The 124,307-nt window shown below is 38.9% G+C and overlaps 6 protein-coding genes across 7 annotated transcripts; 4 read left to right on the top strand and 2 right to left on the bottom strand.

The window, feature by feature from the left end:
- Positions 1–7,532: 7,532 nt before the first annotated feature.
- Positions 7,533–11,574, top strand: LOC108671966 (probable rRNA-processing protein EBP2). Its single transcript, XM_018159569.2, has 7 exons — positions 7,533–8,032; positions 8,243–8,332; positions 8,738–8,934; positions 9,333–9,471; positions 10,280–10,444; positions 10,718–10,827; positions 11,314–11,574. Exons 1-7 carry the CDS (start codon positions 7,571–7,573, stop codon positions 11,549–11,551), a joined length of 1,401 nt encoding a protein of 466 aa, XP_018015058.1. The 5' UTR covers positions 7,533–7,570; the 3' UTR covers positions 11,552–11,574.
- Positions 11,575–17,845: 6,271 nt separating this feature from the next.
- LOC108671981 lies at positions 17,846–22,633 on the top strand. Its single transcript, XM_018159588.2, has 8 exons — positions 17,846–17,978; positions 18,864–19,027; positions 19,426–19,532; positions 19,881–19,989; positions 20,334–20,470; positions 20,803–20,942; positions 21,098–21,177; positions 21,710–22,633. Exons 1-8 carry the CDS (start codon positions 17,899–17,901, stop codon positions 21,790–21,792), a joined length of 900 nt encoding a protein of 299 aa, XP_018015077.1. The 5' UTR covers positions 17,846–17,898; the 3' UTR covers positions 21,793–22,633.
- On the bottom strand, positions 22,586–27,370 carry LOC108671980 (potassium channel subfamily K member 1). Its single transcript, XM_018159587.2, has 5 exons — positions 26,435–27,370; positions 24,701–24,841; positions 24,315–24,487; positions 23,745–23,970; positions 22,586–23,466 (listed from the first exon to the last, which is right to left on the bottom strand). The coding sequence occupies exons 1-5, from the start codon at positions 26,679–26,681 to the stop codon at positions 23,303–23,305; spliced, it is 951 nt and encodes a 316-aa protein (XP_018015076.1). The 5' UTR covers positions 26,682–27,370; the 3' UTR covers positions 22,586–23,302.
- A 1,366-nt stretch (positions 27,371–28,736) lies between these two features.
- LOC108671965 (protein crumbs) lies at positions 28,737–77,215 on the bottom strand. Of its 2 annotated transcripts, none has more exons than XM_047885093.1 (43): positions 76,991–77,215; positions 56,742–56,887; positions 56,088–56,237; positions 55,535–55,665; positions 55,135–55,385; positions 53,544–53,672; positions 53,056–53,213; positions 52,213–52,391; positions 51,459–51,600; positions 50,812–51,028; positions 50,310–50,342; positions 50,146–50,229; positions 49,385–49,492; positions 48,847–48,953; positions 47,910–48,063; positions 47,107–47,331; positions 46,762–46,998; positions 46,029–46,405; positions 45,493–45,688; positions 45,099–45,266; positions 44,318–44,502; positions 43,630–43,882; positions 43,191–43,320; positions 42,497–42,660; positions 41,932–42,053; positions 40,988–41,126; positions 39,166–39,339; positions 38,696–38,823; positions 37,844–38,419; positions 37,424–37,623; positions 36,761–36,983; positions 36,368–36,568; positions 35,718–35,796; positions 35,426–35,509; positions 34,915–35,060; positions 34,408–34,646; positions 33,895–34,094; positions 33,468–33,607; positions 32,906–33,041; positions 32,056–32,222; positions 31,483–31,605; positions 31,100–31,252; positions 28,737–30,729 (listed from the first exon to the last, which is right to left on the bottom strand). In XM_047885093.1, the coding sequence occupies exons 1-43, from the start codon at positions 77,013–77,015 to the stop codon at positions 30,661–30,663; spliced, it is 7,248 nt and encodes a 2,415-aa protein (XP_047741049.1). In that variant the 5' UTR covers positions 77,016–77,215; the 3' UTR covers positions 28,737–30,660. The 2 variants fall into 2 exon arrangements, with proteins under 2 accessions (XP_047741049.1, XP_047741050.1); XM_047885094.1 differs by having other exon boundaries at positions 34,915–35,057.
- A 15,705-nt stretch (positions 77,216–92,920) lies between these two features.
- LOC108671971 (protein suppressor of white apricot) lies at positions 92,921–108,825 on the top strand. Its single transcript, XM_018159576.2, has 16 exons — positions 92,921–93,223; positions 97,499–97,743; positions 98,037–98,194; positions 98,736–98,974; positions 99,297–99,481; positions 99,811–100,460; positions 100,608–100,732; positions 100,906–101,338; positions 101,518–101,688; positions 102,184–102,472; positions 103,614–103,711; positions 106,436–106,532; positions 106,763–107,164; positions 107,760–107,858; positions 108,121–108,271; positions 108,620–108,825. The coding sequence occupies exons 2-16, from the start codon at positions 97,586–97,588 to the stop codon at positions 108,671–108,673; spliced, it is 3,309 nt and encodes a 1,102-aa protein (XP_018015065.1). The 5' UTR covers positions 92,921–93,223; positions 97,499–97,585; the 3' UTR covers positions 108,674–108,825.
- A 9,619-nt stretch (positions 108,826–118,444) lies between these two features.
- On the top strand, positions 118,445–123,013 carry LOC108671983 (ruvB-like helicase 1). The gene is made up of 8 exons (XM_018159590.2): positions 118,445–118,649; positions 118,952–119,080; positions 119,212–119,386; positions 119,506–119,708; positions 120,142–120,310; positions 121,370–121,568; positions 122,062–122,256; positions 122,560–123,013. The coding sequence occupies exons 1-8, from the start codon at positions 118,509–118,511 to the stop codon at positions 122,717–122,719; spliced, it is 1,371 nt and encodes a 456-aa protein (XP_018015079.1). The 5' UTR covers positions 118,445–118,508; the 3' UTR covers positions 122,720–123,013.
- Positions 123,014–124,307: the final 1,294 nt, after the last annotated feature.

Below are 124,307 nucleotides of genomic sequence, written 5' to 3'. Positions count from 1 at the left end.
CACTGTGGGGTTGAAGAGTCAATTGAACACTTCCTCCTTTCATGTACACTATACGATCATGAGAGGCAGGTGATGATATCAAATATACATGCCCTGGGAGTCCCTCACATATCTGTGCGTGTGCTCCTTGGTGGAGGAAATTATCCCAGGAAAGTTCAGCACCACATAGTGAGAGCAACCACCACATATCTCATGCAAACTGGATGATTATCTACCATGTAGTTGGTGAAATGCACTGGATTAAACTGTGATTTGCCCTAAACAAGAGAATTGTTGATAACAAAGAGAGCTCATGCCAGCAAAGAAGGAAATGAAATTGAGAGAAACATGATGAAGACTTCAACTAAATAACTATTGCTGAGTCCAGGTGTTACAAGCGGTCAACGTGCGACTTCTTCTTCACCTACAACCCGCAACCACCACCACCACCGAATTCTTTTGCCGCGATTCGCTTGCTTTTGACATTTGTATGCTATCAGTCTATTTTGATTTTTTTTTTCGAGTAGAATTTAGACAAGTTCTGCACTTGTACTCTTTATAATTTTTCTTGTAATATATTACGTTAATTATTAACAATTTACTTCTCTGTATCGACATCATTAGTCTGACACTCTGACTGAGACTGACTCAATGTCTCTGACTCTCTGTCATCAGGTCATGGATGATGGATGTCATTCAATATTCATAACCATAACCTAGTCACTTGGTCTGTTGGTCATTGCCTCGTGTTGGCCGCTGGTGGGTGGTGGCTGCTGAATCTGAAGTGGCCGCTGGCTGGCGGCTGCCTGGCTGTTAGTCTATTTCAGTAGGAAATAATAAGAATTACTATTAAAGTTTAAAGCCATTATTTATAGCTAGCTTCCTAGCTATCATCCATGGTCAGGAAGATGTGCCAGGTGCGCGGGAATTTATTTTGTCATTTTAATGACCTGCGAGGTGCGCCATCGGCCGTACTATGCTGGTAAAAAAATGCGCCGTGCTCGTACTTTAGAAAGCTAAAATAGTTTAAATATGGACGCGGCAACGCAAATTACGCAATCGCACTGACCGGACACACAAACGTGTAGGTATCCGCATTGTGTTAATGTGTTGTGGTTGATACATAGTGACAAACCAGAGATTTTTTAGAATCAGTTCATTTTAACTTCCTCATTTACCTAAGATTTAAACCAATCTCTTATGTATGATAAGGCTGGTATCCAGGATACCTTACTGCATAGTGGCAAACCAGTGATTTTTTAGAATCAGTTAATTTTTAATTTCCTCGTTTACTCAAGATTTTAACAGATTTTTTATGTATGATAATTCTGGTATCCAAGATACTTTACTGGCATAGTGGCAAAGCAGAGCTTTTTTAGAATCAGTTCATTCTTAATTTCCTCATTTACTTGAGATTTAAGCCTATTACTTAAGTATGATAATGCTGGTATCCATGATACTTTACTGGTCTACTTATAGGACTCAAAAATGAACTTGAGGGAGAGTCCAAAAAACTCTTTGCTTTGCTACTATGTTTACTGGTCTACTTATAGGACTCAAAAATGAACTTGAAGAAGAGTCTAAAAAACTCTCTGCTTTGCCACTATGCCTTACTGGTCTACTTATGGGACTCAAAAATTAACTTGATGGAGAGTCTAAAAAACTCTCTACTTTGCCACTATGGTTGGGTATGAGTTAACTTGATTGCTAACGCGTCAACTCAGGTTCTAAGAGTCAGCACAGTTATGAATATTCATTCATAGATCACAATTCAATCGGACATGAATTACAAAACTAAAGAAGGCAACATGGCTCTAGATGTGCCATCGGTGCCTTCTAATGAATGACTGGAGTCTGGACTGGTTTGCGGCAAGTAGGGTATGAGTCAACACTGCCACTGTGCAGAGAGTGGATGAATATTGCAAGATCTTTGGCGACGCTTCAGTAGCAAAATTTACGCCTTCAGAAGATCTTGCCGACACATTTAGATTAAAATTCTTTCATTTAATATATTTGTCAGTCTTTGGCCAACTATTTATAAAAAAAGTAAGGTTTCTAATATGTTGGATGGATCAGGATGCAGTGAAGCTTGTCCGGAAATTGGTTGCGATGAGTTCCCAACTTCCCGCCAAAAAAATGTAAACATCAAGCTTACGATTACGTAGTTGCAGTCACATTAGAGCGGGCAGACTGCATTATCATATGTTCAGTTGACCCTGGCTGTACAATCAGACTGTTTTTAGGTTAAAATTAGTTATTTGGGGTAACATGTGCATGCAACCTTGTAAATAAGTTCGTGGCTTGTAAATAGTTTATCATTACTCAGCATAAATAGCTTTTCATTAAAAATTACCTGGCGACGCATCTTAAAATTACCTGGCGACGCATCTTAAAATTACCTGGCGACACTTACGGCTTAAAAACCCATATATTGGCGATGCTGCATCCACCCTCTGCGCCCTGGGTCAACAGTACGAACCTGCATGCCAATGTTGGGACTACATTCCCGACATCCTCCCGGCCGGCAAAATTGACACGATCAATACCTAATAACAATGCGCGTAAATGGACTATACAAATTAGGTCAATACGGCATAATTACAAAGCGTTATTAAACTATGCGATACAAAATATGACTACGGAACTATGCAATATTGAATGGCATTATTCATGCAAATCTGTATCTATTACACTTTTACATTTTAAGATCTGATGGAAGCAGCAAGCGTCCCTAACAATACGAGGATGTATATAAAAACATTAATGATCTAGAAGCGGGCTTCGAAAAAAAAAACATTTCAATGTGGCTCTAATTAAATAAAGATCATTACTTGTAGTATAATAAACATGAAGTCGCCCTATTAAAAAGTTATATTTCGTTGGTCATCAAAGATCAAAGTTTATATCAACTACGCGAGTCGAACTGACAATAATAAAATGTAAGACATGTCCGGGTTACTTCTGACTCTTCCGCTTGTCGGATACGGAACGTACGGTAATCGTAAACTGCGGCTATTATACATACGAAATGTAAACAGACGGTGTTCAGTGTTGCCATATGACTTTGGAAAAAATTTCTTCTAAAATAAAGTTCTAGATTTCTCATTCACCAAATTTCCATATCAAGAAAAATCATATATTATTGAAAGATAATTAAAGGCATACTGTACTGAGTATTACGTCTGTTCCTCCACAAACTGCTCGTGCGCGACAGCGCAACGTAGAATTGATGGCCGGCATTGCGCAAACATGTGCGCGAAGAGAATCAATTTTCATTACATTGCACCAACTGTGCACAGCAAGAGCTTAAAAAAAGTGAAAATGCGTTGGAAAATTCACCAAAAACATACATCATCCTGAGTGTGGGCTATCATGCTATGTATTTTTTTTTGCAAAGTAGGTATTTGCAGGGTATGTTTATTGCTGACTGATTTGATAATTAATTTGTATTTATTATTATATACATGAAAAATATACTTCTAAGACTTAGGTATATGAGGCATATGTCAAAACTGCCTGCAGAGCAATACAAAATGTTCAATGAAAATGGTAAACCAACAGATTTGTTCTTTACTATGTGCACATTGTGCAGTACTGCAGTAGGCAACTAGGCATTTTGATTTTGTGCTGCTCTTAAATGTTTTAACTGACAGCCTAATTTGGTCAACTCATGTTTGGAAACAAATGGCAAAATCCCAATTTATTATAACATAATCTTAGTTGTCAAAAAATTTCCCTTGTTTACATGCTTAACTGCATTTGTTAGTGCTGCTAGTCTGCTACAATTGTACCAGGGTGCAGAAAGTGGGTGTCAGTGTCACTGGGTGTCACCATGTCTGGGCCTGGGTGAATATCTGTAAGTCTTTGGCATTGCATTAGCAGCAAAATTTATGCCTTCAGAAGAGCTTGCTGACACATTTGAATTAAAATGATTGCATTTTGAATATTTATAAATCTTTGACGATGCTAAGCACAGAACAGAAGGTGCACATACATTAAGGGGACCGTCTACCCTCCCTAAATCTTCTACAGTTCTTATCCGATCATTGTCAAACTTCACATACACATGTAAAATGTAAATAAAATACTTAAAAATACTTTTTAAAAAAACACGTTTTTCTTGTGGACTAAAAAGTAGAAAATAAATTATGGCTCGCCCCAAAAACGTGTGTCGGGCAGATTTATGATTAAAGCGAAAAGCACACAACACACGAATTTTGGAAATTTGATGGTGAACGTACAGCCCGACACACGTTTTTTGGGGCGAGCCACAATTTATTTTCTATTTTTTAGTCCACGAGAAAAACGTGTCATACTATATATATATATAGTATATATATATATACTTTACTCAATTAAGCTAATTTAGGTCTCTAATTGCTAGTTTTTATGATTGTATCTGAAATTGTTAGGCGAAAATAGCCTGCATGCCGAATTTCAGATCTCTAGAGCAATCAGAAGTGGGCTAATTTTTGTTGTCAATGTTAACAACAAACAAACAAACAACCAAACAAACAAACAAATGCGAAGCTAAGCTAAGAAAAACATGTTAAAAACGTTTTAAAAAGTAACATTTTGCTCATATGAATTTTTTTAAAAAATTGATAGAAAACATGATATTCATAGAAAACGGCCAAAAACGGGTACTATAGAAAATCTATCTCCTCCTACAAATATCGTCCTACAACATCGAGACACATATCATTCAATTTGTAAAGACCATACCTATCAACTCTACCATCCCTTTTTTTCATTTTCCCCATAGTTTTTTTATGCGCATTTTTCCCATTTTTCCACTTTTTCCCTGCCCTCCCCACCTTCTCCCCCATATATAAGATGAAGTGATGAACCATGCACAAATTGAAAAAAAAGGATGGCTAGATCGATAGGTATGGTCTCTACAAATCGAATGATTTATGATATGTCTCTCATTGCTGTAGCTTGAAAACTGTAGGATGAGATAGGTTTTCAAAAAGACAAAAAAAAAATTTAAATTGTTCAGGGGAGCCAAATCAAGTAAAATTCTTTGAAAACAGAAGAATATGCCCCAAAAGTCTTGATATCGTAGCCCAACCTTTCCTACATCTATACAGACTAATTTCAAATAAATTGTAAAGGTTTCCCCAAAGTTTCACGAAAATGAGATGATTCGATAATGATGATTCGTCGGCAAACTCAAACGGTACGTTGGCTAAATACGGGTATGGTTGGACGTCGGCGTAGCTGGGTACGTCGTCCTTTGTGAATGGCCAGGAAGACGGGTCTCGAGTTAAAAGAGAAGGCACTTCTGTTTTCTTCGTTCTGTTTAAATCTTCGACGTAGAGATTCGTGATTAGATTGCTTTTCATTGTAGTTTTGTCTTTCATTGTCGTTAGAGTAACGTCTCTAGGATGCAGCTTCATATTGAGCGCTTTAGCAAGGTCCTCCCGCAGCCAGCAATCCGAAGAATGAGGGTCGAGAGCAACGTTGATTAGAATTTCTTTGTTTGAAGTTCTGGACGAAATTCTCGCGGCGACTATAGGACAGCTCACGGCTCTCTGCACAAGCTTGCCGGTCTTGCAAGCAGAACTCGCCCTAAGGTTTGAGCGAGAGTCCGACGTGCAGGGACTTGCATTCTGTCCGGGTCCGTTTTCGTTTTTTTCTGCTAGGGTTTTCTTCGGAGGTTGCATCGACGAGCTGGTATCATTATGTAGAATGGTTGGATGACGTTTATGACAGGTTGCACATGACAACGGTTTTTTGCAAGATTTGGACATGTGTCCCTTAGACAAACAAGCAAAACACAGCCCTGCTGCCCTAACAAACGCTGATTTTTCAGAGAAGCTTTTCCCTTTAAAGAAGATACAATAAGAAAGGTCGTGATTGTCCTTTTTGCATAGTTCGCAAAATTTGACCCTATCACTGGAGGAGGTCTCGACGGCTGCCGTGACACGAGTCTTTGATTTCACGGTGGTTTCAGGCTTGTTTTTCCGTCTTGTTGCATCCACGATGGTTCCAAAGAGCGGTTGGCGAACGAGACTGGCTTCGTTCTGAACAAAGATAACGAGATCACTGAACTTTACGTTGCGTTGCGCGTTTTTTGAAATGTCAAGAGTTTGAATTCTCCATCGTTCTCTTGCCTTANCTGACGACCACTCCTATTACGGCATTAAGGGATGGAATCAAATGTGCACGAGAAGCCTCAACATAAATCTTTGCACATATTGTTAATAAATGTTAATTTTATATATTTTTAAAATTGTCTTGTGCGAAAACTATAGCACGCACAGACATGCGGTAAACTGCGTTAGATGCGCTTTTTCAGCAGCTACAAAATGAGTCAAGAAAATGGAAAAGCCAAAATATCTGATTTTTAGGATAGACGGTCCCCTTAATGGCTGCACCATTTTAAAAATTTCCAGTTTCTGTTTGGCTGGATGAGGCTGCAAAGTACAATCCACAATTTGATAATTTGGTTTGCAATGCAATTTTCTACTGCAATGGCTGGGGTGTTGAAGTCTTGAAGATACTCTTCAAAGTTGGTTTTGTAAGAAAATTATGTTTGTAGCTCATCTTAAAGACTGCCAGGGAAGCATCTTGAAGATGCTGGCAATGCATCTTAAAGACTGCTTATTTTTTTTAATTATTTAATAACTATGCATATACATCTTCAACAACATGCTACTCCACAAATTATGACTATAAAATGGATGAAAATGTATTTGTGTAACATTTAAAATCACTATGATCGATAAATGTATGTATAGTAAATTAGTAATTACTTTTAATCTATGTATTGGATCAAACTAGTGATACAGTGCAACATGCAGCTGCATAAATAATTTTTGTTGTAACTCTGAGGTACACAGCAACTTCTTGCAGGGCCCTGAAATTCAGAAAGTATGTTTAAAAAACTATTATGTTATTAGTCAACTTTGTTTTGTTGAAAATTTAAATAAGATATACCATCAACCGGGGCTACTCGGGACAGATTTGAACGATTAGTTTTAAATAACAGTTAATAACTTCTTACGATGAAACATTTCATAAACAAGTTTAGTCTCANGATATTCCAATTAGTTTTGCTACTACAACAGTTTTACGCCGTGTCATAGGCCTGTCCCGAGTAGCCCCGGTTGACGGTATATATTTTTTAAGCAATTTCTGGCTATATTTTTCTAATGCTGCCAAGCAAGTAAAAAATAAAAACTTCTCAGTAAAGAAATTGTCATGGTTATAATGAAGTTTCCTTTTATGTTTCTAGACTTTAGATGATCAAATTAAGCATGAGTCAGGCATGGAAATGAGTAAAGCAGGCTGCTCACACAGATAAAGTATGCCGATCTGCCATTTTGATGCTTCTCTGTGTTCTGCATATTTTTTTTGCTTTTTGCACATGTCTACTTTAAGAAATGTAAAAGGTAAAAAATTAATTTATTATACTAATTATTATTGATAATTACCTAATATTGCATTATTCATCATACTTAAGAAAAATAGGACATTAAAAAGTGCCACAATTATCAATTGATGCCAATTCTTATTTGTTCTAAAGCTTAATTATTTGTTGAGCTTTGAATTATCAGTGTTTCTCTTGTCCACAGTTACAGACATGGCGGTTGTAAAAGAATTGGAGGAGAAAACGCCTGTTGCATCAGATAGTGAGGTTGTTGTAGGTCAGCCCATAGATTCAGATGATGAAATGAGTTCTGACGATGAAAATGACTATGACAGTGATTCAAGTGAAGAAGGTAGTGATGTTGATGAGGAAGATTCAGATGAGGAACTGTATGAAGATGAAGAAGAATCTGAAGATGATGATGGAAAAAATCAAACTAATGAATTGGAAGATTCAGATGAAGATGATGGCTCTGATGCTGAAATGGACAAATCACAAGAAACATTAGACAATGATGATTTTTCTGAAGAATCAGGCAGTGAAAACGACTCTGTTGTTGACCATTTACCTAAAAAGAAGCGTTTTAAACCAGCTTCTGAAGCTGAACAAACTTTTAATGATGAGGATGAAGAAGTATCCTTCAATGATGAGAATGTCTTAGAAGAAGAAGATGAAGTAAGTCAAAAATATTTTTCTTTCTTGAATTCTTACCATTATAATGTGCTAGGAATTTATTATTTATTTTTTGCTAATGGACTGGGTAAGATCTTTCCTGTTTAAAAATTTAGGTGTCCAGTTACCTTACTATTTTCTATAGTATTAATTTTTAATCCATGAGTTTTCATTCATTTCACTGAGCACTGTCCAATGTTTACACTTTTTCAGGTCATTGATGCATTATGTGCGGGAAAACTGAAGTATGGCAAAACATATGAGGAAGATCATAATATCAAGAAGGAATATATTAATCGAGAGGTAAGTAAAGAGTTTCTCCTCCATCTGTGCCTCTTTTTCTTGTGTTTACTATCTTCTTAATACTAATTTTATACATCTAGCCTAAAGAATACTCTCAAATTTTCAATCATAAATTTGGCTTCTATTGAACTGAGAACATAAACTTCTCATTTTAAATAAATTTGATAACTTTGTGTGTTTATGAGTGTTGCTGTTAGTTTCATGATGTTATTTGATATATGCTCAAGCCATCATCTTCATCTGAGTCTTTCAATTCATTAGTTTGATTTTCTCCATCTTATCTTAAGTACACTTCCTTTTTTACTGTTGTCAAGTTTAAAAGTTGATAGGAATATATGCGGTTATTCTACTGATTGTTAATGTTGATCCCTAACCCATAATATATGTATGTGTTATATTTTACAGGAAGAAATGAGACAGAAATATAAAATATTACATTACAATGGAGACTGGCTGCAACGCCTTGACATTACCTGCAATGCAGCTCCTATGGCTCCAGAAATGCAGCATGCAATTGAGGCTGACAAGAAGATACAAGCAAAGAAGTTACCACCCCTCAAAAACCCTTTCAAAGATATGAGTGTTCTCAAGGATGATTTTGAGTGAGTTCTTGAACTCAATATGCTCACATTAAGAAGAAAAATTGTGTACCATGTAATGTTGTTTGCTATCTTTGAATTATGCAGAAATAACATCAGTAGGTATATACTATGTATTTACATGATGTAACAAATTTGTAATAATTATATTATTTCTAGCATTTATTATTTTGCTTGCAGAGGTTTTGCCTATGGTATACCTAGTTAATGTTTTAGGCTTTGCAAATTTATGATTCATGTATGACAATTTTAACACTATATTGATTGTTATTTGAAAAATTCATTTTCTGGTATGTTCTAAAAATCATAGTTATACCAATTTCTGAAGCTTACTTGATATCTAAACACAGTATTAATTAAGTGTACACTGCAGTGATGTAATGACATTATTTTTGCTTCAGACGAGAGATGTTGTTCCAACGACATGCACAAGCTGCAGTGCTTGTAGGCATCCCAAAGCTGCAAGACCTCAATGAGTACACTCGCCGTAATGAAGAGTTTTATGCCGAGATGGTTAAATCTGACAAACAGATGCATAAGGTAATAATTTCTAACAAACCCATTGCAATTTGACTGCTTAAAATAATATGCATTTAAAAATCACTTCTTAAAAACAACCGTTCTAAAGAATACAGTGTCTCTGATATTACACATCTACAATGAATTTCTAATTTTATTTCCATACATTGAAAAAAATTCATTTTTAAATTTTTTTTAATAGATGAAAATTTTTTAAATTTTCAAAATTATTTATTGTGTTGATTGATTCATGCCTTGTCTCCAATTTTATGCAAGTGTGCAAAATTTCAGATTGATTGGACAGGTAGAAGTGTATTAAACATCAGTTATATGGTTTGTAGCAGAAAGACAAACAAACAAACAAGAAGTGAAGTTAAATAGAAGTGTTGTGATAACCTAGAACTTGAGCTGTAATCAGTTTTGCAATGGTTAGAATGTTATTGCTTACTATTTTTTTATATTTCATTAATTTAGAATTTTGCATGCCTTCATGTACAAAAGAAATTGCAAAATATAATCATTTTAACTTTACAAGCTGATGTTACAGTAGTCTTGTGTTGTTTATCATGAAGTAATGAATGTGTTCTCAAGACTGAATTTTCCGCAAATGAAATATAAAATTTCTATTAACAATCTGGTGTTAACTTGATGAAATTGTAATTTAATTTCTATTTTCAATTGCATGTATATTAACATGTATCTACAACTATATGAAATCCTTGCTTGTGTTAATATTTGCCGAGCCGAAATAATTCTTGCATCTCAAGTTTTAATTCAGTCTCTCTACGAGCATATTTGTTCATTATATTAATTCTTTCCTAATTTCCAGGTGCGGAAGAATTTGAGGAAGAAGCTCCTAGATCGTCAGGCAAGTGAACACGCCCGGAAGCTCCGTAAAATGCGCAAGTTTGGAAAGAAAGTGCAAGCAGAAGTTATTCTAACTAAAGCACAGAAGAAGAAGGAACTTATGACCAAACTCAAGGAATACAGACAGGTTTGTGTTTCTGAAGCATTGTTATTAAGACAAAATATTATTAGCAAATAAACGTTCTTAAACATAGTTAATTGATTTACTAATTTTTTCTGTTCTGCACAAATGAAACATTTAAACTTAATTTCTATCTCTTAGAGGTGCATGATATCCTCAGTTACACTAGTGACACCTGTATTCCCATGAATAGCTTACTTACTGCACTGCCCACTAGATCGACCATCACTTAGGGCAGCAAGAGGACAGTTTACTGTATCATTATTTATGTACCCCTAGGGACAAAGGGAAGATTTGGATTTCCTTGACGGTCCGGGGCGTAGCAACAACGACGATGACGACGTAGCTCCGTACGTCCGCCAGAAGCGCGGTGCTTCAGCAGGCAGAAGGTCAGTTCTGATCCTTTATCTTCAAAAATCATGGCGGTGTGGTATAAATATATTCATGTGATAATGATAGTACTCATTACGCTTCTCCATATTTTTAAGTTTCTTCCATGCCAATTAGAAATTATAAACACATGTTCCTTGATAGGAGTATTGATTTCTGGGTAATTTATCATCTACTGATGATGCTTCATCATTTCTGAACTAGATATCTTTGCAACACCTTGCAGTTTGATTTTACTTACCTGGTTCATCATATTTACTTGAAATGTATTTCAGATGGATTTATATATATATGATTTGCAAATTTTTGTATTTTAATTTGTATCCTGATTTTATTGTTTGAGTATGCAATTTAACATTCTTTACACGTGAGTTATTGAAATCCGTTTAAACTTTAAAGCAAGACATGTAAGAGAGATGTTATATTTCCTAATACATATATTTAATACATGCCAGAACTTCTATGATTTTCATGTGCCGTTGCAGAGGTGGAAGGGGCGGTAGCATGAGAAGAGGTAAAAGTGGCAGGGGAGGCAGCCAGCAGCCGCGCGTGCGCGCTGTACTCGTGAGTGATGGACGCAGCAGACACGGCCGTGGACGTGGTGGCCGTGGAGGTCGTGGCGGCCGTGGAGGTCGTGGCGGCCGCCCCGGACCTAACGCGAGGAAGCAGATGCGCGGTGGCAACCGGGACTATGTTAAAGCTCGCAGAGGTTTTACTCGTTAAATAAAATTGTTAATATACCAGTATTTTGTTTTTTATATTTTTCATTATTTTTAAACGTATATGTAGAATTTTTTGCAAACTGGATTATCTACAAAAACAGCGTTATCACTGAATGTTTTTTTTTTTTTCAAGTATCTAGTAAGCTCGGGAATGTATAACGGTAATGGATAATACTAATAAATTCCCAGTATTTCCGTTAGCAAGTAATCTATAGAAGAAAACCTTTTATTTAAAAAAGGAAATGAAATTTTTTAATTGCGATTCTAGCCTATTCGAGAAAAGTAAGTTAGTTAAGTTTTAGGACACATCTTGCATAATTGATATTTAGAAAGTTTTAATTTAGTACACTATGCTAATTTTGCTTGGTAGATAAGTTGCGGAATCTGTCGCAACGCGTATGAGTATGCGTTCTAGGGTTTTACTCTACTGTGTTCCAAGAGGAAACTGTTCTTCATTGCCTCGGGGATCGGAGACAGTCGGAGTAAGAACTTAGATGGAAGTTCCATGGCTGAATAGCAAAGAAGTTGTGGCAAGTTCAACAACGCTTACCGTAACTTTCGAATCGGACTTCACATATTGAAAAATTGGCAACTCGTTAACTGTGACCAAATAGAGACTAGCTAGGAGTAAAAGTGATGGCATGAGCTGTTCCTGATGAGCCAACTGCAGAAAGCCAGAAACGATGTTTAGGTATTGGACAATAGCTAGGCTAACATGATTTTAATTCCTACTTGAGCCTTGATTATGAATGATCAAATTGATGCGCTGCAGAGTGCAGCCTCTCCCTCTGTCCCTGCCTCAGATCCTCAAGCCGAAGCCGGTACTTCTATCTAATAGTAATAATCAACATAGTGGCAAAGCAGAGAGTTTTTTAGACTCTCCCTCAAGTTCATTTTTGAGTCCTATGAGTAGACCAGTAAAGTATCCTGGATACCAGCATTATCATACTTAAGAAATTGGTTTAAATCTTGAGTAAATGAGGAAATTAAAAATGAACTGATTCTAAAAAAGCTCTGGTTTGCCACTATGATAATCAATGGCACTTTATTCAATGGGACTCAATGGCTCGTGGGATGATGGAAGCGCTGCCCGGCATGGTGACAAACCAGATATTTTTTAGAATCAGTTCATTTTTAACTTCTTCATTTACCTAAGATTTAAACCAATTTTTTATGTATGATAAGGCTGGTATCCATGATACTTTACTGGTGCACTTATGGGACTCAAAAATGAACTTGAGCCTTTGAGGGAGAATCTAAAAAACTCTCTGCTTTGCTACTATGCGCGGCTGCTGTGGCGGGTAGCCCAAAAATTTGACTCTTAAATCAGCCCAAGTCCCAAGAGCCAATGCCAACCCTTTACATGTAATAGCATAGTGACAAAGCAGAGAGTTTTTTAGACTCTTCCTCAAGTTCATTTTTGAGTCCTACAAGTAGACCAGTAAAGTATCATGGATACCAGGCTTTTACCAGCTTTATCATACATAAGAAATTGGTTTAAATCTTGAGTAAATGAGGAAATTAAAAATGAACTAATTCTAAAAAATCTCTGGTTTGCCACTATGTGTAATAGAAATACCTAGTCAGCTTAACACAAATAACACCTGTCACCTAGTCACCTACTATGCAGCTCATAGTGATAGTGACAAACCAGATATTTTAAAGAATCCGTTCATTTTTAATTTCTTCATTTACTCAAGATTTAAACCACTTTCTTATGTATGATAATGCTGGCAGGTATCCAGGATACTTTGCTGGTCTACTTATAGGACTAAAAAACAAACTTGAGGGAGAGTCTAAAAAACTCACTGCTTTACCAGTTACCACTATGATGCAGCTGTTCTTACTTGCCTGGCACCTCATCTTGCCACCATGGTCAGGAAGATGTGCCAGGTGCGCGGGAATTTATTTTGTCATTTTAACGACCTGCGCGGTGCGCCGTACTATGCTGGTAAAAAAATGCGCCGTGCGCCGTACTTTAGAAAGCTAAAATAGTTCTATTTTAGTCAACAATATATGCGAGTATATTGACTACGCGAGTCGAACTGACAATAATAAAATGTAAGACATGTCTGGGTTACTTCTGACCCACTATGCAGAGGGTGGATGCAGCGTCGCCAATATATGGATTTTTAAGCCCAAAGCATTGCCGGCCATTTTAAAGATGCGTTGCCGGGTAATGAAAAGCCATTTACGCTGAGTAATGACAAACTATTTACAAGCCACAAACTTATTACAAGGTTGCATGCACGTGTTATACCAAATAACTAATTTTACCCTAAAAACAGTCCGATTGTACAGCAAGTGTCAACTGAACAAGTAATAAAGCAGTCTGACCGCTCTAATGCGACTGAAACTACGCAATCGAAAAAACGTTGTTTACATTTTTTGTGGGAACTCATCGCAACTGATTTCTGGACAAGCTTCGCTGCATCGTAATCCATCCAACGTACCGGAAACCATAGTGACAAAGCAGAGAGTTTTTTAGACTCTCCCTCAAGTTCACTTTTGAGTCCTATAAGTAGACCAGTAAAGTATCATGGATACCAGCATTATCATACTTGAGAAATTGGTTTAAATCTTGAGTAAATGAGGAAATTAAAAATGAACTGATTCTAAAAAAGCTCTGGTTTGCCACTATGCCGGAAACCTTACTTTTTTTCTAAATAGTTGGCTGAAGACTGAGAAATATATTAAATGCAAGAATTTCAATCTAAATGTGTCGGCAAGATCTTCTGAAGGCGAAAATTTTGCCGAAAATGCGTCGCCGTAGGTCTTTAAATCTTCGTTCACTCTCTGCACAGTGGCTTCTGACTCTTCCGCAGTCCGCTTGTCAGATACGGAACGTACGGTAATCGTAAACTGCAGCTATTGTACATACGAAATGTAAACAGACGGTGTTCAGTGTTGCCATATGACTTTGGAGAAAATTTCTTCTAAAATAAAGTTCTAGATTTCTCATTCACCAAATTTCTGTATCAAGAAATATCATATATTATTGGAAGATAATTAAAGCCTAAAGGCATACTGTACTGAGTAATGTGAGTATTACGTCTGTTCCTCCACAAACTGCTTGTGCGCGGCAGCGCGACGTAGAATTGATGGCCGGGATTGCGCGAAGAGAATCAATTTTCATTACATTGCACCAACTGTGCACAGCAATAGCTTAAAAAAAGTGAAAATGCGCGGGAAAATTCACCGAAAACATACATCATCCTGAGTGTGGTCTTGCCACACCAGCCTGAAACTATCAGCCCACAAGCTGATAGCCTGATACTGAGATACTCCAAACGGATTACGTCCAATAGCTTCTACACCAATGATTTAAGCCCATACCATCACAGTATCGCTTCTTACAAATGCCGTAAGCCACAGGGACGTGTAGACCGCACCTGGCTGCTGTAAATGGGAATGGCCCTGCACCAGAATGTTGCATCACCTTACCCACTTTGGAGGCTTAAGCCCAGCCCTGACATTCACCAGCATCTTCTTCCTCCACACTATGCACTTGCTTTGCAAGTGCAAACTATTGGAAAGAATAGTTTGCACTTGCAAACTATTCTTTCCAATCAAGATATGCTTGAAACATGAGAAAGAATGTGAAACTGGGATAGAATGTGAAAATTCTTCTGCAAATTGGTACCAAAAGGAGGGGGAGCAGGAGTAACTAAGAGTTGAGGTTTAGCCTCCAGAAGACTTGACAGGCAGGGGCATAGCCTCCAGAAGAATGGACTGCTAGGGGAATAGCCTTTAGAAGAACGGACAGGCTGGAGAGGTAGCAGTGTACTGATAGCTCTGTGGTGCTGGTGCAGGGCATTCTTTATCAAAAGTGGTGAAATGGCTAGGCTGCATGGAATAGAAATATTTTGTGGTTTTGCGTGTGGGTTACGACCATTGTTTTGGCAGCTTGCTGCTCATTGCCAGTCTTTGGCTCACTGGTTTACATGAATTACATCCATGAAGAGATTTAGTCCCTGTGGCTTTCAGCAAGTAATCATCTTGGCTAATTTGTTCTGCAGCATGGGGTGAAGTATGTAATTTGCTCACGGGGTGAAGTATGAAAATTATGCTGGTATTGGGTAATGCTGCGCTATTTCAGTCATCCCATAATCAATGACTAGCTAGAGGGGCTAGAGGCTAGAGCCAGGAACCCATAGCAAAATAAATTATTTTGCTGTGGTTCTAGTTTCTACCGTTTTGGCAGTTGTCTCTGGGCTTCATTAGGAACAGTCTATTTTATGAACAAAACTGAACCACATCTTTTATGTGTGATCTAAACAGCTTTCAGTAAATGAATTTGTACCTACTCATTGTAGTCATCATCATGTGATTATTGAACTATATAAATAAACAAATTGTAGTTCTGACCAGTATTATACAGGTTTTAGTGATGTGGCAACTTGCTCTTGCAGCATCTTGCCATTTAAGTTGCAGAATCTAAAACTTTCAGAAATAAACACCATTTTCGTTGCTGCTGGCAAGTTGAATGATACATTGTATATATTTCTGCTGCCTGCTGAGTGATGACTCAGGTGCCCATGTGGCCTTGACTGTGGTCTCTGGATAGTTTGATAGCATCATTACTCATGTGAGTCATGTCACACTCACACCCAAAACCTACTGGCTGATTATACCGTCAACCGGGGCTACTCGGGACTGTCGGGGTAACTCGGGACAGTCCTCCAACACGGCATAAAACTGTTTTAGTAGCAAAACTAATTGGAATATTGCAAAACTAAATATAGTGGCGTAAATGTCAACATTTTTCCTATCTATGTAGTATAAAGGAAGTTCAAAAATACTACATCTACTAGTTTTGAAAAATTCCTGAAAGATATGGTGAAAAACAATATTTTGAAAAGTTACTTAGTAAAAAAAATGTTTGTCGTATTAAAAAATTTTGCCTACAAAAAAGTGCCAGACAAGTGTCAGCATGAAAACTTTATTTGCGGAATTTACATAACTCACTAAAAAAAATGGTGGCCATCTCCACACAGCGGGGCTACTCGGGACACCCCCCCCCCCCCCCCGGGGCATACGCATTTACAGTAGAACCTCAGCAAAAACTCCAGTTGAGAAAAAATGTGTTAAAAACAAAGAATATTGATTACATTTACCTGGCTTAGCGAAAAAAAATGCGCTTATCAAAAAATTAGTGCATCATCGGTCATCACAAAATTGTGCATAGAATGTCATATATAGAATTGTGCACCAGGCATCATAGAATGAAAAGTAGTAATTGACCTAAACTATGATTTATTTCTCTAAATCATAAGATGGTTGTTGCTAAAACATTCCTTTCTGTTTCAGGTATGTTTCTCATGATCTTTTTTTACAGTAAATTCACTTAACCCAATTAAAATGGTGTGAAATTACAAGCTGTCCTGTAAGCTTACAGATACAGAAAAAAGGCTATAAGGCTGCTGATATGAAGCTTGCAGTGGACAAGGTAGTTGAAATGCTCAATGGCCTGTTCATGTATAAAGTAATATCACATCAATAATATGGTAATTAATGTATATGGTAATTAATGTAGGTATGTGGTAATATCATATTGATATAGGAAAAATAAGTAAAAATAAAAGAAAATGTCATTTATTCTACCTTTACATCATCTACAATGAAAGAGGACTTCAGAGTACTGTTAGTAATGGATGAGTACACAGTTAATGCTTCAAATGTTTTAAAATTGAGTTTTATTCCAAGTGTCCCAAGTAGCCCCTTTTGACGGGGCTACTCGGGACACTCTTTTTTTTGCTCCTGGCACCTTACAAATAGCATATAGAATTTTTTTGGAGAAGCCATGTGATAGCCCTTGCAAATAGCTTTGAAATGAGCCTAAACTTGTTTATGAAATGTTTCATGGTAAGCAGTTGTGAATGAAAAACGTTCAAAATTGTCCCGAGTAGCCCCAGTTGACGGTATGTCTGCTGATAGACTATTTCATATCAGTGGTCAATTAATTAGTGTAACCCATTTTTATGAGTGGTTACGAGAAAAACCTGCTCAAACTTCAGATATATAGCTGATTAAACAAAATTGGAAAAGCCCAACTTTTTAATGCAAAAAAAATGTTCTGAAGTCACATATATCTCATAATTTTTTTGAAGTATCTGACAACCAATTGTGATTACCATAGCATCAAACCAAAGTAGATAATATATAAATAATAATTCTAGCAGGAACCTTAAAATTCCAAAAGTGGTTAACAAGCACAGGCTGCTCATTTTTGTCTTGGAAAGTTTATAGTTTTCATATCTTTTATGTAGGGTTTTAATGGATATGAAATTGGTTGAGACATAAAATATACATTTTTGTATAATTTTTCAGAAAATTGTATTGTAAGAAATGTTATTTATTTATTGGCAAGATTTGCGGGTCTTTGGTTGTCATGTTGCTGCTCTAACTCTGAGGTCATCTTCTAAAAGGTCAGTTTGTTGCACTTAAAATTTTGTCCATCTTAACACTATAATTTAGACTGTATAATCATAAATATGACTATCATAATTAAATATTAACAATAACTGAACATACCAGTATTTCATTCAATGGAGCAAAAAGTTGCCAACTCCTTAGCACTTAGGTACTGAATTAACTATTTAAGTGAATTCAATTGTTTTATTTTTACCCTAACTGATTCCTATTTTCTAACATTGCACTTTCATAAAAAGATTATCTACTTTGTAATTCTGTGTTTCTTCTAGGATCATTTCCTAATATTTTATTTACAGTGAATAAAGACAGTATTTGTTATACATTCATAAGTGGAAGTACTTTTTCATTGCCTGGCTCTAAACAGGTCATTCTTGCAGTGACAAGCTCCTGTTGTTGAGCTGATTTCAATTTAGAATGTAACATATATTTTTTCTCCAATTAGGCCCTTTCTTGTTTATTGCTTTCATGTGCAACAATTATTGATAGTTGATTATGTTGATACCATTAGGAGTGGGTTTTTATTACCTGAAGTTGGTGTTTTCTAAACTTGTTCACAGAATTCCCTCAAAAATGTATCATTAATGAGATCAATTCATCTAATCTGCATGCAACTATTTTTTCCAAAAAATATTAATCAATTTTTGTTTTGTTTATTGATTATAGCTTTATTGTTGATACAGCATTGAAAAATCTCGTTTAATTTTGCTTCTATATTTCATGAGACCCTTTGGCCACATGAGTCTCTTTGAACCAAGTATTTTTTAGCACAATGGTTTCAGCTATGCCATATTTGCTGCATTTTTACAGATTCATATTCTTCTAAATGGCACCAAAATCTCAACTGATAATAAATTATGATTCTTTGCCAAATTTTCCAGGGCTGGCTTGCTGTCATGTACCAGGGCTTCTGTGGAAGAGAGACATGTGTACCAGAAGTGTGGTGAGCCAGACGAAGCAGCTTCACGGTTCCAAGTGGCTGAAAAGAAGGAGATAAGTCCATCAGATCCTCCAATAAAACAGTTGGAGCAGTCCTATGAGTCTGGTGAGTGTGAAACTTGACAGTACTTCTAATTTTGTGCACAGTTTAAGATTTAACAGAAGGTGCACTATAACTTACTTTTCCTTTTTTCTTCTGCTTGAATTGCAGAAAAAATTGGCAATGGTGTTTAACATCCAAAAAAAAAAGATCTTGTATTATCTGGCTGTTATTCTCAGTTGTATCTTAAATTTTGTTGACAGGTTCAGTTCACTGCTGTTCCTCTTTTTGTCGCTTTGTATGTGAAGGCAGTATATACCTACTGTACTGTGCAAGCATTGTTTTGTATATAGTTCATTGTCTCTGTAAACTACTAAATTACCCAAACTCACTGGCCATTGGCCCGTGAGTTAGTTATTATAAATTTGTAATAACTAATAGATAAGCTTATTTTGTTTCATCAGAATTCAGTGTGTTCCCTTGGTTGAACATCAAGGCCAGCTTATTGCAAGCTGGTGACAGGCAACTGTGCCTGCCGGGGGATGTTGGTATCTCCCCTTATCTTATGCAGGTAGTTCTTGCTTTATTCCTGGCACACAATTAGATTATGTGTCATTTTTCAATTCATTACTGAAATTTAAGATGGTGTTGTAAAATCTGGAACTTTTTCAGGAATGAAGAAAATTTTAATCATCTTTAGCCTACAACTTCTAAATTTAGTTGCAATTAATTTCTAGATTATGCATAGTTTCTTTAGTTTAGGGTTCAATTTTTCTAGTATATTATATATAGCTTGGTGAAAATGATATATGAAATTTGCCACAAACCATGACCATTATCGGAAAGTTATCTTTAGAATGTTATAATTTTGCTTTTTGTAGTTTATTTGTGTGTTAAAAAGCTGCATGCATGTTTCCAGGGTGTGATGCTGTCAGATGAGCAACAGAAGACCCTGTGTGATAGTGAAATAATGGCTCAACATTCTCTAGAATGTCGCGTCCAAGAGTGTCCCAAGCTTCTGAACAGAGGTGATATTTCTTTTGGATATGGAAGTGACTTTTTAAAATATATACAAAATATTCACAGCTAATTAAACTTGTTATACTACATCGAATTATAAAATATTGTTACTTGTTTGCAATGCCAATGCTGTGGCATCCATACAAGATGTCCAAATTTATCATAACTTGAGAGATTTGTTATACATGTACATATTTATATATTAATACATTTTTACTGCAGCAATTCCTACCTTGGAAAGCTACTTGTTTTCCATATTAATTATTGACATTAATCTGGGTGAGGTAATAACAACAAGGTGTTGAAAATCGTGAAACTCCTGCATTTTAACCTATTTTATATGAATTCGCAGATGTTTTGTTGCTCTTCCCGGCGGTGAGAGACGCCAGCGTTCCCCTGACGGCCGTGACAGTAGCGCAGCGCACCGTGCACGACATGGCGGGCTGGAGCGAAGCTGTAGAAGAAGAGCGCGAGGTTCTCCTTGCCCAAGTACATTAACTAAGGCATAAGTCATAAATTTTATAAGATAACCCATACGGTTTTCAAATAACAATAAGGTTGAGGATTGATAAACTCCTGTTACTTAAACTATTTTACATCACCTAAATTGGTTCAAAGTTGATTTCTAGTTTAAATGACATTTATTTAGGTGGGTTATTGATTTTTTAATTATATTTAGCCTGTGAAAATGATGTGTACATTTATGGACGTGTGTTATGTTCACGTACCAAGAAGTTATGTCTTTTGAATGAATTAATGTATTGCCTAATATTTTCATTACAATGTACTTTACTCCACTAATTAAGAATCTTTTACACCAGTTCATAGATGCTGCAAAGAGTATGTGCACCTCTCTGAGCAGCGACGGCTACTGGGCCGACTTCATCGACCCCAGCTCAGGGCGAGCTTTCTTCGGTGCCTACACCAACGCCACTCTTTTCGAGACGGATGAGCGCTACAGGTGAGCTTATTGCTGTTAAATTTCCCGGTGCTGCTGATACTAGAGAAAATTGTTTTTTTGCCATTATTTGCCAGAGAAAAAGTGTCTTTTGTCATTATTAACTCACGTCACGGGAATTTCGCACTGTAATTTCTGAATTTTATGTTATCTTATAGACATCTGGGCTTCACCATTGATGACTTGGGATGCTGCAAGGTGCTGTCCCACCGAGAATATGGAACACATGTATTTGTGGGTGAGTAAATTTTACAGTATTCATATTATAATGTTGAAATATACAGTGAGGCTATATATGACGAGCATGAAAATGTGTGAGAATTGTGTGTAAATTAGAAGGTGTATGCTGTGCATTCTGTATGTGCTGGTCGCTATTCAATTATTTTTGCAAGTTCTATAAGAACGCTGTTTATTCTATTGATGACAACTGTCATTCTGTTTCTTCAAATTTCTGACGAACACTATTCAACCGTTTCTTAGTTCATGAACAATTAAAATCTTTCCCTTCACTTATCATGCAAATTTCAAGCATCGAGTTTATCAAATGCTTCAAAGAATACAGCGATGCGCCTAATTAGATTGCTAGTACATTGCCTCGTTCCTGGGTAGATAAAGCAGTGTGCATTTGTTTACTTCGACGTTTTGTAATATGAGAGACTACCAATATTCTGGTACTTCAATGCTTTGCATTATTTAGCCAATAATCATATTCTTGTTCAAATCCTACGCACGTTTAAATCCTGAATTAATTTATTTCTCTTGTGTTCCAGGTTGCATCTTCACAGACGCTCCTATTGGCAGTGCGTCTCTCACTGGCGTCGTGAGCGCCATGCACGGCACGCGGACGTCTTAACGCTCCCATGCACTAGCGAGCAGCTCTGACGAGTCTTCACTAGGAAATTTATCATCTAGATTCCGTAGCATAAGAAAACTTTTGCTGCGTCTAAAAATATGTAAGGGTTATCGATATCACAAATAAGTTGTTAGTGTCTAATTTGAAAGGAGTTTCCGAGCATCTTTACTCCTTACTTCTTGGAAATACTCCACCCTTAAATGTACATTTAATGCTTGAACAATAAATAAATTTTTTTTAAAGTTTTAAATTACAGCACCATGAGATTAATTAATACGTGTTTTTTTGGAAAACTAGTAAAAAAATATTACTGTGTAGTGTGTAACATGCGTAACGGATAATTTTAATAGCTTTAGGAGTTATCAGGCAATCTTGTTACACTCATCATCTTACGCCACCCATCGTTTCAAGTGTACTGTAAATACAGACCTCGCATAAATTGTATAGGTTTCTTCGTACGTTTCAACATATGCCGTATTTATTTATTGTAAATATATAATTATGAAGTTCGCTGACATTCAAACAAGTGTCCATTGGTATAACCCGAAGGAATGGGACCGTCAATGTTTTTTCTGAAAGTTATCTTTATCAAATACTTTAAAGTGGGGGTGTAAATTCCTTATATATAGCCGATCAAATTCTTAACCGAGATACGATTTTTTTTCTACACTTAGCCGTTTTTTACCTATTTTCCCCTTACATTAAAAATTTATTGTTCATTATTGCGAGAGGAATATTTTTCGTTTTTTTCTGTCACCGGTGCTCTTAACATTTATGAAAAGAATAAAACTTCTGTGTAAAATTGTAATAGTTAAAAGAGTTGTCTAGACTGTCAACGACGTCTCACTTGTATCATTTCCCATGCTACGTCTCTGTACGCCTGAGAGTCCAGATAGAGCGGCGGCATGGCGCTGGATAAGAAGAGGGCACGAAGTGGAGAAAGACTTGGAAAATTAAAACGTTCAAAACTACAGAGAATTTAAAAAGAAAGAAATGTTGACAGGAGAATGCAAGATCCCTGTAAATATATTTAATATAATACGATTTAAAAATTAATTAGCGCAACCTGTTGAAATTCTCTCTCGGGAAATGCGGAAGTTCAGTTTGGGTGTGAACTCTCTTTGCAACAACGCACATGTCACTGGCAAGCTTATGCACGTCACAAGCGTTACGATATCTCAGCTCGATGAAGTCCGTGCATTGAACTGTCTGCTTACGAGAGGCAGCGACAGTTGCCATGATATTCTGGCTTCTGTTTGAAAAGATCTCACAATACACGAATAACTATTTTCAACTTTGTAAAGTTGCAAGTAGTACAAATTAACGAATAATGAAATATTCCTCCCAGTTATAAATTAAAAACGCGTAAAAAATATGAATGACTTGGTGATCATATGGATGGCACTAGTGGGTGAAATAGACCCAGGTGTTATCTTATAATCTATGACCTGATGATCGCAAAGATTGCACTCGAGAGTAATCTAGACCCGCTTCATAGTATTGACAGAGGTCATCTCTGCAGCCCCGAGTCAGCAACGTTTGGCACTAAGCGCGTCTGCTCAGGACCAGGGAAGTCAGCGTGAGGGCGCAAGTAGTAGCCCAAGTTTAGTTCTGGAATGTCGTTGTAGAGACGAACTACGGTCAACACTGACGCCAAGCCCAACAAGAGATACGCTGCAACAAAATTAATAGTGAATGGTTGCCTTTAATTAAAAGATTTCGTAAGCGTGGTTCTAATAGTAATATAAACATTGAGTCCAATATGAAATAAATTTCGCTCTGTTTCGTGATCAGAGCATTTGAATATGGCTTGGCATAGATTAATCGACATTAGAATCGGAATAAATGAGCCAGCGACCATCTAGACCTACTGAGGGTGTTTCAGTCTTCCTTCCGTCTATATTATTATCCTGATAACCTCTGCATGTGTGCACCTGTTAAATAAACTGTACCTGCAATGGCAATTTTGTAGAGAGGCCGCAGTGGCTGGTCGAGGCTGTCGCCAGGGATGTAGTCGCCCAGGCCGATGGTCGTGAGGGATATGAAGCAGTAGTAGAAGCCGTCGAGAAATGTCCAATCTTTTTCAATGCTGCTGAATATGGCAGCCGGGATTATGAGGAACAGCACGAAGAACACCGACGAAATCAAGGCAAAATGTATCATCTGTATGTTGAGTGGCTGCACAGGCAAACATCTATTCAATTAATCAAGATTACTCCAATACAATTTCAGCATTACACGTTTCGACAGATTTGTAAACGGTGGTTTGTGCATTTATTGTCGTTTACAGATCGAACTTTTTTATTTACGCTGTATACAGTTATCGGAAAACGTTATGCACAAGAAAACCCTTCGAATTAAGCGTGATTTCTAAACTCATGCTAAGATTCATTGCAATTGATTCCGACCATACCATTCGTTGAAATTTGAATTGAACAAGACTTGAGGATAGTGTTAGCTCCGACCTATAAGATAGTAAAATTCTCGCAATGTATTGAAAGAAATTACGGCCAACATTATACCTTCTGCCGTTGTCGAAGCAGAATCTCAAGGCGACGCAGGCACCAAATAATGGGGCGGACAATTTGATCCACTAGCGCGGTGAGGAGAATGAATGTCATTGGTATGCCCATTAAGGCAAACGCAATGCAGAACACTTTGCCCCCTTCTGACAAAGGGTGCACATGCCCGTAGCCTGAGTAAAAAATTTCATCACATTCATTTTTATGTTCGTATGCAGTAAGGCTAGAGGAGTTCATTTGAGCAAGTATCGTTGCATGGAAAACGCGTGCCATGTTAAAACTTCATTTAAAAGTACCTATCATTCATTCATTCAACATTTGCTGGAAAAACGAAGCCGGCGTTAACTTATTTTTGGTAACAATAGTGAATGCGAAGAATCTCTTACCAATGGTGGTAACAATTGTGGAGGAGAAGAAAAAGCTCTGCCCAAACGACCAGTTTCTGTCGCCAGACGCGTTGCGTGCTGCTGACACTCCCCGGCGACTCGCGCTCGCTAATTCTTCAATAAATTCTTCAAGCGCTTCGTCTGCAGCAACAAATTAAACGTGTTAGAATGCCATGAACATCAAAGATCTGCTTATCATTTGCTTGACAGTTGCTTACCTCTGAATATTTCACATGCCTACTAATGAATGCTAGGAATGTTAGGCTTCACATACATGTATCTTCGGTTGAGTCAAGTGTCTCTTCTTGTACGTAAAGAGGAGAAAATGGACTAAGGCAACGGCAAGTGAAGTTTGTAAGCTTGCTTTCATTAGGGAAACGTTTAATTCTGCCTCGCAACTAACGTCTGGAAACGCGGGAAGGAGGGTCGATACGCTAGGTGGGAAAATATGATAGCTAGTGAATTTAATTGTAATGTCTAGATATGATGTTGCGTTTTCAATCGAATGTATGATAAAATACTACTGCAGCCATTCACCGTTTATTAACAAAGGAACATCTGCGTCTGCCTACACAAACGAGCGCGGCCATCTGTGTGTGTCACTTTAAGACACTTGTTCAACACATCAACCTCATGCTCAGGCCACCACCATGCCAAACAAGCCTCACAGAATACTAAATTATGACGCTTGTTGGCTGGAACAAAAAGATAAAGAATGAAATTTTATACTCTTCCTCACTGTTTTTATATGTTTACTAAGTAGGCTGTAATCGTAAACATTGGATTCCTAAAATTTTTAATGTATTTTGCTGCAATTTAAAGCTCAACAGTAAAAAATGCGCAATTTTCTTAAAATGAATCACTGTGCGATGTTATTATGTTACAACCAGGAATCAATACGTTTATTAATTGAAATATCTGACATACCTATTGAAATATCTGTGCAGTGAATTAACAGTTTATTACTCTAAATATCTTCAAATCACAAAATTTGCAATATTCTACTACAAAAACAAGCTGGATTTAATTAGGAGAAAAAAGTTGTCATAAGTTCTGACGCATTCGTTTCTACTAGGACCAAAATCAACTCTAATCTTATTGCTCTCTCCACATGAAGGTCTGGCTATCACCAACCTGTTCGTTAGACTAATTGCCTCACAGGACCTAAGATAATTAAACCACTTGACCTTCTGTGCATGGGTACACATGCTTTTCTTGCTAGAGAAAAAAAAACAATGTCACGTAGACAGGCAGAAACATCATAATAATTCTGATCGATATGACACATTTCTTTATTGTTCGCATAATACTTTGTTCTTACGTTGTTTTAATTAACTTGCCTCATAGCTAACTGGGAAAATGCAATGGGGGAAATTAGACCTTGGACGATATTAATGATAGCAATACATTTAAATAATTATCCTTCTTTTTAGAAAGAATGTATGTAGGATTCGAAAACATCGAACACAAGCATTAGCAAACAGAAGATTGTTGCAAATCCAGTTTTTTAAGGTTTACCTTTACTTTTTCAAATAACGAGAGTTATCGTGCCGTTCGAAAATGAACCGAGATCATCTATAAAGTTTATGAGTGAACTTAGACAACAAACTGAATCAATGCAAGTTTCAAATTATTTGGAATCTTAATTTAGTGCATACTTATGAACCAAGGAAGGAAGACCGAGCTTAACTAATGTTCGACGATACTCCAGGCACATATAATTTAAATGCTCACCTGAGACACAATAATTTTCAGACAGAAACGCCTCACGCTTTTCTACGAGACGCTTTCTGTACGCATCTTCAATAGCTCCTTCTGTCACCATGAAGATTAGAGCAGCGCCTGCGACGTAGGCAAAATATAAAGGAATATAGATAAGGAGCAGTGATACAGATCGTCTCATGGAGCACAACGTGATAGGAGACACATCACCATTCTTCTCCTCCTCCATGGTGTGGTACGTTGCACTGCCGGGGGCCATCTTGGAGAAGTCGAATCTAAGCAAGTCCTACTCAGGTTACTGTCATGAGCCTTTCATCCTATACTGTAATGAATAGAGCTGGGATCTCTCTTCATTGATTATTGCGCGTAAAAATCGGTAAAAGATGTAAAAATTAGTTATTTCTTTCTCAGCCTTTTTGATAAATCTTACGGTATTTACCAAGTTCATAAAATGGTCTTCAATTCCAATCTTTCTAATGGATTTTATTATGATTAAAAACTAAGCTATATTTTAAGAACCAAGTCCAAGGAGAACAGCAAATCATTGACATTTGTACATTAATGTTGAACCTTTACACGTAGTCGAGTAAAAAAAATTTTGCTACTGAGAAACAAATTTTAAAGTTTGAACTTCACAGCAAAGCAATTTGATCATTTTTCACGAAAAATAATTAGTCACTTTGAATTTGAGCCTATTATAACTGGTTAGTTAAAATTTTTAACAAAGCATCAGCCGACACTTTTCACGCATATCGGGCATTAATTTTAGAACTTGGATCAGACTTAACGAGACTAATGCTATGGGCAGGCTCTATTGGTCCCACGTTACATTTTTTTTTTTTAACTGAAAGAAGAATACCAGTTTAGAGCAAACGGCTTCTGTTCCACGCAATCTTCTTCACATGATCACATAGACTGGAGCTCCCGACGCAGCATATCTCACCAGCGTCCGCGCTCAACTGATATTTGTCACCCGCGGCCTCAGCTGTCACATACACAACACCTGTGCTGTGGTCTTCAGCACAGCATTGATTGTTCTGCTGCTTGCAGGTGCACCACTCACGAGAAGCAGGTGTATTTTTTATGTAATTGGGTTGAAGACTTGTGGTGTCAGAAGCACTTACCACCTAACACGTGTAATGAAGCAAGCTAAACAAAAGTATTCGTGTACTTCAAGCAAAACAAAAAAACAGTTATGAGGGCATTAGAAAAGTAATTTTCAGGCAACCTGCAGTAATGCCTTTGCAGACCATTGGTATATTTATATGGAATTTTTATTTTTATAAAAAAGATCGGCAGATCTAAACTTGGCAAGATTAAATATGATTCTTATATAGTCAATTGGATTGTTTTGAATTTTAAAAGATTAATAACAATAGCGCACTCTCTAAATTAATCTAAACATTAAGTTTCGGTCCAGCTAAGAAAATCATATTAAATAGCTCATTCCAAAGTCACGTACGTCTTGCTCCTTTAGTAAGGCGTAAGGTAATGAATGAAAAATAAATATATATATAAATTATATCCTTGCCATATTTCCCCGCAGGTAGCCCTCTCATTGGTACGGTAGCGCGTACATGGTACGGTAGCGCGTACATGGTGCTGCAGAGCGTACATGGTACGGTAGCGCGTACATGGTACTGTAGCGCGTACATGGTACGGTAGCGCGTACATGGTACGGTAGCGCGTACATGGTACGGTTGCGCGTACATGGTACGGTAGCGCGTACATGGTATGGTAGTGTGTACATGATACGGTTGCGCGTACGGTCTCGCCTTTTTTCGTTCTCGAAACTTACCATAACACACACCTAGAGATGGCATGGAAATCGTTAATTTCAATTCTATTGTTGTGGCATGTTTGACAAATAATGACAAAGCAAAATACAAATATCGTTCACTTTAATATCGTTTACCTCGTGATGTGGATTATTTCTAATTGCCAGTATTAGACGCTCCAAAGTTGATAACATTTTTTCTTGCCACTACAGTTCGTATGTATGAATGGATAACGGCCAAATTTGCGTGTAAGACGTTGGATAGAAAAAAGTCACATTTCTGTACATTTACTAGCACGGGGAAATTGGCAGAGAATCATATACGAGACTGAACATCGTCAAGATTCACGGACATGAAAATTAGAAGCTATTGCAGTAAGATAATGATAATAATTATGACGATATTAAAAAAACAACGTGCGTCAAATTCATAGTAAAAAGCTTCAGCCTATAGAGTAAACAGATGCATTAAAGTAAAATCAGGCTGATTTTCATAGAACTGAACTAAATCATAACTGGACTACATGCAACTTTTTCAGCAATAACAATTTCGGGTAAACTAAGCAATACATGCAATAATCCGAAGCAGCTTTTACAAAGTATAAATAACAAGCAATTTCCATCTGATGACGGCCAATATTGGAATGTATATTATTTAAATATTGATTTTCTACAACAAAGAATATTCCCAAAAAAACACACAATATCTGGCAATAAATCTGGGGTAATTTAACCCTTGTCGGATGGTATAGGTACAAATGTGCCTACATCATCAGGATTGCATTGTTGCAAAACTATGTAGCATGATGAGGGAGAAGTTGCAAGTGCATTCATGCCGCGATGTTGTAGAGGTAGACAACTCGTACAAATGTTACCTGGGACGCGTCATTGTGACAGTAAATAACTTAACCGAATAGAGAGGAAACAAATGCCGAGTCTAAAGACGCTAATGCCGCTATACGAAGTTTATAGGTGAGCTCTGTGGACCACAACGTCAAGTACATATAATGAGAATGAAATTTTAGTATAAAAGCCCTTCTAAAACCTTCAAGAACAGACTGAAATTAATAGAATAATTTCGAAATGTTTAGTTTGAAAATTGAAGCGAAATAATCCAAAAGCATGCATTTCCACAAGCTGTAACTTAAAAACTTTTTCGATGATAACGAGTTTAAGATCAACAAATCGACGGTCACGCCAGTCCTAGGAATATCAGTAGACCACCGCGAAGACAGTCGTAGCTCTTACACATTCAACAAGTTTGTTCGTATAAAACTATTGAGGCAATGATAAGCACTAAGATTATTATCCTTTGCAGAGCTTGATCTGCAGCACAGACACAGCACTCGTTGCACAAATATTAAGACATTCCGTCATATAAGTTAGGTACTGCAGCGATATTGAGGACACCGTACTGTATAAATAAGTTACAAGATAATGGACGTGACTTACATAGCATATTCTATCATATCGATTTCTTACATGTAATAGCTGGGAAAATACAGAGGTCAAGGCAGCGCGGGAACTTCTTGTTGCGAACAGGTCAGCGTTTTGATTCTTGAGCAGGACCCGATATAAGAGTTAGTAGTCGTAAAATGACTTGAATAATTTTAATAAAAATACGTATTCTTGCATTATGAAACAATCGTCATACAATTTAATCAACAACCTATATAACTAGTGATGTAACATACATTATGTACAGACTTAACTAGCTCTTTGATCCTCAGAAAACGCTAATGGAATGATTCTTAACGCGAAAATAATTGCACTGTAATTAGGAGGCTGAGACTCGCGCAAGTGAAAATTTCTTTGAGCTGCTCCATACAATCCGAGCACGCAGTGCATACCTAATTTCTAGTAACAGTTAGCAGCCTCAGCTTCAACATAGCCGGGAAATGCAACATGGAAACGCTAAAAAGCTCAAATAAAATTTTCTATGTGCAATAATACAAATTTTATTGTATTCAATAATAATCAATTTCACTACCTGAGCGTCGCTTGTTTTCCTAGTCATGGAGACCTGCAATTAGACTAAAAGCAAGGAGATGCCCTGCACTTTACGAGTAAAAAGACGGGTACATAATTATGCCAAGTTCTGAGGTTTATGGAAAATTTACTGTAGTGATACGCGCTCATCAGGAATAATGAAATGAGGGAGAAATGAACTTGAGATCACTAAGTGGACTGAGCCCAGACTACTTCGGGAAGATTAGGACGGACATGGAAGGCTACAAATATCACCAGAAAATAAGGCACTTCAATGCATTATTGTCTTAAGTCTTACTAATAATTCAACCTGCTATTCAATCCTACCGTATTCATGTGTAGCGTATTGAGCCACCACACTGGGCACACTAATTAAAGAGATAAAACTCTGAGACAGTCAAAAGTTATCTGGACACAATGTTAAAATACTGAGGAGTCGAGGGTTAAAGTTACAATGTACAAACAAGGCTAACTAAATTAATCTTTCTTCTGGAGGAGGTTTCATCATAGCGTCCATCTCCACTCGAGGGCTGTAGAACTCCTGCACGGATCAAAAACGTTGCTTTCAGTTACGAGTCTTCCACTATTATACGGTTTAGAGATAAAGCTTATTTAAGTTGCGATAAATATGTATAAATTTACGCAAACATGAAATAGTAAGATTTGGTAAATAATTATAGAATATTGTCGTTACTTTACCATGAACCTACATTTTCATGCAAACGAAATTTATTGTAAACGAAAAATTACTACAGTGTCTTGTTACGATGCAGTGAATAAAAATTTGAACGAACGAGAAATTCTTTCTTATCAACTACTAATTACTACGTGTTAAATTAGGTAATCAATAGGATACGACATTAGACCGTTGTTCGGTCTAAACTAAATGAATATTCAAGACCAGCACTGACTTGTCTGCTAGGAGAATAAGTTCCTCGAGTGGCTCGCTTCTTCTTGGCCATCATGAAGAAGACGACGAGACCCACGACGGCGCAGATGACCATCACGCCCACCAGCGCGCCGATCAGGATGGCCAGGGCCGTCGACGACAGCAGCGACTGAGGCTGTACGATACCAGAAAAATCGTCACTTTAAAATCGATATATAATTATCATTACTTTATAATAATTATTTTACATTGCATCACTTAATAATCCGTTTTTAATAATTCTGATATGTGGCGTTGTTTTTACGTGTGGCGTTGTTTATACGAAGATCAACCACATGACAAATATATACAAATTTATCCTAAAAGCAATTTTCTTCTGCTGTGCATATGCAGCGCATGACTCACCTCCTGACAGGTCTCGCCCACCCAGCCCTCGGCACAGTTACAGAAGGGCCACGTCTGGTTAGACGCAGCAGGTAAGCTCTCATCGCACTGCGGCACGCACACGCCTTCGTTGTAACACTGGAACTGCTCAACAAAATAAGAACAACATTGGTCTCTATTATTTGTATATTATATTCATTATCTTATCAACAGCAAACATCGTAAACGGGCCCAATTGGGTGCTGGTGGGGTTTGTGAAGATACTATTGGTTGAAGGATTATTCGTCCACATAAGAGGTGGTTCAAGTTAACATCATTCACGACGGATATAATACAAAAAAAGCTTGCAATTACCTCTACGGCTGATTCTACCTGTAAAAATAGTAGCTCATCTATTTTAATTATTAAATTTACAATGAAATAGTTTCAAATCTCATCAAAAAGTGATGAGATTTAAAAACAACAACAGATATTCCATTCCGTTTGAAGAGTTCGTATCAAATTCACCATTAGATATGTCGAAAAGAAGTCGAAAAAACAGAGTGTTTTGTAAATTAGCAAGAAGAAGTTTGCGCGACGGACGTGGTGACTTACTTCCATACATGGGTTGTGCAGAGAACAAGTGCTGCCACACAAGTCGTCAGGGCAGTCACACTCGAAAGAGCCCGGCGTGTTGATGCACTGGTTGATGTCGCTGCAGTTGGCTACATGCAACGCGCACTCATCCACGTCTTCATTACACGTCTCACCTTCCCAGCCAGCTGTGAAATAATTATAAATAATACGAAAATAAAATAATAATTAATAATGAATTAAATACGGAGAACAAATACTTTCAAAAGCAATTGCAGTCGAACTCAAGTCTTGGTATTTAAGGAGCTGATAATTGATCTTAATTGCATCGACCCTAATGCTTATATATGTACATTTTTTGAACCTATAAGAAGTAGGTCATCGTCACGATTCATTTTAAACCAGCAGCTTTGAATGCTACATTCATTTTCCATACATTTACCATCGATTATTCATAAATTTCTCCTCTATCTTCTATTCGTTTTCTAGGAAATTTAAAAAAGATAGTAAATTTCTAAATTATTTTCCCCTAATTTTGTTGAGGCTCGTAGTAAGAATTGCGAAAAAATCCTCATATTTTTCACTGTTATATCTGTGAAAATGAATGGAATCCTGAGGCAGCTCGAGAATTGTATCTGCCTCATGCAAAGCTGGACTAAACTGCGAGTAGCTAATCTCAGTAATATAATAGAATTCAATTCAATCCATATCACGATTAACTATTTAACCCTGGTCAGAATGCACAATTTCACGTTAAAAGCGTACCGAGTTCAAGTACAATTATCCTTACGATGTTCAACATGGGTAACAGCAAAACAAGAATAAAGTAAATATATTTTCCATTATTTAGAGCGTAGAATATGAAACTCACGCAGGCAGTCGCAATGGTAGGAGTCCACAGACTCGGTGCAGGCCGCTCCGTTCAGGCAAGGTCCCGATGCGCATTCGTCGATGTCGTTGTCGCACAGCTGCCCTTCGTAGCCCTTCTGGCATGAGCACCTCCAGCCCTGAGCACTCATCCCATTAGTGCAAGTAAATGAAATAATGCACAGTTAAGCTCTCATGAAACCACAGTAAAGTCTAGGTTATAGCGGTTTCGGTTTCGGCGTTTATTTGGCCGTAGGCCTGTCGCCGATTCTTAACATTGCAGAACATCCACAGCTTGTTGCGGGCTTGAACTCGCAACTCGCTGCTTCAATTTTCCTTTGCTTAACCGCCCGGTTAAGAATTTAATAATGAATAAGGGTATGAATTGAATAATCAAGGAAAATGTCTTAAATGAAAAATAGGCATAGTATTTTAAGAGAAATTGTGAATTGAACATGCAAAATTTATCAACTTTAACGTATAAGGAGCCACCACGCTACTTTACTGCATGCTTCTACCATCAAGTATTACCAGCTCCTCTAAGATGACGCAAGACCATCACTCACAGGCTTGACATACGAGAGGCTGCAGGTGCCGAAGTGGCAGTTGATATCCTTGCAGAAATCGACGACGGTGTCGCAGTCATGGCCCGTGTAGCCGAAGAGACACTGGCACGAATAATTGTCGGGCACTCGCGACAGCTGACCTGCGAGTCGTGATTGCATTTGAGGATGTATTTGTGGAATTTTTCATTGCATTTGAGGATGCATTCAAAATCCCGCCGTGAGCACAGACATAATAGCCTGTCTTACAGAGGTCTGAACAGACATTTAAATACAGATTATGCTCCAAACATCCGTCGAGAAAGTAACTGAACAAGTCGGCATTTAATTACAGAACAATAAATCAATTAACTTCAAGTCATGAGCTTTAGATGTAAAATTCAATTCCTGATTAACAATAACAGTGATAATAAAGAGAAGAAGTACTTACTTTCCATACTGAGAAAAAGGTCGGAACAGGTGGCATTGTTTTGGCATCTCCTGTTTTCGCAGCTGTTGATCTTGAGGTCAGCGCACGTGTCACCAACGTAGTCCTCCGTACACGCGCACGTGAACGAAGCCACGTTGTCCGTACACGTACCGCCGTGCATGCAAGGCTGTGCTTCACATTCGTTGATTTCCGTCTCGCAACTGCGGCAAAAATACGCGATTCATTGAAGAGTCTGTAGTTAAAATCCACGAATACTTGGCGTGTATTTGGACACCGGTTTTAAAAATATACACCAGTTTAGCTAAGAATGGTTCTCGCCAAGCAATGCAAAGCAATCAACATATCATTTATAGATTTACACGTTTAGATTGGACAAACGTACTGTTTAACTTTAATACCCGTTAGAGAAAATAGTGGTCATAAAATGAACGTCATAGGTTGCATGACATTGAGAAACGAGTTCAAGATCGAATCGTATTGGTATTGGCCTTGAAAATTAATATCAAAACATACTTGGCTCCAGTGTAGCCAGCAGCGCACTCGCACATGTAGAAGTCGATGCCATCCCGACACGAGGCGCCATTCTGGCACGTGTTGCCCACACAATCATCGATGTTGATCTCACAAAAATGTCCTTCGAATCCACTGAGGCACGAGCACGTGAAGTTGTCAGCAGGACTTGCGCAGTGACCGCCGTGCTCGCACTCGTGATCGTAGCAGACACGACACCCAAGCTCGCCTGATTCTTCCAACTTTGAACCACAACAAAAAACGTCAAATTACGTCAAAATGTAGCTCAAATGAGCATAAATTTTCCAACTCGCTTTCGAACCGCCACCCTCCAATCATGTCAAATAATTAAATTTCCAATCGAACTAATTAACTAATCAACTCAGATTATTAGCTGGAATCTTCAAGTATATATTAAACTAGCAATTAACGTTATCTCCTCAAGTTGAATGATAAGGTATAAATATATACCTATATTAAATTAACAAGCTATGATAATTTGATAATCACCATAAGTTGAAATTTATTAGGAGAGGCGTCGCCACTGAGGAGCTGGGCGGGGTATGACGGCAGCAGGAGACTCTGCACGCGCACCTCACCGAAACACCCGCGGTAGAAGGGCGGCAGGGCAACGCTTGATGCCACCACTGCATCTGCTGCGTATATCGTACAACATAAGCCACTAGAATCCCTGATAAATAACGTATATTCCTCATGAATCAAGTTTGTTTTTCATTCATGAATCTAAGTCAGACGGAAAGCATTGGAGTAACGCTGGTAATGCGGCTTATTTATTTGATTGGCGAGAAGGACCAGCCAAGTAAATGAAACGACGTAATATAACAGGAGGAAATATCTTCGTGATAAATTTCGGTAGTAATGCATTCATAAACTTATGGTCAGACGGCAAACAATGGAGGTTTGCATAATCCTTACAAGATTTGCCACGAAAATGGTGTTAAACTTCCACGTGCTTATAAAAGTTCAAGCTGATATGAGAAGAACTGCTAACTAATCTGACCTGGCACGTGGTCTCCCAAATGTTCTCCGCCTGCAAGAGTGAAGCCTGTCGACGAGGATTGCCCTCCTCCCAGGTGGATATTTCCTAAAAAAACATTCAATACTCAGTTTTTGGCTGATACTTCAACAGTAAATATATTATTCAATAATTTTTTGATAATTCTTTCAAAATGAAAGATTTTACTAAACGAGATCGACAAGATATCAACAACTAATATATTTCCAAGCTACTTACAGGTACTTAAGTAACTGCAATGCAGTATTTAAGATGAACGATGATTGCAAGTAGTTACCATGGAGCGTCAAGATGGTCATGTCGATGATGGTTGGCTGAGGGCTGACCGGCGTAAGATTGGCGCTGTCGAGCACCACCTCAATACAAGAAAACCAGACACGTTCATACAAAAAACCACGACAATATGCTAAATGTTAATTACGGAAAGTGTGAGAAACTCAGAACAAAATTTTCCGTAATAAATTACTCCCTCGCTCTGAACGCAATAGAATTCGCTTCCAAATGCTTATTGAGATCCTTTTATTCAGAGGTTGATATATGTATTTCTGAGCAACAAATTATAATTGACTTTTATTTAAGAATATTAAAGTCTAACAGCCCACATGAAGAAATATCTATCGGCAGTAAAACAACATGAATATCCTCAGTCCAGTCGGATAAATAAACCTCTTTTGCGAATTTAGACCTTTTACTAATCATCTTTCTCATCACAGGACGCCAAGGCAAGAGCCTGCAGACCTAACCTTCTAGCATAGACCTGACTTTCCGCTGTCAGACATCAGCGTGTTCGGAAAAATAAATTCTTTTTTGACCGAGCAATCATTATGATCAATTCTTCGCATTACAATTTGTATAAAACTCGGCATTGACCTGTGTCCTGTGGTCAATAGAAAACAATTTTAAAACAATTTTCCGACAATTCCTCACCCGCACACTCGTGCCAGGCACCAGAGTGACGTTGAGGACGTGCCAGTCCCCGTCCAGCGCCCGTGACGAGAAGAAGTCCACACGCAGAGCTTCAGACGCGTTGCCCTGCAGCACCGCAATCACTGCACCGTCCGCCACAGCCACCACGCCGATCTCCACAGCAGCGGACTCCATCTCAGCCACAAACATCACGCCGCCATTCTGCTCACGAGAAATAGACTGAATGGGATACTCTAAAACTTACTGTTTACTAGGTTTTATTACCTTACAAAAAATTACTTTGGCACAATACAGATTTTGGGTCATTTTTCATTTACGTTTTCTACCTCAATTCGATGTTTCCTAAGCCATTGAAAACAAAGCGTTTTATTACTTGAAGTACTTGTGTCGTACCTGAGATCTAAATGCGATGGATATTTCGTTGACGACGGCAGGGGGCGCCGTGAAGACGGCCGTGAAGGAGGCCGTAGCGTTGACGCCGTTCATGGTGCGGTCCGCAAGACACTCGTAGCCGTCCATTAGGTTACGGCACACAGAGTTGTCGGGGCAGCCGTGGATGGCGCAGTGCTCCAGCTCGTCGCAGTCTTTGCCCTTGAAACCAAACGTGCACGTGCATCTGGCAACACGAATAGGTGAATTAATTCATATGCCTCAACATTTAACTGAAGATTGATAAGCTTTCTAAAACCCATGCGGGGATTTGAAGGAAAAGCAAGGAAACAAATACGGTCAACTAATGAGAAGTAGTGCAAAATCAATTAATTATCGTATGTATCAACGTAGAAGCCTTAAAACATCATCAGCGACCCACATGACACGATCGTCAACAGACACGATCATCAACAGATACGATCATCAACAGATACGATCATCAACAAATACGATCACCAACAGACACGATCATCAACAGACACGATCATCAACAGACACGATCATCAACAGACACGATCATTAACAGACACCATCATCAACAGACACCATCATCAACAGACACCATCATCAACAGACACGATCATTAACAGACACCATCATCAACAGACACCATCATCAACTCACTGATAATCATTCCACGTGACGTTGCAGGTCGCCTCGTTCCTACAAGGGTTTGGGTCGCAAGCAGAGTCCGACACGGTGCCCATCAGCACGTTTGTTAACTCAAATGAATCCAACTGTAGCCCGGGGAGGCTGAATTGCTCTTCTCCGACGTCTTTTATGGCGAATGGTTGAACAAGATGCGTCAGGGAACCGTTGCTGATCTTCAAGTTTCGAGAGAGAAGAGCTTATTTAAAAAATCAAACAACACAATTACACAACGTTTATCACTGGTAATATTTTTACTCAAAAACAGTCGGTATTTATACAAAGTTTTCTAAAATACCCTATGAACTTTGACAATGAGATACCCCAGGCAGCACGCATATGGAATTCGTTTCTACAAAACCAAGGCATGCTGCAAGTACCACCTTTGTGACTCACCCTAATGTCTTGAAGTACTCCCTTGAAATGCACGGGACTGTCGGGCGTCACTGACGTGGTAGCCACCACTGGCGACGGTGTCGACGGAGGCGCGGGTGTGACTGTGGATGAGACAGATGCTTCGCGGGAGTCTCCACGGGGAGACAAGGTTGCTTCCAAGACATCCGCGCGTTCAGAAGTGGTGGCCGTGAACTCAACTGATGTTCGTCTCGACGTCAAGTCAACCGTCTCCTCAAAAGGAATGGTAGAATCAAAATGGTTCTCAGATAAATCAGGGTTGAAGGTTGAGACACCACCAACAGTTGGCCTGGACAGATCTTGTCCGTTATTATCGCCGCTGCTGCCGGTGGTGATTCTGTTATTGATTGAGGAGTCGTCGTTGTCGTTGTTGCGGACGCCGAGCTGGCGTCTGACCCTAGCCAAGGTAGAGGCAGGCCAGGGGGTCAGAGACGTGGAGGGGGGCAGGCCTCCCAGGTACATCACCTCGGGCAGGAAGTCCCCCCCGATTGAGAGGGAGGTGTTCAGGCGCTCGACTTCATCAATCAACACGAACAATTGATCATTTCTTCGAGTCACCTGTCGGAAAAAAGAAGAAGAAAATAATGCCCCTGATATTTTATTGGATGGAAACAATTCAATAAATGTAATTTTTTTTAATATTGGTTAAATTGAATTGTTATATAATTTTTAATATATTCAATAACAATTCAAGAAATATCTCACACCCTAATTATTATTCTAATGTCCCAAATACAACTGTTTTGATGATATAAATGAATCAGCGACGTAGAAAGTAGGGAGAACGATGCGGGATGAGTGAATGATGAATAAGCTGCTGCATGCGAGACATACCTGCAGCAGGTGAGGCTGGCCGTCATGCAGGGCGGGCGGGGGCGCTGTGAACTGCTCCTGGCGCCCCCCGAGACTGAGGCGCACCACAGCGCGGCCCTCCTCCAGGGCACACAGCAGGTATGATGCGCCTGCAACATCCGTGTAATGCTTTTAATATAATGATTAAATAGTGATATTGCAATAACAGTTAGATCACCTGAGCATGAAATGCTCTAGCAAGTCTTTTTTCATAAGGATTTATACTCAACTAAATTTAAAGTATGTATGGATGTCATCAAGAACCATGAATGGTCGCAACGGTTTCAAATGAATAATTCAATAATTAATATGAAGAAATTCCTACAGTAAACAGCGTCCCTAAAGGTCTATAATAATCAGCCGAATCGAAAGCCAGTTAAGATTTCAACTAGAATTATTAATTTATGTACAGGTTAAAACATTTTAATATAAAGAAAAAGCTGGTAACGCACCGGTGTTGTTGAGATGGGACCCGATGTAAAAGATGAGTCCCTGGGGCTTCCTGGTCCTGACGATGAGGGACACGTCGATGTGTGAGCGGTAGGCGGCGCCCTCGGCCCCCGGCAGCGCCACCGTCACCAGAGAGTTACGCGAGTTCTCATTGTCGAACGTCGCTGCAGTAAAACCTGGGCAGGGTACGCACGTTAGCTTTACGGTTATTAAGTGGTGTGCTTATAATACCTGAGGCGTATCCATAGTTATTAAATGGTACGTTTATTATAGCTGAGGAGGATACATAGTTATTAAGTGGTATGGTTATTATGGCTGAGGAGGATACATACTTATAACACTTGAGGAGGATCCGTAGTTATTAAATGGGAGGCTTATTATGGCAGCTGAGTAGGAAATACGCAAGTCGAACTATGCTACTAGATGTGGCAGTGAGAAGTGTTTTTTGAAAAAAAAATTAAGAATGTACTCTGAGCATCAACAGAATGCATTGCCTGCGAATAAACACGAGCGTCAAAACGCGTCAACAAATATTTAAACGAAGCGAATCGTGTGGGAAATATTACACATTTAGCTTCCGTAGTGAATCTTGAAAAATAATATTTGACGTGCTATCGATGGTCCAATGGGCAGAAGTTGTTCCAAACAACGGAACAACTATCTCAGCTGAGGATCCAGAAGAGTCTACCGGACGATTACAATAGTAACATTCTGTCAAATATCATATACAACTAAAGTTAAAGCCATTGCGGAATTTCGCGAATGAATTTAACGAATGAACGGAAGGAACGTCTTCTGTAATGATAGCACTAATTGATATTGTAAAAAGAATAATTGACAATAAAGATTGTTCTGCCATAATTGTGTTACGTGATTTTTCTTTTCTATGATTTAATTAATACAAATGGACGAATAAATCTAGATGACGTAAGCTTGACTAATGAGAATACTTTAAAACAAGTACTAGAATAATTTGTAGCCATTATTACGAAGGTATTGAGCAACGTACGTGAGCTCTGATCACCGTTACATTGGATGAAGCTTGTAAAAAGAAATACGATTAGAGCGTTTAAGAATATACGTACAGAGCGTGTAAGAATATATGTACAGAGCGTGTAAGGAAATACGTACAGAGCGTGTAAGAATATATGTACAGAGCGTGTAAGGAAATACGTACAGAGAGTGTATTCAGTAGACGCCTCCTCTAATGCCCCCAACACGTAGGAGAAAGAGAACACTGCTTTCAATAAATATGCCCGTTCAATATATTAATTATTGAAAAAAGCTCGTGATAATTAAAGTGAAGGTAAGTCTCAGCCTGCTTACGTAGAAGTCTAAATGTGTTTAATAAAAATAAAACTATGCTTCATTTCTAAGAAGTAAAAGTATGTTCCACCTCTATTGCAATGTATTTATTTTTCAATGCAATAGTTAATAAAATTAATATCGTTGTGACTGTTTTTATAATACAACATTATTATGTACAGGCATCCGCCAACTTACACCTCGTAAACCAACGAGCAACATATTTTACGTGAGAATACGTCATTTTTAGGCCGGCTAAAATTTAATTAATAATTTGTATTATTTAATTATTAATAAAAGTAACAATAAAAATTAATACTACTTTTGAATTAATAATAAAATCAATATTATTTTAAATTAACACAAATAAAAAAAGGAATTTAATACTCACTAAGCCGGCATATGCACCTGAGGTAGACATGCAGACACTAGTTCCAGAATTCACTATGAATAACATATTAAACCTACAAATAACATAACAAAATAATCAAGTATCAGGTTTAATGACGCTAGACTCACTAAGTCGGCAAGTGCGACCCAGATAAGGGCGGCGACAGTGACACTCGTACGTGTTCCACAGGTCACTGCAGCGGCCGGAGTTCTGGCAAGGGTTGGGCTGACACTGTTCCTCCCTGGGGCATCCTTCCGTGATGTTCACCTGAAACACAGTCCTTAGTATCCTTAGCATCCTTAGTATCCTTAGTATCCTTAGTATCCTTAGTATCCTTAATATCCTTATTATCCTTATTATCCTTAGTATCCTTAGTATCTTTAGTATCCTTAGTATCCTTATTAACCTTAGTATCCTTAGTATCCTTAATATCCTCAGTACATGTCGGACGTAGCACTCGCAGGCCACGCTGGAACGTCGCCTTACAACTGTCGTCTCGATTATAAAGGTGTTTTTAGTGCGTCAAAGATGTCATGATTATTCATTTGAGCAATTTAATATTAAAGACATGATCAGTTTTGCAGCGGGACGCTTCGCATTCGGCCCGGTGTAGAAAATGTGCTGCTGCGGCTCAGCATTGTACAGGCACAAGATAATTTTGATGAATAAAGATGGTGCTTTTATTTTTCATTACTAAATTCAAACATTTGTTGAGAGCGGTCAGACCGTGTGATGACATCAGACGCTGCTTTCGACGAATTATAGACCTATGTTCATCCCGCTTCAATGGAAGCCAATTGTTGTTGTTTCATCTCAATTCGATATATATCACAACAAATGCACATAAAAGTCGCATGAAATGAACTAATTCTTTAAATTTATTCAGAGTGAGCGAATCCAACATTGATTCATTCTATACAAACTTGCAGTAAACATTGGTATGGTACAATGTCCAGTCGTTTACTCTGTGATTTAGTCTATTGATCTAAAAGTCAGCATTGATAAAAATTATTTGTGTTGACGACTCAGACGTTCCTTATCGACGTACATGACGAGCTGCCCGTTCACGTACCTTGTTCCTGGCAGTTATGAGCGCAGGCACGACGGGCTGCCCGTTCACGACAGCGTCCTGTATGCAGCCCGTCAGGAAGGGCGCGTCGTTCGTGACAGATCTGAGCGTGGCGATCGCACCACCTGTGCGAAAAATTTAATTGTAACATGCACGTTACAATGAAAATAAAGCATTTCAGTTACATATTTTATAAATATTGAACATTCAGTTATTCTGATAAATGATAATGAATCATTATGGCCGCAGACAACAATAAAAGATCGCTGATAAGAAGTATCGGAGATACGCAGAGTTCGCACACTTAAATGGAGAAAATCCCGTTTCTAAAAGCAGCTCTAATAATAATTGAAAACTGCTATATTTTAATTTGAAAAAATTGCACATAACTAAATCGCAAAAATCAATTCAATTATCAATTGTAAAAATAAATATGATTCGTTTAAAAATATATATGATTTCATTTATAATTTATTATTATTTTTTTCTTATTTATCATTTCATTTACAATTTAATTATTTAATGTATCAATGTATAAATGAAGCAGAGTTGGTATGCAGGATCAGACCCAAGACAGTAGAGGTGAAGGACGTGTGGTCGTCTAGGGGCGCGATGGCGTGCGCGTAGGACTCGTTGCCCCCCGTCAGCAGCACGTGACTCTCGTTGATGATGACGGCCACGCGCTGCCACGCCCCGCTGTTCAGAGACGCCCCTGCAAATATGCCTTCCCACCTGCACGAGAAAATTATACCAGTGTAGGGCTTCAGGATTTTCATCCCTAAGTTATATCTGGGAAAGAAAATTGAACCAGTGTAGGGCTTGAGGATATTCATCACTAAGTTATTGCTGGGGGAGAAAATTGAACCAGTGTAGGGCTTGAGGATATTCATCACTAAGTTATTGCTGGGGGAGAAAATTGAACCAGTGTAGGGCTTGAGGATATTCATCACTAAGTTATTGGCTCCTTCAGATTTTGTAGGACGAAATTGAAGCTAAGACATCCTAGGACTCGAGGAGACACATAGAGTTGGTGGCTGATGCTTCGTAATATTTCTGTAGTATTCAACGGAGTAGAAGTATGGATGATGAAATAGGACTGGCGTGACGATTAGTCTGAAAAATTCATCGAGTCTATAAACTAAATCTACAAATAGGATTGAAGGGTTTTAGTTAAATGGTTTTATATTGTTGAAGGGTTGCAACAATGGTTGCAGCCTGAGCAAAAAAGAATGCGAATGGAGCAAGTAACGACAACGACTCACTGGTTAAGAAGCGAAGAATGTAAGTTAAGTCTGCCGGCGTTGAGGGCGAGACTGAAGTAAGTCTGGCCGCTGCCCACCGCCAGTAGACCGTCGGGCAGCGTGGTCCGTACCCACATCTCCAGCGAGTAGCCTGCATAGCAATACATTTTTGGATTACTGTATATATATTGTCGCACATAATATTTGTAATGTGTAATGCACGAAAAAATTATATTAACAGGCGCAATGCTCAGAATATAAATACACATTATGTTACCATGGATGATTAACAAAACCAGACAGGGCTTTGCTTACTTGGAGTGTAGGACTTAGATATCAAGAGTAATATTCGTTGCATGAAAATGAATACTCAGCTGTAGAGTTACGGTAAACACTAGAAAATAAAATTCAGGACAAATTTAAACTGCAGTTATAATCATTTCGATAAAACCGGCCTCACCAGAAGTGGCATTAACATTGGAGTCGACGAGCAGGTAAGAGGAGGCAGCCAAGGAGAAGGTAGTGGAGTCCCCGCAATGCCTGCCGGTGAAGCCAGGCTGGCAGTGACACGTGAAGTCGTGAAGCGTCTCATTGAAGAGCAGCGCTTCACACGAGCCTTCATTCAGGCACTCCACTTGAAGGCAGCCGAGCAGCGCCACTGAGCAGTTCTTGCCGCCGTAGCCCAACTCGCACTCGCACTTGTAATCAGCGACCTGCTCAAGAAACAATATAGTTTTGAAGGCATATTAACTTCTATATTTAATGTGAATTAGATATAGAATCAATTCTTAAATAATCTTGTAAGACTGAGCAGCGTCTCGATTTCATAATTTAACGCAATCTTGTGAAAGTTCTTCAAAAGTGCAAACTTGATCGTGCCACGATTAAATTCCTCAATGGAATAGGTCTTCTTACACTCAGAAAATGAATGAATCATCCTGTCCAAATACTGACACACTTTCTGCACATAACACATCAGTGTTACGTTCACCCTTTAGCTGGACCACTGTATCAGGATTACCCACCAAACGGCAAAAACTTCATCGCTATTTAGATACAGTCACTTATTTCTCTGGCAAAAACTGCATCGCTTTCAAGACAAATGTCACACTCATTTCTGCGCGTGTTGTGTAGTGGTCGCAACTCGCCTGGTCGCGACACGAGCCGTGCACGCAGGGCTCGTAGCGCTGACACTCGTCTATCTCCTGCTCGCAGTTGGCTCCCTCGTAGCCAGGCTCGCAGTGACACTCGTACGAGTTGATGCCGTCCACGCAGGCCCCGTGCATGCAGGGGCTGCTCTCGCACTCGTCGATGTTTATCTCGCAGTTGTCGCCTGTTCAAATATACTCTCATAAAAAAAGATAATAGAGCTTATTTTCTTCTGATTATCAGAGATTTCTATACATACTTTATATCATGAACTCATCAAGAAAATATATTGCTATACAGAAGTATAGGTATTCCTTAAGTTCGATTATTGGGCTTATGTTACCACAGGACCCCATAATCTAAAATTATTACGCATAATGTACATCATAACCTCAGATGAAGTTCTGTAAGTGGCAAGTGGAGCTTCAGAATTTAACCTTGTTAACTGAATACTTTTTTGCTGTATGCATTTAAAGCATAAACTTAACCGCCGTTACGTGATCAAGCCTCACGAGGTTAGAACTGCTGTTCTTCAGCATTCACCATTTTAACCTACTATTCCTTGCATATATAGACTATAGAGCAGCATGTACTTCATGAGAAACTTCATAATCATTTCACTACAGCCGACAGCAGAGTATCAACAACACTTGAAAACCTCTGGATGCATTAACCCACGTAGCCCCACCATTAACGTACAATCCTTATATATCATGAAATAATAAGTACTATATAAGCAACTTCATCATTATTCCAGAACTGATAACAGCAAAACAGCACCTGTAAATCCGGGAATGCACTGACACACGTAGCCCCCCGCAGTAGCGAACGAGAAGCGCTCGAACACTCCGAGCTCGTAGAGCGTCGTGTTGCTGCGCTCGTAGCAGGTGCCCCCGAACTGACAGGGCGAGGACGCGCACTCGGGGATGTCCATCTGGCAATTCTTTCCTGAAAAAAAAAAACAATTAAAATAGGCTTATTACTAACCAAAATCCTTGTGTCATGGGCGATTTAGTCATATGAATCTCAACTTTCTCACATTTCAGATTCATCCGAGACATAATCACGTTGCACTAATTAGATTTATACAGATTTAATCACAAATTGTACTAATTAGATGAAGCAAATAAGAATTCAGGTCTCATTAGGCCGTAATGAGGGGGATAAAACTGACCTTCATAGCCTGTGTGGCAGGAACAGGAATAATCCTTGACGAGATCGGTGCAGTTGGAGCCATGCTGGCAGGGCCGCGGTTCACAGTCGTCGATGTTGACCTCGCAGTGGTCGCCCTTGAAGCCTGTGTCGGAGCAGTTACACGAGTAGCTGTTGATGCCATCTATGCACTGGCCGCTGTTCTCGCATGGTCCAGGCTGTATGTGCATGTGGAGGAGAGAAGAGCAAACTTGTATTAGGAACCGAGTAAGAACTATGCGCATCAATTTAAATCAATAGAATATGTAAGTATTTTTACGGTGCATACATCGGTTTTCCCCATATTATAAGTTGGGCAAGAACTATACAACCTAATTTAAAATATTGTGGAATGTGAACAGAATCACAGTGCGTACTACTATTCTTTTTCAGAAAAGGTTACTTTCGAACACATAATCGTGAAATCTTTATCTTATCGTATTGAAATCATATTTTATTTGCATTTGACACATTCACCCCAAATTTAGAAAGCTATGGGACCCAAATAGGCGCGCTCACCTCACACTCGTCGATGTTGGTGGAGCAGACCGAGTCCGTGTAGCCCGGGACGCAGACACACGAGAAGGCAGCGATGAGGTCGATGCAGGTCGCCCCATGAAGGCATGGGTCGCCCTCACACTCATCGATGTCTGTCTCACAGTCCGCCCCAGTGAAGCCAGGCAGGCATAGGCACTCGTAGCCGTTGATTTGGTTGATGCAGGAACCGTTGTTGTGGCACGGATGTGAGAGACACTCGTCGAACTCGACGCTGCAGTGGTCCCCGGAGAAGCCCGGCAGGCAGTAGCATTGGTAGGCGCCCTCTGTGTTCTCGCAGATGCCATTGTTACAGAGCCCAGGGGTCGAGCACTCATCTATGTCCGTGTCGCAATTCTGGCCTGAGGGCAAGCATGCATCAACTTACATACGATTTTTGTTCAGCCTAATGAAATCTATGCAGCGATAAATCATAAATGAGCATTTACTGTATGTTCACATTTTAATAATTGCACCTATTTTAAAGTAATTTTTTACGACATGAATTAATTCTTCGAGACCTCGACACTCACAAGTAATGTCACCTGGACAATTTTCTTGCGTAAAATTTATTTTACATTTTATTATTACGATCTCCACGATCTCCCAAACAGCAACAATATCCAGTGTAGTCACGTGGACAATTTCCTTGCTTGAAAATGTATTTTAAATTGTATTTTTACGATCTCCACGGGGTTCTCGAGACCTCGACACTCACCAGTGAAGCCACGTGGACACACGCACGTGTAGTTGGCGATCCCGTCGACACACGTGGCCCCGTGGAGGCAGGGGGAACTGTCACACTCGTTCACCTGGTCCTGACAGGAGGGGCCAGTGAAGCCTGCTGGGCAGCGGCACTCGCTGCCGTTCACGAGATCGTGACACACGCGACCGTTGGTGCATTCCACACCGACGCAGTCGTCGATATTTACACTACAATCATTGCCTTCAAAGCCTGCGCAAAATAAAAAAATATTTAGCAGCATACAGGATTACCACATATGAATAAACTATCACGAAGATATGTTCTAGCAATACAATGAAGTTCATAAGCAACACTCACCAACGCTACACTGGCACGTGAAGCCAGGCTGTCCGTCGCTGGAGAAGCAGAGGCCGGCGTTGAGACAAGGGTCAGAGACACAGGCGTTGTAGGGCTCGGCGCAGTGGAGACCTGCGAACTCCGGCAGACAGTCGCAGGTGTAGCTGTTGACGCCGTCCCTACAGGAGCCTCCGTTGAGGCAAGTCACCCCGGCGCAGTCATTGATGTCGGTCTCGCACTGCCGGCCTGCGCATATATTACAATAAAAAACCAAAACGGACAAAAATTCAAATTCATTCAACAAAAAAAAAAAAAAATACGGACAAAAATTCATTAGGCTAATCACCATAGTCAAAAAATATATAACGCCTGAAAAGTTCTATTCTAAAACATGACTATGTGTATTTTATATTCATGCATAAATCGGAAATATGACCTCAGCAGAAGAAAATTTAATACATAACGTGCAGCAATGGAAATGCGGATGAGAAAACTGATATGCCAGCAATACAAGAACCAATTATTAGTTAATTAGTTTACGTGTTTGATTATATTATTGGGCTTCGTGTTGATATGTCTCTGATTATCGGTTTGTTAGCTGATTTGTCTCTGATTAATTATTGTTTGTCAGCTGACGTGTCTCTGACAACAGAGTTAGCAGCTATCATGTCTCTTGTGTCTCTGACAACAGAGTTAGCAGCTATCATGTCTCTGTTGTCTCTAACAACAGAGTTAGCAGCTGTCATGTCTCTGGTGTCTCTGACAACATAGATAGCAGCTGCCATGTCTCTGACAACAGAGATAGCAGCCATCATGCTAGTCACCAGCGTAGCCAGGACGGCAGGAGCATCTGTAGGAGGCGCCGCGTTGGGTGCACACGCCGCCGTGACGACAGGGCGTCGAGGCGCACAGGTCCTGCAGCACGTCGCACGACTCGCCCTGCCAGCCCTCCTGACAGCTGCACTCGTAGCTCCCCACCTGCACTCACAAACATTAATGGGTTATGTTGTCCATACCTGCAGTCACAAACATTAACGGGTTATATTGTCCATACCTGCAGTCACAAACATTAATGGGTTATGTTGTCCGTACCTGCAGTCACAAACATTTTGTCCATACCTGCAGTCACAAACATTAATGGGTTATGTTGTCCGCACCTGCAGTCACAAACATTAATGGGTTATATTGTCCATACCTGCAGTCACAAACATTAATGGGTTATATTGTACAAATAGTGATACACGTTCTGCACCCGGTAATGATATGCGCTCATTTGCTGGGAAAAAAATAGTGCATCGCTATTTGGATCAGGCATCTTCGTTTCTCTGAGTGTGCTATCCAAAGAAATGCATTAAGTATAACTTGCTACCTGAGCCGTAACCATCTCATCTATTGAAAACAAGTTGACAAAATGTACAACGCAATTATTGAACAAACAATTGAAACTTTAATAAAATCAAGAAAACATTTGTACGAGGAACAACTGAAATGTATTAAGGATTACTTTGCAAAACGCTACAGCATTAACAACGTAAATCCGGCGAAACAGCGCAACTAGCGTGGCAGAACTTCTAACAAACTCGGCCTGTTCTTTAACGTCTATAGTACTACCTATATTTCATTACACTATACTGTACAGTACTATACTATATTATATTATACTACAATATCCTATGATATATTATACTATAATATACTATAGAATTATATTATAATATACTACCATTACACTATACTATACAATATTATACTATTACTGACGGTGTCGGTGCAAGAGGCCGCGTGTACACACAGCCCCAGGCTGCACTCGTCGATGTTGACGTCACACCGCGGCCCCGTGAAGCCTGGGGTGCAGGTGCAGACTGGACCTGATGGGTTAAATTTAGGAGAGAGGATATAGATTGAAAATATACATTCGGAAGGTCCTAATCGACTGCAATGCCTAGTAATAACCTGCCTTCTGATCTGCCAATGCCAGCAATAAGCTTAGTTCATGGAAAAACTCGTGAAATACATGAAAAAAATAACAAGAAATTTTTGTATAGAAAGCATTGTCTATTTTTTTACCAAGCTTACATATATTAACAAGTGCTCGTATAGTATTGGATCGAATAACCTGAAACAAGACTTTCCTTTAATAACTCAACTTAGGTATATATTTGAACTAATCAGTCACCAGGATGGCATATATGAACCATCAATCCTAATTTCCACCCTGAGTTCTAAATTCCACTCTAAATTCCACCCTGAGTCCTAAATTCCACCCTGAGTAAATTCCACCCTGAGTAAATTCCACCACCTGCTGGGGAGAGGGTGCAGGTGGCGCCGTTGCGGCAAGTGTCCGCATCACACGCAGGCTCCACCATGCGCGCCGTGCTGGACACCTCAGCCATCTCGCACAGATCTCCTGCCGTACAAAGAAATATTGAGACATTTTGGTTCAGTCTCAATATTTTGCGGTATTTTTTACGCAATTATATCAGAATTTCTCTAAGGTCTGAGAACTTGAAATGCATTTATAATAAATCGCGTTCCTTCGCAAAACAATTTGCATTAATTATGAGGAATTTGTTTTTCTTTCGTTTTGATTTTGAATGTGCGAATAAATTTCCTTCGATTTTGACAACTACTTGGATGTTTTATGTGCATAAAATGAATTGCTAAGAACTCTAGGTATATTACCACCAAAAAGATAAGCAGCAAATTAAAGGTTCACTCAAATATTATTCAGGAGCTCCAGATGATCGGAGGGTTCTGCACGCAAATTTCGCCAACATACGTTCTCCAAGTAACAAAAAAAGCCCACGCACGATCAACGCCACTTATAATAAAAGAATAATCCAACAATATTGCGAAAAACTAACAACCTTTATCGTACTGCATTGGTACAATTACACCTTGACTCAGTACGATTGTAACTTTGAAAAATTATTCTGCATGGCAACAGTTATAAATGATAAGATTAGGATAAAATTAAAAGTAACGTTGTAGAATTATGCTGCCAGACGAGCGTTCCAACTGATACGATGTGGATAAAATATATAGCTATTGATAACGAACCCGAGAAGCCAGGGACGCAGAGGCAGGAGAAGGCGTCGGCGCCCTGCACACAGGAGCCCCCGTTGAGGCAGGGGCGCTCCCCACATCCAAAGACCGCCTAAATGCAGGCAGGGGCGCTCCCCACATCCAAAGACCGCCTAAATGCAGGCAGGGGCGCTCCCCACACCCGCTGGGCAGCACGCAGTCTGGGGGCGTGCCTGCGGGGGTGACCAAAATAGGAAGATCAGGGAGTTTTTCTGGCTGCTTTCCCGACGGACATGAAAAGCAAATTCATATTAAGGTAAGCATAAAAACTGGCATGCGTTTTTGGGAACGACAGTCACGTTTTAAAATTGCGAAGAAAGCACGCAACTAGCATGCATGCCTGCTAAACATGAGTAGAAAATAGGCGATAAACTAAGAGTAGCATACAGTTTCCCCATAACTGCATAGCCTATTCGAGATTAAAAGTATAATAATTTATCATGAAAAATCGCAAGACTGGCTTGGCTTCACTTGTACCTATATTAAATCAACTGAAACAACCCTTTCCATACCAAAAAAAAAAAGGTTCGAAATCCAACGCTGGATTTTTAATAAAAATCCAACGTCTTAATAATAATTCATTAATAATACTGATAATAATTTTAAATAATTAAAATTATTAATATGCAATAATTTTCCTACCAGAGTAAGGAGGTACGCAGCGACAGAAGAATTCGTTGAGGCCGTCAATACACTGGGAGTTGTGAGGGCACGCTGCTCTCACGCAGTCGTCGACGTCCAGCTCACAGTGGGCACCCTCGTACCCTCGTGGGCACGAGCACGAGGCCGTCGAGTTATCGACACCACCGACGCACGTGCCTCCGTTCTGGCACGGTGCAGTGGAGCACGCGTCTACGGACTGGCCAGGGATAACAGATATCAATATTATTGATCAGTGTTTGTTTGTTTCAAGATTTTCTAACAGCGTTATGATTATTTAGTATTTGAAGATCAGTGTTTGTTTGTTTCAAGACTTTCTAACACCGTTATGATTGTTTAGTATTTAAGATCAGTGTTTGTTTGTTTCAAGATTTTCTAACACCGTTATGATTGTTTAGTATTAAGAAAATGGAGTATTTGTATTTCTTTGAAGCGAAACATTGAGACCCTAACTCGGATAACATACATGAAACGAGTTTCGATAACGAAATTTGGCATGGAACTTACAACATTATGGAACTTACTGATGTATAGAAAATTGAAAGTACGTTCACTGCGACACAAGAAATGCATTTTTTAAAAATGCAAGCGTTGCCTTATAATTTAATTATAAATGGAATGCAACACACCAGACTGCAGTTGGGCCCCTGCAGGCCAAGCGGACAGACGCACTCGTAGCCGCCGTACAGGTCGTAGCAAGTGGCGCCGCTGCCACACGGCGCCTCCTCGCCACACTCGTCAATGTTCTCGCCACACGTAACGCCGCGATACCTGCGCCACACATACGTACATAAAAAAATATTCCGCATTTTAGGTTTAAGAAAACCCTGCTTGTCGTACATTTTATTGATCAAGCTCTATTTCTTGAGTTAGATATCCGAACCAAGGCAGGATAAACTTAAATTCTAGGGGAGTGGCAGTTGAGATACCGAGCCTTCCGTCATTCATGTTTCAACTTCTTTCTGATATCGAGATTCAAGACCAGGCTTATAAGGTTTGCCATGATTCCACATTCGTTAGACAGATTTTCATAGATTCCTATAAATGAATCTAAGCCTTTTTTTTTGGACTAGCAATACTGCTACCCCTCACCCCCAGCCACAGCTCCACTCACCAACCACCACACCACCCACACCACAGCCCCACTCACCAGCCACCATACCACCCACACCACAGCCCCAGTCACCAGCCACCACACCACCCACACTACAGCCCCCAGCCACAGCCTCACTCATCGCCCCACTCACCCAGTGCCCCGACAGTCACACGTGAAGCCGTTGATGCGGTCACTGCAGGCAGCGCCCCACATACCCTCCACTCACTCAGTGCCCCGACAGCCCCACTCACCCCCCACTCACCCAGTGCCCCGACAGCCCCACTCACCCAGTGCCCCGACAGTCACATGTGAAGCCGTTGATGCGGTCACTGCAGGCCCCGCCGTGCAGGCAAGGCAGGGAGGCGCAGTCGTCGCGCTGGTGCTCGCAGTAGCGGCCGTACGTGCCCACGGGACACGCGCACGACGACATGTCTCCCCACACAGACAGCTCGCACGTCCCGCCGTTCTGGGATATTTAATAATAAATAATTGTCTAGGATAGTTCATACGTTCCGCTGCTCTGTAGGCAAAATAGAAGATAAAATTAAAAAGATTGGTTGTTTACATATATATAATTTGCGACGATAGTTTACATGTTCTATTGTTCTGGAGACGAAATGAACGGTAAAAATACTTAAGATACCGAGAAGGAAATATTCTGATTAAACTGATATTAATGAAAAGAAAAATACCCAGACGAAGACTATTTGAGTTAACAGAACTATATTTGTCGACAGTAAAAAAAAATGGTAATCGTGCATTAATTCACGAGGATTCTCTCAACGCCACAAGAGTTTTAGCAACAGCGAGACTTAAAGTTTGAGACGTGAAATGCGGATAAAAAATTTTCACTCTTTGTTATGCAAGCGCTAAAAATTACCACAAACAAATACAGGATAAAGTTCTCATGACACACGTGCAGCACGCGGCACACTCACCAGGCACGGGTTCTCATGACACACGTGCAGCACGCGGCACACTCACCAGGCACGGGTTCTCATGACACACGTGCACCTGTCTCTTATACACATCTAGATGTGTATAAGAGACAGCCTCACACACGTGCAGCACGTGGCACACTCACCAGGCACGGGTTCTCCTCACACACGTGCAGCACGTGGCACACTCACCAGGCACGGGTTCTCCTCACACACGTGCAGCACGTGTAGCTCGCAGCGGCTGCCGGTGTAGTTAGCAGGACACGCGCACGTGGTCTCGTTGCCACGCCAGTCCTCCTGACACAGGCCGCCGTTACTGCACGCGAACTGCGGCAGACTGCACAGCGGACCTGTACGTAAGAAATGTTTAGGATTCGTATGCACAGCGGACCTGTACACAGGAAAATGTTTAGGATTCGTATGCACAACGGACCTGCATAAAATAAAATGTTAAGGGTTCGTGTGCACAGCGGACCTGGGAACTGAATATTAATTTCGATTTGTAAATTTGAAGGTCCAGTTGTTTGTTAGGAGTCAGCATTAGATTAAGGAGTTTACTGTTGTGCTATCACAAATTGTTCCGAGTTAGTAATCCAATAAGCCAGCACTTACCCTGATCTACGAGGCACGTGGGGCCAGCACTCACCCTGATCTACGAGGCACGTGGGGCCATCACTCACCCTGATCTACGAGGCACGTGGGGCCAGTGTAGCGCAGGTAGCAGTTGCAGCGCACGTCTTCGTTGGTGACCTCACAGACGCCGTGGCTGCCGCAGGGGGCGCTGAAGCAAGGGTCCGTGTCGTATCCACCTGGTCGTCAGGAATATTTAATTAATATCTTAACAATATCGATAGTTATAAAAATAAATAAATTAACTCATTTCGAGTCGAAGGATTCGGAAAAATGCTAAGTGAAACACAAACCCAAAACATTTACAGACTTTGAATTCACTCACCTATTTTGATTTTTCTCCCAAGTGAAAATAATAAAAAAGCTTGACATTTTCGCAGCAGAAAATGAACAATCGTGGGTTCATCTACCAAGTGAAATCAGCTCCATTTTCTAAGCGCTACAGCGTTTACTGCAAGTTATACATTTAAAGAGGGAAATTTAAAGAAAATACTGAAATGGAAGGTGAGTAGCGAAGCTCTTATTGGAAAAAAACGCTGCTTCACAAAGTTATTAAAAGAAATAAGTTTTGTTAAGAGGTAACTCAGCCGTAGTAATCATAAGGCGTCATGGTTTAAATGTCATAAATGAATTGCAAATTATAAAGACAATTCATTTAATTATACACTGCAATTGTTGATAAGGAATATATTAAGTTATTGAATCAATCAAAAGAAAACAATTTTCAGCTTAAACGAAGCTAGAACGACGCTAGCGCAGGAGTATTGAGACGGTTTGCTGGTAATATAATAACGCTTGAGGAAGCCAGAGCCGAAAAGTCGCCTACCGACTGCGGCGTAAGTGAGTTACTAGTTCTAGCAGTTTAGAAACTCTAAGCAATGTAATATATACTCACCGGTGTCAACTGAAACGTTTGCGAGAGAAACACGAACTTCGTAAGTGACGGTCGGAACAAAACTTTTATACATGCATTAGGTGAAATAATTAGCATTAAAGCACATGATGTACGTACAGTCGTAAATTTCAGTTTAAGTCCACTCAGTTGTAAAGATCTGTTAACAAAATGACAGGCCTCAGAAGGAACTCGTAGAGATCCACATTAATTTCGTATACTATACGAGCGCTCTTTATGAAAGGCTTCGTTTATGTAATTGTATTTATGTTTCCCCATCAAAAAGTGATTACAAAATTATTGTGATTGAATACCCCTGGGAGGTCCTGCACAGTGTACCACCAGGGCCCTTCGCGCACCATTGATTCTACGCATTAGCAAGCATTACAATTTGTTGCATTTTATGGCACCTCTAATAATTGGCGCTTCGTGCGTCAATTCAACGGTAAGCTGATCGGACTGGGTAAGCGGCAACAGGTCCTACCGTTGCTACATTATCCCGTGATTTGCAGTAAACAAGTTCCTGAACTTACGAAATATATTTCGTGACTCTTAACGTGTTGGTATACCACTGCTTTACTAGACTTGACAATCGCATTGATCACTGCAGATATCACTCACTGCAGTGATCATTACAGTTAACACTCATTGCAGTGATCAGTACATTCATCACTGAGTACAATATTCAACTTCACAACCCTAAGTGTCGCTGGAAGCAACTGACTTGCATTTGTAATATTGGTACTCACTGCAATTCCTGCCCTGCGGCAGAGGGCAGACGCCCCACTGCACGCCCACGTGTCTGGTGAAGGGGCGTGACAGCGGCACACCAGCGCCCTCCAGCACACACCCACTGAAGGTTCCACCGCCCACCGTCAGGACGTGGTCACCAGGCTGGCGTTGGAGTTGCTGCTCGAACGCCTCGACCAACGCCCCTGCAGGACTCTCCACCACCGTCAGCGTGTCGTCAACACCCAGGCTGAGGACACCGAGCTCAAACCTGTCACACCAAACGAACGGGAGGTGAATAACGCTTCTGAACTGCCATAAAGTTTTTGAACTGGAATGTGAATTTAATGATATTTAGTAATTTGTTACCTATCCATCCTCAACACGACATGTAGACCTGAGGAAGACGAGGGCACTGACCTGAGGAAGACGTGATGCCAGGCGTTGTCAGCGACGTTGCGCGGCGCAGTGACGTCGTGCGTGACGTTCTCGCCCGTCAGCCTCAGACGAACCTGACCTTCGTCAGTCACTTGCAAGCTGAGCGCGAGGCCCTGCAACAGATCGTCACGTTTAAGGCACGTTTACCAATGCTGCTTCTGAGCAATGATTAACAAGCTGGCCACGTCAAGTGGCCACCATCGACTACAATGTCGCCACAATCTGGTGCATCAAATATCTTTTATTGAATATTTATCATGGAGGAGACCGAGACACTCACCAGCTGTCCCGTCTGGGCCAGGAGGGGACAGGGACACTCACCAGCTGTCCCGTCTGGGCCAGGAGGGGACCGGGACACTCACCAGCTGTCCTGTCTGGGCCAGGAGGGGACCGGGACACTCACCATACTCACCAGCTGTCCCGCCTGGGCCAGGAGGGGACAGGGACACTCACAAGCTGTCCCGTCTGGGCCAGGAGGGGACAGGGACACTCACCAGCTGTCCCGTCTGGGCCAGGAGAGGACCGGGACACTCACCAGTTGTCCCGTCTGGGCCAGGAGGGGCCCAGGAGAGCAGGTCTTGACGCTGAAGGAAGTGTAGCGTCGCAGGCTCAGTGGCACCGGCAGCTCGACCAGCGCCCCTGGCGTGAAGTGCCCCTCGCGTGCCGTACTGCCAACCGACACGCCCTGCGGTCAAGATCAGGGCGTCATGAACATTTTTATGGCAGAGGGATCATAGACGATTAATTTCCCCGGCTGAGGGATCCTAGAAGATTATTTGCTTCCTAAAGCGAAGTCGTATAACTGATGGAAGCCATGGAAGTATTTAGTATCAAAAGTTACTTCTGCGAAGATCTGGTCAATTTAGGCCAGTTCTCTGATCATCAGGAGACAAGTCAAGAACATTACAGGAATCGGCTGCGGGCCAAACTTTGCCTGTTCTCCAACGCCGATACCACTATAGTATATTTGAATATTGTTAATGATCATTGTTAGGAGACCACCAATCGAGAAATCAAATTGAAGCTAATCGATTAAAATAACGATTGTCACGTCTCCTACAGGATGAATATTTCTTACGGTCGCCCCTGCCGTCTTACCGTACAAAGACGGTAACATTACACATTATTTGCAAATTTTCTTCAGACAGCAAGTAATTAACTATTTGATAAATATTGAACTAGGAAGTACCTGTGGTATGAATTCTGCGTGTGCCGTAGGTATGGCGGCCGTGCTGAGGAAGGTTGCGTGGGGCGGGAAGGTGGTGAAGGCTTCAGGTTGTTGCGCCCCGCATCGTAGCACGGATAGCAGGAGGAGCACAGCCAGTGACGCTGTGCCTAGACAAACGAGTCAATATGTCAATATTAATGACGAGGAAGTCACAAGATGTAATAAGAGATAATAATAACAAAAGATGGATAAGTAGATTCTGCGACGTTGTACCTAGAAACGAGCGAGGGAATATCTCAGTATAAATAACGATGTGATGACACACACTATCTAACCTTCATATTTTTCTCGTACATAAAAATATCTCCTATCGACTGGCATGCCTAGTCAAGAAAATTTGCAATCATAACCAAAATGCAGCTATACCACTTCGTCTTTTTTGCGCTCGCGGGAGAATTCAATTCTATCTTCAGTTTACGAGGTTAATCTCTAGCTCTTAATTTTTCTTGAATTGTAACAATGTACGTCAGACATAAGTAACTACTCACGATATTTCAAATAACTGCATCATATGATCAAAAATTTTTTCCTTTTATCATCATAATACACGCAGTCAAGTCAAGTCAAGTCAAGTCCTGCGAAATTTCTAATGAAATAATCTTGCTATCTTCATATTTACAAGCTCGAAGGAAATTCTCTGGTGCTGAGCAGACTTAGGGAAAAAATATGGCAGTTAGTGGACGTCAGCTTTGATACGGCTACGTTAGTTTATCACTTTATCTAAACCATGCGGCCACCCTGCCAATTTATGTAAGAATTTTCACAACTAATAACGTGTTTCGAACCAGTTACTCGATGCGCCGATCGTTATAATCCTAATTACTCGGCCACCTCGAACTATCATAAGGAAACGAAAATATAATTACAGATAACATAGAGGGAGTGTCAGTGCCATTTTCCAAGCCGTGCTGCACTAAATCTATTAAAACTGACCAGCGAGTTATATTAAAATGTAGATCTTCCTATAGAACATATACTGTGCATTTATGCAGCTCCAAGTTTTAATAGATTTGAACAAGTCTCGGTTGCAGCGCATGCCTGTCACAACAATATAGCGCATGCTTGTCACAACAATACAAGTGTCACCAGCAACAATGTGTGGTTTGGCTGCGTGGGCACAGACTCGTGTGGCACTCAGGTGTCGGGTTGCGGACCGGCGTGGCAGGTCCGGTGCGCAGTTCTTGAATGCTTTGCTCAGATCAAGTTGCGAGCAGCACGAGTCCCATTGCATGGCTATCGCTTCATTCTGACCCGTTCAATCAGTAGTTCTAGTGGATTGGAACTTCAATTGTGCAATGTACAACAATGCTTATCTGCACTACTACTACCTTATCTTATCTGCACTTCAACTACTACTGCAAAACGACAACCATCAAAGTGACATGCGCCAATAAACTATATCTCCAATGCACATCGTAACAAAGCACATGCACTGGCAAGCGAAACAGCTAGCGAGTGCGGGTCGAAGTGTTACATGTGAAGACCACACAATCCATTGAGCATTCATTTACATTAAAACTCGACTTCCATAACTCACATTCTCTATTCCTTCGAGAAATGAGCAGGAATAGCCACTATGATTAATTATAACGTTATTTCCCTTGAGCACGAGCACAACGACACCCGAAGAGGTCGAGCATCGCTGATGTGCGGCCACGAAGGTGTGGTCGGTCAGGCAGGCGTTGTTGGGAACAAGAAGCGAGGCAAGACTGCAGACATGACCGTCAACTTGCGGACTGATCTAACCCACGAAACTTGAAAACAAGGGCGGGAACTTGTCTCCAAGTTTTAGTACCGACACCCCACTTAATTAATACTTCAACTTGTGAATTGATCCAACTCATTATACTTGTACTCACGAGGGGGAACTGATTTAAGTTCTGCTACTGATCCTCCAATTATTTAGCTTCCAACGTCAAGGCAAAAATTGGCCGAAAAATGCTGATAGAATCAAGATTGAAGAATATTCAGTGATTGATGGTAATGACACTTGCATGCATTAGTAAATCGACATATAGCAAACCTTTTCCCCCTGACTGTAAAAAATTTAGTCTTTTTGTACATTTTTGAACCCAGGCTAGTATAATAATAATATAATAATAGCGGTTTCAGCGTTTATTAGGCCATAGACCTGTCGCCGATTCTTGCAATCATAGCAATAGACCTGCAATCGCCGATTCACAGCTTGATGTGGCCTCGAACACGCAACTCACTGTCCAATTCTGCTGTACTTAAACGCCCGGCCTCCTTGCCGATTCTAGCTGACCAGAAAGCAGGGTTGGCAATGATTAAATCAAAATGATTAAATCATGTGATTAAATCACTTGATTTTTTTATAAAAAAAATCATGATTTTTTTTATTTTTTCGATTTTTTTATTTTTTTGATTTTTTCATATATTTAAAAATATTGAGTGGCAGTCTTTAATTTATATTGTGGTATTGTTATTCATGGTTTAGTATAAATGTACTATGAATGACATATTGGTATATAAACTTGTTGCCTCTAGTGTGTATTAGGTTCCAATAAATTGAATGTTTTTGGTACAGAGGCATCAAGTGTGCAATACATTGTACGTAGCTAGCAGCTTAGCTAATTCTTATCAGGCTATAATTAAGTAGTCTAACTATTTGACTATTTGTTATATATTGATTACAATATACAATTTAAATGTGTTAGCTAGCTTATACAGGGTGGGGCAGAACTGATTGAACAGTTTTGAGGCAAAATAAAAGAGTAATGGAGGTACATAAAGAAGAAAGTTTATTTTCCTTAAGATTAGCATAACATACCATTTAAAATACTTATGTTTTGAAAACAATATCAGGAAGATGGTGTCTGTTAGCTGCATCACAGTTGGAGTCGTTCTTGGAAGTTTCCTACAGCACGTTCACACATATGGCGAGGTATGGCCATAACCTCTGCAATAATCCGTCCCTTTAGCTGTGGTAGGTTGTGAGGGCAACTTCTGAACACCCTTTCTTTCAGATGTCCCCAAAGAAAGAAATCACAAATGCTCAAATCAGGTGACCTCGCAGGCAACTGTAAATCACCCCTCAGAGACACCAGACGTCCGGGAAACATGAGTTTCAAAACATTGAGTGACATTTGGGCTGTGTGGGCTGTAGCCCCATCCTGCTGGAACCACGTACAGGTCTCTCAATGCATCATTTTCAACAATGTTTTCCATCATGAACTGCAAGAAATTTTGTAACATTGCAGCATAGCGATCGGAATTCACTGTCATGGTTACTCCCTCCTCTGAGAACGACTCCAACAGTGTGTTGCAGCTAACAGCCCCCATCTTCCAGATATTGTTTTCAAAACATAAGTATTCTAAATGGTGTGTTATGCTAACCTCTAGGAAAATAAACTTTCTTCTTTATGCACCTCCATTACTCTTTTATTTTACCTCAAAACTGCTCAATCGGTTCTGCTCCACCCTGTATATTGAGAGGTTGAGATTGTATTGACCTTTTAGGCAATTAGAAAGATTTTCCACCCTAATGCGAGTATTCTAATTAAAATAATAATTTCAATCTTTAAATATGTGAATTTAAAACTAGAAACAAAACAATTACAATTATAAGACTATATATAAAATAATTAAATGCAGTGAATAGATATAAAATATTTGAATTGTGCACATGTTTATTTCAAACAGTGTTAGCTTTTCTCATAACTTAAGTCTCGTTTCAAGTCGTATGAGGTTTGTTTGGTTATCGTTCAGTTTATGTTTAGTATTGGTTTATTGGTCTAAATTAAATGGGAACAGTGCAGTCAGTCACTCATTCACTACTAGTCGGTGACTCGGTGCATGTGTATAGAAGGTAGAGTCTGGTAGATTTATAAGACATAAAACTAGTAGATCTATTGATAGTGCTGTGCACTGTGCTATCGCTACCTATCTGTTACGTGACTCTTCAATGTTTAGGAGATCTGCATTCCTGAAGTGTTTTTGTATATTGAAGCAAGTTAATTAAATGGTCAATATTTAGCTCATTACCTTGCTAGGCCTGCTCCATACAAACTTTACAAAGCTAATGAATAGACTTGTCAATAATTGTTTACCCAAAAATCCCTAAGTGGGAAACACCACCTTGGCCTGTTGGTCATTATTGAAGGCAATAAGTGCCCTTTCTAGCCATCCATTATGATCCATATAGTGTTATTGTTAGTAGGCTAATTGCAACATAAAAAATAACACCTCAAAAAGACAAAAAAGCTGAAAAAATAAAAAAAAATCAAATAAATAAAAAAAATCATGAAAAAATAAAAAAAATCATTGATTTTTGATTTTTTTAAAAAAATCAAAAAAATCGCCAACCCTGCCAGAAAGTGGCGCACAGAGCTGGGATCGAACCCGCACCTCTCTGCGCCAATCCTTGTACTCTGAACTCTAACCACTGGGCCACCCTGCCCCTAGTATAAATTTTGATTTAAAATCTAATTTATTCTAAACTGTTATGTGTCTTACTGATACAGTGTAAGGTCTACAATAACAAACATGCTAAATTAGAAACGTAATCTATTCTTAATCTCAACGCATGAGAGCTGTTGTCGGCAATTTTCCACACATGGAATAAATTTCGCAAGTTAGGCCTAAGCACAAACGTTAGCAATAAAAAAATAAGAACACCTCGCTGCCCGCACACACTCAAAAGCCTTGAAACAATGGCGGTACTACAGAGCCCAGAGCACGGCCTTGCACTTTCGTGATTGGGACACAGCGTTGCTTACACCCATTTCTCTGAGTGAAGGCTACGCCTGAATTGAATTTCGTCGTTTCGGGGTGTCATTTTGCAATGCATTTTTTAGCGACGCGAAGCCCCATTCTCTTTCTTATAGTATACAAGAAAATAATTGACAGATAACCTGCCGAATGTCGAACATCCCGTTACAGTCTGAACACACAGGGATGTGTTTACCATAGTAACATAACAAGCTAAGTTTATTAACTCCCACGAGATTCTCTTTCTGACGGTGAACAATGGCGCCTTAGTCGTTAAAACTGATTTATTTATGGATTTTTGTGTGATACTTGAATTGTGGTAGAAAGTAACGCGAGTTTCATAGAACGACGATATCACGCGCTCACGGCGACGATGTCTATAAAATCGACGTGGGAAAACATCAATTATTCGCATAACCAATAATTAATTAGTAACGAGATCAGTAACAGTATAGGTAACACCATTAGATTAGTAAGTAACATTAGATTAGTAAGTAACATTAGATTAGTAAGTATCACCATTAAACGGGCTAAAAAATCCAAACTGTACATTTCAGCACTTTTGAGTCGACGTATAGGTACATAAATCGGCGAGGAGTTAGTTATTGTAGTGGCCATTTGTTTATACTAGGGCTCCAGCTTTTTAGCTATCCTCACCGGAGGTCAAGATAAACATCACCAACCAGGTGGAAGGTCTCATTCAACGGAAGTTTCTCAAATCAAAAATCGTTCATCATCCACAAGGGGAAAATAAAAACAAATCGAAATTTTAATAATGAATATAGAACATCCATCAATTAACGAATGACATTTAATGATGACTGTGAACGTCAGCAATTTAATTTAAACGAATTATGATCCATTAGTCTCGACGGTATTTATACAAAATAAACGCAACATTAAATCTCTTGAGCTTTTGCACTAAACGTTTGTGTACATTTAATAAAATCACTGATATTTTTCGAAATAAAAGCAAGAAATATCATTAGCAAAATTAATGTAATTGTATTCAATAGTAGCAACAGGGCAACTCATTAGCGAGAACAATCAAGTCTCAGTCGCGCAATCGATGGATCCTGCAAGGTTGCAACAGACGTCGGGTCGATGCCGATATCTGCGTTGCTGGTGCAGAATTTTAATGTGCTGCGAAGGTTCTCCTCGTTTGCAGTATACACATGCGTATGCATATTACAGGCGGGTTACAATTGTGTGATGGTCGTGTTATAGACATGCGATAGTCGTGCTACACACGTGTTATAATCGTGTGATGGTCGTGTTATAGACATGTGATAGTCGTGCTACACACGAGTTATAATCATGTGATAGTCGTGCTACACACTTGTTATAATCATGTGATGGTCGTGTTATAGACATGTTACTGACATGTTAGAGACAAGGCGTGACACGTCGAGACAAACAAAGCTGCATGCATCGTTACTTCGCAGGAACACGCATAATATCAGTAATATTCTAGTATGACCTCATGTGTTCAGACTACATCGTAACTCAGCAGTAATAAATCCATGTCTAAAATGTCACAGCTCTCCGCCCTTGAGACATTCCAGCGACGCCCACACAAATTGAAATTTACAATTGGATAAATAAAACACGGCAAGAAAGCTGAAATATGAAGTGCATTGTGTGCGCTCATAGAGCGACGCGCGCACACGCTTGCTTGCGTCAGGGCGTTGCGCGCGTACGACATCTTAACGTACGCAGCTAACGATCTCCGCGGCCCTGCACCGGAACAATGATTCAGCGGGGGGGGAGGGGGAGCATGGCAGGCTGGAGGGGAGGGGTAGGGGAGGGGAGCATGGCAGGCTGGGGGGTTAGCATGATGGTTGACAAGGGGAGGGGGGCCTGGCAGGCGGGGAAGAGGGGTGGGCGGTAGTATGATGATCGAGTGGGGAATAGAGGCATGGCAGACTAGGTGGCAATAGCATGATAATCGACTGGAAGGGGACGTGGCAGACAAGGGGGTGGGGAGAGCGCGATCATCGACGGGGGGAGAGGGGGCAGGCACTGACGTCAAGCACTTGAGGGTTTTCTCGAGTCCCATGAACTGCTTGCGACTATATTTCCATGGAACATTAGAGCAGAGACATGGTGGCCACCATATACACGTCCTACACCCACGAGGTTATAAGGCGACCATGCATGAGCACTTTTTGTCTACCGTCAGCCAGCGTGCGTACGAATGGTATTGTTTTATTGGTAATAAGAATAAAATCTACTCAACAGAGAAACAACAGTCAACTTTTAAGTACCTCTCATGCATCACTTAATTTCAATTAATCGTAATACAATAGCGTGAACATGACAATATTCTCGAGGAGCACAACCCGCGAGGCACACTCGTACGGCGACCGCCTATAGGAAAAGGTCACATGCCGTTGAGTTGCCAGGGCAAGCTCGTTTTTTTCAGATTCAACAAAATGCGGTCCATTTGTATTGCAATAAATCCTCGTCAAGCAGCCGTATTTTTAGTACGAAAAACTTTGTGAAGAAACAGATGAACGGAAAAAAGCAGAGCCACCTCCATTTTTTGCGAAGTCAATATAGATCGCTGTACATGATAAAGGAAATAATTGCAAATTACTGGTTTCTCGTAAGAAAGCAACTCTTTCCTGAAAGATAACATTGTAAGCTATCGCACAATCAACATCAGGGATCATATAACAAAATAAAAATATATAATATAAAAATATATATATATATACCGCAAAATGGGGTTACTTTGACCGGCGGGGTAACTTTGACCACTTTTCTTTTTTTAACAAAAACCCTCAAAACTCAAAAACGATTTGACATAGAAAAATTTTGTCGATGGCCATCAAAGGCCCAATACTGAGGCTACATAACACAATAGAAAGATTTAAAAAGTTTGCGTATCTAATAGGTTAAAAATTAATAATATGACCAACGAAAAAGAGCTATTATTCAAAGCCTGTCGGAGTACCCCCCTCCAATTTTTTTATTTTTTGGTAAAATAACTCCAGGTTTTGATGCATTGTAGTAGAACTCTTCTAGTTACATATGCAAAAGACAAATTTTAGGAAAGTGTCATAGTTTGCAAATGGGGGGCGCCGCCCCCCAATGGGGAACTTTGACCACCTAATGGCAGCCGTGACGGGGTAACATTGACCGGCTTGGGAATTAAGTTAAAATTACCATAGGTACCAATATACCATATTTTATGTTTGATAGACCTATTAATGTTTTTTTCTTTATGTTTCAGACTGTACAGAGTCTTATATATGGTAATTTTAACTTAATTTCCAAACCGGTCAATGTTACCCCGTCACGGCTGCCATTAGGTGGTCACATTTCGCCCATTGGGGGGCGGCGCCCCCCATTTGCAAGCTATGACACTTTCCTAAAATTTATCTTTTGCATATGTAACTAGAAGAGTTCTATTACAATGCACCACAACCTGGAGTTATTTGGAGTCATTTTACCAAAAAATAAAATTGATTTTGCCACCCGGTCAAAGAAACCCCAAGAGCTGGGGTAACAAAGACCATCACTTTTTTTGAAATTACATCAAAACTATGAGAGGCAGGAGCCAGCAATTTTTGGTGAGTAAAGCTAGAGTATAGACCAGTGTGTTGCACGTTTCAATTTAAGTTTAACTTATCTAGTAAAAAAATTGTATCATTTTGAAAAAAAAGTGGTCAAAGTTACCCCATTTTACGGTATATATATATATATATTACTTATATATAACAAAACTTTCAAACCACAAACGGAGATTCTGGAATCATTAGTGATTGCAGAGACTAGGTTAGGAGTCATTACTGGAGTAAAAGTCTTAAATATTTGGAGACATAGAGCTAAGATATCGTATATACAAGCTATCTACACTTCACATTTACGCTTTTTAAGAGAAAAAAAACAGCCAACGACGGAACTGTCAGAGGCAACAGTTTAATGAGAATGGTTTGATTGTTAACCATATATTGGCTTATCCTGCTGCAGTGAAATTAAATCGGCGTCGCATCCTATTTTTTCCATCGCCATGAAGTGTGCCACTCAAATGGCTAGTGATAAGCCGTAGCGCCGACTTTCAACGAAAGTCGAGCGTTTAAAGCGTAATTATAGCGAGAGAAAGAAGGAACGTGATCATCCTGTACAACATCAGAAATTACACAAATAAATAGTCCTCTAAGCTGATTCATTTCAGAGCAAAATTTCATGTACAGGAACCGATCGTAATAAAATCTAGAAACATATGTGTTTATAAATAAAGAGCGCACAAGCAGTTTATTCAGATTCATTAACAATACATTGTTTTACAAAACAATGAAAAAAGCTACACGCACGTATATCATCACTAAGCATTTTTCCCTTCAAATGCTAGCAGGTCAAAACGTCTTCCGTTAATTTGTTTTATTTTTTTGCCAAAATGCGGTCAGCTGAAGAATCATGACGCGGATTTAACGTAGCAGCAGCGGAGGCGGCGATCCGCGGTTCCTCCGTTACGCAGAGTTCGCCATGCAATTTTTGCGGAACAATCGCCGGCGCAGAAATGCCAACGTCCAGCGTGGAGAACCTACGAAATAATAGAATGCAATATGATGAAGAAAGAAGAGCAGCCAACAGTTACGGCATCTCTACAGGTACTTATTTGATGACTAACAATAGATTGAACGTCACACACTTGCCCTTGTAAAAGGCATTCGGAGTTTGAGTGCAATGAATATGAGTTTGCAAGAAGTTTGATCGAGCGCGTCTATATCAAGCATATACTCAAGCACACGAGTCTTCGAACACCGCCTACGCGTATATGGATAGGATAGGGAAGACACGAGTATGTTTGTGCATAATCATCAGATGGAATTTACCAGGAGAAACGGAAATCATTGACATGAAATTTATCTGAATCATGCGGAAAATACACAATATTTGAAGTATCCAATTATACGTATAGAGTCGGAGGCAAAAAGTCCTAAATCTTTTACTTCAAAAGATTTGATTCCTCAACCACGCCTCAAAAGATTTGATTCCTCAAGGTTATCTTGCTACTAAAAAGTGCTTCGTTACCCCCAAATTTGTTGTCACCAAATGCAAGAATATGAAATGCGGAAGGAATTGTTGCATATCACAATGTTGTTTAAGGTGTAAAAATCACTCCGCTTGCACGTTCATCAAAATACTTCAGTAACATGTTCATTTCTCCGATTCGTCAACAAAATAAATATTCAAGATACACACAAGTTTTGAAATCCGGCTAAAAGTTACGTGAGAATGACTAGCGACGAAACATACGAAGAAACGGTAACTACAAGGGAAAGAAAGCTACATGTATCCTAAACAAAGAGCAAACAAATGTGAAGAACGAAAATGGACAAAGGGACCGAGCACAAATGGACGTTATTCGGAGACCGTTGCCGTGTGAAAAGCAGTCACCTCGAAAGTTGTGCTCGGGCGGTCCGTCTCGCTTCATTACAAAGGGACGTAGCGGAGAGCGCGACTCTCACGGAGACAGCCGCAGCAAAAAATTGTGGAGAACAGTTTATAAAATACTAAGTTGTGAGAGCAGCTTATAAAATACTAGATTGTGGAGAGCAGCTTATAAAATACTAAGTGGTAGAGAACAGTTTAAAAAATACTAAGTTGTGGAGAGCAGCTAATAAAATACTAGGTTGTGGAGAGCAACTTACAAAATAGAGCCAGATCTTAGCGAATGCCCGCCTACGATTTGTACGCATGCACAAGCGGCCAGGCAGCATGAACATGCATCAGCTGATGGACTAAGAGAACACGATAAAAAATAACCTTACAAAAGTGCCGCCATTTGGCGGCTGGTATAACAAGGACGAATTGAATTAGCCATTATACAATAACAAGGAGTTATTTCGTATTAATAAAATATTCCCTTCGATAATTCCAACTATTTTTTCATTAAATAGGGAAGCTACAATGCACCAATGGGAAATATTTCCTATATAGAGGTATATTTATTCAAGCATGAATTTAGAACACAACAGTCATTTGTTTACAGCAGCACACTAGTGCTCACTGTTATTCCAATTAAAACACGGTATGTTAGAACCCTCAGCATACAGCGAGTGTTATCGCGCATAGGAAGCTTTAAAATTGTCTCATTTTCCCTCAGTAATTATAGAGATAGAAGAAGTGTTAAGGACGCAGTATAAGACGCTGCTGTCGTCGAGCAGCCTGGTGAAATAATGCATGGTTCTCCGCTCACGACCTCAGCCTCATCTAAGAGCATTACAATTAATTCATGATACAACTACAGGGGAAAACTATGCAAGTAAAATTCGAATCCGAAAACAAGAAAGCCGTAAAAATATGCAAGGAAAATTTAAATCTGAAAAAATGAAAGACTAAGGGAAAGAGAAGATCCGTTTCCGTATTTTGTTTTCAAAATGCGGCAAAATGTTTTGCCGCGTTTTTTCAGAAGTATTCTGTAAGACTGGTGAAGTCCATCAGATTTTACATGGAACGTTACAAATCAACTCACACTAAGATTAACCTCAATTAAGAAAAAACTGATTAGTATAACTAAAAATCGCCTAAACGGAAAACAAGTGCCTGCGTAAACAATTAACACTTCAGTACATATTTTATCTCGCACTTTAACTGCATGCTTATATATCATTCTCATCAACTGCATTCACACTAAACAGTAGGAGTGCGAGCGTGTGATGTCCAGTAGTTGAGCACGCATCACTTAATGATGAAAAAAAGCACGTAATCTAAGTAAGATTGTTTACTTTTTTCTAGAGCAGCGAGTTTCACTTTAAAAAAACGTTCCACAAGGAGTCCGGTGGGAGCGGACTATAGGATATACGAACACGACCTTGTTCTTTGAATCTGTTCAGACTAAAGAACGAACATTTTATTGCCGTAACGTCTGCCAAAAAATGTAGAATTGAAAAAGGGATCAAGCGAAGGGATCAAGAAAGGATAAAAAATACTAACCTAAATTTGAGCCCAGTGCCCGACAGGACATTTCGGTTCAGTCTTATAAATACTGCAATGCTATACTTCAAAATGAAATCATTACAGCTTTACGGGCCACGCAGTCACGTACGTGATGGTGCACGTAACAGTTGGCAGGCGACCGTACACTGCACGTCACAGCCGCAGCAATCATCCTATGCGTGCACTCCTTCCTGCAGTGTACGCACTCCTTCCTGCAGTGTACGCACTCCTTCCTGCAGTGTACGCACTCCTTCCTGCAGTGTACGCACTCCTTCCTACACTGCACGCAGGTTTTAACCTCACCGCGAGCAGGGTCAGAGAAATCTGTTTTATGCCTCATACTTTCGTACGAAAGTAGGAAAATTAACGAAATTTATACTTTTTATGCATCATATTTGTAAAATACACAAGTTGGTTTCACATAAGGAATATTAATATTCAATGTAAGCGAATTTTTGATGAGCTCATCACCACCGCATCATGACAATCCATGTGATAAAGTGCTTACTTTTCCATCGTTGACCTTACACGCTTCATTGACCCACGAGAAATTAATTAGCATCTTATTGCGAACGGCACTTCACTCATTTTGTGGGAGCTCGTAAAAATCGGCGAAAACCTAGGCACACCAATTTTTTCGCCCATACGTATAGTCCAGAACTGATTATCCCTTATACATTTTTTCTTATACAATGCAAAAAATTCCACACTACAAATCTTGATATCAATTACTTACCCCCCCCCATCCCCCTCGAAACAGCAAACAAAATCTCTAGTGTGAACCCTTCTCAGAACACACCAAAATCGCCGGGTATAAACCTTCTCAACTCAACTATCTTCTAGGCACGCCTACTTACCTGGTATAATCCCTCTTTACAGCATACATTACGTATTATTATTACAAAAATTATTTTGAACCTTAAATTTTACAAAATTGTAATTATCAAGTCAACATTTATTGATATTGTTGTTTTGATGTGATATTTGTATTTCCCAAGTAAATTTACGTCAGAATAGTGTTTGTTCATCTTATTTAGTTGCATAAGCTTTAATTAAATAAAGTTGTTTCTTTGTGTCGGATAGATACTTTTTTTACCCACTAACTCACACACCGCGCACCGGTCGCCGTGGACGGGTTAGAACCCAAAATGTCAGCGAGCAATTATGTTGCCGGCTACGATGTTTCCTTGATCAATGCCTCCACCTGCCGACGTACCCTCAAAGAACTGTGTGGGTCATATTGTCAAAAAAATGTATTGTCAAAAAGAGCGGACGAAGCACTTAGCCGCTCTTTTGCCGGGCAAACTGGGTCAGGATTGAACCACACAAGCGCAAAAAGGGCATCGTTATTTGGACAAAGTCTCGCTCAATTATCTGAGTGTAGGCATGAAACTGTGGCGAACGTCGAGGAGTTATTATAGTTATCCTTACGGGCACAGCGGGCGTATCGAGTGAGCCGTCACGGTCGTGACGTCATCCTAGGGGTGATTGTAACGAGCTAAGTCTGTTACTTTAATTACTTGGGAAAATCAAGCATTGCAGGACGTAAAAATTATTTATAAAATATAAGGACATTGCACGGCATGTTTCTATATAATTTTGGATATGGATTAACTCATGTAGTGCGCTCTTCAACGAGAATACACAACAATGAATGGATCTGAATGAAATAAATTGGAAAATTAATATACGTTAGTTAACCTACTTTGTGGTTCTATTAAAGTTTCTGCTACTCCTCAAGGTTGCTTCGATAAACTACTTGATTATCATAAACAATAATTAATTGTGATCAAATTTTCCAAATTTTCTATTTCATGTGAAAACTGGTCACAAAAATGATCGGTATAAAAACCACATGATTGAACTAACAAAATGAATACAAACATTTTCGTTTTAAAACACGAAGAATGACATTTCTTAATTCAGGTCCGATGATCTAAAATTAAACTAATTGGACAAACTACAAACCGTGTCACCTGGAAATACACTTCTCTGTCGGCCACAGACTCTGTCACCCCCAAGGATTGCAATAAAGCTAATTGGGTGAAACTGTTTAATGATTTAAGTATAGGCTTATCGGACGCTATCAGCAACAAACACTTGAAGACGTTTCACGCAACAGTGAGAAGTAAGAATATAGCCTAGGTGAGGGCGATTGTATATGAAGCTATACTACATCTGCGTCGCCTGATAACAAGCGTTTAACACACATACCGGGAAGAGGGGTGACTCTAACGCGCCATATGTAGCTGTAACCATATCCTGCGCGCGATAGGGTGTGTTGTACATTAACAATGTGGCTATCGCGCGTTATACTTTGTTCTGTTTTAAGTGTTAACGGCTGAACAACCGTGATTTCAACATATAAGAAACTTGCATACGTTTCAGAGGTAATCTAACACGTTGTTCTTTCTGAAGTGTTACGATATATCCTGCGAAATGTCAGGATGACAAACGTGTTAAACATAGAGGTATTAGACACGTTTTTTTTTATTTAAAAAATGTTTATTTCAACATAGGTGTCTATCATGTGTAACATGCGCGAGGTCAACATGAGAATGCATTTACACGTTAATCGGTGATACATATAAATGAATTATGTACGTACTTTGAACTGTATCGTGTTTGAGTGAAAAGCGGCAACTGCAAATAATACAGCTAAATATAAACTACATTCAATATTTAAATAAGTTAATGATTGTGGCACAAGGAATCTGATGCAAGATGAAAATCTCGAATAACGGATGTGGCTCAACTTCTAGCAAATAAATGTGTCAAAGCCAAGAGGTTGTAGTAAGTGGACGTGCAAGTCTTTTACAGAATTAATATTCGCCGGACTGTCGCAAGAGCGGGTGGACTTGCAGGGTTGGTCCTTCTTGAGGACGAACGCGATGATCTTGGAGCATGTTAGTAGTGGGAGTGAGGTGCTGCATGCTAATGAGGTTGCCTTGCATTAACGTCTTCGCAGTCTTGTTCCTGCATTTAAATAGCAAGCTCCGCAATCTGCAGGTTGACTTGCCAAATCCGTTAACTGACACGCGGTCGGCTATCGTTTCCGAATAATAATTTGTCGGTTCGACCCCCGCATATCCGCATCTATTTGCGCCTTCGCATGACGTGAACATTTTACATGTAAGCATATAATGCTGATTTTTAGTAATGGCCCTTGGCAGCAAGCCAAGCTTTATCTACTAGCTTACAACTTCTATGAAGTTAAATTTTAAACTGGATTACACAGGAACTTTAATTAATAAATCAAGTCTAGTTGTTCATTTAAATAATGGAAGACAAGAACTTGATGATATATCACTTAATACGGTAATTAATTTTAAATTAGCACCGAATATTCAATTAATTAACCGGCACGAGAAAATAATATAGCCAACTATACTTGGCTCCCGTCACTGGCAACGCACTGCCAATCGAATGAGATTTCCGAAAAAAAATTCTGCGATAAAATAGTTCCCATAGATTAAATCTGTAGCACACGACACGTCGCACGTAACAATAGTTCTTGTGGTGTTGCTTCTTCTCGAAGATTTGCTACTGCAGATCAGTGAGAAATTGAAAGGTCGGCGACAAAACACACGATGACGCAGAGTGGCGAAAATAAAAACACCATGTAAAAAGCTCCATAAAACTACATTGCTTTCGTTTCCAGTATTGATCAACCTTTCATAGAGCGGCGACGATCCCATAAAAGAACGAAAGATCTCGTAAGCAATCTTCTTTTCGACCTGTAAGCGAGTCCAGCACCGTCCAAGCATGGCTGCATTCACGACAAATCTTTCCGTGTAAAACGTTTGGCCCTTTCTAATTACCGCGTCTATTTTTCTGCCAGAAAAATAAAAAAAACTCCCCTTGTTTCGCGTAAGCTTTCAGACAGAGGAAGTAATGTCTCTCACACTCACTCCAATAAAATAATTGTCTGGAGACGTGGAAAGTATTTACTTTGAATAAGAAGCTTAATTTAACTGTGGACATTTTTACCTCAAAATTTGAATTCTGTCTGTACTCCACTAAGGCTCCTGAATATTGGGCCGGTGCAAGAGTTTGCATTAATTTTTCAAGAGTTTATTGCTTTCACTGACCAAATGAATATTAAGCGTCAAGAAAAATACTGAATAAGATGTCTGGCATCAAGTCACAATACATACTTTCACGTATGCATTGAAACACTTCTTTAATTTGGTTATAAATGTCTGAAACTAAATAGTGAAACATCATAAGCAGCAACACCCAACGAACGAACTAGAATTTTATGGCAGCGCAACAATGTCTGTATCAACCTCGGAACCTAAAATTTAAAATACATACGAAACAGCTTACACCACCGAAAGATCAAGCCCGAAATATTGAACAGCATTATTATGAAATATAGCTAAAATACGTCACTGCGAGTTCACAGTTCTTCCAACTGCACGTCGAGAACGAGTCTTGATGTGTAATAAAGAATGTTAATAAAATTAACCTTGCATTGCTTTCCGCTAAGAAGCAAGCGAGCTGTAATGCGGAAATGAATAAAAATAATTAATATAGACTTAAGTAATTCATTTAACTTGCTGGGCAAGAACCAAAAAAATTAACTAATAAATCAACAGTCAATTGGGGAATAAATTATTAATACCGCGAAACCTTGGAGAGTAATTTTGTCTCATCAGGAACACATGTAAAAACGTTAAACATTTGTCTCATCAGGAACACATGTAAAAACGTTCAACATTTATCTCATCAGGAACACATGTAAACAACGTTCAACATTTATCTCATCAGGAACACATGTAAACAACGTTCAACATTTATCTCATCAGGAACACATGTAAACAACGTTCAACATTTGTCTCATCAGGAACACATGTAAACAACGTTCAACATTTGTCTCATCAGGAACACATGTAAACAACGTTCAACATTTGTCTCATCAGAAACATATGTAAACAAAGTTCAATATTCATCTTATCAAGCACACATGTAAACAACGTTCATTCCCAGGTATTTAAGCCTGAATTGATTCTGGTATTCCCATCTCACAAGATATGAACATTTGTTCCTCTATCTTATCTCCACCGTACTCAGGTGTTGGTTCAGACAGACTTGCATCACCGGCACAAAGCCTGTTTTCTGAGCAGAAATTTGTGTCTAAAAGCTTTTATTTTGTTTATAAATACCGCAGAGCTTGAATTGGGTTGCAACTTGCAAGTAACTAAGTTTTCTTCCTTGCTCTATAGTCATCTACGACTTCATCTACGACTTTTCACAATGTGGAAAAAAATTCATCATATGAAAGTCCACAATATGATTTATGTAATTCTTTTTCATTTTTTTCTCAGACTCTGATTATTATGATACGAAATAAACTCCATAAATGTATAAAGTGACTATTGTATATGTCCTACATACACGGTATGTTCAACATCATCTTTATCTTCTGTGTTGATCTTATTTGCATAATGCAGCTTTTTTATTGATTTAATAAAAATATCTTTTCATCATTAAGAAATATGGTACCGTAGTTAGTAAAAGCTAGCGGCTTATTAACCAAGCTTTGAATATTTTGAGCATATGCAACAGTGATACGCGCGCAGGCTCACGTTTCAAGAAAAATTCTTAGAATTGCGTTCATTTATTCCAAAATTTGTGAGAAAACGGTGCATTTAAGAAATCAGCACTACAATCGCTGACTGGAGATCGTTATCAAACCCGCCGCGTTGAACTCTATTGTGCAGAGTATCTCTGCCTGATGCAACCGAGCAAAGGTTAAGTGCGACACGGAGAGCAAACAGCGTAAGTCTTATTGTCTCATCATTATGATGTGACGAGAGTTGACGATGTGACGAGAGTTGACGATGTGACGAGAGTTGACGATGTGACGAGAGTTGACGATGTGACGAGAGTTGACGATGTGACGAGAGCTGACGATGTGACGAGAGTTACGATATGATGAGTTAACGATTTCGCAGCCACCCAACCAGTCTTGAGACCACGTCGCGACGCTAAGAACTTCTCAGAGACTTACGCAAAGCCACAGCCAGATAACTCGAACCTTTGCGTAACTGCGTGGCAATTGCCAATCAACAGTCTGTACAGCCTGCTAATTACAATCAACAGTCTTTACTCGATGATCTGAAACATCTTCATCAGAACTCAAAACCTGACACCGTTTTCTGATCTACAATAATTACAATTTATTATAATCTATAATATTGTATAATAATGCATTATGTTTGAAAAGCTCAATTACAAACAGATCAAAGTTCCAGCAGGTAAAACGATTCTGGATCATCATTTTGTGGAACATGATTGTGAAAGTCGGCATACAGGAACACCCGACAAAACAACACCTATGAATACAAGGGCAACAACGTTCGAGGAAAGCAACAGTGCTGCCCTCGCGTATATAATGTCAGGACCCCGCATGCATGGAGGTCAGCCTGCACTCATGGAAAAGAGTGAGTTTCTGTCCAAATAGCGATGCAATTTTTGCCATTGTGCAGGTATTCCTGACCCAGTTTGAACCGGCAAAATGACGTATCAGTGCTACGTGCAGAAAGTGTGTTAATTCGTGGATAATGTGGCCTATCCATTTGTTAGTGTGAAGCTCAACTTCCCTGACAAAGGTCAGCGAGTTATGTGCACGAGAGGAGCATGCTACGGGGCCCGCATACCTGTAGCCTCCAACTCGTGCTGCCTTCAACTTTTCATCCCTTACGTACGAATCATTCTATCATCAGTTAATTGTAATCATAATCAAGTCACTAAGTGAATACTTAGCGAAAATACAGTGACTTGATCGTTCACTTCAATAATAGTAATAATAATAATAATTTTATTTACAATCTAGCTTACTCCAGGTTATAAAAACAGCAGTGATTTTGAACTTTACTTCTCGGCATTAGTGAATTTTTTTTGTATTAATTTTGAATTAATTGTATGTAATTTTTCAATTAATTGTATGGGCCCTGCGCACGTAACAAATATATTTTTACGACTCACGCAGAAACAAAATTGAGATAAATCATGTCCTAATATTGAAGTAAATCAAAATCGTCTTGAATCTAATTTTCAGTAAGAGAATTGATACTACGATAAGGAAGTACGTTGTTATCTCTTATCGCTTCTGTATTTGGTTTAGGCTGTAACTGAATAATTAGATGCCGTCCTGCTGCTTCGTCGTCTTGTCGCTACTGGAAGATGGGTCACCAACTGGTGGGTCACCAATTACATGGTGGGTCACCAAATGGTGGGTCACCAACTGGTGGGTCACCAACTGGTGGGTCACCAACTGGTGGGTCACCAACTGGTGTGTCCAGCTTCCAAGTCTTCGCCGATCAATAGTAGTGGTGAAGTACTATCGACATCACTTAAGTTAATAAGCAATAGTAATCAATTATTAACATAATTGTTAATTTAACTAATAATAATAATGAATATTAATTTTATTAGTAAAATAATCGAATATATATCATTAATAAGGGATGGAGAATAATGCAGCGCTAACTAAAGCAATGTTGAAGCTACCGTACCTTTAATACATCTTCGTGGATAAATAAACGCCTCAATATTGGAATATTTGTCATTTTATTTCCAGAGCCAATATACCCAGAATCCTGAGAAATATGACATTAAAATTCTACACACGCGCGACATAAGGCAACGTTATTATAACGGTCGCTGTCTTGGCAGTTGTTGCAATCATAACTTGAACGACCAGCAGGTTGTTTAATTATTCACAGGTCGAAGGAATAGCGCATTATTACTCAAAGTCACGTTGCGAAAGCGATCTAGCCATCGTTCAGTATTCAAAGTACCGAGCCGAAATTTGTCAACCGAAGCAGAATAAAGTCTGAGAACGATTAATGCAGCAAGGTATTGGTCAACCTCAGTTGTGAGGTCAATAACGCCACACGAGGATCAAGATATGCCAGTAAAATTAGCTCTTACTGTACAAAAACACTTCTTTAGAAACTAACAGACTAAACTTGGAAGACCAAGTTCCTAACGAGTGAAGCCTAAATTCCTAACTAGTGACGCCCGCTTCATATCATTAGCTACTTCCATTTGTAGCATAGGATACATAAATTAGGACGTCGGTTTTCCCACCAGGCTTATACGACGTGCTATGCTATTATATACACACGCAAGTAATTGTGGACTTTTAAAAACCAAAACGTCTGACAAAGCCTTAAATTGTTCAAGATACCCAAAATTTTAGTCCCAATGCCGGCAATGCGGGTCGGGTGGAATTCTGAAGAGGTAATATACTAGGTAGTGCACATAAATTGGATACAAAAATCCGATACCAGATTTCCCTTCCATAATTAGATAATACTTTGGAACTGATCAAGTTATCTGACTGAATCTATTTAGGATAAATGAAGCATGATCTTTAGAATTCCATTTAGGACTCCTAACTATTACACAGAGAGGATTATGTGCACCTGCACCGGGGAGGCTTCGGAGCGACGCGTGCAGTCGCGTCACCTCCTTACCTGGCCAAGCAAACCATCCTGTTCCAGCTCGCTACTTACCCTTTACGTGGTCCTTAAGCATCATTCGCCACAATTATTGCTCATTTGTTCAAAATAAAAACACAGTAACAACTTAAATTCGCAAGGAAAACACCTAAAACTGTTTGGATACCATAATCATTTACGCTCACTGACTAAGGCACATCGACACATCCAACTCGCACCGCACCAGGAATGACACTGACTTCCAACGAACTACGCTCCGGGCAACGACAGTCTTACCTGTGGCTGCTGCTACAAGCTGCGGCCATTTAACTTCTTATACGCCCAAAACTTTCTAGTTGGATAAGTGGATCATTCTCATCACTCTTTACTGTCGACAATTTTCTTTTCTTCTACTCTGCATCACGCAACTTCCAGTATACCTATAACTACTGATATAAGACAGAATTGATAAGTTAGTGAAAATAACGTTCAATAAATAGGTATGTATCAAATTATTGTAACCGGTAGTTGCTAACTATCCGGTAACCTAAATCGAATGAAATTACCAGTCTTATATTTGATTACAATCTACATTTATAGCATAAATAATCTGCAGCAGATCACGTTCTTTGACAAGTGCCCACCGCACGCTGTTTTCACCATCACCGTGAGCTCAATGGACGCCATGATGGATTTTATATACACACATAAAACTCATTGAAGTGGACTTGCGAAAAATATTCAGCAATTAGTTTCATAACAAATCCCTTAACTTATTTATAACAATTTGGAGGTTCAATATAATGGCACTATTTAAATATGAACTTCGCTACGTTGAGTTCCGACCGGCAGCACTGGTGCATGTGTGATTCCTACAATCAGATTTCTGACTGGGAATGACTGGGACTTTGTCCAAATAACGATGCAACTATAGGCCAAGCGTGGGTCATCCCGACGCACTATGGCCCAACAAAAGGTCGTATCGCTGTTACACGTCCGCTCTCTGCTCGAACTGAGGGTAAGAAAGTGCGTCACTATTTGTACAATGACCAAATAATATTATGAGTGTAACTATTAAACAGCGGACGGTATAATCAGTTCAACTATGATGTTTTATATGATTATCGTAAGCTTTACGATGATCGAATATTCATATTGATCGTAGTTTTAACAAGCATCGTAAGTTTCACGACGATCGCAAGATCTACAATGATTGTAATCTCTACGCAAGTCCTTAGTTCTGAAAGTACACAGATATTCGATAACTTCTAAGATGATAATATATTCAAGCCAAACAATTCTTAAATACCGCCATTGGCTGTTTGATTTTGAGATTTCTGTGATTTTTTATGTATATTTTTTAAATCATATAACATACTTTTTTGTCAACCTAGTAAAGTCGACCAGTCTGGAAATTCTATGAATCTTCAATTTGTTTCTCAGAGTCTCAATGAGAAGCCGCAACAATTTCCAGGTTAAGAAGACTCGCAGCATTAGTCAAGAAAAACATCCCAAGTATGACGAACAAATTTGTATCCATAAACCCATTCATTATACTTGAGATACTTCATTGACTCGCAAATCTTGATACTTTCATCTGCTCGTAAAATAAGACAGAACTGTGCCGCGTCTCTGCTGGACGGCTTGTGCCGCGTCTCTGCTGGACGGCTTGTGCCGCGTCTCTGCTGGACTGGACGGCTTGATGGAAGCACTGATGGAAGAGTAAGTGTGCTGGAACTCAAGAAGCAAAGCTAAATGATTAATCCTTTATTCGGCTGCCGAACATGTCACTCCGCGATCACTCTATTCAAATATTTGACGTCACGTCTATAATGAAACAAATTATACAGAACACTGGCAGGGCCAAAGACATATGATCGACCTGCTTGATGCATCACAGTTTCGAAAAACAGTATCGAAAGTGTATGGCTTTCGTGTTTTGGAGCTCATCTTCTCTCGGTTCCAAGTTCGAGCACCATTTCAGTCCAGTTTTTGCTAGGAGAATGTGATATTATTTTCCATTATATTGACTTCTTCTTACAAATACTTGAACGTGGGAATATCTTGCAGAATGTTAAGCGAGCATTCGGCTGAGCCATGCGAACAAATTTGCCAATAATGCAATTTGTTCAGATGATCCAGTCAAATGATCGCCCAATCTCTTGGCTTCAATGAATGGCGAAGTAAATTCTCTTAGATGGTTCTTGCATGAGGTGACCAAAGCCCGTCTGATCAATAACTTGTATAATTACAAAATAATAAATTAATTTTGATATTAATTAATAGGGCTAATATTTTTTAGAAATAGACAAGCAAAAAATTATCACAACGTATTATGTTCACGTACAAGACCGGGAGGTTCTGATTACAGCACTTAATACATGCTACGTGCACTATTCTCACTTACCTGATATTGCTTATCAATCGGACATGGCTTCCAATGACCTAAAGATCTCGGCTACTTAGACCTTAAGACCTTCAATATATTTAAATATACAAATAAAAACAATAAATGATGTTATGCCAATAATGCTGAGCCCTTTGAAGGATTTGATTTTACTGGGCGAGTTTGCAAACTCCAGATTTTACGAACAAAAAAAGTTTCGATTTCAATGTAAATTTTTTAGAAAATCAATGCCCGAAGGTTTGGCTCAGCCTAATTATTGAAAATACGACAAGTTATTCAACCTAAAATATTGTTAATAAAATTAAAAATCGATTGGTCAAATGTCTAGACTCTGAATATATTAATTTTCTCTCTTCAAATAAAAAATGTTAGTTGACACAATACAGTTAAAAATTACGTGGTATGTATAATATGGCCTGTTTTTCAAACTTATGTAGATAAAAGAGAATCGTTTACCGCCGTGAGAATTCTTATTCTCCTTTAGGAAGAAAAACGTATATATACTCGACCAATTTTATGTTTGTTGGAGTTTTGATTACTTTTTAAATCAGTTCTTACACAAGTTTTTATAATCCACTTTCCTAATATTCATTACTACAAGAAGATAATCATGTTCAGAACTTGGCATTGAAGTGCCGATGCTGAATCCATGAAGTTGAGTATCGTTAGGGAAACCTGGACAGTTTCAGTGCAATGTCGACACGGACGATTGGCGCGAGTCGAATGGACAAAAGACGAGACAACTTATCTACAAGTTTGATAATTTCGGTACCATACCGCGACAATTTTACCAAAAAATTTCAAGACTATAAAAAGACTTCTGAATGCCAGGTGTAGAGGCTGAGACGTTGCAACACGCGGCAGGCGACTGTAGAACTGTAACGTGAATGGCGACAGGCGGGTGTAGAAACTTGAAACGTTACTGGCGACAGGCGGGTGTAGAAACTTGAACGTTACTGGCGACAGGCGGTTGTAGAAACTTGAACGTTACTGGCGACAGGCGGGTGTTGGAATTTTAACGTGACAGGCGACAGGCGGGTGTAGAAACTTGAACGTTACTGGCGACAGGCGGGTGTTGGAATTTTAACGTGACAGGCGACAGGCGGGTGTAGAAACTTGAACGTGACTGGCGACAGGCGGGTGTTGGAATTTTAACGTGACAGGCGACAGGCGGGTGTAGAAACTTGAACGTGACTGGCGACAGGCGGGTATAACTATTTTAATGAGACCGGTAAGAATTAGACAACTTGTTAAGAAGAAGTCACTCGTAAACTGAGCTTATCGGCATATGAGATTCTGCTTAAATAGCGCCAGCTGCATTTCCCAAGCTTCTAAGATAACACTGATAACAATCATAACCAATAAATCATCAACACAAAAGTCGTTATTAGCTCAGGATTTTCAATCATCCAGATCGTGAAGGATGCTCACTAAAAACACAAATGAATCATAAAATAAGCATAAGAATTGTTTTCGAATTGTACAGTTCTGTCACAAACAATTGACTGAGAAATTTATGAATTGGTCTATGATAGGAAAAATGCCGTGTGAGCGAGACTAACACATATATTAAGAGATACCGTTTTTTAGTACCGTTGTTGCATTATTCGTGTATGCGTTGAATTGTTGGCAGTTGGTCACACCGCGAGTATACAGGATGCAGACAAGAGGCGAGGGAATGTTACAGTAAAGATGCTGCCTAACGGACATCTTCTTCTCACGGTCGTTCTGTAGGTTCACTGGATGTCAAATGTGGAGGTATTAACAGCACTCGATGTCATGCATACAGCCACTGAGTATTTAGAGGCCTCATGCATAGTTTCTGGTCCTGCAATCACACGGTGTGATGCATGCAGTCCGAAAGAATTAAAAGATCTCATACATCAATTCTGGTGTTGCAGCTTGCAAGCACTGAGTGTGATTCATGCAGTCCGAAAGAATTAAAAGATCTCATACATCATTTCTAGTGCTCCAAGCACTGAGTGTGATGCATGCATGCAGTCCTAAAGAATTAAAAGATCTTATACATCATTTCTAGTGCTCCAAGCACTGAGGGTGATGCATGCAGTCCTAAAGAATTAAAAGATCTTATACATCATTTCTAGTGCTCCAAGCACTGAGTGTGATGCATGCAGTCCGAACGGCCATCTGTGGAATAATGTAGGTTGGAATTTTATAGACGCAATGCTGAAAATATTCGTTCAATTTTCGAAGTTAGGCTTACTTCAGGTGGTCTGGTTCCATGCAGTTTTTACGCACGATGAGAGCACAATTTACAGCTCCATTTTCGTCGTTTGACTGTTAAGAACCCCAAAATGATTTGGAACTTACCAGATCCAGAATGCCAACTGCTCTGTAAATGTACTGCTATTTCTAAAGATTTAGCCGGTCAAGTTAGTTGTGTTTGAGAGCGACTAATTACTAAGCCGGTTCGATTTGTAACATAACCCTGGCTCATTCCGGGGCTATGATTCGCCACCAGTATACCACGGACCCCCAATGTTCCCCGAACTTCTAAGAATCTAACCGGCCAAGCTAGTAGACGGTGCGTCGTAGCCCCGGCTTGTGCCGGCTCAAATTACGACACAAAGAAATAATTTCGGTTCAATACTTAGCCGGTATTGAACTTATCTTAACTAGCTTTGCCGCTATTAAACTTGGAATTTTAACATCTTCTAAGTATGAACCGGCTTGATTTTTATGTCGTTATTTGAGCCGGCACACGTCGGGATTACAACTCTTCGTGATAGCGTCAAGGGGCGCTGCTGCTGAGGTTCTCACTCGCTCACCACCTGTGAGACTCCCTGCTTCTTATCCACTCTGATGTCCTAACGTACGTCGCTTCAGATGTGTAATCTCATCTTTAATCTAAAACGTACATGCTTTCTTATACTTCACTCGAGATTACTATCTATATAATTGATTGTAGCCATTTATGTTTTGAAACGAATCTGGGTATATTATGCTTCTAAAACTTTAAAACTTGCAACCTGAGCTATTGTATTTCTTAGAGCTTAATCTTTTGATCAAGGGATAGGCAGAACAAACTTCTTCTCTCACTGTAAAACTGAAGCAACCAAAATACCATCATCTAAGTTAACTCAAGAAGCACGCGCATGTTGACCGAACTTATTGCGACATCGCTATAGAAGCTTGTCCTACTATTGACTTGCATACAATGACGTAAAACAACCTTATTTCAACTTTGAAATAACGTCGATATTGGTACGTTGAATTTTACTAATTTTTAAACGTTGAATCAATGCTAATTTCAGGTTGAAATGCTGAATAACCCAAATTTAACGTCCAATCAACGTCGAAATCTGACCAAAACTAGAACACATGTAAATTCAAAAATTTGCTCCGAAACTTCATCCCTGCCTCTAATGAAGTCTTTTTTCTCAACACATAATACTTTGTCACAGATTTTTCAGAACGCTTTACGAAAGTTATGCTGCATGTTGCTGTAAAAAACAAGCACTGTTTTTTATTCATATTTCCATGATAAGACCATGTGCAACTGTGGCCGATACTCATGTTTTCTTAGCGTCACAAATTCATTAAAAAAATGATGGAATGCATGTCTTCCTAATCGGCATGCAGCTGTGAAATTGATGCCATTTAGACCGGCCCGCAGCTAGACCGGCACAGCTTGGGGCCCAATAATCTGAATAGGAGTGGATATAGATTAGTATTCGTGAATATTTCGTTAAATTACGCTTTAAATGTTGCAATTGAAAAATTCAGTTTGACATTGAAATTGCGAACCTAGCGTACTCTTATTAACTCCTATGACTTCTCTTGATCAAAACAAGAAAGGTTTAAAATTATTTGCGTTTGGATAAGAATCTTTTTTTACACTTCGATGACACGCAAACTATCGCACAGTCAAACCATCCTTAAAATAAATTGTGGATTGGAAAAGAATTAAAGAAAAATTTTTTATGGTGCATTGGTTACACTTCTTGCAATAATCTGCAAATTATTCGAGAAAAAAGTCATTATTCTTAATTCTGTATACACAGTTAATAGATAAAAATAATTAAAGAAAAGCTGGCAGCAGTAGTTTTAAATTAACGTGTTACAATTTTAACAGCTAACTGAAGAAAAATTCCGAATAGAGATATTATTTAAATCGCTAATACCTGCATGCGAAGGAATACGACTATTTCAAATGATTCGTTTACATTGAAATTCACTGAGGAGTGCGGGGATCTGAATAGTACTCGAAGTTTCCAGAAGACAGAAGCTCCCGGCATCTTATATCATTGGTTTTTATCCCATTAGGCTCGCTATCGCAACCTGCGGCCCGGGCTATTCGTCATCTGCCGGTTACTCTCACGCTTGTCCGTCAAAGATAGTGAAGCGTTTCTCTTTCTAATCTCTGGTGACGGGAGTTGGGTTGATGAGAATAATCACGAACGCTATTCTTGCCCTTTCTATGCAAATTATTGAAAAAATCTTATTTTAAAGCTGAAATAATTATTAAGTCCAGCATTTTTTTAGTATTTACGGATTTTATCGACCGTTTTGCAAGTTATATCATTGTAGGGTTTTTTCATGTATTAATTCAACCATGGGTTTTTTTTTATATCATATTTAGTTATCTGATTACGATATTTCAATAGAAAGCCACGTTGGATTACATTGGTTTAGGAGTTTTAATAGCATATGAAAAATATTAACTATATATACCGTATTGATTATGTACAAAAGCTACAACAATAAATTGTTGTAATCGATAGAATGCAATCTGTACAAATTGAATCTGTTTTGCTTCTTTATGATAGTTGGATTTACACAAATTAATGTTGAAGCCAGCCACTGGCAACGTATAAGCAAAGCTTTGCCTGAAAATATCTTGAAATTGTTGATTGCACAGTTAATTAAAGGTAATTAATATTATAACTAAAATTGGTGTTGTTGGTGTTAGAACGTACATTTTCTCACAAAAAGGACGAAAATACTAAAATTACGTGCTTTCAAAAATGCTAAAAATATACAGCTTTTATAATTACCACCTACTCACAAATATATACTATATATAATATAGATGCTCAGAAAATTCTGTTTCTTTTGATGAGACCACTGTCAATTGGATTGCAGAATGCAGCCTCTTGCGTCAGTTGCGTGTTAAGAGCTTGAGAACGAAGCGATTGTATGGGATGCGGAGGTTGTCAATGTCAGGTTGTGACCATGAAACTGATGAAAGCATAGTGACAAAGCAGAGAATTTTTTAGACTCTCCCTCATTTTTGAGTCCTATATGTAGACCAGTAAACTGAGTAAAGTATCATGGATACCAGCATTATCATACTTAAGAAATTGGTTTAAATCTTGAGTTTTTGAGGAAATTAAAAATGAACTGATTCTAAAAAATCTCTGTTTTGTCACTATTAAAGTATAATTATTGATGAAAGCATGAGCAAACCTGATGACTATGACTTGCCAACTACCAAGCCTAGTGAGATGGAAGCTTCTAATGAGTTTGCCGTGTGCGTTGACGTTGAAAAAGCCGCAAGTATGGACTACCGTAAAATGGGGTAACTTTGACCGGCGGGGTAACTTTGACCACTTTTCATTTTTTTAACAAAAACCCCCAAAACTCAAAACCGATTTGACATAGAAAAATTTTGTCAATGGCCATCAAAGGCCTAATACTGAGGCTACATAACACAATAGAAAGATTTAAAAAGTTTGCATATCTAATAGGTTAAAAAATTAAAAATGTGACCCACAAAAAAGAGCTATTAATTAAAGCCTGTCGGAGTACCCCCTACAATTTTTTTATTTTTTGGTAAAATAACTCCAGGTTTTGATGCATTGTAGTAGAACTCTTCTAGTTACATATGCAAAAGACAAATTTTAGAAAAGTTTCATAGTTTGCAAATGGGGGGCGCCGCCCCCCAATGGGGTAACTTTGACCACCTAATGTCAGCCGTGACGGGGTAACATTGACCGGCTTGGAAATTAAGTTAAAATTACCATAGGTAACTATATAACATATTTTATGTTTGATACACCTATTAATGTTTTTTTCTTCATGTTTCAGACTCTACAGAGTCTTATATATGGTAATTTTAACTTAATTTCCAAACCGGTCAATGTTACCCCGTCACGGCTGCCATTAGATGGTCACATTTTGCCCATTTGGGGGTGGCGCCCCCTATTTGCAAACTATGACACTTTCCTAAAATTTTTCTTTTGCATATGTAACTAGAAGAGTTCTACTACAATGCATGGAGTTATTTGGAGTCTAGAGTATAGACCTGTATTTTGCATGTTTCAATTTAAGTTTAACTTATCTAGTAAAAAAATGGCATCATTTTGAAAAAAAAAAGTGGTCAAAGTTACCCCAGTTTACGGTAATGTAATGGAGCAGATCATGCTGCAGATGGATTGCATGTGATGGGATTGAGTCAAATTTTGAAGTAAGTAGGTATTTCAATCTTATTCCACATTTCTACGAATTCTACCTAGGCTATATCATTATCGCGAGAGCCGAGGACGCGAGGAGTAGGACTGGGAGACTTCCCTGACTGCATAATTGCATACCTAGTCACATAGTGGCAAACCAGAGCTTCTTTAGAATCAGTTCATTTTTAATTTCCTCATTTACTCAAGATTTGAACCAATTTCTTAAGTATGATAATGCTGGTATCCAGGATACTTTACTGGTCTACTTATAGGACTCAAAAATGAACTTGAGGGAGAGTCTAAAAAACTCTCATTTAAACCAATTTCTTAAGTATGATAATGCTGGTATCCAGGATACTTTACTGGTCTACTTATAGGACTCAAAAATGAACTTGAGGGAGATTCTAAAGAACTCTCTGCTTTGCCACTATGCCTAGTCATAGTGGCAAACCAAATATTTGTTAGGGTTAACGCGGTATATTCCGTCATTGTGGGTAATTCCGTCACCCATAGTGGCAAAGCAGAGAGTTTTTTAGAGTCTCCCTCAACTCCTCAAGTTCATTTTTGACCATGGTCAGGAAGATGTGCCAGGTGCGTGGGAATTTCTATTGTCATTTTAACAACCTGCGCGGTGCGCCGTACTATGCCGGTAAAAAATGCGCCGTGCGCCGACAGCGCCGTACTTTTAGAAAGCTAAAATAGTTTAAATATGGACGCGCGGCAATGCAAATTACGTAATCACACTGACCATACACACAAACTGACAAACGTGTATCTGCATTGTGTTGTGGTTGAATACGAGTTAACTAGATTGCTAACGCGTCATGGCATCAACTCAGGAGTCAGGACTCAGGTTCTAAGAGTCAGCACAGTAATGAATATTCATTCATAGATCACAATTCAATCGGACATGAATTACAGAACTAAAGAAGGCAACATGGCTTTAGATGTGCCATCGGTGCCTTCTAATGAATGACTGGACTGGTTGCGGCAAGCCATGGTCAGGAAGATGTGCCAGGTGCGCGGGAATTTATATTGTCATTTTAACGACCTGCGCAGTGCGCCGTACTATGCCGGTAAAAAAAATGCGCCGTGTGCCGACAGCGCCGTACTTTTAGAAAGCTAATATAGTTTAAATATGGACGCGCGGCAATGCAAATTACGTAATCACACTGACCGTACACACAAACGTGTATCCGCACTCTGTTGTGGTTGGATACGAGTTAACTAGATTGCTACCGCGTCAACTCAGGACTCAGGTTTTAAGAGTCCGCACAGTAATGAATATTCATTCATAGATCACAATTCAATCGGACATGAATTACAGAACTAAAGAAGGCAACATGGCTTTAGATGTGCGATCGGTGCATTCTAATGAATGACTGGACTGGTTGTGGCAAGTAGGGTATGAACCTGTATGTCAACAGTACGATCCTCCCGGCCGGCAAAATCGACACAATCAATACCTAATAACAATGCGCGTAAATGGACTATACAAATTAGGTCAATATGGCATAATTACAGAGCGTAATTATGCTATTGGGGGCGCCGCCCCCCAATGGGGTAACTTTGACCACCTAATGGCAGCCATGACGGGGTAACATTGACCGGCTTGGAAATTAAGTTAAAATTACCATAGGTACCTATATAACATATTTTATGTTTGATACACCTATAAATGTTTTTTCTCTATGTTCCAGACTCTACAGAGTCTTATATATGGTAATTTTAACTTAATTTCCAAACCGGTCAATGTTACCCCATCACGGCTGCCATTAGGTGGTCACATTTTGCCCATTAGGAGGCAGCGCCCCCCATTTGCAAACTATGACACTTTCCTAAAATCTGTCGTTTGCATATGTAACTAGAAGAGTTCCACTACAATGCACCACAATTTGGAGTTATTTTACCAAAAAATAAAATTGATTTCACCACCCAGTCAAAGAAACCCCAAGAGCTGGGGTAACAAAGACCATCATTTTTTACAACACTTCTCTTTAACTTCACTTCTTGTTTGTCTGTCTGTCTGTCTGCTACAAATCTAATAATCGAAATTTAACACACTTCTACTTATCCTATCGATCTGAAATTTTGCACACTTGCATGAAGTTGGAGACAATGCATGAATCAAATGACAAAATAAATGATTTTAAAAATTAATTTTTTAATATTCAAAAATAAAATGAGAAATTCATTGTTTATCTTTAACATTGGAGACACTGGGTTCTTTAGAAGTGTTGTCTTTAAAACGTAATTTTTAAACGTATATTATTTTGAAATTACATCAAAACTATGAGAGGCAGGAGCCAGCAATTTATGGTGAGTAAAGCTAGAGTAGAGTATAGACCTGTATTTTGCATGTTTCAATTTAAGTTTACCTTATCTAGTAAAAAAATGGCATTGTCTTGAAAAAAAAAGTGGTCAAAGTTACCCCATTTTACGGTATGTTATCTACTCAATATTTTAATTAGTTTCTTATGTATGAAAATGCTGGTATCCAAGATACTTTCCTGGTCTACTTATAGTTATAGCCGACGCGTACTACGGTGTTTTGAGAGTCACCTAAAGCAAACAGAACTTGAGTAACGCATACGGTTATTTTTTTATAGTTTTTCATTTCTCGATGCATCCTTAATGTGACGGAATATACCGCGTTTACCCTAGAATAATTTTTTAAAATTTCCTTATCTACTCAAGAGTCAAGACACAGTGGCACCTGACAGAAAATTTAAGGTACCTAATGAATAATGATGTAGGTACAGGGCACAGGCAGGAGGCAGAGGTGGTTCAGTCAAGACTGAGTTCTTGAAATATAGTTACATTTGGATATGATACTTTTTGTTAGAATTACCAATTTAAAATAACATAAATCAGAACATAAAAAATCCATGCTAAGAATTACGTTTTTAATGTTAACCTTGTCATTGTGAGTTGTGACAAACGTGCAATTGCAAACATTTAACTTTGTCTTTGCACCGGTCCAGGGTGCAGAAGGTGGAACTTGGAAGCAGTGTCGCCAATAATCCAATATATGGGTTTTTAAGCCCAAAGCGTTGCCGACCATTTTCAAAATGCGTTGCCGGGTAATTTTTAATGAAAAGCCATTTACGCTGAGTAATGAAAAACTATTTACAAGCCAATAACTTATTTACAAGGTTGCATGCAGCCATGCACGTGTTACCCCAAATAACTAATTTTACCCTAAAAACAACCCGATTGTACAGCAAGTGTCAACTGAACATGTGATGATGCAGTCTGACCGCTCTAATGAGACCGCAACTACACTTTTTTTACATTTTTTTGGCAGGAACTCATCGCAACCAATTTCCGGACAAGCTTTACTGCATCCTGATCCATCTAACATACCGGAAACCTTACTTTTTCTAAATAGTTGGCCGAAGACTGACAATATCCATGATAGCCTACTTTACTGGTTTACTTATAGGACTCAAAAGTGAACTTGAGGAAGAGTCTAAAAAACTCTGCTTTGTCACTAGGGGCCACCAGATTGAAATTTTCCTACTTGTTTCTGAAATCTTGTGGCTCAAACATGACAAATTTTAAATACTTTTGGTCATTTGGAATCTTTTGGCCTGATAGTGCACAAGTACACTTTTGTTAACAATTAAATAGGTAGGAGGTAATTCATCTGGTGGTTATCTTGCATGTCCGGAAATGGCGGTAAAGCTTTAGTCATGGCCCCAAAGCAGTAAAGGGAGATGTTTTCCACACTTGTCTTTGCACGTTTGTTTGGACATGGATTGTGTTAAGCAAAGTGGTGGTGTCATAAAACCTGAGAAAATAGTATTTAGTTTGTTTTCTAATGAACAAAATTGCAATAAACAAAATTATTTGATTAGAAATTTCTATAGAGTAAGTAAAAATGTATCTTAATGATCAACTAATTGTACAAATTTAGATTAAACACATTACAATCCATGTTCTTATTAGATCCAAATGTTACTCCTTACATAATCATTTTGATTATATATATATATATATATATATATTAACATGGTTCGTACAATTACCGGACAAAATTAATTACAATTCGTAACATTACCGGACATCGGGTACAAAACCGGACAAAAATCGAGTCCGGTAATTGACGCTAGTACTTATTTATGTGTAAAAACCGGTCAGACAGACAGACAGACAGACAGACAAGAAGTGAAGTTAAAGAGAAGTGTTGTAAAAAGTGATGGTCTATGTTACCCCAGCTCTTGGGGTTTCTTTGACCGGGTAGAAAAATCAATTTTATTTTTGGTAAAATAACTCTAAATAACTCCAGGTTGTGGTGCATTGTAGTAGAACTCTTCTAGTTACATATGCTAAAGACAAATTTTAGGAAAGTGTCATAGTTTGCAAATGGGGGCGCCGCCCCCAAATGGGCAAAATGTGACCATCTAATGGCAGCCGTGACGGGGTAACATTGACCGGTTTGGAAATTAAGTTAAAATTACCATATATAAGACTCTGTAGAGTCTGAAACAAAGAAAAAAACATTAATAGGTGTATCAAACATAAAATATGTTATATAGGTACCTATGGTAATTTTAACTTAAATTCTAAGCCTGTCAATGTTACCCTGTCATGGCTGCCATTAGGTGGTCAAAGTTACCCCATTGGGGGGTGGCACACCCCATTTGCAAACTATGACATTTTCCTAAAATTTGTCTTTTGCATATGTAACTAGAAGAGTTCTACTACAATGCATCAAAACCTGGAGTTATTTTACCAAGAAATGAAAAAATTGGAGGGGGTACTCCGACAGGCTTTAAATAATAGCTCTTTTTTGTGGGTCACATTTTTAATTTTTTAACCTATTAGATATGCAAACTTTTTAAATCTTTCTATTGTGTTACGTAGCCTCAGTATTAGGCCTTTGATGGCCATTGACAAAATTTTTCTATGTCAAATCGTTTTTGAGTTTTGGGGGTTTTTGTTAAAAAAACGAAAAGTGGTCAAAGTTACACCGCCGGTCAAAGTAACCCCATTTTACGGTACATATTTATTGAAAAAAGTGACACAATTAATAACATTAATGCATGACAACTAATGCCAATTCAAATTATTATTCTGTTGAAGAATGACTTGACTTTTTGATTAAATATCAGAGATAAGCACAGGCATATGTCGGGCCCTTACACGTAACTTAACTGAACTACAATGCAATTAGCATTGAAAATGGAATTCTTCACTACATATTCCCACAAAGTAATTCGTATAAATAATTCGTACCTCGTACAAATAGGGAGGAGTACAGGTGTAACAGAACCTCTTGCACGAGTGGAGATGGCAAGCATGAGAATGGCTCGTTTGTGAGTGCACTGAGTGGAGATGTCAAGCTTAAGAATGGCTTGTTGTGAGTAGAGATGCCAAGCAGCAAGCATAAGAGTGGCTTGATTGTGAGTGGAGATGCCAAGCTCAAGAGTGGCTTGTTGTGAGTAGAGATGCCAAGCAGCAAGCATAAGAGTGGCTTGATTGTGAGTGGAGATGCCAAGCGTAAGAGTGGCTTGTTGTGAGTAGAGATGCCAAGCGTAAGAGTGGCTTGTTGTGAGTAGAGATGCCAAGCGTAAGAGTGGCTTGTTTGTGAGTGGAGATGCCAAGCGTAAGAGTGGCTTGTTATGAGTGGAGATGCCAAGCGTAAGAGTGGCTTGTTTGTGAGTGGAGATGCTAAGCATAAGAGTGGCTTGTTTGTGAGTGGAGATGCCAAGCGTAAGAGTGACTTGTTTGTGAGTGGAGATGCCAAGTGTAAGAGTGGCTTTTTTGTGAGTAGAGATGCCAAGCATAAGAGTGGCTTGTTTGTGAGTGGAGAACTGGAGATGCCAAGTGTAAGAGTGGCTTGTTTGTGAATGGAGATGGCAAGCATAAGAGAACCTCTTTTGTGAGTGGAGATGGCAAGCATAAGAGAACCTCTTTTGTGAGTGGAGATAGCAAGCATAAGAGAACATCTTTTGTGAGTGGTGATGACAATGGCAAAAAACCTTGCGTGCGAGTTATAGATTGCAAGGAGACCAATGAGAATAGAGAGTGGCCAGTGGCCTTTCTGACCCATGGTTGGGTTGCCCATACTCATATTCACTTTATTTACAAGATGCCCGCTAACTCAGCAGTTTGTTTACCACATTGCGCACAGATCTCTTCCTGTCACTACCATCAAACGGGGTAGAAAAGGAAGGTTGTGAGCGTTTTTTGTTGATAACTTCTTACCATGAAACATTTCAGAAACAAGTTTAGGCTCATTTTATAGCTTTTTGCAAGAGATATCGAATGGCATCTTCAAAAAAATTCCATATGCTATTTGTAAGGCACTAGACGCAAAATAAAAGGCTCCTGAATTAATCTCAAAATGGGGTAAAAAGGGACACTTGAAATAAAACTCAATTTCAAACATTTGAAGCATGCAGAGTGTACCGTCAACCGGGGCTACTCGGGATGGTTTTGAGCGTTTTTTGTTGATAACTTCTTATCATGAAACATTTCATAAACAAGTTTAGGCTCATTTTATAGCTTATGAGGGCTATAGAATGGCATCTTCAAAAAAATTCCATATGCTATTCGTAAGGTGCCAGAAGCAAAAAAAGAGTGTCCCGAGTAGCCCCATCAAATGGGGCTACTCAGGACACTTGGAATAACACTTCATTTTAAAATATTTGAAGCATGCAAAGTGTACTCATCCATTACTAACAGTACTCTGAAGGCCTCGTCTTTTATTGTAGAAAGTTTGAAGCATGCAAAGTGTACTCATCCATTACTAACAGTACTCTGAAGTCCTCCTTTTTCATTGTAGATGATGTAGAGGTAGAATAAATGACATTTTCTGTGATTTTTACTAGTTTTTCCTTTATTGATATGATATTACCATATACATTGATTACTGTATTATTGATGCGATATAATAAATGAATAGACTTATCAATAATTGTTTACCCAAAAATCCCTACCTAAGTCGTAAACACCACCATGGCCTGTTGGCCATTATTGAAGGCAATAAGTGCCCTTTTTAGCCTTCCATTATGATCCGTATACTGTTATTGTTAGTAGGCTAATTGCAACATAAAAAATAACACTTCAAAAAGACAAAAAAGCTGAAAAAAATAGAAAAAATCAAATAAATAAAAAAAATCATTAAAATAAAAAAATAATTGATTTATTTTTTTTTATTTTTGAAAAAGTAAAAAAAATCACCAACCCTGCTCATTACACACCCGTCCTACACCCACAGGGTTGGACGCTCCCTTAGCGCCATTTGCCCAGAGTGTGGGAATCCCCTCCAATCTGTCCAGCACCTCTTTGCCTGCCCCACCTTCCCCATGTCCCTCAGCGTCTCATCATTGTGGGACAACCCCATGGAGGCGTCGATGTTCCTGGCCCATCTTCCCCCTCTTCCGGTGCCACCGCTCCGACCACTACCAGAGTCTCCGCCCACACAAGCGTGACGTTTGGCGCAAGAAACAACAACAACACACCCTCTCATATTTGGTGAGCCAGGGCTCTGTGGTTGGTATTCACACACAAATTTTATTGCATCTCACCTTGTATTTGTTTCTTGAGCAATATGATGGTTGATGAGCATGAACACTGTTCCTGTTTTGGTAGCTACTGTTCTTTAATGCGCCTGGCATTCATCTGACAAATTTTCCTGGCTTCATGCTTCTAACTTCAAATGTAATTAACTTTTTTGATTGGGCTGCAGAATTAGATTTTAAATAATTACTTATTTTGTGCATCCTGTGGAATTAGTGGCAATTTTTTGCAGACTGAGCCATCTGCAGAGTTCATTAACTAACGTATACAAATCTGTCTGAAGTTGCATTATTTCCACTTAGGTAGTGGCAAAGCAGAGAATTTTTTTGCCCTTCTTCAATCCTGGTGGAATTCCAGGATGTGGACAGTCACTTAGCTCCACCTTCACAGCTGGGGGAGGGGGGTGTGCAGTTTGAAGGTACAAGGAGAGTGGTAAATGTGGTGGAAATGGCAGTGATTTTCTTGTTGAAGCACTGTAGTACAGTCTGCCAGGACGTGCACTCCTATTTTGGCTGGCAAGCTCCTAAATGGTCATTAAAAAGGTACTTGGTCATTTAGAATGCCACCATATGCCTCATGCTAATTTTTCAGTCATATAAGTAGACCAGTAGGCAGTAAGTATCAGTATCATCTATATCATCATTATCATACATAAGATATTTGCTTAAATCCTGAGTAAATGAGGTAATTAAAAATGAACTGATTCTAAAAAATCTCTGGTTTGTTACCATGACTCGAGATTTAAATTAATATCTTGTGTATGATTGACAAGGCCAAGCCTGGCTGGCACCTGTCTACACTTCTCAGTTTTTTTTACACACAGGTACATACTAAAATCTAACTTCTTCACCTTCACCTTTGACTCGTCAAAAACACCAAGGTTGGTTTAAATGGTTTAACATTATTGCTAACTTGTGAGCTCTGCTGCTGCAAGCTGCAGTCATGTGGGATCAGGCACATCAGTGTATCACTGCCTGATGCATTATAATAAATAATCTTGCAAAGTACCGGTACTGTAGTAACTACCAATTTTGCAAATACTGAAGGACCAAGTATGGGGCTCTACTTTTTCTCTTTGACAAGTTGACAGTCTGACAGAGATAATTGAGGTGCTTCTGAGTTCTGACACCACAAGTTCTGACTGTCCTGTTGAAACCAGTTTAATTGGTTATTAAAAAAAATTTTCTTGCTTGAGTTTTGATCAAAGCACTTTCAGAGAAATTATCCATGCATTTCAAATTTTCTAGTTTATTATTCCATCAATCCTAGCAATAAACAAAAGGTTCACTATGACTATGCCCCTGACTTGAATGACACCAGGCACATATATAGTGGCAAACTAGAGATTTCTTAAAATCATTTCATAATTAGTTATTTTGATCTAGTTCAAAATTCAATCAATATACTATGAAAGAAACTAGTTGTATGTTTCAAATTATTTTTTCACCCTATACTTATAGGGAAGGTTACCTCTTCTTTGCCATTCTCACTCTGAGTGGCACAATCTTTTTAGGTTGGAAAACTGTAAAGCAGCATACTGGAAAGCAAGAGTTTTTGTTGATGTTTATTAATGTTGTTAGCATTCTTATTAATTACTCCTATAGGATTATGATAGTCAACAAAATTTTGAACCAGAATCAGCTAACTTGAACTGTACCAAGTCTAACAACTCCTTCATTTGCCACTATGCAGACATGCAGTGTAGTGAAATAGTGAATCAATTGGAGAGCTATTCTTACCCTGAGAAATTTTGCTGAGTGAAGAGTGAAACCACCTGTGAATAAGATGAGAATCCCTCACTGGCAGTCACAATTAGAAAATCCTACTTTTCTTTTCTGAAACATTGTGGATCAAACATTTCAGAATTTTGGTAGGTATTGAATCTTTCAGCCCCAAAGTCATGTATTTTTGTTTGATCAAAGATATCATGGTCCACATGTGTGTTATTTCATGACTTCAGCAATTCAATACCATACAGATGCTATATTATCCTGCACATTATAGTGCACAATGACTGCACCCAAAATATTTTTTGCAGACTATTAACCTTTTTTACTGGGTGAATAGATAAACACAACCACCACCTCCAGTCCTCACCATGAATGGATAAAAAATGCCACCACCTTGCAGTTTGGCAAATGAGTTTGCAGTGCTAAAAATGGCTTTCCACAGCCTGGAAAAGCAATTCACGGCTCAAAAAATTGACTCATGGCTCACAAACATTAAAATTCACATTTCTAAAAATCAAGTTGTGGCTTGGAGAGTAGATATTTTCCTCAGTAGCTTGCAGTCAACTTTGCCTGTTTTATAGCCCTGGTCTAGACTAGATTTTTCATAGAGATAGCAATGGCACATTTTGTCCAAAGATTCTCAAAAATTGCACTTAAAGCAAAAGTTTTTACCTGCAATTTTTTAAATTCTTATTTATAGGAGTGATACCCAGATTGGTTTGAACTGAGCATATGCACAAATATTGATCTAAAAATCTGGGATCAAACTTACCTTTGATATTGAGTTCATATTTTGGAACTGATAAAGTTTCTTGCCTGGAACTGAAATACAGGGTCATCAATATTTAGCATTACAACTTTGAGTGGTTAGAACTAGGAAATGAAACGCAATTGTGAATGTTTGAAAATGTATTTATGTAGGCAGAGGTTCAGAGATACAATTCCCACAATTTCATTCAATACATTCACCATCTGCATCATTAACGAGTTCTAGATGCTTAGAGAAAGCCTTACACAAGTCACGAATGACACTTAGCGGGATTTTGGCCACTCCTTCAGCAGTTTGACCTTTAGGGCATCCAAACTGCTATGGTGAAGGGTCGAGACCTTGCTCTCAAGGTATGACCAGATCTTAAAATCCAGAGGATTCAGATCAGGTGAGGATGGGGGCCATTCATCTTTGGTAATGAAGTTGGAACATTCTTGACAGCCACTCCTGAGTCAATTTGGCCCCATGGGATGGTGCAGAGTCCTGCTGGAACGACCAGGGACGTTTTTTGAAGTGCTTTTGTGCCCAGGGCAACAATGCACCAACAAGGATGGCATCTCGATAGTTCTGATTCAATTTCACCTCTTTGTCAACAAAAAAGAGGGGTCCCCTTGAGGGCTCTGTTATGGCTGCCCAGACCATCACTGAGGTCAGGCATTACTTCCTAGTCACCACACAGGATCCTTCGTCCAATTCTTTGACCAAATTTGATCATTTTGATCATCTGTTGAAGTAGTGTTCAACATTGAATATCTCTCATCACTGTAAACAAGGTTCAGCGGTGTGCCATCATGAATGCAGGAAAGAAGAATCTTGGATCTTTGGAGGCGTTTGTCAACAACTTGAGCTGACAGTTGGTGTTTTTTGACAGGCTTCAATGGGGGACAATTTTAGGTCCTTCCGGAGAACAGTCGACATGGTTCCATATGACACATTTGACTCTTTTGCGAGTGTATCGATTTTGAAAAAACAATGTAACGCTAAATATTGATGACCCTGTAATCTTGAGTAAATAACCTACCATTCCTGGAAGAAATAGAACATTAAAACTATAAAATTGGGCAGGAGCCACCCATGGTTGATACAAGAATGCTGGTACCTGCATATAATTTCTCCCCCTTGTGTAGCCTGTCCCTACTTTTTTTTTGTGAAAAGTAAGAATAATAGCACATATATGCATGATATTTCTAATAATCACCTGTGATTTTTTACAGATGGGTTAGAATACCACCCTAAATATATCCACTTTCCAAGATGCAATTATAGCTCTTTCACCATTTTCCAAGTCATTAGATTCAGCACATGAAGAGCAAAGTCTCCATGTTGCCAATAAACTTGTGGCTTTAAAATTAAGTTGTTGCTTTGAGAGTAGATGTTGTGTTGGCTGCATTTCACACCAATGCAGGGTGGAATTCTAAGAATGGTGGCTCATATTTTCATGATTGATCCAACCTGGGTACATGATCAGTTTCAAAATATCAGCCAAAAAGGAAAAAGAAAATGTACTTTCAGAATTTTTGATCCAACATATGTAAACTTCTAAAAAGAATATTTTACCCCTCCTGAATTCCACCTTGCCCTAGTGCCTAGTGGGTTAAGAAAAATCAGATTTAATGTATTTCAGAGTTAAGATTATGATTTATTTTGAATTAACTACAGTTATTTGTAATTCATTGTTTGTTAAAGTGTGGTTAACTGTTGCTCACACAACTTTTTATTTCTCACTTGCAGGCCATTGATAGTTAAAGTGATAGGTATATTCAATAGGTAATGATTTTGGATGTATCATTCTGATGTCCAGCTGCAACTGATTAAATTATGGCAAATATAGTAAAAGCTGCTTTGAGTGTACCGGAAGAACTTCTTGTCTTTGGTTATTCTTGTAAATTATTTAGGGATGATGAAAAAGCTCAATTTATTGAAAGTGGGAGCCATCTCATTCCCTGGATGGGTGACACTACTATGATGATTGACAGGTGAGTGACAGTCTTAATTCGCTATGCATTAAAAAGTTTTCAGTGACCTCAAGTATGTTCAAATTATGAATTTTTTCTTATAATTTATCATTATTTAAACTGTGATATTTCCAGGATTTTATTTTCCGAGGATGTAACTGATTTATTTAATATTGCAGGTATGATGTTTGTGGTGCTTTATACTCAAGTATCTTCAAATTATGAATTTTTTCTTGTGATTTATCATTATTAAAACTTGGATATTTGCAGGATTTTATTTTCCAAGGACATAACTGATTTATTTAATATTGCAGGTATGATGTTCGAGGAGCTTTATATGATCTAGGAGCTGCTGCTTCCAGTGGTCCACCAGCTGTACTCACTGAAGTTGAGCTCAAGGAAGAAGAGCTGTGCAAGTATGAGAGATACGTGGCTCTGTACTATGATCTTGACGTCATTGCTGAAAAAGAAGGTATGAGTTCTCAAATCCGTCATTTGCATGATTTGAATCAACAAAATATGTTCTTACTAGTTACTCATTGTGACAGTATATAGGTAGGAAATGTGTTATTTGCAATGCCACGAAATTAAACATTATCACAATCTTTTTTAAAATTGTCATATTCCTATTGATAAATAATATACATGCTATTTTTCATAGTCCATAGATTAAAATCTCGAGTCTTTGAGCTAAAAAATAACAAAGAGCAAACGATTTATTTTTCTACTACACAACTTGTATTTACAGTTTACTAACGACTTTACCTACTGATTTATTATCCTATTGAATTAATCATAGTTTTATGTTGCAAACAAGTGCTAAACTATGCTTGTATTGTTTTTAAAAATTATGATATAACTCTTATTGCGGGATTGTGTTTTGGATCCATCTGAGTAATCATGATATAGGTAACTCTCATTGCCTGATTGTGTATAGAATCCATCTAAGTAATCATGATATCAGTCTTATTGCCTGATTGTGGTTAGAATCTAAGGAAGAGTTTTCTCTTCAGAGGAAGAAAGTAAGCGACTGCAAATGGAGCTAGCTCATGGCACATCAAGTTTCAGCCAAGTTGGGTACTCTTATGATGGTTTTCCAATGGCTGTTCCTGACACTGCTGATGATTCTTCTCAAACAAGCAATGTTCCACAACCAGCACTTGATACAGTGGTGTCAGTACCATTGCAGAACAAACCTCATGACAAATTTACTCCACCTTCTTCTCTGTCACTGCCACCAGGAATTGTTGTTGTAAGTTCTTATCCCATTATATTTGTCAGTTATTCGGATTCCACCGTATGCTTCTTTGATATTGATGCGCTTAATTGATATTCCTTTTCTTAGATAATAGTCAAATAATGGATTCTTTCTTCTTTTATATTCACATAATTTGCTATGAGACATAAATTTGTGGTATAATTAATAGAGAGCAAGAAAAAATGCAAAAATTCTGCTAGTTCAGGATTTTCATGGAAGTTTTTCAAAATTAAAGTTTTATGGGAGGCTTTTTCTGAATTGATTGATGTGTGAAGTACAATTTTCTGCTTAAAATTGAAAAAATAATTTTTTTCAGCCAACAAGCCTGAAACAACACAAGATCATAGTGAAGACAGCAGGGTTCATTGCTAAGCAAGGCTCTCAGATGGAGATCATCCTGAAGACCAAACAAACTGGCAATGCTCTTTTTGGCTTCATGTCATTTGACAACAGCCTCAATGCCTACTACAAGCATATTGTGGGGCTCATGAAGAGTGGCAGGTAATTAGAAGTTTTGTTGCCGCATGGCAGCTTTTTGTGCTCATCAGTATTTACTTTTATTTCTTGTTTAGATGGCATCCTGGCATAAAAGGCAAGGATTTCATCCTGATATATAATTCATTTATTTTTCAATCAAAAAGCAATTTGAAAGACAAATCATTTAAAATTTTTTTTTTTATTGACCAATGAATCATTGTTAAAACAAGAAACTGAAAGCTTAGCTCAAAATATGTAGCTAGATTTGCATAAAAATTATGTCAATGTAACAAAGTATTTTTCGTGGTCCTTGTGAATATAGTTACAATATTGTGAAAACTTCTCGTTTCTAGGTATGTTGAAGAACAGCAAGATGAAGATCCAGTGGAAGATGCGCCTGCTGCCAGTTTTAATCCATCAGCAGATGCAGCGCCCGACGCTGCAACTCCCAGCAGAAAAGTTACCACATTCTCTGATTGTTCTTATTCTAAGCTCATTAGTAAAATTAAAGAAAATCAGGCTAAACAAGCAAACTCACAAGCTAGTGCCGCGGATGCCATCTCTCAACAGACAGAAAAGAGTAAAGCAAGTATACAGAGCGTGGCTCAAGCTCCTCTTGCTGTCCCGTCGTCACCGTGCGTCCAGCCTACTGCTGCTGATAAAACAGTAGCCCCGAACAAGCCATTTGCTGGACTCGTTGATTATCCTTCATTTAATCAGGCAGATGAAAGTGATTACAGTTACTCTGATTCAGATTCTCATTCTCCAGTAACTCCTGCACCTCAAAACGGAGATATTCAACCTAAAGTCACAAAAAACAAGGACAAGAGTTGTCTTGGTAAACGAAATAGCTCTTTGAAGAAAGATGGTGAAGTGAGCAATGTCATCGACAGTTACGATGCTGTCAAATGGCCTTCTAACAGAGACCAAATGGTCATAGATAAAATTGCGTGCTATATTGTCAAAAACGGATCTAGGTTTGAACAAACCATCAAAAGTAGAGGTGAGTTTTCTTTCATTGCATAGATGATTTATTCTAATCTTACTTGACATTCTTCACTGCCGGCTATTCCTAAGATTGTAAGGTGATGTTGCTAATATATTTTTTTAAATTGAGAATAAAATGATTTTTACATTAATTCCTTTACAGGTGATCCTCGTTTTGATTTCCTCAAAACTGGTAACGACTACAACAAATATTTTGAACTGAAAAAATCTCTTTTTGCTGAAATATTTGGGGAGCATCTCAGCAAAAGCGCCTCCAAGCGTTCTGAAGTAAGCTAATATTTCTTAATTGCATCGTAAATTGAGTTTAGTTTCATTTATTAACTTTGTATTATTGTGCATGAGATTGTTCATTTCTTTAGACCCATATTATTATGAATGAAATGGTTTGATGTTTGTTATGTTTGAAATTCCTGGCCCTCTGATCCATTTACTTGTTGCAGAGCACCAGGGACATGAAGACTGTTATAGCAGCATCTAAATCCATGGCTGGCAGTGACTGTGTCAGCAGTCCTCCCACCATCAGCTTCAAACTGAAGCAGCGTAAGGACCAGGAAGTTACTCTGCCCCCTACCAGCTTCCCGCTCGAGTCTAGTTCCAGTGAAGAAGATCTAGAGAATCTTGATGCCGAGGAGCAACAGAAGCGCCAAGAACTTCGTCAGGAACGCCGTCGCTGGCGTCAGATGAAGCGTGAGCAGTTCGAGCAGGAGAAGAAGGAGCGCAAACTCAGGGAGGAAGAGCTGGAAAAGAAACGTGCTGAGGAGGCAAAACGTGCAGCCATGAAAAATTATGATGAGTATGAACGGCCGAAAGCCATGCAAGAAGATGAGGAGAATTCATCGGCTGATGAGGAAATGTATGACATCTTCAAATATGGTGAGACTGTTAATCATGATGTTATTCACAGTCACTTATGATGCACGCATCACTGTATTTCTGCAAGTATATTATCTTTACAGCCGAAATAAAGTTCAATTACTGATAATGATGTCTTTCAAATTAGATTGTTTTAATACTCGGTAATGAATTTATATTAAATAACTTATCCACAATAGCTCAAGAAAACCGCGGCGCTGACGAGTACGGCGACTCATGCGACGCGCAGGAGGCAGCCGCTGCCCCTGCCAAGCCCTCAGAGAAGCGGCGTAAGCGCAAGGCGGCCGCGCATGCCTTCATATCCAAGCTCAAGGTGGACCCCGCCAACCCTCCTGCCCCTCCAATGATCGGTGGGCTCTTGTTGTGTGACTGAAAGTATGCTAGAATCGTATAAACTCAGAGAAATTAGTGAGACTATGTCCGAACATCGGTGCACTTTGTTCCTCTCTGTGGGGCATCCTGACCCAGTGTGGCCTGGTGAAAGGACGTGGCAGTACCATGTGCCAAAATTATGTCAGTACTTGGACAATATGAGCCATTCATTTTCTGAGTGTACTATATAAATTTCCTGTAATTGCCTTGCAAAAATAATTTTGATTATAATGAGCGTTAGAAAGTTCTATATATTTTTATTTTCTATCGTGTTATATGCAGTTTCCATTTGAAATGTATAAATGGATGTTTTCTTGAAATTTTGGTACGCGCATTACTTGTTCACAAATTCTAGATAAGAGTTCTATTTAAACAAATTCGGGGTAATTGATCTTTTGAAACAAATTCTAGGTAACAGTTATACTTTCTTGTACCCAAAGAAATACCTTATTGAACCAACCATTGTTTCACAGGTCCCCAACTGCCTCCTGAGATTGCTGCACTCATGATGGCCGCCACCACTTCTCCCCCTCCTCCCCCATCACCACTCCCCTCGTCTCCTACCTTGTCCCCTCGTCCTGCTTCGTCGTGCCCCCCGTCCTCCCCCCCATCGCCCCGCACTCCACAGCCCCTCAGTAAGGACCACTCACCCTCCATGGATCGCTCGAGGTCTCCAGCAGCCGTCGTCTCAGAGCCCGCTGAAGATGGTCTGATCTCAACGGCACATGATGACACCGTCTCGCAAGCAGCGCCGCTCTGCACGTAAGTAAATTTGACATCTTTCACTGCAGTGCCATTGTCAGTGTAGCTTTGCTTATGGTACAGTTAATCTGTAAGGGTATCGAAGAGGCTAAACGGCATCAGTCGAACCGGTGGGTAATAGTGGACGCATCACACAATAAATTTAATGAGATATAAACGAATCGACATCTTAACTTAGGAACAAGGCAAGATCCGGGGAGGGAATGCAGTTAGCCGACGAGAGAATCCCAGACGACTGACGGTACAGTTATGGAAGACTGACGTTAGGGTTACGGACGACTGACGGTAGGGTTACGGACGACTGGAGGTAGAGCCACGTACGGACGACTGACGGTAGAGATACGGACGACTGGAAGTAGCCCACACGACTGGTTCACAGATGGCGGATAGAGGCACAGACGACTGGTAGTTCCATAGGCCTACTTGATAACACTGCTGTGATAGTCTTGCTGTTAACTCGGGTCACTGGTGTGTCAGATAGTAGACAGTCTCCCCAACCGGAACTGGAATGGATACAAGAGAGATCAGCATGGCCCCTTAAACGTTTCAAAGGTACAGAACATAATATTCACAGGCAAGACAAATGAAGATTTCCTATCAAGAGAACATTATTAGTTACTAACCTATGGCGCTGGCGGCCAGAGCAAGAGTGGCTGATGGCCGGCTAATGAACACAGACTAAGACTACGGAGGCAAATATTTCCCTAGGGTTAGCTAGAAATGGCTTGATCCTTACATAATCATTCTCAGTGTAATCAGAATCTCTTTGAGGCAAGATTTCTTTCTAAATACTACTTTTTCATATCAATTGCTTAGTATAATTCTCTTTTTCTGCATTTTACGCATTATTTCGACAAGTATTCATTTTGACAACTATCTTGGCAACCCTTAACAGTAAAGCATATTGTGAAAAAAAATCAATCATTACAATTGGCGATTACCTCTCAGCCTGCTTTGATGATGATTTAGGTTTCGTTCGCTAAATACGCCTTAAAATTGGATATGGTTGTGTTTTAGGAGTGCAGGTATGTTAATATGGTTTGTAACAGTTGGACGTTTGTAAGAGTTTTATTGAATATCAAGGAGTAAGTGTTCAAAACACGATCAAGTGCGCTTTGATTCTAAAAGAACAGATTTGCAGGTCAGGCGATGCTCCGGCGTCACCGTCTTTGCCGTGCCAGCCTGCCAAGAAGCCGCCGGGTCTGCTAGCTGCGGCGGTGTCGTCACTCCTGATCAACGGTGAGCTGGCCCCTTACGATGTCCTTTTATCAGCTCAGTTTACTCTAATACAATGGAAAGACATCGCTCCTCCTTCTGTTTCTCTAAATCCACAAGGATGTTTACCAGCCGTCACTGCCTGGCTTAGTACTTGTGCGAATTTATTTAAATCTTATCTGCTTATTACCCCTTAAGGTTTCTTAAGTAATATTCTTCATTACTCAAGGTGAAAAATATTTGAAACTCTTAAGTACTTTCATTAATGTCTCTCGACCCACAAGGTGGGCCTGGCAGTGTCGTGCTGATTTTTTGGGCCAATTGTAGACACTCACATTGCCTCAACTTTGGTCTGCCTAATCTTCATAATTTGCCATCAAGGGATGGCTAGTAAAATTTTGTTAAAACTAAGCGAAGCTCTAACAAAAATCTTAGAAATGTTGCACGTTTTATTGCCGTGCAAGTTGAGGAATGAGGAGATGCCAAGATTGTGTGATTGTCTCGGATCTTACAGTTGGCTGGCTCACTTATCAATTAATGATCATCTCAAGGAGCATCAAGCCATTACAGTGTTCCGGTGCTGTTACAAACGCACTTGATTTATATTCATTTTTAAAGTTTCCATTGTATGTTTTTCAATAAGTAAATTTGCTAAAAACAAAGGCCTATGCTCCCTGAGACATACTCCGTCCGATGCAAGTACCTTGCTGGTGTACTAACTTGTTCTTTTCAAATTATTTTAATTGTTCATTAATAATAACTTCGCATTTTTTGTTCAGTATTAATCAACAGTGTACACTCGCAGTGTTCTTGAAGCAAAAAATATGATCTCCGGCTTTGGTGCTCGAACGTGTAACAATTGAACACTTTCGCGCGCCCACTGTCGGTGACGTTATGGTTGTCTATGATGTTCTTGATTGTCATTACAGGTTGAGGCAGTTATTGAGTTGCGTGCCCCTGAGGATGATGATGATGGCCCACGCTGTGTCAGGAGGGCTCAGCTGCCGCCCTTGCTGAGAGGAGGTACGCTTTTGCGTCGCCTCCACAACCTGCGTTCTTCTTAACATTTCTTTTGTTCGCAGCTGCCGCCGTAACCAATGTCAGCCAACTCTGGTGATGGTTGGCTAATTCTGACCATGGTTGGCTAATTCTGACGACTGTTGGCTAATTCTGACCATGGTTGGCTAATTCTGACGACTGTTGGCTAATTCTGACCATGGTTGGCTAATTCGGATAATTGTTGGCTAATTTCGACTATGGTTGGCTAATTCGAACGATTGATGGCTAATTCTGAACATGGTTTGCTAATTCAGACGATTGTTGGCTAATTCTGGCTATTGTTGGCTAATTCTGAAGATTGTTGGCTAATTCTGGGGATTATTAGCCAGACAACTGAAGTTTGTACTATCAGGGTGCTTGACGCAATTGTTGCGAGTGGTTCATGGATATCTGACTCTCTGTTGTTTAGTGTCGCTTACGTACTTGAACAACTTTTTTCGAAAATTCTGATAGGATTAGCAGAGATGTCTTGTCAATTAAATATTCATTATTAATTTTCCAGACTTATTGATTCTTAATACTGAAGGTGCCACACTGGAAATTTGTTTACTTGGTATTGAATATGAAAATGTGTCGCCGTCTTCAATCAAAAAATATTGATGTGTTGAGATCCTATTCAGGCAGCTGATATTGCTTATGAGCTCGTGTTCCGTTGACAGTGACTTGGGGATAAAATTTTCACTTCTCATATGCCAATTTAGAAGCGAGGAAGCTTCTGTACTCCTATTGACTTGGTTCTTTTGTAGGTTCCTTACTAAAAATCCCGCTTTCCTTGCAGCTGTTTTGATAACGATCTCATCTCGATTGGTCAGGTTTATAGCCGCAGTGGCATTTCTGGCATTAATTTATTTTTCGGCGTCGAAATTTCTACATTCACGAGCACAATTATGGCGAGCTTTGAATGCCTTCACACGTTCTTTGATTGGAGAAGCTGTCCTCGTCACCTGAGTGGTCACGTTGAGGCAGTGAGTCTGCCCTACGAACTATTTTCCGTTTGAGATTTATCAAAATCTACAGATGTTTATCCTCGGCATTTGCAGCAGTGAAAACGGCACGATTTATGCAGGAGCTAAAGACTTAGTTCTTCATTGGCGCTTAAGCCAAGAATATCTGGCAAGCGTGTAAAAAAATTGTCATATAAAACTCGAGGCCACCGGAAAGCAACGGTATTGCAAGTATTTACCGGGGTTTGAAATGACAGAAAATTTCCAGATTACAAATATTTCTCACCGATAAATGTAAGAACATTTGTTGCAGCTGCAGGTACGTTGTTGGCAGGTGAGTTATCAGCAATTGCATCTTTGTTGACAAGTAGTGGTTTCATTTTATCAGTCCTTCATCGAACTACAGTCGATGAAATCATTTAGTTCAGCGACATTATTAGAAAAGTTTTTCAATTGTATTTATGGCGATAGAAGACTCGCTCATCTTCCAACCAAACGAGGCACATACATTCTCCGACTCGTAACCAAAATTCTTTTCACTCGTTAAGTATCTGTTATGAGATTTTCATTACCAGTAGCACATAACAACCAAATAATTTAAAACTATTTTAGAGGTTCTATATATATTTCAAAGGTTAATAGATAAATGCTTGGTATGTTTTCAGTTTATACATCCGTTTTTCAGGATTTTTGTTTATCAGAGATGAAACATTTCAATCATTGCTCAGGCTTTTGTTTTTTACAGATGAAACCGCGACTCGTGGTGGGATTGCTTCAAGCCCCTTCGCATCCTCCCTCAGTCGTGGCAGCAGCTCGCGTTCATCTAGAGTCAAGAAACGCAAGTAAGTTGTAACAACCACATTGTCTATGGATTTGTGGCTTGTCCTTTTTCTTTTCTTTATTTTATTTCAACAAAGATAACTTTTCAATCAATCAACAAGTATTCGTGGTTAATCTTGTGCTGACCATCAAACGACAATGCTATGCATTGGGTTTAAATAGCTATTTATTAAACTCTAGATTATGGTATTTTTCCAGTACTAATGTATTGTTTTCATGTGTGCATTGTCAGGAGCAGCAAACACCGCGAACGCTCCCTCTCCGCCAGCTCTGAACGTTCCCCTTCAACAAGCTCTAAGAAACGTAAGCGCAAGCACCATCGTCACGAGCGATCTTCACATCACAAGAAACGTCGTCATCACTCCGATCATTCTTCCAGCCGGAAACCAGCGCACTCCTCGTCTAAAAAAAAGAGCAAAAGCAAGAAGAAGAAGTCCAAATCAAGCAAGAGAAGCAAGAACAAGAAAGCTTCTCGTAGTCATCGTAACGCTTCAGTCTCCTCTTCTTCTTCAGACGATGAATTTTCGTCGTATAGTCGGTCATCTAGTGGGCCTGAATCTTCTGGGTCGTACAAGTACAGAGACAGGCGAAGTGAAGACAAAGACGCACAGAGTGGAGACGATATCCAAGTGATGTAGGTCGCCTTATTTTCTCCGTTACTTGCATATACTATTTTATGTTTCTGTATTGCAGCGACTGTTCATTTTAATTCAGTCGAGTACGTTCATACCTAATGTTATGCACATTTATTTTCTTTTATTATTTCTCATTTATATTGATCCTTGTTGTAAAGCTAAGAGTGAAATGTGTTTGCAATCAAAATCATAGATAATGTTCACTCGTATCTTCATCTATACAAGAACTGGTGTCAAATGTGGGAATCTTTGAGGAGGATTTTCCAGTTGCCATTCATCATGGTAGTTGATTCGGTTGAAATCAATATCTACATCGGGTTTTTGTTTTTATTTAGTTCGTAAAACCTCCTATTCAACATCTGGCAAGTACTTAAGAGTAGCAAATTGCTTTAATATAAATGTTGCTAATTTCTTTTATTATGTCAGTCGGCATAAATAGTTAAAGCATTACGAACCTTTAGCTTCTTAATTTATAGTTGAGTATCCTGTAGTATTTTTTTCATACATTTCTAGTTTTACGTGTTTATTCTATTGTATATTTGTTTATATATTTAACTGCAATCATTATAAACTGAATTCCATGTGTATTGACAGAGAGAGTGACAGCAGCAGCTCCAGCGTGATGAGTGTCCCGAGGACCTTGGCTCCGCTACCCACAGCTGCTGTTACCACCGCCTCTTCTAGAGCTTCCAGGTCAATGTTGTCTACATTAGAGAAGGTTGCACTATTCGTATTTGATGTATCACGGAATGATTCGAGCTCTTGAGAAGCCGTCATCAGTCATCACGGAATGATTCGAGCTCTTGAAGAGCCGTCTAATTTAGTTTACTTTTCTATGGAAACCTAGATTCTTTCGAATATGTAAACATCACTCAATTGAATATATATTTGAATTATCGACATCTCAGTTGACGCTCTAAGACATTTTGTCAATATTTTTCTTATTTGCACGCAGTTCGTCCAGAGAAGCATTTCTTGTTTCTGAGACGAGACCTCCTGAGGCCGCTTCCAGCACTCCAGCGACGAGCCCTCCTCCTGCCCCCAAACTGCCTCTGCCTACGACTTTTGATTTGAAGAGCAGCTCCGCCGTTGCCAGAATTACACAGGTTAGCGGATATGCAATGAGTGCCGTTAATTCAGCATTTCGTAAAACCAGAGATCCTGCATTTACTTGGTGCATCTCTGCGTCATGGTGCAAAATTACACAGTGTGGGTTTAAACACCATTTGTAGTCGATTTTTTTAAATTCTGAATCCACAGAAACCATGCTTCTATCAAGAAGATGAAATACATTCTTGCACTTGATAGCTTGTAGGTTGGGCGCAGTGGGGGTTTTCAAATCGAATGATACCGCTCCTAACCAGAATAATGCGTTTTCATACGATTTTTAATTTTAAAATGTTTAAGTGACGTAAGTATGTACATACCATCAGAGCCATTTTTTTGTATTCCAGGGCTTACGCGCCAAAGTTCACGCTCTCATGGAGAAACCGAGAGCCAACGACTGAATTTTTACTGTTGACGCAAAGCGCTTCCGTCCTCAGCAATACAACTCTCTCTGAATGAAGCGGGCTTTGTTATACGTCGTTTTTAGGAAATCGCAAGACAACCCGCGCTATCAATTGTATTTTTAAAGATGTTAATGTTAAGCATTACTCAATTTCGTTTCATTTTCCTGAGGTATAATTTTGTGAATTAATTCTTTGTAAATTTCTTTTTTACTGAAAATATGCTTGACCGTTCTTGTTTTCTTATGTAAAGGTCTTGCGTGTTTAAATTATACCCGAGAAGTTCCTGTCCCTGATTCGATCTTAGCCGAGTTGTGAGATAGAAATTAAAGAACTGTCCATTCCATGATGACCTGGTGCTATTCTATAAACAGACCTTCAATCTCCCTGCGACTGGTATCCTAATTGGTGAGGGGTAGGTAGGGGAGCTGTTCTATCGCTTCTATGAAAAGTGCTTAAGCCGCTAATGTGGTGGCGACCAACTTCAAGAGCCTTCGTATGTTACAAAATATACGTTTCTTTGAAAAATTCATTTATTTCTGACCGTGTGTGTCATTTTTTCGCTTCGGCAAATAGGAGACAACGAAGAAGAACTAATACATCGGTTTAATTTATAAATTTTAGCTCGACTAGTATTCATAATAATATTACCTACCGTCAATGCTACACAAGTCTCCTCATGGAATATTAGTTGAGTTTAATTTCATATAATTATATTCATAATTATATGACCCTAAATTTAATAATGAAGACAATCCCAAACCATATTTGCTAAACCATGGTTGAATTGAATATTGATAATAATATTACCTACCGTCAATACCTTAAGTTGAATAAATATTTCATATTCCCTGTAGCATGGCGACTTTAGAGTTTAGTGCCATTGACGGTAAAGTTCAACCATGGTTTGGCAAATTCTGCGTGTGCATGCTTGAATAGGTATAGCAGTAACATAACTCAAGGCGCTGCATGAAAGCTGAGCAACTTCGGCGCAAAAATTATTTTGATCCAACTAATACAATATTCATTACCTTCGATGAAGTTATGTATCACAAAATTTTAATTAGGTTCATTTCAACTATGCACATGATAAAACGCGATATAAATAATTCGCAACCACACGCTAAAGCTTCTTGATTTTTGTGTTTATTTGCCCGGCAAAGTAGGAATATTGCAAATTACTACATAATAATGTAAATTCCTACTTTCTTTAATACATTTGCGCAAAATGTGTTCGTTGCCCGTAGCAACGATCAATTCCAAATTTCCAAAGCGCGTGTGTTTATTATCGCGAGTGCATGGCGCTGGGTTGTTGCACCGACTCCTCCGACATCCCGCTCAATGTTCAACTCCATAACTTGCATACAGCATACCTTTCGAGGCATAGCTAACTAAAGGGACACATGAGCCTACTTTGTTAGGCTGCGCAGGTCAACTGAAAAGTAATTGACTGACGGGAGTACTGTGACGACAGTGACGTCTCGCCCAACGATTTACTCTATAAAGTCTTGCATGTAGGCAGTAGGCCTAGCGCCAAATTCGAGCCTTCAAAGTTCAAGGCATAGCTAACTACAGGTACAGGGACATATAAGAAATACTCCTGCTCGGCTGCTCCTACATACTAGTACATAGTACCTAAAAATAGTATGTGTGTGACATGTCCAATCTGAAAGAATATTATTAGATATTTGTTCTTTTTGGGATATGTTATTATATAAGCTGTTAGCTACACGCATTGGCCAAAGGAAGTTTGTGATATTATTCTGACTAAATTGGGAGTTTCTAAGTTTTAAGTTAGTTTTGAGATTTTTCTCTATTATTAGCTATGATTACTGTTATTCTATCAACAATCGCTTTAATTTCGTCAGGTTGGGCTTGCCTTGCAGTGCGGCAGTGGTCAGTAACGGCACGGGAATCCCGGGAATAGGTTCTCGTATGAAAAGGTTTTGGCAAAATAGTACAAAGAGAGGGTTGTAACTTGTAATGAAACACTGACACATTTCATATTAAATTGAGAAATTCAAGTTCACATCCTACGTTAACAAAAATCTCAACTTCTCAAGTACATGAAAAATGTAATTTGAACACATTCAAATTTGAGAACCTATCAGTTTACATCACAAAAATTCCTCTATTTACCACTTACACGTTATAAATTGCAGTTCCGTTCAGCCGTACGTCTGTTGCAAACGACTATAAATATAATCATAGTGGCAAAGCAGAGAGTTTTTTTAGACTCTCCACAGTATAATACACACACACTTTAGTTACAACTTACAGGCTACAGCCATAGATGCACTGACCCTTCCGCAGCTGTAGTCATAGTGGCAAACCAGAGCTTTTTTAGAATCAGTACATTTTTAATTTCCTTATTTACTCAAGATTTAAACCAATTTCTAAAGTATGATAATGCTGGTATCCAGGATACTTTAATGGTCTACATATAGCCTAGGACTCAAAAATGAACTTGAGGAAAAAACTCTCTGCTTTGCCACTATGGCTGTAGCCGCACGTTTGCACTTTGCAGCCATATTCCAAGTGGTCGTATTGCCGCTGTAGCCGCGCATCCTCGTGATCGCTGTTCTTCATAACCGTCGTGTCATGCTAATATTGATGCCTTCATTGCCTTGTGACCAGTCTGGGCCTGTCTGGCCATAGGTTGACTGTACTTCAGAATAGTGGCATAGTCTTCATCGTCGATGATGTTACTTCGGGCTCAATGCGGTGCTTGGGCAGTTGAAGATGACTGTAACCGTACCACTTCTTCTAATGCAAATAGTGACCGTCTCGTATTGTAGAGTGTAGACCATACTGAAGATAATTCCTGGTATAAAGCTTGGTGCTTGAAAACTTGAGTCTTCGCATTGCCGACATTATAATTGTAGAACGTCTCCTCGCCTCTCGCATTGCCTTACGGCCAAGTAGCAACCGTACCGTTAATGTCGATCATACTTTGTAGATTTTAGACGTGCGTTCAGAAATCGTCGCTGCCTCAATGAGTCTAGGTTTCTTGCAGGTTTCAATGTTCGAAAAACGTCAAAGCCGCCAGCCTCACGGCCGTGGCTGTTGCAAAGTCTGCTGACAGCAGACCGTGCTTGCGTGACAGTCACCTCCTTAGAACCAACAACCCTTGGCGCCAATTTTGAGGTCCTTATATAGGGAGCCGTTGCCCACAGTTAAGCCTATTCCCTCGAAGTGACGCTGCATTCCTCGAATGGAATTTCCCTCACGCTGCGGCTGAGCTTGCTAACTTTTAATGAATGTAAACTACCCCTGAGATGCAATATTCAATCCAAGTTCATGATGATTCTGTAGAAAAATATGAAAAAAAGTTGTAGAACACATTGCAGTTACGAAGGGGTTAAAACGTGTGTGTGAGTGTGACTGTTAATGGAAGCTGGAAGGCGGAAGTCTTGAAAGCAGGAAGGATTTTGTATATATACAAAATAAATAAAATTTGATTGAATTGAAAACATTCTTCTATTTAAGACATTGCTTGGATCATGTAAAATGATGTAGGCTAATTGCAATTGATTGATTCATGAAATCAAAGTAGACTTTTTTAGACATATCTATGCCCTATGCCTATGGTAAAATCAACCTATCCTTTACTTCATTTTTAGTCCTACAACTTATGTGTTATAATGTGAGAGTGTGACTGTGGATAAAATGTGTGTGGGACTGTTAATGGAAGGCAGAAATCTTGAAAGCAGGAGGGATTTTGTATATATACAAGATGAATAAAATTTGATTAAATTAAAAACATTCTATTTAAGACATTGCTTGGATTAGGTAAAATGATGTTATTGCATTTGATTAATTCATAAAATTAAAGTAGACTCTTATTAATTAGACTATATCTATGCCCTATGCAATATACAGAATCAACCTATAGCATATACAGCAATCCCTTGATTAACGCGGTTAATAAATCCCCAAGTTTTACCGTGTTAAGCAAAACCATGCTAATCAAACTTAAGAATATATGGGAATAATTATAATGAATCCTCAAAAATAGCAAAGTTACATAATAATTTTTTTTCCACTAAAATTCATCATATTTTTTTTGTAATTTATCAAGGAAAATTATGTAGTTTGATAAAAATGAGCAGTAGATATGGCAGCGATCTTGACCAGTGGAAGGCTAACGAGTAACTAGAGCACCGGCATGGCGCACTTACCGGCGAACGTTGCCGAACTCGACCATTCAAGTTATGAACGAGACAAGGCGCGGTTAAACCGACTCTGTAGTCAGCACGAGTGCCTACGGAACAGGACCTTATTTAAAGAATATTGGCTGAAATTCATAAAGTAACAACATTTGGTGAATTTTTCCAAAAGTTGTAACAAAAGTAACAACATAAGATCTAATAAGCAAAAAGTAATACTTTTGTTACGAACGTAACACCTCTGGCTAGAGGCGGGAAAATGATGCGTTGTGAAAAAAAGTCGCGCTAATTAAAACTGGCACCGCGTAGATTAAGGGTAGGTCGCAATTTTTTTTTCCGCGTTACGTAATCAAAACCGCGGTATTCAAAACCGTGCTTATCAAGGGATTGCTGTATAGGTAGTTCATTTTTAGTCCTACAAGCTACAACTTACTACATGTAAAAGCAGTAGATCAGCAAAATATCATGGATATTGGATACCAGCAAATAAGCAGCATTATCATACATAAGATATTGGTTTATTTCTATATCTTGACTAAATACAGAAATTAAAAATGGATGGGACAGGATAGATTCTAAAAATTCTCTGGTTGGTCACTATGAATTAATCAAGTATGGTAGTTTAGGAATTGGGAGAAATATTTTTCATTTTCAAATAACTTAAATAGTTGAACAGACTTTTTATATTTTGGATTAAAAAAAAATTAGAAATTCAATAAAAAAAAAAGGCTGTAACATGGGCTTAATATTGTTCTTGAGTCATTTGATTTTGAACTAGTCTCTGAATTTCAGAAAGAAATATTTTAAGTGACCTTGTCACTCATTATAGAAGAACCTAGGCTAGATTTCTCAAACCTTGACTGCTTGGTACTTGGTAGCAGAATAGGAGTGTTCCTACTTGTTTCTGAAATCTCGCGGCGCAAACATGACAAATTTTTATTACATTTGGAATCTTGTGGCCTGATCATGCACTTTTGGAGGTAATTCATCTGGTGGCAGGGTTGGTGATTTTTTTTTATTTTTTCAAAAAAAAAAATATTTTTTTTATTATTTCATGATTTTTTATTTACTAGATTTTTGTATATTTTCAGCTTTCTTGTCTTTTTGAAATGTTATTTTTTATGTTGCAGTTAGCCTACTAACAATAGCAGTATATGGAAGGCTAAAAAGGGCAGTTATTGCCTTCAAGAATGGCCAAGGTGGTGTTTATCACTTTGGGATTAATGGGTAAACAATTATTGATAATAAGTCTATTCATTAGCTTTGTTAAGTTTGTATGGAGCAAGGTAATGAGCTAAATATTGACCATTACACTGACTTCAATATACAACAACACTTCAGGAATGCAGATCTTCTTTACATTGAAGAGTCCCGTAACAGATAGGTAGCTGATTGCACAGACAACAGTGCACAGCACTATCAATAGATCTACTAGTTTTATGTCCTATAAATCTACCAGACTCTACCCTCTAAACACACAGACTAGTAGTGATGGAGTGACTGACTGCACTGTTCCCATTTGATTCAGACTAATAAACCATTACTAAACATAAACTGAATGACAACCAAACAAACCTCAAACGACTTGAAATGAGACTTATGTTATGAGAAAAGCTAAAACTGTTTGAAATGAACATGTACACAATTCTAAAATTTTATTTCCATTCACTGCATTTAATTATTTTCAATATAGTTTTGTAATTGCAAATGTTTTGTTTCTAGTTATAAATTCTCATATTTGAAGATTGAAATTAAATATATTAATTAGAATACTCATATTAGGGTGACAATCTTTCAAAATGCCTAAAAGGTCAATACAATCTCAACCTACCCTTCTTACACAAGGTAGCTAACACATGTAATTGTATAATGTAATTAATATATAACAAATAGTCAAATAGTTAATGACTACTTATAGCCTTATAAGAATTAGCTAAGCGTCACATGATTTAATCAGTTTGATTTGATCATTGCCAACCCTGTCTGGTGGTAATCTCATGGTTCTGGAAATGGCAGGAAAGATTTAGTTGCAGCACTGAAGGTAGATGTTTTCCAAGCTTGCTTGGTAGTTTGTGCAATTGCAGCAATTCTAGGAGTAGCAGTACTTATTGCTTCTGGAAAAGGGGGCCCGGTCTTGGTTTGCACAACAATGTGCAAATGGTCAGACCAGGACTGGGGCACTGGGCAAAGACAAATGGTTACTTAAAATTCTTATATTCAATGTAAAGTTAACTTCTAATGAATAATATAAAAATTAATGATTTTAAAATGTCATTTTCAGAATAAAGTGTAACATGACAAGTGTCAATGTTGTAGTATTGAAAATGGCAAAGTCAACATTTTCTCCAAGTATTTGCTTATGTAGGTAGCAAAATCCATCAATGCTGTACAAACCACCAGTTAACTAAGTTATGACAACAAGAGAGTTGGGAGCTTGCTGGTTGCTGTCAGACAATGCACTTTAATTTAATTGCTCAAGGCAAAATGGTGTGACACCATCTTGCCATGATACTTTATGACAAGCCATATATATAGTCAAATGGGGTAAGACAGGATCGCAGCCTTCATGGGGTAAGAAAGGACCAGCCCATGGTGTGTATTCTAATTGCACTGAATTTAATTTGACAAAAGAATATGTTAGAGCAATCATTGCCTGTCATTTCAGTGTTTGTGGCAACCCTCTTCTGCAAATAATGAATTTCTGGCTAATTTTTGAAGAAAACCTATGTAAAGAAGGGTCACAAAATAGTTAACCCTGTTTGGGAAATAAGCTCTGTCTAATGACAAAAAATGTTTTGGCCAGGTTTGTGGATGTAGGCAGGTAACCACAAGTAATAAGCAACTTTTGAAACATAGGTACTAGGCATTCCTACCTGCCACCATCACTGCCTGACATGTATTCTAAAATGGGGTAAAAAAGGACTGGACATGGGGTAAGACGGGACCACTAAATGATCCTGTTTTACCCCACAAGTGGTCTTATCTTACCCCACAAATGGTCCTGTCTTCCCCCACAAATGGTCCTCTATTACCCTAGGTACAGTTTGTCAAAAATAGTTTTTAAATGAATATATTATGGTGCAGTACATAGAGTATTTTGGTCAAAAATTTTGTCTATGGCTCAAACTTCATTATAGCTTGTTAGCTTTTTTAATTAGAGAAATTTAGTGCACTATTTTAAATTGCATCAAAGTGATATAGAAAATTGGAATGTCTATTCCCATTAGTGAGCTGCAGAACTATGTTCAAGATTGGCTGGGGGAAAAATCATTGTGTGAAACATGAAAAATAATTATTATCACAACTCTGTGAGAGGGCATGGGCTACATTAGAAGAAGTGCACCACAAATGCAGTTAGCAAGAAAACACATGACGTCTGACACTTAAGTTATTTTCCATTGGTTTTATTACCAATTTGATAAATTTTCAGACAATGACACTAATGGAATATACATGAAGCATTTAGCAGTGCTCTACAATGAACCAAAGCCAACACACTATTACTATGCTTAACAAAGTTTTCTCATGACAAAAACTCCAATGTGACTGATATTAGAGTTGACTTTCCGCAACACAAAACAGTAACAAGTGGTTGTTTAATCAAATAATGTGTTTCTAGATTGATAATATTGAATATCAGATTTGTATTTTTATTAAAAACCTTGTAACATAAGAATTGCTAGTTGGTCCTGTCTTACCCCATGCCTGGTCCCATCTTACCCCAATGGGGTAAGATAGGACCAGTTCACTTTTTTTAATTTGTACAGAAAACTATGTTAGATGCAAAACTTCTGAGTTGTAGCTCAGAAGCCCATTGCATATATACATCTTGTGATAGGTTTAGGGTTTTTATTTATTCTTGGTATAGATGCTACAGGCTTGTTAGTGATTTCGGTCCTGTCTTACCGCAAGTATTTAGATTGGTCCAAAATCTCAAAATACTAAGTTCTTTCATATATTAACTAGAGAATTTAACCATGGCTGCACTGTACATATGTAGGTATGCATCATAATGCATGTCTGACATGTGCCTGATTAAGAACCTTAGTTTCATTTATTTTATGTTTATAGTGTAAGCAAATTGAGCCATCTAGATGTATCTTTTGACTGTTTAGAGTGAGCAGGGGTGTTGCACTGGCAACCCCTTCTTCCCTCATGCTTTATCACAAGTGAAGTGAGCTTACACTTCAGACCAATTTACTCATACTTTTATTCTCTTAATTCCCATATGATCCTGCACTGAGTTTCATGTCAACTACTGAACACTCATGAGAAGATATTGCCTACCTTCTAAAATTCACATCCTGGAGGTTATAACCTCACCGGCCACAAGCTCTAAATCTCAAGCCCAACAGTCATGTGTCATCCTTCTGGGCTTCTGGCAGAACTGGGGCTTCAAGTCCACCCAGTGTGGACATCCTGCAGAGAAAGAAGAAAAGAAGTTTGAAATAGTAGTGATACATTTTGAATGCTTGATATTTTTTAATTATTGTCTTTTTCAATTACTGGCTGCGACTCTCTATCTGCCATGGACATTTTTGTCTTATTTAGGACAACTTTTGCTTCATTTTCCAGTTTGGGACATTGTTATGGGGACCAGCTTATTCTAATTTCCTGATCTCTGGCAAGATTTTGTTCAATATCTTATGTATGTTAATGTTATCACTGCCTTTGCTGGTATCCTATGTGGGAAAATTGGCAGAAGCCACCTCTTAGTCAGACAAGAATGCCTTTGAATCTGGCCAATTTATCCCATTCATATTGCGTTTCCCAATCTGTTCAATGTAAATAAGAAAAATTACCTATTTTAACTGGCAGTTTTTGAAACCTGTGAGACCATTGTTTTTACCCACAATTTTTGAAAACTTCTGCTCATAATTCCAAATTTGGCTGGTATCCATATTCCATTCAATGCTACTTACCTCTACTGGTTTGCTTATAGTTCTTATAAGAGGTCAACAAAAAAGTTGCTTGCTGCTATGGTGTGGCGGTTAATCTATCAATGAATCTATAATATAATCTATAATAATCAATCTATAATATATATAAAAACCAATCACCATCATCTCTTGAATTCCAATCTACAAAGAATGCCTTTGGTGCATACTAGGTTAGCAATCAATAGAACTTGTGACAAATGATCAATATAGACTAGAATAGTTCATGATCGGTGCAGATGAAAAATAGCAATAAATCCAACTACCATGATGAAGCTTAATTAGCCTCTTCTATTATTCAACCATCTGGCTTCTAATGAATGCAGTTTCTGAAGTACTTATTCCCCAACATTGATTCTAAAATATTATAAAATGAATTTAGTGAGATTTTTGACTATTTTTTTTTCTAAATGCCATTTTAACCTACTATTTTTCTGCTTGATAGATTCATATGAAACAGAATATAAATTTGCTTTTTGTGTGCGTAAGTCTCTTTTTTGATCATTCTCAATTTGCATTATGGTTTTTATTCAGGTTATTTGTGATTTCATTGTTCCAGTTCAATTATTTACCAGCAAGTTTAGAAGAATGTGTTCTTGTAGTCCATCTTTAACTGTCAAACTTTTTACTGTCCATGATCCTAATATTAATTACTATTACAATTATCATAACATTTCTTTGGTTTCCCCCAGAGGCAATACTCAATTTAACAGTTTTTCATAAGGTATCATGAGAATAGAAGAAGTAAAGAGCACCACCCGGAACCAGAGGGTGAGTGCACACTCTCATGTGCGAGGGCTCGGCTTGAAAGAGGATGGCACGGCCTTACCATCTGCTGCTGGCTTGGTTGGCCAATGTCAAGCTAGAGAGGTCAGTTCTTGGCATATTTATGATGATGAAACCTTCTTAGTTAAACATGTTTATCCATTACAATTATAGCATAACTTTTTGAAAAAGCATGCAGACTTAATAAATGGATACTCCTGTCAGTTTCCATGTGAAAGATGTCTTGATAATTGATCAGCATTAAATAATTTAAGTGACTACTATTGAATTTTGTATTTGTGTTGAATCTATATGATGTTAGTTTCAAATAAATTCTAATTGTGTGCAATTTTTAATTCTTTTGTATATGTTATGGACTTTTTATTGAAAGTATTTGCATTGTGCAGGCTGCTGGATATATTGTAGACTTGATCCGATCCAAAAAAATGTCTGGTCGAGCTGTGTTGTTTGCTGGGCCTCCTGGAACGGGCAAGACAGCCATTGCCATGGCCATTGCTCAGGAGCTGGGGACTAAAGTAAGTAAAATACCGTATATCATTAAATGTTTCCTTCATTTGGTTGATGGTCCTATTTTATTTCATTTGCCTGTCCAACTGGAAGGTTCCTTGATACTGCGTGTTCAGTCTTGAAATAATTTTGTTTACAGGTGCCGTTCTGCCCCATGGTAGGGTCAGAAGTTTACAGTTCAGAAGTGAAGAAGACTGAAGTTTTAATGGAGAACTTTCGCCGTGCCATTGGCTTGCGGATCAGAGAAGTGAAAGAAGTGTATGAAGGAGAGGTTATTGAGCTCACACCTGTGCACACTGAGAATCCAATGGGAGGTATGCTCATTTTAATATTCTTATTGATGCCTTAATCTTCATTCTTATATTATGGTACTTACTACTTTCATATGATTAATAGCACTGCAAGTTTAAATTCCTCTTTTGTTTTCATACAGGTTATGGGAAAACCATCAGTGAAGTTATCATTGGATTAAAAACTGCTAAAGGTACTAAACAACTTAAATTAGACCCAAGCATTTATGAGACACTGCAGAGGGAGCGTGTGGAGACTGGAGACGTCATATATATAGAAGCAAACTCTGGTGCCGTCAAGCGACAAGGCCGCAGTGATGCTTATGCTACTGAATTTGATCTTGAGGTTTGTTACTCTGATACGTTTTGAAGTCTCATGCTTCTATGGGACTTGTCAATTATCATTTTAATGTCATCTACATATATACCTACTTATCCAGTTCATCATCTTGCATTAGATTTGCAAAATATCAGTATTAAAATTTTTTAAAAATTTTGTATGTCAAAGGTGCAATGCTTGATTACTAGGTAACATTGCATGTAAATTCCTGTATATTTCAATATTTCTGCAAATGAGATGCGTGCTTTTATTCCATCAAGGAGTCAATGGTATTGTTGAATCAAAAATTTTCGTGACACAACACAAATTCAGATAGAATCAATATTCAACGTCACATTGACCAAGAAGAGACATACTTTTATGTCTTGAAATTTCTTCCACAACCGCGTCAATTTCAATTTCTGAAAGAATACTGATTTATAACTGTGCTCTTCTCCAGGCGGAAGAGTATGTGGCGCTGCCCAAAGGTGATGTACACAAGAAGAAGGAAGTTATTCAGGACGTAAGCCTCCATGATTTGGACATTGCTAATGCACAGCCTCAAGGTGGTCAGGGTGCCCTCAGCATGATGGCTCAGCTTATGAAACCCCGTAAAACTGAAATTACAGGTGAGCAATTTTAATCTTTTTCTTAATTTTGAAGCTGACATAATACTGCAGCAAAGAATATTTAGCACTGTTCTCTTAGCTGAATAAAATTTAAGCCTAATAATACAGAGAGAAAAAAACTATTTTTTAATTAATATAACAAAAATACTATGAATAATAAGTTGAAAGGCTTATTGGCTATCTTACTGATGGGCTATTGGAAATGTCAGTCTTGACTGATGAAAATGTGTTCATGTTAAAAAAGTTTAGCATCTGATCTGCATGTGTCTGGCTGTACTATCCTGATAACTTGGAAAACAATCAGAACCAAAACGGCCAATTTACAAGGATCCTCATTAACACGTTTTTCTTAGCTTAGCTTCGCGTTTGTTTGTTTGTTTGTTTATTTGTTTGTTTGTTGTTAACCCATTAATGACGAGAATTATTTACTGAATTTTTTTTTGGTTCCTTGTGAGAATATTATCATTTGTGACGGTAATAAACAAAAAATATGTTCATATATTTATTTTTCGTTGTATGTGAAAAATTATAGCTTGGTTCCAAATGGAACCGCTCGGCATTAACCTAACGTTTCTTCAAACAACACTTTTTCCGATAGTAAATCAAGCAAGGTTATGCATAATGGATAATACGTATTCATAATGGACAATACTGATGATAAATCAATCATGGCAGAATACAATTTAATTTTTAGCATAGAATGCTTCCATTCATTCAAAATGAATAGGAAGGTTTCCCATTTTCCAATGCCTGTCTCTTATACACATCTAGATGTGTATAAGAGACAGATTATGGTTCACCCCAAAAAAACGTGGGTCGTGCTGTACGTTCACCATCAAATTTCCAAAATTTAAGTGTTGTGTGCTTTTCGCTTTAATCATAAATCTGCCCGACACACGTTTTTTTGGGGTGAACCATAATTTATTTTCTACTTTTTAGTCCACAAGAAAAACGTTTTTTTTTTAAAGTTTTTTTAAAGTATTTTATTTTCTACTTTTTATTTTAATTGGCATTTATTGTAAATTTTTATTTGTGTTCTTTTTTTATCGTACTGTGCAGAAAAACTTCGTCTGGAAATCAATAAGGTTGTTGACAAGTATTTGGAGCAAGGCACTGCAGAACTAGTGCCTGGTGTTCTATTTATTGACGAAGTTCACATGCTGGACATGGAGTGCTTCACTTACCTGCACCGAGCACTCGAGAGCAGGATAGCTCCTATAGTTGTGCTCGCTACCAACAGAGGAAGATGCATTATTAGGTGAGGCAGCTCTTATTGCATCACCATTCCTGATTACACAATTTCTTGTAAGTTTTCCCTGCTATTACTTCTTTTTATGCTCATAATTAGTTGTTACGTAATGCACGTAATGGGCTTCAGTTCGTAAGCCATCATTTAAAATAGAGCTGCAAATGATCACGTCTGCACTGCAACTTATATTGATATAAATAAAATCCTTATATATAAAATCTACGTGTAGCATTCAATATGAATTAATTGTATGTTCACAATTTAGCCAATATGCACCGTTTCGACATTACAACACAATAACGCCTATGTTAGTTTACTGTATAATGGGTAGCTAGATTTATATATATATATATATATAGGATTAATGATGCTATGCATAATTATTAATTAATGATGTCTGAGTCGGCAGTTAGTGCATTGATATGACTGCTATGCACGCAAGTGCACTGAAAGCTCCAATGAATAAATCATTCATTATTTCCCTCGTTGCATGTTTTTACAGAGGGACAACGGACATCGTGTCTTCCCATGGCATACCACGAGACTTGCTCGATAGGCTACTGATGGTGCGTATGAAGCCCTACAGCAGCGCTGAGGTCATGGAAATCATCCGCATTCGCGCCGCTACGGAAGGCATCACAATCGATGACCAAGCCCTTAGTAATCTCAGCGAGATTGCAGAGAACACCTCCCTCAGGTAATGCCTGGCATTTCATTTACTTCAAAATGGACCAGGGTTTCGCACGCGCGGCGTCAAATAACTTGGGAATTATTATCACTTGTTTACATTTGCTGGAGTTTATATATAAACATATTTTCATATTGTATTGTGTATATACTCATTTTTAAATTCATTCATTTGTATTAAAAGAAAAATAGGTTACAAATGAATTCTTGACCCGTTGCTACCCATATTACTGTGATTAAGGCTCCTTGAATACATCCAAAGTGTTGGTGTCTGCTGCTCATTTCCCGATGTTAATTAGCAATATGTGATCAGGTATGCGGTACGATTGTTGACGCCCTCAGCTGTGCTAGGGCGACAAGCAGGCCGCTCTTCTGTCGCTGCCGAAGACGTCGCTACTGCGGCTGATCTCTTCATGGATGCCAAGAGTTCTGCACAAGTCTTGGCTGAAAATTCCACGAAATATATGAAGTAATAGGAAATCCTGGTGGTTGTTGCGTAAATTCTGTATCGGAAAAGCATTCATTCAATTTTTCTGGAACAAAATGAGATTTATTGTGCTTGGTAGTATCATTGAATTAAAACTGATGGTTTATAGACTTATAGTTCATTTTTTTCGTAAACATTTGAGACATAAACAGAGTTTTCTGTTGGTGAGGAAGCTTGTCGTCAATTTTTTAAAAATTGTTGTTTCTAAATGGAACCTTAGACAAGTAATATACAGTTTTCAAAAAATTGTACTTTCAAAGCCTTTTTAGCGCATTTTCTCATTTATGGAATTCATGCACTATTGTGCTCGCCATGTCCGTCCGTCTGTCTGTCCGTCCGTCCGTGACTTCACATTTTCGTCTGCGAGAAAATGCGCTCTCTGTCGTTAACTGCAGTGAGTACGGAGTTTTATTTTTTGTTGAATTCTCACTATACCAGAAACTTTTTGCGACGGCCGAACACTAGTGCAGATAGTATACTCCTAGTAATATTTTATGTTGCTTTTTCCACGAGACATGTTGGTCATGCTAATCGGAAGCGTAATGCGACTGATCTCAATTGTGAACACAAGGAGACTTGTCTACAAGGACTTCTCTTTGGACACCTCATCAATTACCGATTGAGAGAAACTGTGGCAACTATAACGCAAATAATATTCTGCCGTTGACTAGTCTGTAGAGGCTCCCGCAAATCACGAACGGAGAAAAATTCTGCTAAATGCGAGTCATGAAGTTAGCGCTTACAATTGTTTTTATCTGAATTTAAAGTTTGGTATTTCTGGATTCCATACAAAAATTTACAGTCAAGTATATGATTGATTGTAAATTGATTTATTGTATAATTTTTCATTGACGAGTAGTTTATTTCGATTATGAATGAGAGAATCCTACTTGAGCTAGCTGGGGGAATGACTGAATACGTCAAGTGCTGCTTCATGTTCTATTTTCAATACTTTACCCCAAGTTATTCTTTTCTAATACAAAATTTTACTAAGAGACTACTCATTTCCATAGTTTTGAATTTTTGCGTCTTTCCATTGGGCGGCAAAAATGTTTATCAATTGAGAAATTTTACTACGTTCTATATTTTGGCAAAACAGTTTCCATATTCGCTTCGATGAGAATATGTACATATTTGTTTTTAAAGTTATGAAGTGTTAGGTAACCATCCCCTTCACCCGTCTCAATGCAAAGTCTTTACCTGAACAACTTGTTATTATCTGATTAGCCGCTCTATGCAGTCAGCTGGGTATCGGTTGTCAGCTGTACCTGTAAGGCTGTAGTTGAACATAGTTTATTAGAAACGCTTGTGAACTGAAGGCCATCGAAAATGTCTTTTAAACCAAATTCTTTCGATGGATTTTTCGTTATTGTGTTACGCAAAAAACGTTTTGTTCTTTTAGTTATTATCAGTTTCATAGGCTCTAAATGATGTGTCTGTATAAGTTGCAAAAGCAACATGTGCGTAGCCTAATTGTAAGCAAAAAGCAAGTGATGCAATTTAATACGTAAACAAAATTTAGATTTGAACTCCAAATGCAAATTTATTTCAGGCATAGGCAGCATATGCATGGT

The sequence above is a fragment of the Hyalella azteca genome, unplaced genomic scaffold, assembly GCF_000764305.2.
Source record: "Hyalella azteca isolate HAZT.00-mixed unplaced genomic scaffold, Hazt_2.0.2 contig16900, whole genome shotgun sequence".
Classification (NCBI taxonomy): Eukaryota; Metazoa; Arthropoda; class Malacostraca; order Amphipoda; family Hyalellidae; genus Hyalella; species Hyalella azteca.
The sequence above is the reverse complement of the archived record's forward strand: the minus strand, read 5'-3'. Positions and strand labels throughout refer to the sequence as shown.

Excerpts from the sequence above, each read along its gene's own strand:
- LOC108671966 (XM_018159569.2), top strand. The coding sequence starts at position 7,571 with ATGGCGGTTGTAAAAGAATTGGAGGAGAAAACGCCTGTTGCATCAGAT. Across the intron at positions 9,472-10,279 it reads CTGACAAACAGATGCATAAG|GTGCGGAAGAATTTGAGGAA; the intron begins GTAATAATTTCT and ends CCTAATTTCCAG. Across the intron at positions 10,828-11,313 it reads GGTGCTTCAGCAGGCAGAAG|AGGTGGAAGGGGCGGTAGCA; the intron begins GTCAGTTCTGAT and ends GTGCCGTTGCAG.
- LOC108671971 (XM_018159576.2), top strand. The coding sequence starts at position 97,586 with ATGGCAAATATAGTAAAAGCTGCTTTGAGTGTACCGGAAGAACTTCTT. Across the intron at positions 97,744-98,036 it reads ACTACTATGATGATTGACAG|GTATGATGTTCGAGGAGCTT; the intron begins GTGAGTGACAGT and ends TTAATATTGCAG. Across the intron at positions 100,733-100,905 it reads GCGCCTCCAAGCGTTCTGAA|AGCACCAGGGACATGAAGAC; the intron begins GTAAGCTAATAT and ends TACTTGTTGCAG.
- LOC108671965 (XM_047885093.1), bottom strand. The coding sequence starts at position 77,015 with ATGATGCTTAAGGACCACGTAAAGG. Across the intron at positions 48,064-48,846 it reads CGGCCTCTTGCACCGACACC|GTGGGGAGCTACGAGTGCAG; the intron begins GTCAGTAATAGT and ends TTGTGAGTGCAG. Across the intron at positions 42,661-43,190 it reads CATTCTTCGCTTCTTAACCA|GTGGGAAGGCATATTTGCAG; the intron begins GTGAGTCGTTGT and ends TTTCTCGTGCAG.
- LOC108671983 (XM_018159590.2), top strand. The coding sequence starts at position 118,509 with ATGAGAATAGAAGAAGTAAAGAGCACCACCCGGAACCAGAGGGTGAGT. Across the intron at positions 119,709-120,141 it reads CTACTGAATTTGATCTTGAG|GCGGAAGAGTATGTGGCGCT; the intron begins GTTTGTTACTCT and ends GCTCTTCTCCAG. Across the intron at positions 121,569-122,061 it reads AGAGGAAGATGCATTATTAG|AGGGACAACGGACATCGTGT; the intron begins GTGAGGCAGCTC and ends ATGTTTTTACAG.
- LOC108671980 (XM_018159587.2), bottom strand. The coding sequence starts at position 26,681 with ATGGCCCCCGGCAGTGCAACGTACCACACCATGGAGGAGGAGAAGAAT. Across the intron at positions 23,971-24,314 it reads TGCTTCGACAACGGCAGAAG|CCACTCAACATACAGATGAT; the intron begins GTATAATGTTGG and ends TTGCCTGTGCAG. Across the intron at positions 23,467-23,744 it reads CTACAAAATTGCCATTGCAG|CGTATCTCTTGTTGGGCTTG; the intron begins GTACAGTTTATT and ends ATTTTGTTGCAG.
- LOC108671981 (XM_018159588.2), top strand. The coding sequence starts at position 17,899 with ATGTTATTTATTTATTGGCAAGATTTGCGGGTCTTTGGTTGTCATGTT. Across the intron at positions 17,979-18,863 it reads CTGAGGTCATCTTCTAAAAG|GGCTGGCTTGCTGTCATGTA; the intron begins GTCAGTTTGTTG and ends CAAATTTTCCAG. Across the intron at positions 20,471-20,802 it reads GCGAGGTTCTCCTTGCCCAA|TTCATAGATGCTGCAAAGAG; the intron begins GTACATTAACTA and ends CTTTTACACCAG.